This window comes from Neovison vison, chromosome 8, assembly GCF_020171115.1.
Source record: "Neovison vison isolate M4711 chromosome 8, ASM_NN_V1, whole genome shotgun sequence".
NCBI lineage: Eukaryota > Metazoa > Chordata > Mammalia > Carnivora > Mustelidae > Neogale > Neogale vison.
The window spans coordinates 4007396-4149329 of NC_058098.1; the positions used below are offsets into that span (position 1 = coordinate 4007396).

The 141934-nt window shown below is 51.3% G+C and overlaps 2 protein-coding genes, 1 long non-coding RNA gene and 2 pseudogenes across 3 annotated transcripts; 2 read left to right on the forward strand and 3 right to left on the reverse strand.

Annotated features, from left to right (window-relative positions):
- Positions 1–15500: 15500 nt before the first annotated feature.
- LOC122915530 lies at positions 15501–16651 on the reverse strand (annotated as a pseudogene).
- Positions 16652–24222: 7571 nt separating this feature from the next.
- Positions 24223–78153, reverse strand: LOC122915932 (guanine nucleotide-binding protein G(s) subunit alpha isoforms XLas-like). Its single transcript, XM_044262747.1, is given in 16 exon segments — positions 24223–24614; positions 24835–24902; positions 25085–25215; positions 25413–25533; positions 25637–25695; positions 25810–25883; positions 25994–26048; positions 29103–29200; positions 30824–30943; positions 31031–31085; positions 35394–35438; positions 38614–38686; positions 75708–75755; positions 75758–75826; positions 76050–76580; positions 76683–78153. Coding segments are annotated over 16 exon segments (3150 nt in total). The 5' UTR covers positions 78139–78153; the 3' UTR covers positions 24223–24467.
- LOC122916574 lies at positions 28674–28797 on the forward strand (annotated as a pseudogene).
- A 2378-nt stretch (positions 78154–80531) lies between the features above and the next one.
- LOC122915934 lies at positions 80532–115379 on the forward strand. Its single transcript, XR_006386107.1, has 3 exons — positions 80532–80897; positions 82251–82429; positions 112062–115379. It is a non-coding gene; the product is annotated as an uncharacterized LOC122915934 (long non-coding RNA).
- Positions 90015–91208, reverse strand: LOC122915933 (neuroendocrine secretory protein 55). The gene has a single exon (XM_044262749.1). The coding sequence runs from the start codon at positions 90794–90796 to the stop codon at positions 90053–90055; it is 744 nt and encodes a 247-aa protein (XP_044118684.1). The 5' UTR covers positions 90797–91208; the 3' UTR covers positions 90015–90052.
- Positions 115380–141934: the final 26555 nt, after the last annotated feature.

Sequence of the window (141934 nt, forward strand, 5' to 3'; positions counted from 1 at the left end):
GGGGAGTCCGTGTTTCCTGGGGTCACAGCTTTGGTTTCGCGGGTTGACGAGAGCTCTGGACATGGGTTGCATGAGTGTGAATGTCCTTAATACTACCGAAAGGCACCGTGGAAAGTGGTCAAAACGACAAGTTTCATGTTACGTGTATTTGACCATAACTCAAGAGAGAGAACCCGAGAAACTGTGTCCTTTCACGGCCCAGACTCAACAACCCCACAGCACTGCAGCCTCTGTTCTCCGTTGATCAGAGAAGTCACAGGCGCACCCAAGTTCAGGGGCTTGGGGATGGGCTCCCCCTCCTGAGGAGGAAAAGAAGGTTCTGGAAGAGCATGTGGAATGGAAGGTGTTGCTGTGGCATTTGTGGAAACGCAGGCCACCACACGCTCCATGCCCTCGGCCCCCACGAATCTCTTTTCCCTCCTGGCTGGCTTCAGCTGTGCAGCTGCTCATGGGAGCGCCATGGGAACGTGATTTCCACGTTGATAAATCAACTAGATTGTTTTATTGTGAGGTATGGAAACGTTCAACCATCTTTAAAAGTAGAGCAGCATACAGAGCCGCCCGGCATCACCCAACTTCAGCGAGTACTGAGATTGGCAAAGCCGGTGTCCTTGCTTTCCACCACCCTCCGTCCAGTGATTCTGTTGAAAAGATCAACTCTCTTGACCCCCCAGCAGCACTGGACGGAGCAGCCTCTCCCTCTGCCTGAAACGTTAGCTTCCCGTGGCTTCCCGGGCACAGATAGCCTCGGTTCCCCTGTCCTTGTAGCCTTTCTGTGTCAGCGCCTTTCTGTATTGTTGTCTCTCTGAAAGCGCCCCATGGGGAAGGACCTCCGTGCATGGCCTGGGCCTTCTTCTCGGTCACCTGTCCCTGCCATGCCCTCAGTGTCCGTTACCACCCACGTGCATGTGACTCCTGGGGCAGACACCAGCCCCTCCATGCCAGCATCCATCTATTCCTTCTTCTCAGGAGCCCCGGCTTCTAGCTGGCCATCAGGCTGCCCAGGCAAAGGCCACTGTCCCCAGTCTCTCAGCGACGAGCACCGTTCGACAAAGTGGCAGCTGCTGGGAGGCGAGGGGAAAGGACCTGTGGGAACTCAGGGTGGTGTCTTCACAGAAGGAGCGCAGCAACTCCTTTCTCTTTGCCCCGCCCCCATGCTTGGCGGCTGCCATGGTGATGGGCCTTGGGGGCCCCTGTGGATGAGAGCCACCAGCCCAGAAGCAGCCTGGGCCCTGGGACACCCGCTCTGGCTCCTGCATGGGGCAGAGACGAAGCTCTACCCTGCTGGGCTCCTGTCCCTCCAGCCCGCCACAAGAGGCCAGACTTACATCCTAACTATCCTGTTTCATTGATTCCCAGATGCAACTTTGTTTGTTTTTTGGGTTTTTGTTTTGATTGTTTTAATTTAGTGTTAGGTTTGTGGGTTTTTTTTTTAAGGTTTTATTTATTTATTTGACAGATCACAAGCAGGCAGAGAGGCAGGCAGAGAGAGAGGGGGAAGCGGGCTCCCGAATGAGCGAGATCCTGATGCAGGGCTCCATCCCAGGACCCTGGGATCATGACCTGAGCCAAAGGCAGAGGCTTAACCCACTGAGCCACCCAGGTGCCCCTCTTGTCCACTGGATTTTAACGTTCACCTTTCCCCATAGGATGGAGACTCCAAGTGGGGACTGTGTCTGCTCGTTCACACGTTTACTCCATCGCTGGGAGTAATGTCCAGCGTGCACTGAGCCCTCCGGTAATATTTGCTGAATGAGCCAATAACTCTCTCTCTTTGATACGTTAAACCAAACTTTCTTCTCAAAAGGTCAGACCAACTGACACTCCAAACGATCATGACGTCTGACCATGCTGATTTCTCTACTGGGAATTCACAGTCTTTTAAAATGTTTATTATTCGCGTTTTTCATCCATGTGGCGCACGTCCATTGTCCTACTTTCTCAGAATTGCTCGTGTCTTTTTTTTTTTTTTTCAGACTTCCTTCGAGGTGGCCTGCCTGTGTTAATCTCTAAGAGCTCTTTGGCATAAGCGAAGTACCAAATGCTTGGTCTGATGTGCAGGTTACAAAGTGCCCCCCGTCATGTGTCATTAGTCTTCTGATCTTGCTTGTAGAGATTCTGGTTGGTTTGTTTTGTTTTTGTGCTGTGGAAGCTCAGTATGCTTCGGTGTTTTTATTTATGACGTTTAATTTTAGTGTCACGGTTGGAAACGCATTTGCCAAGGCTCCAGTGCTTTCAGTCACCGGTACTCTTTGCCATCTCTTGAATAGTTTCTTTTTTCCCCCTTAAGTGCTAGTTCCTACAGAATACATCTTGACATCAGGAACGAGGTAGAAATCTGGCATTTCTGGGTTCTACCTGTCGTTGTATTTTCTCTCTCTCACCCCAGTGGAGCAACTTCTCACCGTGGCTGGAGGTGGGGTGAGCCCATCCCCTACCCCTGCTTGAGCCAGCTCTGAGCAAGTCAGACGACTCCGTCTCTCTGGCCACAGCGATTGGTCCAGGGAAGGGCACGTGATATAGGTCGAGCCAATCAGAATTTTTCCCTACATCTTTTTTCTACCTTAAGGATGGAGGAAAGAACCACTTTCCTTAAGCTGCTGTTGTTAAGGTCCGATGCGTGTTTGGTTATTGGAGGCTGCCCTGTGCACGCTGGGGAGAGCTGCGGGGAGACATGGAAGGAACGACGGAGATCCGATGACATTATCTGAGCACCTCGATCCACCTGGCCCACGTCCCACAGGACTCTTGAGTTACTGGAGCCAATAAGTTACCCCCCGCCCCCCAATAAAGCAAAAAAGCCTCCACTGAGTTTCTGTTACTTGCAATCAAAAGCATCCTGGAGGGCGCCTGTGTGGCTCAGTGTGTTAAGCCTCTACCTTCGGCTCAGGTCATGATCTCAGGGGCCTGGGACCGAGCCCCATGTCAGGCTCTCTGCTCAGCGGGGAGCCTGCTTCCCTTCCTCTCTCTCTGCCTGCCTCTCTGCCTCCTTGTGATCTCTGTCTGTCAAATAAATAAATAAAATCTAAAAAAAAAAAAAAGCATCCTGGCTATATGACCTTACTTTTTACATCAACACAAATCTAGAAATCATCTATTGCTTTGCCCAAAAGAGCATCCCTCCCTTCCTCTCCACCTCCCCTACCCCGCCCCCTCCCACGTGTTCTAGGAAAGTTTCTGCATCTGTTTCTGCTTTGTGATTTAAATAGAAGCTGTCATTTTACAGACCCACCTTCCCAGCCACTTTTTATTGAAATTCAATTTAATTAACATATAGTACATTATAGTTTCAGAGGTAAAGTTTAGTGCTTTATCACTTGCATGCAACACCCAGTGCTCATTCCATCCTGTTTCCCCCTCATGGCCATTCTTCCAGTTATCCCACCCCTACCCCTTCCCTCCAGCAACCCTCAGTTTGTTTCCTATACTTGAGAGTCTCTTATGCCTCCCTCTCAGTTCTCATCTTATTTTTCCTTATGATATTTATCTTTCTCAGACTGACTTATTTTGCTCAGCATAATACCCTCTAGTTCCATCCACATCATTGCAAATGGTAAGATTTCATTCTTTTTGATGGCTGCATAGTATTCCATCATAGTCATTCTCTCTCTCTCACACACACACACACTACATATTCTTATTTTTTAAAAAAGATTTTATTCATTTGACGCAGAGAGAGAGCAGGAGAGCACAAGAAAGGAGAGTGTCAGAGGGAGAGAGAGAAGCAGGTTCCCTGGTGAGGAGGGAGGTTGACGTGGGGCTTGATCCCAGGACTCCAGGATCACGACCTGAGCCAAAGGCAGATGCTTAACCAACCAAGCTACCCAGGCGCCCTACACTGCATCTTTTTTATTCATTCATCTACCAGTAGACATCCGGGCTCTTTCCATAGTTTGGCTATTGTGGACATTGCTGCTATAAACATTGGGGTGCAGGGTCCCCTATGAATCACTATGTTTGTATTCTTAGGATAAATACCGAGTAGTGAAAATTCTGGGTCATAGGGTAGCTCTATTTTTAACTTTTTGAGGAACCTCCATCCCAGTCACCTTTGATTGGCCCAGGAATATCTCCTGATTTAAGCTTGGCCGATCTTTCTTTCTTGAGATTTTCCTCCCCCAAAGAGTTGGGAGATGAGATACAATCCATTAAAATAGATAACCTTCTGGGGGAACAGGAATATATCCATATTCATATTAGTCTACATCTAAAAGACACTAAAGGATATAAAGCAGAAATCTCTACAAGCAACTGTTGAAAATCAATAGGAAAATATAGACACCTTAATAGAAAAAAAATGAACAAGCGAACTTATAGAAGAAATCTACGCATACGAAGAAATACTTAAACTCATTAGAGATCAGAGAACTACAATTTAGAGCAATAATTGCTATCATTTTACACTTATTTGACTGGCAAAATTTTAAAAACTCGTTATTGTCAAGCGTTGGCAAGATGGGTGAATAAATGCCCTTTCGTGCCGGCTTGGAGCGTGCACTGGAGCAGCCACTCTGGAGAATGATCTGGTGCTTTTAGTGAAATTGAATACACACCCACCTGTCCAGAAATCCCACTCCTGGGTGATGTTCAAAGCAATGGTCCAGGGGCCCGCGGGGGGACATACACAGGATTGTTCATCATACCATTGTCTGGGGGGCAGGGAGGTGAAGGCAACGTGAGGGTGTTTGCTACTCACTGCGAATGTCCTATTCCGACCCCTCCTATAGTCGTGTGGTAGGACTGGACTTCCCTGCCGTGGAAGGTTAGCCAGAAGCACGTGACACGCTCTGGCCGTCAGACATGGGCAGAAGGTAGGTGTCTCACTGCCAGATGACGATCAAGTCAGGGCGTGCTTTGCTACATCCTTTGATCTCTGGCATGGCACCGGCAGCCATCGAGATGGGGCACAGGTCCCTGGGTGGTTACAGTGAGCAAGGCCCTCTTGCCAACCTCTAGCGGACAGGGAGCATGAGTGAGAAAGAAGCCTTCGTGGCTTTAAACCCATCACCAGCACCCACCAGGTGTGAAGACTTCCTGTTAACCGCGGCCCGTGTGTGAGTACCGACGTATGAAACGGTACCCGCGTGCGGTACGGACCCCATCAGTGCTGGCTTTTATCCTCGCGGCACACGTGTGTGAGCGGCACAGTGGGGACGGGGCTGGCCCTCAGAGAGGGTTAAGTTCAGGTACAACGCACACAGAGGCTCTTCTCTGGGGTTTTCCAAAGCCAGCCAACCGTATCATCCACAGGTAGTGACAAGGTTTACCTTCTACTTTCGCAGGTTTTTGATTCCAGTAGTAATGATTGATTTTTTTTATTTTTTTATTTTTTTTGGTCTCATTGTGCTGGAAGTGTGACCAGAACTTCCAGAGTGAAATTCAGTAGTAGCGATGGGCACAGGCACTGTTTTCCTTGTTCCTGACTTCAAGGACGTTGAGAATATCGCTGACCGTTGGTCCCATGTCCGTTTGGCAGACATACGCATGATGTCAGGAAGTGTCCTTTTATTACTGTTCTGCCCCGGGCTTAGAAAACCACCAGGAAGGGACCCAGAGGTTTCAAGTCCCCTTTGAACCCTTACGGAGCAGTGCGATGTGCCTTCTCCTTGGACCCGGTAACGTGGAGAATCACATTGGGTGATTTTGCCCTGCCTTCCTGCGGTCCCCTGCCGGCTGCCGTCTGCATGCTGTGTGCTGGGACGGGTTCTTCTCTCCCTCTGTGAAGTGTGTCAAGCTCCAGGGTCAGAAGACAAAGCATCAGTATCGTTTCAGGAAGAACCAAATGAACAAGAAGCAGTCCTACCAGGACAACCTTCTTCGGAATGTCGCCCCGCTGCGAGCCGGCTTTGACAAAACCACGGTGGCCTTGGAAAGACAAGGGGTCAGAAAGGGTCAGAAGGGCTTGTTCTCGGAGCAGGCCCCGAAGCCGGCTCTCAGAACTCATCTGAGTTTAAACACTTCTGCTGAGGGTTTGGGTTTCAGAAGACACACTGAATTGTATCTGAAAAAGCTCTTGCCTTGGTCGGATGTGTCAATGATGTAGTTCTGTGTCCAAATTTAAAATTCCCGATTGAAGAAGAAGTAGGTGATGTATAAGTTGAATTTTTATATAAGGTAGGTAGGTGTAAAGCAAGAAACAAAAAACCTGGGGTTTTGTTTTATTGTTTTTTCTCCCTCCTTCCCTCTGTTCCTTCCATCCTTTCTTTCTTTCTTCCTTTCTCCTTCCTCCTCCCTCCCTTCTCCCTCTCTTTCTCCATCTTTCTCTCCCTCCCTACCCCCTGCCATTCTTCCTTCCTTTCTTCCTTCCTTCCACATAGAAAGAAGTACAAGACTCTGAGCGTTTACTTTCAACACATCAGCGGGTTTCATTGAGGGTTGAACCTTGATCGAGTGGACTCATATTGTCACAGGCACACCCGGGGGACTCCGATGGTTTCTGTACTAGTATTACTACTTAATAAAAGTAAGAGCCTTAAGGCAAGTGATAAGCTACTATTACAAATTCAATTTATTGCTAAAACTATTACAAGAATATTTGAACTCTATATGAAGATAATGGAAATGTTTATAGTTGTGGATGGAAGCAATTTTAGGATTCTACATGGGGTAATTTTTCAGTTGGCTCGCACAATAAGCTATAATTTTATGGGTAAAGGTTTAATGCTTTGTTATCATGCACTGTCATTTTGAATTTAACCTGTAGGACCTGCTGATTTTTAGATTTTCACTTACTAATTAAGAAAAGTCCTCTTCCTTTTTGTGAAATGTATTCATCTCTATGTTGGATTCTTGTTCCTGGAGACACAGATGAATCATTCCAGCTATTCCAGTGGAGATGATCCCCCTCTGCGTGAAGGCAAGAAAACTTGAATTTTTCCTTAAAACTTGCTGTTCGAGGGGCGCCTGGGTGGCTCAGTGGGTTAAGCCTCTGCCTTCAGTTCAGGTCATGATCCTACGGGCCTGGGATCGAGCCCCGCATCGGGCTCTCTGCTCAGCGGGGAGCCTGCTGCCCCCTCTCTCTCTGCCTGCCTCTCTGCCTCCTTGTGATCTCTCTCTGTCAAATAAATAAATAAAATCTTAAAAAACAAAACAAAAAACCTTGGTGTTCAAGCACTCTGGTTTCTTCCTTATCTGGTACCATTTTTCTTTAGGGATTCTTCTTCTTCAATCTACATCTTTTTGTGGCCAACGTGTTTGAGATGTGGTACTTAAAAAGTTTTCAGTTCAAAACTAGGAAAGAAATTGTAACACCAAATTACCCAAATGGAACTACATCGAAGCGTTCCTCAAACCCTAGGAGCCCAAGACATTTCACACTTGAAAGACATCGGAAAAATGTTTTCATTGTGGACACTACCAACAAAGGCTACTTCATAATTGGGAAAGACAAAACAGAGAGAGAAATATTGGATAATTGCGGATTTACCAAATACACTGTGATTTTTAATTTTTTTTTTTTTGCAGTGTGACTTTTTTTTTTTTTATGGGTCTTCAGATGTTTGCTAAGCACTATTAAATTATAAAACCCTAAGAACATAGTTTAGAATGCCCGAGCTGGCCAGTTATTACAATGTCCAGGGATCCCCAGTTCGCTGGTGATCTATAAAATTCTAAAGCAAGTACCAGGCAATCAGGGAGTGAATGATGAGAAAACACAAAAACATTCTTAGCCTTTGTCTGAGGGGCTGTTTGGTAATCCCAACCCCATGTACAATTATCCGTTGCTTGAAGTCCTTTTTCACTGAAACCCAATTTAATGGAGACTCCCTCTTTCCTCTGAGGTTCCCCTACCTCGGGGAACAGGGTCACAGTATTTTTTTTCCTTGATTGTTTCTTTCCTTTTGGGAAAAAAGTGAGGAAACGATTCTCATCTCCGGCTCATGGATCCTCCTTTCCAGCAGCTGATTTCTGTTTTTTCAGACTTGGATTTCATCACTGAAGCAGCAACATGTGTGTAGAACAGTCTAGGCAGGCGGGGGTCGGGGAGGTCCTATGCTCACCTCTGCAGTTTCAGGAGAGCCTCTTGCTGAGCTCACTCAATGCCCCGGGAAGTCGATGGACATGGCCTCCTGATTCTCCAGGGGGCTCGCTCTACTACTCTGCTTCCGAGAGCGGAGTCTTCCCATCCCCTCCTTCAGGTCCAGCTGGCCAGGCCGCACTCTTCACTTTGGGTTGGTGTTTCCGTAGAACCTTGCTTTGGAAAGGAAAGACCTGGGATGCAGGGCCAGAAATCCCCAGGGAGCGTCATGGAAGTCCTGAATTATAAGCACTCGTTCGTGTCTCAGAATGTGTGCTTTGGTGGTGTGCACTGCACCGGGGACCTTCCTCAGGGCTGGGCCCCATGCCGCAGCTCCTTCCTGCCTCTTCTCACATTTCCAGTCTCAGGCCAATGTCACCTCCTGAGATAGACCTTCCTTGATCACAACTTCTACAGCGATGCCACTGGCACCACATCCCGTTGCTTTAGATGGACCTTGTAATGCTCTGAGTTTCTTTGGTAATTTCTTCTTTTCTTCTTCTTCTTCTTCTTTTTTTTTTAAGATTTTATTCATTATTTGACAGAGTGAGAGATCACAAGTAGGCAGAAAGGCAGGCAGAGAGAGAGGGGAAGCAGCCTCCCCGCTGAGCAGCGAGCCGGATGCGGGGCTCGATCCCAAGATCCTAGGAACATAACCCAAGCCGAAGGCAGAGGCTTTAACCCACTGAGCCACCCAGGCGCCCCTACTTTGTTGATTTCTTACGTTAACACTTCACTGTCTTAGTCTCCCTCTAGAACACGAGGGCTTTCCTGCCCTCTTCACAGCCGTCCCTCTGGTGCCCAGCACAGCGCTTATGGGGTAGTGAGTGCCCAGTAACTATTTACTGAGTGGGTAGAATAGTCTATGCGATGACAAAAAAGTGAAAACATTCAGATTTCATTTTTTAAGTTTTCATTTAAACTCCAGTTAGCTAACCTACACGTGCACGATACAGACATTCAGCGCTTCCATCCGTCACACGGTACTCATCGCGACAAGGACCACCTTCATCCCGTCCCCCTCCCATCACCACCCCCGCCGCCCGCCCCTCTGGGGACCAGCAGCGAGTTCTCTGTGGTGAAGAGTCTGTTTTTTGGTTTGCTTCTCTTTCTTTTCTTCCCCTTTGCTTATTTGTTTTCTTTCCTAAGTTCCATATGTGAATGAAATCACATGGTATCTGTCTTTCTCTGACTTGTCTCACTTAGCATAATACTCTCTAGCTCCATCCACGTCATTGTAAGTGGTGAGATTTCATTCTTTTTTATGTCCAAGTAGTGTTCCCATATATATATATATATATATATATATATATATATATATATATCTCCCATCTTGTTTATGTGATTGATCTATATAATGGAATATAATATAATATAATGTAATATTATATCACCACCTCTGTGTCCAATATATAATGTAATGTAATGTAATATAATATATAATATATATCGCCACCTCTGTGTCCAATATATAGTGTTATATAATATAATATAATATAGTATAACATTATATATAATATATATCTCCATCTCTATGTCCATCTATCACTGGACACGGGCTGCTTCCATACTTTGGCCGTTACAAATAATGCTGCAATAAACATAGGGGCGCATGTATCCCTTTGAATAAGTGTGGGTTTTTAAACGTTTATTTATTTATTTGAGAGAGAGAGAGAGCAGGCAAGCAGGGTGGGGAGGGACAGAGGGAGAGAGAATCTCAAGCAGACTCCGTGCTGAGCACAGAGCCCAGTGCAGGGCTCGGTCTCATGCATTCCTCTTTTTGTATCTTTGAGTGAATACCCAGTAGTGTGATTGCTGGGTCGTAGGGTAGCTCTATTTTTAACTTTTTGAGGAACCTCCACGCTGTTTTCCACAGTGGCTGCACCAGCTTATATTCCCACCAACAGTGCACAAGAGTTCCCTTTTCTCTGCATCCTTGCCAACACTTGTTTCTTGTGTTTGTAAAATAGAGAAAAAATCACTCTTAACAGATGAATGCAGAGAAACTACCAGAACACCATGTTGGTAAAAGACTAACCCAAACTGTATCAACAGTCCTCTCATCCCGCTCCACTTGGCCTCACGGCAATGAAATCATGTTTTGGAAATAAATGTGCTTGCCTCCCAGTGGGGACATGGTGCCCAAAGACAGGGGCCACATCCGCCTTGGTCACCACCACGGGGGTTAGCTCTCGTGCGACGGAGGCACTCACCAGATCGGTGATGAGAAGACGGTTCTCCTAAAGAGCTGCCAGTGCACTGCATCGCCGGGTTTATTTCCAATCGAGGCCTTTGGGGTGTTTTTTTAAAAATTCAGTGGGGTGCCCGGCTGGCTCTGTTCTTGGAGCGTGTGACTCTTGGCCTCGCGTACATGAGTTAGACTCCCGTGATGCTCGTAGAGATGACTCAAGGAAAGAACAAAATTATAAATAAAAAACAAAATAAAGTAAAATTAAGTGTCTTGGGCCAGAGTTTAAAATCATAGACTCTGGGGCCTGACGACCTGGATTTGAATCCCGACTCAGCCTCTTTTGGCTGTGTGAGTGTAAACCAAGGAAATTGCATGGCTTTCTCCTCGATGTCTTCATCTGTGAAGCGAGGACGATGAGAGAGCCCCTTGTATTATCTTTGGCAAAGCACCTCGTTATACCAGGGCCGAGCGAGTAGGAGCGCTTGGTGACGCTCTGTGTCACGCACCACGGACGGGGTCTTGCGATGTCTGTTTGTAATTATCTGCCCTGATCAGCCGTAACATGAAAAGGTCTAAAAATTTTAATCTTGCAATTCAGGGTTCTTCTTTTTAAATTTTTGGTTAAAAAGTCAAGCATATACAGAATGCGACGGGGCTGAAATGCACAGCCCGGTGAGGGTAGTTACCAGGGCTCCATTGTATGTCTGAAAGAGAAAAGGTTTCATTTTTCTAAGTAAACTGATTGTGGTGACCATCGGGGAATACATACGTGTATCGGATCATTCCATTGTGCACCTGAGACTAATAAGATGTTATGTCGATTACACCTCAATAAAAACAGAGCAGTAGGATGAACCCCCTTGGACACATCACTCCATTTCAATGCAAAGACCAACTCACACCGGTGTCCTGTCTCTGCTCCGTGGCGATGTTGATGCTGGGTCTCCAGGTCTGCCTAGGGCTGCCCATACTGCTTTCCTCCCCACTCCCTGCTCAGTGACGTCCCGCTGGGAGTTGAACTGAACTGTGATGCGCACATTCACATCCTGGAAACGGGCAAATAAGGCACATCAGGGCTCCCCTCCCCCCACCTCTGAGCTAGAGAGCCAGCTCTTGGACCATTAAGAGCACAGCCTTGCTGGGACTTCCACGTCTCCCTCTGCCCAGCTAGTTTACTTGGGAACATCCCATTATGTTTCAGTGGGTACACCTAAAACATGAGAATTCCTTAAAAAACATAACCGTAATTCCCTGTCAGACATGAAAAAAGTTCACAAACCTTTTTTTTTTTATAGATTTCTATTTATTTATTTGATAGACAGAGAGAGATCACAAGTAGGCAGAGAGGCAGGCAGAGAGAGAGAGGGGAAGCAGGCTCCCTGCTGAGCAGAGAGCCCGATGCGGGACTCGATCCCAGGACCCTGAGATCATGACCCGAGCCGAAGGCAGAGGCTTAAACCACTGAGCCACCCAGGCGCCCCACACAGCTTTTTAAAATATTGTTGAATACCAGTTACTGTTCCAATTTCCCTGATAATTTTATGATTTTTTAAAAAAACAGTTGGTTTGAGGGTAGCTGGGAGGCTCCTGGTGAAGGGTTTGTCTTCTGTGGGGAGTCTGCTTCTCCCTCTCCCTGCCCCCCTGCTCCTGCTCACTCTCTCTCAAATAAATAAAACCTTAAAAAAAAAATAGTTGGTCTGTTCAAACCAGAATTCCAAATGGGTCCGTACTATGGGGATGCCATCAGAAAAATCTAAAATGTGGAAAACTCTGTGGGACAAAGAACCTGGTTCCTTCAACAGGGAAATCGTAAGGGGGGCTTACACTTTACAAATTACACGAGACATGTAAGCAGGGTACAGTGTGGTACCCTCTCCAGCAAGTGGTCTCCTGCGTCTTCTTCTAAAAGCTTTATTGTTTTACTTGCCACACGTTATCGATGCCCCCTCCATCTTTATTGAGGTATAATTGACCATTTAAGAGTATGTATTTAAAACAAACACAAAAACAGAAGAATATATATTTGATCGTATAGCTTGATGTTTGGATACATGTCTGCTCGTGAAACAGTCATCATAGTTGGATTATCCGCATATCCATCTCCTCGCTCGTAACCACCCTCCCCTTCGTGGCCAGAACATTCACCACCCGCTCTCTTAGCAAATTTCAAGTATGCAACACACTGTTAACCGCGGTCACGTGGCTGTGCTTTAGATCTGCAGAACATATTCGTATAACTGGAGCTTTACCTCTGACCCACATTTCCCCTTTCCCCCTCCTCCCAGCACCTGGTAACCGCCGTTCTCCCTGCCTCTATGATCCTATTTTAGATTCCACATATGAGGTCGGTCATGCAATGTTTTTCCTTCTGTTTCAAGCTTATTTCACTTGGCATAATGTCGTCCAGATTCATCTGTATTATCCTAAGTGGCAGGATTTCCTTCTTTTTTAAGACTGAGTAATATTCCAGTGTGTGTGTATGTGTGTGTATGCAGCATTTTCTTTGTCCATTCATCTATAGACAGGTTGTTCCCTTAGCTTAGCTGCTGGGAATAATGCTGCACTGAACACAGGAGAGCAAATATCTCTTCAAGGTATTGATTGTGTTTCTCTTGGCTCTATACCCAGAAGTGGGTTCACGGGATCGTAAGTTTGTTCTGTTTTCATTTTTGAGGAACCTATGGAAAACCTTTGTCTTCCATAGCAGCAGAACCAATGTACATTCCTATCAGCAGTGTGCAAGAGTTTTCTGTTAATCACATCCTCTCCAATACGTGTCTCTTGCCTTTATGCAGGTGGCCATTCTAGTAGGTGCAAGGTGATACCTCATGGTAGTTTGGGTTTGCACGTCCCTGGTGATGAGTGATATTGAGCACCTTTTACGTACCCGTTGGTCATCCGTAGGTCTTCTTTTGAGAAATACCTATTCAGACCCTTTGTCCATGTTATAATTGGGTTATTGGTTTCTTTTGGATGTATATTTTGGGTATTAATCCCTTCTCAGATATATGGCTTATGCATATATTCTTCCATTCCACAGGTTGCCTTTTTCTGTGTTCGTTGTTCCTGTTGCCATGCAGAAGGCTTCTGGTTTGATTTTGGTAATCCCTTGTCTATGTTTTGCTGTTGTTGCATGTGCTTTTGGTGACATCTAAAAAATCATTGTCCAAACCAATGAAGAAGCTTTTCCTTATGTTTTCTTTTCTTCCTTCCTTCTTTTCTTCTTCCTTCTTTTTCACTTTCTCCTTTCTTTCTTTCTTTCTTTCTTTCTTTCTTTCTTTCTTTCTTTCTTTCTTTCTTTCTTTCAGTAGTCTTCACACCCAGAACAGAACCCAAAGCAGAACTTGAACTCACAGCTCTGAGATCAAAACCTGAGGTAAAATCAAGAGTCGGATACTCAACTGACTGAACCACCAATGTACCTCTCTCCTATGTTATCTTCTATTAGTGTTATGGTTTCGGATCTTACATTTACATCTTCATTCCATTTTGACTTGGTTTGTGTGTATGGTGTGAGATAGGGGTCCAGTTTCATCCTCCTGTTGTAGACATCCAATGTTCCCTATATCTTTTCCCTCATTAGTATTTTTGTCAAAAATCAATTGACTATAGATGTGTGGATTTTGGGGGGGCTCTCTATTCCATTCCATTGATCTATATCTCCATTCTTAGGCTAGTACCATACTGTTTTGATTACTATAGCTTTGCAATATATTTTGAATTACATTTCAGTGTGATGCCTCTAGCTTTGTTGCTCTTATTCAAGATGGCTTTGATCATTTGGGGTCTTTTGTTTCATAATAATGTTAAAATCTTTTTCTATTTCTGTAAAAAATACCTTGGGGATTTTGATAGAGATTACATTGAATTTATAGATAATTTTGGGTATTATGGACATTTTATCAATATTAATTTTTCCAATCCATGAACATGGGATATCTTTCCATTCATCCAAGTCTTCTTTAATTTCCTCCATTTTATAATTTCATCCTGTCAGTCTTTTACCTCTTTGGTTAAGTTTATACATAACTATTTTATTCTTTTTGTTGCTATTGTGAATGGGATTGGTTTTCCTTTTCTTTCTTTTCTTTTCTCTTCTCTTCTTTCCTTTTCTTATTTCCCCAAGGTAACATTTTTAATACCTAACTTTTTAAACATAAGGTAAAACAATCTTATACAGGCAACCCCTGGGAATTTTTTTTTACAGATGTTATTTATTTATTTGACAGACAGAGATCACAAATAGGCAGAGAGGCAGGCAGTGAGGGAGAGAAGAGGAAGCAGGCTCCCTGCTGAGCAGAGACCCCGATGCGGGGCTTGATCCCAGGACCCTGAGATCATGACCTGAGCTAAAGGCAGAGGCTTTAACCCACTGAGCCACCCAGGTGCCCCCCACCCGGGAATTTTTTAAATTTTCATGGCGATTACACTGGCATGGATCATATTCAGTATTTAGTGTATGAATAAGTTAATTTTAAAAAGAAGTCAAAAACAAAGTTAAAGTTAAGAACCAATATATCTTTGAAAAGCTTCTGATGTTAATTCCCTTCTGGACAAATAAGTGGGAAGAGCCGTCAGTGTAAACCTATTTTAATTTTAGTCTCTATCTTTAAAATGGCCTAAAAGTTCTTAGAACATAGAAAAACTAAATTTTAATGCATTTGTAATAGCTTAACAATTTATGTGCCTTATTAGGATCTTCTAATGGAATGTTTTGAAACCAATCATAATTTGCTGCAAGGATAAATCAGATAAATCAGAAAAAGAAAACATATTTTTGAATAGTATATTACAATATCCTAGACAAAAGGAATTATCGACTAGTCATAATTACCAAATGCAACAGACTGAGAAATTAAATCCTCTGGTTGGCACCTTTAAGTATTTTGTCAGACATGAAGAATGTTTCTATCAATGACGTTCCTCTCCCGTGGCTCCTGGGTGGCTCAGTCGGTTGAGCATCTGCCTTCAGCTCAGGCCGGGATGCCAGGGGTCGGGATCCAGCCCCTCGGGAATTCCTGCTCAGTGGGGAGCCTGCTTCTCCCTCTCTCTGCCTTACTTTACCCCCTGCCACCCCCAGCTCTTGCTCACTTTCTCTATCTCAAATAAATAAATAAAATCTTTAAAAAAAAATAGCATACATCTCCCCACAAATTCAATTTTATTTTAAACAAGAAAACAGTTCTTTCTCTCCAGATTTTTATGTTTATCCATGCAAAGTAAAACAAAGCAACCTCAGTAGAAACAGCTTATTACAATGTTATTTTAGAAAGGCTTATTCCTCAAAATGGACTAAAAGAAGTCCAGATTGTGAGACCCATCAACCTCAGCGGCCTCTGTGTCCAACTCAGCCTCTGCATGGCTTTCCAAGGGAGCGTCAAGAGAGGCCAGTGCCTCGTTCATGTCACTTGCAAAAGTTTCTCATGATGCATTATCATCCTGAACATTTAGATTTTTAATAGCTTCTTTCCTGTTTGTTCCCCAACACCTATGTTCTCTTCCTAGCAGCCTTTCTCTATGCACACTTGTTTTGATTTGCAATGTAGAAAATGTCCTTCATTTGTTCCTTGCTGACACTAGGAGTGTTTTTCAGGGGATCCAGGAAAACCCCACCTGGTGTCTCTCTCCGACTAGCATTCATTATGGAAAGACAAGCATTTTCCTCAACTTCGGCAGTTCCCGTCAGAAGTTCAGTTGCCTTTTTGTTCCCAATTATCCTTACCACTTGTGCTACCAGATCTTCCTCTAAAAAGATCTGCATCCTGAAAGAAACTTCCTACAACCTGAAAGAAATTTCATGAGCCAGTTTCTGCTGGGAATCGTCCTCTGTGATCTGCACCAGCCTTTAGGGTTCATTTCTATTCTGTCCTCAGCCTGTCTTTAACAGGTCAGTTCTGTATGCGATGACCTCACCCACTTTCCTCTTCCTTTGATCCCACTCTTTTGCCACCGTGCCTGTATTCATCTAGGGCTTTGTCTAATGCCGTTGTATGTTCTTGAGTTTTCCTCTGGCAAGCAAATGACAGTTGGTCTCCCATTGTCTGCTTCTGTCAATAACGCCCTCCATTCCCAGAATACCAAGTTCAGAGGCCACTGCACCTTGATTCTATTCTTGTAGCTCAGCACCCCATATGTTGTTAACCTTCTCCAGGAACAGGTGGTTTCTTGCTACTCTGGTTTGGAAGGAGAGTTAAAACATTTCTGTTGCTTGCAATTCCGAAGAGAGCTATTATCATCAGTATCTGAAAAACTCTCTTCCCTCGAATCCACACTTTTAACAGTTCGATAATGTGATGCCAGCGTTGCTGTACCCTGGAAGGGCCTCCGTGCTGTCCCCACCTAGTGTTTTCGGTCCCTGCAGCAGCCTATCAGTGGGGGCACTGTCATGTCAGAATCTGAGTCGGAAAGCTCCTGTCCTCCATGTCACCAGCCTCCTGCGCCATCTTCCCACAGCCTGGGTTGTTTTCTTAACCTCCCGTTTGGATCGTTTGTTGTTGTGGCTTATTTTTATACGTTGGTTTTTTAATTTTGCAACTTGACTGAATTCATGTATTAGTTCTAAGAGCTGTTGGTGAGCCTTCAGAGTGTCCTGGGTATATGATCATGGTCATCTGCAAACAGAGATAATTTTACTTCTTCCTCTCCAATTTAGTTGACTTCTATTTCTTTTTCTTGTCTAATTGTTCTGGCTACAAATTCCAGTACTATGTTGAACAGAAGTGGCAAGGGTTAGCATCCTTGCCTTGTACTGGATCTTAGAGGAAAAGCTTTCAGGTTTTCCCCATCGATTTTGGTATTAGCTGTGGACTTTTTTCCCACTGGCCTTTATTAGTTGATGAAAGTTCCTTCTATACCTATTTTGTTGAGAGTTTTTATCATGTATGGATATTGAGCTTTGTCAAATGTTTTTCTCCATCAACTGAGATGATCATTTACATTCTATCCTTTGTTTTGTTAATGTGTTTTACCATATTGATTGATTTGCCAATGTTGAGCCATCTTGGCATCTTAGGGTTAAATCCCTCTGGGTCATGGTGTATGATCTTTAATGTGCTATTAAATTTTGTTAGTATTTTATCAAGGATTTTTGCATCTGTGTTTATCAAGGATGTTGGCCTATGGTTTTCTTTTCTTGTGGTCCCTTTATTTGGCTTTGGTGTCAGGTTGGTACTGGCCTCATAATATGAGTTTGGAAGTGTTCCCTCTTTGTCTATTATTTTGGAAGAGTTTAAGAAGAATTGGTATTAATTCTTCTTTGAATGTTTGACAGAATTCACTTATGAAGCCATCTGGTCCTGGGCTTTTCTTTGTTGGCAGGGTTTTGATTACAAATATAATCTCCTTTTGTTCAGGCTTTCTATTTCTTCATGATTCAGTGTTGCTAGATTGTATGTTTCTAAGAATTTATCTACTTCTTCTAGGTTATCCAATTTGTTGGCATTTAATTGTTCATAATATTCCCTTATCCTTTTTATTTCTGAAGCATCTGTTGTAATGTCTCCTCTTTCATCTCTGATTTAAAAAATTTGAGACGTCGCTCTCTTTTTTAAAAAAGATTTTATTTTTAAAAAATCTCTACACCCAGTGTGGGACTCAAGCCCATGACCCCAAGATCAAGAGTCCCAAGCTCCACCAACTGAGCCAGGCAGGCACCCTGAGTCTGCTCTCTTTTTTACTTAGGCTAGCTAAGGGTTTCTTGATTTTGTTTATCTTCTCAAAAAACCAACTTGTAGGTTTTTTTTTTCCCTATTGTTTTTCTATTTCATATATGTCTGCCTGAATCTTTATTATTTCCTCTCTTTTACTAGCTTTATGCTTAGTTTGTTCTTCTCTAGTGCTTTGAGATACAAAGTCAGGTTGTTTATTTGAGATCTTTCCTCTTTTTTTGTTGTAGGTGTTTATTCCCTCTCAGTACTGCTTTTGCTGCATCCTTTAGGTTTTGGTAAGTTGTATTTTCATTTTTGTTTGTCTCAAGATACTTTAAAAATTTCTTTTAATTTTCTCTTTGACCCAATAGTCATTTAAGAATATATTGTTTAGTTTCCACATATTTGAATTTTTTCATTTCTTACTGTTACTGATTTCTAGTTTTATTTTATTTTGGATGGCAAAGACACTTGGAATAATTTTGATCTTCTTAAATTTGTTAAAACTTGCTTTATGACTTAACATTAATGTATCCTATTTCTGTTGAGAAGAAAGTTCTGTATCATTCTGTTAGGTCCACTTGGTTTATAGTACTGTTCAACGCAGCTGTTTATTGATTTTTCAGATGGCCAGATGTTCTATTCATTATTTTTTTTAAAGATTTTATTTATTTATTTGACAGACAGAGATCACAAGTAGACAGAGAGGCAGGCAGAGAGAGGGAGGAAAGCAGGCTCCCTGCTAAGCAGAGAGCCCGATATGGGGCTCGATCCCAGGATCCTGAGATCATGACCTGAGCCAAAGGCAGAGGCTTAACCCACTGAGCCACCCAGGTGCCCCTGTTCTATCCATTATTGAAAGGCTATTGATTTTTCATGTTGATCTCATAAACTTGTTCTTGACTAAATTCTTATTTTTAGTAATTATTTTTCTGTGGATTTAGTGGGGGAAATCATGATATGTATATCATTTTCAGTGCAAGATAAAAGTTTTACTTTTTTCTTTCAAATTCTCAGGCCTTTAATTGCTTTCTTTTGTCTAATTGAATTGGTGTATATTTCCAATACAATAATAAACAGTATGTTGATATGACATCCTTGTCCTTTCTGTTTCTTGATCCTGACATTAATGGGAAACTTTTAGAGGTTTCTCATTAGGAAAAATGTTGGTTTGGGGAGAAAAAATTTGTATACCTATTTAACATATCTATATTAATTGATTACTTTATCATCAGTTATTAGTATAACTAATCTATAATTAAGTTATGAGTTATTACTATAACTAAAATTTAAATACATTTATAGTTAAGTATATTTAATATACTTATAATATACTTATAATTAATATATGTAATATACTTGTAATGAATATATATATATAATTTACATATAAAACATATAGGAAAGTACATTTTAGATATATATGCGTATATAGACAGTGTATGTTATATATTATATATAGTATACATACAGTCATTAAGAAAGCACCCATTAATTACTGTCTTATTGGATTTCCAAAATACAAATGGACATTAAATTTTGCAAATATTACCATTGTGCTAGTATTGAACCAACCTTGAATTCATAGAATAAATCTCATCTAGGCATGTTGTAGTATTTTTTAAATGTAACATTGAACTGTGTTTGCTTATATTTTAAAATTTTCACCTTGATATTATAAGTGAGATTGGCCCATAATTTTATTCTTGGATGCAATCTTTGGCACATTTTTTTTTTTAAAAGATTTTATTTATTTGACAGAGAGAGAGTAGGCAGAGAGGCAGGCAGAGAGAGAGGAGGAAGTAGGCTCCCTGTTGAGCCCGATGCAGGGCTTGATCCCAGGACCCTGAGATCATGACCTGAGCAAAGGCAGACGCTTTAACCCACTGAGCCACCCAGGCACCCTAATCTTTGGCACATTTTAAAATCAATGTTACATCATACCTGCTTTACAAAAATAAATTTGAAATTTTCCTTTGGTTATACTCTAGAATAATTTAAGTAGTATTGGAATTATTTGATCTTTAAAGGGTTAGTAGAATTTTCTGTAAAAGTACTGTGTCTAGTGCCTTCTTCCTTTCTCTCATTTAAAAAACTTTTTTTGAAGTATAGTATACAGACTGAAATCTGAATGAATTATGGATTTATAACCTAATGAATTTTCTAAAATGAATCTGTTTAATCAGCAGTTAGGTCAAGAAACAGACACTCCATAAGCCTCCCTCGTATCTCCTTCCATTTCCTAGCTTCCTACTCCAACAAGAGTCCGGATTCGTCTTGTCATGGTGGTCACTATGGTGATGTGAGGGTTCCCCCACCCCGACCCATGGTAACTGATTTGCTTCGATTTTTTTTTTTTTTGTCTCCACCAGGGTCAGCACTGGATCTTTCTAAATGTTCCTTCAAGGTCTGTGCAACAGAAAATTATAAACCCTTCTGTGTGTGTGTGAGTGTGTGCATATTTGTGTGTGTGATAGTGTTATTAAACCTACATTTTTCTGTCTGTCCAGCTAGTTATCTAGGCATCAAAGTATTTATCTTGCTATCTAGGTATCTGTGTCTTTCACGTGGTTGAGAAGCTGCAGAGCGTTTGCATTCCTGATCAAAGAGACAGTCGCTGGGCTGCCTTGCCCTCTCCTCTCCGCCTTGGGCTAAGATGCGATACCATCTCACAACGAAGAGAATGAAGCCAAGAGACTTGTTGGAGCCCAGCTATTGATGAACTGCTGAAGAAACCCTAGGAGCCACTTGGAGAATTCCTCAGGATTCCGGTGAAGTGAGTTACGAGCCTCTGTCTGTGTCACGCCAAGTCAAGGCTCTGTCCCGTGCAGCTGAGCACATTCCTAACTGATAGAACACGTTAGACAAAACCAGAAAACTTCGGCTGTTCACAGTATATGTGCGTTTAAACACGGGAAAATTATCACAGAGACACCAAATCCCTAACTCTTATTTCTAGGAAACTGGGCAGCAATTATCAAATTAAGTGCTTACCACAGTGGCCTTTTTAGTGTAGCCATTGTTTACAAGCATAATGGGCATAAATTATTCACCATGTTTCAGATATCACTTTTTAAAAATTCTGGATCATGGGGCGCCACTTGGATACGTCAATAGGCTTCATCCTCAAAGGGTTTCAAAGGGATTAAATGAGATAATTCCACAAAAGGGCCTAGGACAGCCCCTATCACATGTTAAAGTAGTCCATAAATATTAAGTATAATGTTTTAATAATCAATAAAAAAATATTGACGTTAGCCGCTCACATCTCCTTCTCATCTTTTGCTTTCCCTTAAGAAAAGTCACCTCCCCTGGGAGGCCCTCCCTGACTCTTCTTTGTAGCGTGGAGTCCCTCCCCAAATATCTCCCATTCCCCCATTGCCCCATTTTTTTTTTTTTTGCTTGGAGACCTTGTCGCCATCTGCAATTCTTTTGATTATTTATTTGGTAAGTGTATGTTTCCCGTGATAGAATATAAGCCCCACGAGAGCAAAACTTTCAGTAGCTGGCTGAATCCTGTACGCTCTTTACATTCGTTGCATACAAAGATGGCCAGTTGTGTCCAAGGCCATTAAAATAGAATGCCACTTGACACCCACGGGTTTTGCAGGGGTGGCCATTTTGGGGGGTACAATTTTGCCCATCTTTAAATAAAAATGAAAGTAGATAAAGATTCCGCTCAATTCTAGACCTTCCTCATACTAGACTTTATTGGGGGAGCTTAGTGGTTTATTATTATTATTTTTATTTATTCTCTAAAAGGTCAATACATAGTAATATATGGTCTATACACCTTTAGAAAGTGTGGCGTAAGTTGTTACCTTTAGAAAAATGTTTTGCATTCAAATAGGTAAAATTCAGCTGAAATTTTAAAAACTAATGGCTACTGGTAATCCAATATTTAGATGAAATTCCTCATAGTTTTTTGGCTTTCTGAAGATCCCAGAATTTAGATTTTAAAGTAGCCCTATACAAGTTATGTTTGGGACCAGGCCAGAGGGAAAATAGAAATGGGAATGTTTACAATAGAAGGGATAACTCCTAAGGAACAGAAGGAACCCTCAAACACATTTGAGTGCCTGGAGGTGGCCCCAAGCAACCCTCTGAACTGGTGGGGGGGTAGGAGTATGTCCAATGACCCTCCCTGCTCCACCACGACCCCAGCCACCCCATCCACCCCACCACAACTGGCTCCCAAATCCAGAAGAACCCTGCAGGATTTCCCCTCGGGGTCAGAGGTCGTGGAATCCTGACAATTGGCCTCCTGGGAAGAACAACAGGGGACCTTTCCCTGTTTGTTCTGAGTCTTCCAGAAGGACAATATGGTGTGGTGGTCAGGCAGTGGTCCTTGGCTACCTGACTTTGAAGCCCGTTTTCCCCTTTACCAGCCTTGTCTCTTACCCCACTCTAGGCCTGGGTTGACTCATTGGTAAAATGGTGTTGATGGCCGAGCGGTCTCACTGGGTAGTGGTAGGCACATAACAGCTGCTGGGTAACTGTGACCCTCCTTCTGGAGGTTACTGTGAAGTCTGCCATTTTGACTGGCAAGGTGCAGGGGTGGGGGTGTTCTGGGGTATCATTTTCTTGATGTAGCTTCTCTAGGGCCTGAAAATTTGTTCCCTAATTGTGGTGGAGATGTGGCTAGTGCTGTGGTAATCACCTGTGGATTCTTCAGAGAAGGTTCCAGAATTTCTATGTGGGGGGCATACAGGCAGCCATCTTGGAAGAGCTGGTCATTTGGGTGGGCTGGTCTTGATAGCTGGTACCCAGGTTTTAATAAGCTGTTTATTTGGAGTACTTTGGAGGATTATGGGGACTGGTGGGCTGGTCTTTTGGCTATATTTGCATAATACGCACTTATGTAGATTGATGTTAATTGGGGGGTGCTTTGGAGGGTTGTTTTGCAACAAAACCTACAGAGCACGCCCTCCATTCTTATGTGGACTGAGTATTGATGGAGAAGCGGATTTACTACTTTTTCTGCCCTCATTGGGGCTTATTTTGCTCACCTCTGGGGAGCTATACTAAAGGATTAATTTTATCTGGAAACTAGACCCATAAGTGGATTTGGGGGCTGAATTACAGAATCCACCTAATGTTTCATTCAGCCCCTTTCAGAGGCTGCAGTGGCTGATGCTGAAGACAAGCTGGTCTCTTTACCCCCCATCTCCGGGAAGCCAACTCGGGGGTGACCACAAGCTTAAGGTACAACCCTGAGGATGAAGATCAGGGAGTCCAATTGGACCTCAAACCCAAGCTCTAGTTCACTACAGCTTTTAGGAGTTTCATGTGGGGCCTACAATGCTGACCATGCCCCCAACCCCCCCATGAGTTTACAGTGCATTTCATTAGGAGACTCCCCATTTCCCCCCGTTATTTGTGGGAATGGTGTCTTCATGAACTTTGCATTTTTATATTTTTATGAGCACTTTATTAGGGAAATCAACCCTTTGTTATAGACTTTTACCCCATCTCCACCCCATTCATATTTTGTTTCATGTAATCTTTTAACTTTCTATAGCCCACCCCAACCCCATGGCTTGTGCAGGTTAGATCATATAGAAGAGGCCTATGTAAATCAATATCTTAATTGTTAAAATAGCCATTTTCAAGTACTTTTTTGTATTTAAACATGTGATTGATCCACATGAAATTCCTTTGTGTATGGAGTGAGGTAGGGATCCAGTTTAAGTTTATCCCCAGATGTTTAGCCATCTGTTTCAAAACTATATGATCGCTCTTGATCTGTTTTGACACCCCCCCCAGCTCTGAGGTTAATAGACAAAATTCTGAGTTACTTATGATAAAGGTCTACATTATACACCATTTGTTGAGTAACCCCACTTCCCCACTTTTGAAACACTGCATTCCTGAAATCCAACCCCCCCATATCCTAAAGCAAGAAGAGAGCCCCAAACCTAACACCTATTTTGGGGGGAGATTCTAGGTTAAAACAGGCGCCCTGTGATGACCTATATAAGGGAAGTTGGTAGAATGGACAGGTGCCAACAACAAACTCAGAAGTCTTTATGTGGGTTAATGCTTTCCTATGGGGTGTGGGCTTAGGTGAAGGACAGGGGTAGATTTTTGAATTATCTGCAAATTGTTTCCAGACACACAAATTATGGGGACCTGTCACTTCAACATGGGGCTTCCCAACTTCTGCAGCATTCCAAACCATGAACAATGTGTGTGTGCTCGAAGCCGCAAGTAATTCACAGGACTCACGTCCTTTGCTCACATTTAATTTTTATTTTGATTTTTTTAATGCTGCACAAGACAATATTTATTTCATTTATTTCTTTTATTTCATTTATTTCTTTTATTTCATTATTTCTGTTTGCTGCTGTTATTTTTTTTACTGAAAGAGAGAGGGAACTTTTGTGGCCTTTTTATCTTTTTCTTTTTCTCTGTAGGCCGCCTTAAGCTTTCTAAATTTGGAATATTTAAGCAAGCGGAAGGGAAAAGGGGGTTTCGCAAAATCACTTGGGGGGAAAAGGAAAGGTTGCGTTGTTAATCATGCCCTATGGTGGGTGATCAACTGCGTGTACAATTACGTTTCACTCTTAATTAATTGTGCTTAAGGCTTTAATTAAATTTGGGCGTTCCCTTCTTAGAGCAGCTCATACTGACGGAGGTGCATGCGCTGAATGATGTCACGGCAGTCATTGAACACACGGCGGATGTTCTCGGTGTCCACGGCGCAAGTGAAGTGGGGGTAGCAGTAGTGGCGTCCATCTCCACTAGCAGTGCTGATTCTCTGTGGGACAGACACAAGGAAACGGAGTCAGCGCCGCCTCTCCAGCATCCTCGGCGGGGATGCCGCCAAGGCCAAGTCCACCAGCTCCTGAGGTTCCATCAAAGCTAAAATTCTTACTGGCTCCCAGTGCAGTAGCATGGAGGCAGCGAAGAGCTGAATCCCCAAATGTTTAAGAGAAAAAGAACCAGCCAAGAGAGGATGGAAGACGGTCTCTACTCACCAGAAATTCGTCGCGGATGAAGTACTTGGCCCGGGTCACGCGTGGGTCCTCTCCGGGCTCGGGAGTAGCTACCAGGAACAGAAATATTTTGGTGAGGTCATTAAAAGGTAAGAGCAGAGCTAGGGAGTTAGCTGGGCCCCTTCACTTAGATGCGGCAGGGAAGGGAGCACAGTGGAACAGTCGTGAATATACAGGCCCAGTGAGCGAAGAACGGAAACGGGCCGGTGCAATGGCAAAAGCCCCCACGTACCGTCCTCAGGAGTAGTGTAGCGAGCAAATTCTGGAAAGTAGTCCTCAATCTTCGATTTTCCAGCAAGGACTTTCTCCGCAAGCAGGTCTTGCTTGTTGAGGAACAGAATCACAGAGATGGTGCGCAGCCATCTAACAGGGAGGGAGGTGAGGTGAGTGTCCAGGAAGAGAAGACATTCTTTCTGCAAGGGGTCTCGTGTGCTTGCAAAGGCTCTTTTTAAGAAGAGCGCAAGTACAGGGCCTCGGGTCAGTCCCAGGACCCTTGTGTGTGTGTGTGTGGGGGGGGTTGGGGGAGGACTGGCAGGAAGCCAGGGGGATGCCCCACCGACCTGTTGTTCCAGATGCTTTTGAAGAGGTTCAGGGCCTCCTGCAGGCGGTTGGTCTGGTTGTCCTCCCGAATGACCATGTTGTAGCTGCTGCTGGCCACCACGAAGATAATGGCAGTCACATCTGCGGCACAAGGAAGCAAAAGCAATGCAGGTCAGGGGACCACGGCCCTGAACGAGTCAGAGCAGAACGTGCTTACAGAGAGGAGAAGGCCGCGGCTCCGTACCATTGAAGCACTGGATCCACTTGCGGCGCTCGTCGCGCTGGCCGCCCACGTCAAACATGCTGCGGGAGACAGAGGACACGGGTCACTCCCAGCGGCTAACCCCTTTCCAGCACTCTGCCGGTGGGGACTGAAGGAAACCAGTCTCTATCTTAAGGAGGGAACCGTTCACTTACTGGAAGTTGACTTTGTCCACCTGGAACTTGGTCTCAAAGATTCCAGAAGTCAGGACGCGGCAGCGAAGCAGATCCTAAAACAAGATCTCAGTCAATGGCTCTCACCCAAACCCACTGGAGGCAAAAGTCTTGCGTGGCTTGGAAAGGGGGCTGCGAGTCCCTGACTGTGAGAACGTTCGCGTACCTGATCGCTGGGCACATAGTCAGCCTGCTTGATGACATCAATCTTGTCCAGGAAGCTGGGAGGAACGAAACACACACACAGGTGTTCAAAGAGCTCATGCCGGTTTGCCCCCGATTCCTGTCTCACTACAAAGCTGAGCTCGATGGAAATGACAGTGTCAAAGTTATAGGGCGTTTAGTCAGCAGGAGTTTTGCCTGTATTGGTTACATTTAGGACTCAGAGCCTAAGCCTTAGAGAGGTCAGCGTGAGCAGCATTTCAGGTAAGTGTGTTTGGCGGACCAGGAGATCCGGAACCAGGAAGCAGGCATGGGCTCTGGAGGCCCCTGGCATACAGGTACAGCGCAGGTCTCAAGGGGGTGGGGGAGGCCCCCCCCAAACCAGGCCTACCTGATCTTGTGTCATCTGAAAGTGACTATTAAAAATTTAGCATTTTTAAGTTGTGCGCCTTTGACTAAAATGGCAAGTGATTTAAAAACTGTATATTTCCACCCCATTCCTTTTTCTTTCTTTCTTTCTTTTTTTTTTTAAAGTAAAATGGCACACTTAAAAGCAGCAAGGATTTTCCCCTCAAGGGACTCGTGAAAATGAGATTGTTTGAATTACTCAGAATGGGTATCCCTTCCTCCTACTTTTTAAGAATCTCACTTATTAAAAGAGAACAAAAGAGGTTGTCACAAAGGGGCCCTTTCTGGCCTAACCACACCGAACAGGAAACAAACACAAAGTTCCCTTCCGTTCTGTTTGGTCCATGAAATAGAACCCTCCAGATAGGAGACTTTGGGTTTTTTTTTTTTTTTTTTAAATCCCACAGCCAGGCAGGTTAGGGATCCTCCTATGGCTGGGATCCTGCACAAGAGAGGGGCTGGGGGCCTGAGACACCATCCTCCACCGTGAGGAAGGTTCCATCAAGAGCCGGCCATGACCTTCCCAAAGCAAGGAGGACCTCCCTGGGAATGCTGGGCTGGACTCACCATTAGGAAAAAGAACTTTGGAAAGACTGGGGTCATTTAACTAATATGGAAAGTGAATATTAAAACGGGTGGGGGGGGAGTTTTTCCTGGGGCAGGGAGTTTGGAAGGATTTCAAAACTGAAAAGAAAAATCACAAAGGGAGAAGAGTCTACTTTGAAGAAATTCTGAAGGTTCCCCCCGCCCCGCACCTTCCTCTTGACCAGTTGAGAGAGTTAGTCTGGCTTAGAGGATACACTAACTTGCCCAATCAGTCCCACATTACAGCACCGGGCCAGAAATAGCTCCCCAACCGCCCTGGCCGCCAGCGCGTTGCCATGGCAACAGAACCACAGTTCTATAAATAGACCAGCCGCACCAAATCTTGTGAGAGAGACATCTGGAGCCGGGCCAGCCAAACCCGGCTCCACAAATAAAAATAGGCAGCGTAAGAAATGGGCAAGACACCAGTATGGTAACTTCACCATCAAGGCCGTGGGCCGGAAGCGCGCTGGGGGGTGCGCGGGGCGGGGCCGCCGCGGTCGGACCGCCCGCAGAGGCCATTTTAAAAGTTGTAAACTGTGTTCTTGCCCCCCCCCCGCCCCCCAACAAGTTTCCTTAAAACTTTCCATGAACTGTGCAAAGGCTGCCATTTGCAGATAAAGTTGCAGGAGCAACTTATAAATGGTGTGAAATTAAAAAAAAAAAAACCAAAACAAAAACAAGACCCAACCCCAGAAAGCTGCTAAATTATGGTTCCTGACATTGTCACACCCGCCCCCTCCTAATCTGTACCTGTACTTCTGACTTGGGTCCAAGATACAAAACGCAAACAATTCCAGGATTTCCATTTGTTTTGAGTTACTATAATTAGCACTTCCAGCTTTTCGTTCAAACTTTTGAGAAAATCAGGGACTTTGCTGCAGAAGTGGTAGGGGGTTGGGGTCACCGGGACTGGCCAGGGGGGGCTGTTTTTCTGCTCCTTGGGAAAATGCAGGCCGGGGGGTGTGCGGTGCCCGAGGACACAGCCCGGCCCGGCTGAGGGAGGTGCTGTCCTGCAGACTTCCTACCCCGAGGGGGTAAGGGCAGGTGCCCGGACCCCGCCATTCTCAGAGAACAGGAGTGGAGGGAACTTGCTGTTTGTTTGCTGTTACCTCTCCCTCCCTCCCATTTATTCCACGGTATTCACAATAAATCCCACCAGTTTGGGGCTCCTGAGCCACCCAACAGTAGCTTTTTAGCCAGCCAGGAACCCCGGTCCTGAGGACTAGATATTTTCTATAGCAAAGTCGCTTCTGAGTTTCAGCGACCTCCAGAAGGAAAGCTGGAATGTTGCAAACATCCATCACCCCCACCCAACCACCACCAAGTCACAAGACATCCCGAGTTTTCACTGAGACCACTTAGCAAGGCTGCCTTCAGAAGCAATTTCTCTAGGGCTCTGACCAGCCTATCTTTGACTCCAGCAGGTGCAGGGGGACAGAGCTTATAGTATGCTGTCGGCTCCCCACGAGGGGAAGCATCCTTGACTTACAGCCCAGTGAATAAAGGCAGGACATGGAACTCAACAAAACCTAACTAGAGAGGAAGAGCATCCAGTAACCTTGGGCCCTGGCACCTAGTGTTGTCACCTACCTGATGGCAGAGATGCCAAGGCAATTCTCAGCTACCAAGGAGAGGGTGGGGTATAGTTTTGTGCTGGCCATTTTGGTTAGGTTTTTAAATGACAGCAAAGCTTTGCGCAGTGGCAGTATCGTAGCCAATGAGGTTTATCCGAGGCGTGATTATTGCTAATTGAAAACTTTAAATGACAGCAAAAAATAAAATATTTTTAACATTATTCAAAGCTTGAGAGCTGCCCCATCTTCCTAAAAGCTTGGAGGTCAATCCAATTAATTTCCCTCAAGCTAATTAATTATGCACATCACTTTACTGCAAGCAATTATCATTTTGCTCTAACAGGCATTAATTGTTTATATTAAATAATGTCACTGCACTAAAAAAGTGCAATTAAGGGCTTTCTGAAACAAATGAATCAGACCAGAACTTTCTAAGTGCAGATGGGTCTAGGAGCGGAAGCCCTCAAGCTCGATGGAGATTTCTAGTGTCTTCTACGTTTGTGCCTGTGCTGTGTGCGGCTGGGGGGCGGGGCGGCTACTCACTACTGGGCACAGTCGATGAGCTGGTACTCGTTGGAGCGTTCATAGCAGGCACGTACTCCTTCATCCTCCCACAGAGCCTTGGCGTGCTCGTAGAACTCCTGCAAGGGACCACGGGAGAGAGGACACACGTGAGCTGGAGCCCAGGCAGCCACGCCGTCCCTACAACCCAGACGCCACAGTTCGCTGTGACCAGCGCGAGTGGGATTCCCACTTGCGAGCCAAATTAATGACTTGGTGCTCAAAAGAACTTTCATCCAATTTGTGAAACGTAATTAAAAGCCAAAGTAATTAATTCCTGCTGTTCTCTTATGGTGAATTAACGGGTCTTGGGTAGTGTTCCTCTTATGTGTTTTCTTTTTGGGGTTTTTTTTTTGGTGGTGGGGGGGGGTGGGGGGTGGTACTGGAGGGCCAGGACAGAGTGAACTACTGAATCATTTTGTTTCTCCACAGAATTACTTTTCCAGGAAAGATATACATTAATCTGCATTAGAATACGCCAAAGAATGATTCAGTGTTGTGAAAACACGGTATTTCGTTTGTAAGATGTGCTGGGATGCAATTTCCCTTCCAGGAAAATTTGAATTTTACCCAAAAAATATGATGGTTAGGAACTGCTGGCGAATCGGACCTTGTCAGTGCCTGTCCTTTGGGAAGGGTCATAGTAGGGAGAAACAAAGGAGCAGAGACCCTCTGTTGTCCTAAACTGCATTAGGTTATAAGTCACATCACATCTGAATATACAAACATTTTTAATTACATGGGGGCAACCGCCCCTTACGAGGAAAGACAAAGTTTTTCTTCAGATGTGAATTCAGCAAGAGAAGGATTACAAGTAGGTAGGGACACAAGGCTTCGCTATCAGCTCGACTAATAGAAGGTTACTGTTTGGTGCATTTTCAACCCGCTGCCATTTCCCCTTTTATCAGAAATATACATTATGTATAGCATGCTGATGGCTTGAATTTTTTTTCCAAACAAATGCTTTAAAAAAAAAAAAATTCCCTAGCCCTACTTATTAATACTGCTTCCCTGCTAGTAGAAGTTTGCAGCCAAGCCCACTTCAAACACAAACACAAATTCCCAGGAAAGCCTGACAAAAGGCCACAATAACTCATTGTTCTAACTGTAGACAAGTCTTTTCCTTCTGGGCCTTATAAACTCGTGCATCTTTCCACCTTGTTTCCCGTTCCTCTCTCAGAAATCACTCTTCCCCTACAAAGGGGTCAAAATGTATACGTTTGGAAACGGGCAGTTTTATGTCACCTAAAAATAGTTGTTTATGGGACAAAGAATCTTTGTAAACAGGGTCCCGCACGCCAAGGAGGACGCCCAGAAGAAAATCTCCAGGTTATAATTTAGGTTAAAGTCCTTTCTTTTAACCTGGGTCGGCCACAGGACGGGGACGAAGGAATAATTAAGGCTGCGACACAACTCGTGCCGTTTTCCCTCATGAAGATTTACAATCTACTAAGTAAGGCAAGGATTAAAGTGGGGTGTTTACTTGGGGGGATGGGTGAGCCAAGACGGACAAGGGGTGATCCAAGTTTGCTCACCCATCTTGAGCAAAAACCCTACCGATTATTAAGGTTTGGGTTTGGCACATTAAGGACCCTAGTGGAATTCATCTATTCTCAAAGTGTGGCTGATACAGGTGACCAGTGGCCAGAACGCATCTGGGGGCCAGGGTTGGGGGGTAAGGACAACCCAAGAGCTTTGCTTACAGGAGGGAAATCGAAGTCAGGCACGTTCATCACGCTCAGAATATAGTCCACTCTGAACTGGTTCTCAGGGTTGGCCAGCTCCACGGGGGGCACGAGGTTGCTCATGGCGGCCACGATGGTCTGAAAATGAGTTAGCAAAGCAGTCAGGGGGACAGCATTGCCTCAGGTCGGGGCTAAGAGAAGAGACAAAGGACCCAAACAACGTACTTCGATCGCCTCCTTCAGGTTGTTTTTGATGTCCTGCACTTTGGTCGCCTTCTCACTACAGTGGGATTGAAAAGAGAGAGATCATATGGCATCATATTGACCGACAGGGTCTCTTTAGTCAAGACAGTCCAACTAAAAGCATAGTATTCTGTTCTTGCAAGAGCGGTGGGTTCGAATCCCTGTGGACTGGAGGCTCCTGAATGAGGGCGGTTTCAAATGATGACCTCCCAGACGTGTCTCAGGACACGCCCGATTGGGGCCGATCAGTGAATTGGCATCAAGATAAGGACCACGTCTACTGTACCAGAAGTCGGCCCTAGTTCACGGGCTGTTCCATTTCGTGAAGGTCCCACTGCATGTCAATGCTTCCTAAAAGGTTTCTACTGGCCCTTATCAATACCCGTGTGTGTGTGTGTGTGTGTGTGTGTGTGTGTGTGTGTGTGTGTGTGTTGGGATGGGGGGTATTAGGTCAATCATATTGGGGAGGAGAAAAAATTCCATGGTTCCACTTGGGGCTTAGTGGGTTGGTATACGGAGGACCAGTGAATGCAATGGTGTTAGGACACATTTTAAGGCTTTGAGGCCATTTTTATTAAGTCACCCTGTCAGCCACTCAGCTAGCAGCAATGACGTTTCTAGGTGATGTCACTATACAGTGATCCCTCAATGTGAATAGGAATGAAATAAGATTATGCCCCCGGGAGTCTTTATGAGCTGGGACTTGTGTGCTGGGGGCCGGGAGGGGGGCACCGGTTAGGCAGAAGTCAGAAGTTTAGCTGCCTTTTAATTATGACTCGAACCCAAGTCATGGAAGATCTTTATTCCGAGTCACTGGGGCCCCAGGTAATGACCACACCCTCTGATTGGGGCGGGGCAGGGGGCGCGGATGGAATACTTGCTCCGATCCCATGGATAATGGGTACCGGATAATGGGTACCGATCAGGTGTTTCTCAGCAGCTGTCGTTCATTGGAGACACGACCAAAGAAGATTCTAGAGTTTGTGTCTTCAGGGAATGAAAAAGACCTCTTGCTGGGGGTAAATCTTATCGCACCTATTGCCTCAACCTTGTGGTTTTGGGTGGGGGGAGTGGAACCCGTGTGCAGGACACACCTACTGTGCTTTAGGCCCCGGGACAGGACGGCAGCGTCACGTGGAAACAGGGTGCCGCCCCCTCACAGAGGAAACTTAAGGCTCAGAGGAAAAGTGAGTCACGGACGCAGGAGGGACAGAGCCCATCTTTTTCTTGCTATGTAGGATTTTTAAAGGCAATCTCAGGATTCCTAATTTTTGCAGCTTCCACTTGGTTGATTCACCAAGAGTCCTGTAATGGAGGGAGGTAGCGATCAAGCTGGGGACCCCTCAGGAGCGGGGGAAACACAGAGAAGGGGGGTGTTAGTAGCTGGCGCAGGCCAGCAGAAAGGTTAGTGGAAGAGAGAGAGCGGGGTGCAAGGGTCAGGTGCTCGCCTGCCAAAAGCCCCCCACCCCAATCCCGGGCCTGAGTTTTCCCCAGAATTGTGGCAGCTAATGCTTCCTGCCCGGTTCAGTCTTATCAAAAGATCTGCATGCTGATGTGAGGAAGGAGTGCCCCTGACACCGACTTCACTGCGTCCCTAACCCAGCAGAGGCCCTCCTTGAACAAACTAGACTGCTTTTCCTACCAGAGTAAGAAGCTAGTTCAGAAGTATTTCCAGTGGGGGAGGGGCGGTAGGTTTGGGGGTATGGGGGGGGGGGGCAGGGGGGGTAGTTTGTGACACCAGGAACCCCCTCAGGGCCACTTCAAAGTGCTAGAAGTCAGAACTTGAACAGACATGATGGCAAGAGGTGTCCTGCAAACCATGGGTGGTATCTGCACCCTGATCGGAAGTCCGGCTCTGTGCCGCACCCCCCCAACCCGCCAACTCTTTGTGCAGCCACCCTACAATGAAAAGGGACCAAGAGAGCCCTGACCCTTCTGTAGGACTTTTCTACATTGTATGTGCACCACTGAGACTCATTTCTGAAATTAGGAACCATGTCCAGAGACGGGGCTGGAGTCCCAATCAGTTCCTCAGACAGGAGCAAGTTAGTAAAGGGCGTGTTTGCCCCTAACGTTCACTCACGGACTCAAATCTACCTAAAACCCCACAGGACAAATCCATTTCCATTCATTAAAAACAGGCTCCATTTCCATGGTAATGAGAGCCATTAACCTTCAGTTTCAAGGTCCTACAGTAGTTAAAATTAGAGATGTCGGGGTATTAAATACCCAAATGTACGTACAGCAAGAGGAAAGAACTTCCAGAAACTAGGTTCTTTCATTCAGTTTGATATTTTGGTCTAAGTAGTAGTATGATAATTGGAAAACTTCCAGTCTTAAATACGGATATTTTGAGAACGTGTTCAGTATTCATCTACGTATGTGAATAGGTGTGGGAGTATATCAAGTATAAAACAGCTAAAATAGAAATCTAAAATCTAATTCGGGTGTGTAATACTAAAACATAAAATTCTTCCATTGAAGCAATTACTATGTAGATGGAGATATTATACTGGGGCTGGCAAGTTTATCATCATTTTTACTATCGCTTAATGAATTTAACATTGATTGTGAAATTCAGAGAAAATCCCTCGGATGTCTCTCAACTACTTAACAAAGCCAAATTATGTACCAACTACTACAATCTGGGCTGACTAAAATACCGGGGCTGGGGCTAGAAGTGCTTTTAGCACACTGCCCCCTTCCCCCTCTCCCCCATGTAAATAAAGCCTATGGTCTGGGTCTGAATTTTAAGAGCCCCTCCCCTCCCCCCAAACAGCTGCCTACGTGGTGGTTGGGGGGGGGGCTGCATTGTACCAAGGGTCTTTTTCGGTCCTATACCTTATCTTTGTGCTTTTATGGGAAAAGACAGACAAAAGAAGGAAGACAGAAGACAGACGCAAGATACCGGGATTGCTGAGACATGCAGAGAATTTTTATTTATCACATATGTTAATTCTTCTATTTACTTGCAGAACAGAGTCACAGAGAGAAGTGCAGGCAAGGTATTAGTAGGGTTCAAGGGTCTAGCACAGCTTCTAGTACACAGTAGGTGGTTCGGTAAGGGCTTGTCATAGTCCTCAAATGCCAACTTTTGGTACAGTAAACTGTCAGTCACTTCTATGGAGATGCCTTTTTTGGACTACTAGTAAACTACATTTTTGCCAATTAAGGATTTCATTCCACATTTTTTTTTGCGTGTTTTTTTGTAATTTTTCGTATTTTTTTTTGTATTTTTTGTTTTATCTTTTGAGGCTAGGTGGTGGGGCCCCCTCCCCCTCCCCCCCACAACAGAATAGTATTCTTATTAGAAGTTCCTAAGACCAGGCAATTCCAGCATGCAAAGTGTGATAGGACATAGCCGGGAAGATGAGAAACTGTAGCCATCATCTAGGGATAATATATTCTAAAAGAAACAGATGAACAAACATGTGTAAGTTACTTTGTCCCCCGACCCCAGGATCCTTTGCCCCACCCCACCCCGCTACCGAAGCTACTTCTTTGAGATGCCCTAGGCTAGGTCAGTGGGCTCTGCGTGTTCTCATGGGAACAGCGGCTTCGGCGCTGCATGCTCAATGTGCAAGCGGGCCTCCGGCAGCTACCTGGCATGCGGGTGCGTGTCAGCGTGTAATGGGGAGCGGGATGTAGGAAGTGGAGAAAAACAAAATTGATAATGAATGCAGGGAAAAAAGCGGATGCCATCGTGAACTTCCTATCCACTAGCTAATACAATATGCATCCAATTAAAAATACACTTGAAAATTTTAAAAAGATCAGAGGCTTGGAGATCATTCTTAACTATGACCTCCCGCAAGGTGCTGAGGCACTTTTTTTTTTTTTCCTCCTTCTCCAAGTTACAAACAGTGCAGCACCATGTATTTTGATAAGGGGAAAGATTTTCTCTACCCCCCCACCAAAGTCTGAAATTTTAAAATCAGACCAAGCACTGGGTGGAGGGCAATATAGCAGATAGTTTGGAAAACAAGTTGCCAATTCGAGTGGACAGCTGGGGTAGGGGTAGGGGCTGGGGAAAACAGAAACCACATGGGGGGGGGGATCAATACTTGAAATCCTCAAATGATGTCTAAAGCTGACGTCTGTAACTTTTCCCCAGCTGGATTTAGTTAACGTGTAAAGGATGGCTCCCCAAAATTATGTTTTGCACTACACTTGCTCGAAAATGTTGAGAGACTGCGGAGGGGTCCCGTGCAAACAGATAGCAAGATGGCTGATGGCCCTGAAATGAGCTCTGCTTCCTCCCCGGGGGCTCGGCCCTCAGTTTCCCAGTATGATCTTCATGTCTGTTTGTTTGTTAAAAAGTTTTTCTGTTTTTGAATGTGCCTACCCATCGCTGTTGCTCCTGGCAGCCTGCGGATCCTCTTCGCCGCCCCTTTTAAAGAGAGATTGAAAGCTCACCTAATCTGCAAGGCACCGCAATTTCCCAAAAACCCCACAAGCCTCTCTACATTCCTCAACACACGGCCGCCATCCTCCCGTTCCGTCCTGGTCGCCTTTCTGGCTAAGCTGGAAGGTCTGCGGAGACGGCAGGCCGTGGAGGGAGCGCCACACCTCCGCCACTGAATTAGCCGAGCCCTCTGGAGACTCTCCCGTCGGGTATACAGAAGGGACGGATAATTATTTTCTTGTGCTTTCACTAAATGTACATGCATCAGGGAGATAAAGCCGTGATTTATCTCACAATTCTTTGGAGAATATCGCAGCACGTTAAGGCTCCCGGATTCTCCCAGAGCTCCGTCTTTACCATGTTGTATCTGAACACACAAAGGCCCAGACACGGGTGATTTTTGCCCGTGATTTCCTGGTGCAGGACTAATGTCCTCCCTGCTTGCGGTCGGGGAAATGATGTATGAAGTGTGTTTTACCTGTATGTAACTGTTCCCAATAAACTGTCATCAATTAAAACTGTGTGCACCGTGAGGCAGCGTGGGGGGTGGGAGAGGAAAAAAAAAAGGGGGGGGGGAAACGCTACTTAAACCCCACTTTGCCTAAATGGTAGGAATTTCTCCTTGGAAGTGGGAAGGGCAGGACGGCTAAGCGTTCTACGTGGTTTTGTAATTGATTAGCTTATTAGCTCAACCAATATTAATGGCACTTTTTTCTGCTGATACTAAAGGTAAGAAGTTAGCTTTGAGTTAGGAAAATCGGCACTTGACCTCTGTATTTCTCAAGGTCAGATTAATATTACACCTCACTCTACAAATGTAATCGGCACGGCAGTCTGCGGATAGTTAAGGCAAATTTAATAGCTCAGCCCAGCCCTGACAAAGCGCACATTTACAGGAGCGAGGAGGAAAGGCCCTGCACCACGCAGACACCCTTTAGTGGACGGAAGTCACCGTGCCTTCACAGGGAATTCCTAGTGAAGAAGGTGACCACTTTTGTTGCAATACCGCACTGAGGAAAAAGAAAAAAGGAGGCTCACTTGAAGGAGACAAAAATAAGGTTTCTAGACTCACACGAATTCCCCTGTATGTCACTTCCACAGGCTAAATTTAACACCCTGAGAGATTACCTATGGCTTCCTCTCCGAGGCAGGCAAACTGGGAATGTCGCTTCCTCTTTTAAAAAAGAAAATAGAAAAGAGAAGTTCTGGTTTAAATGCCTCGTGTGCATTACAGACCGGCTCGCCAAGGGAGGAGAATCCTTTCTCTAAAAATTAAAAAACTGTAGGGCCGTCTGGAGAGTGATAAAACCTTAAGTAAACTGCTCCAAGGCTGTCCTACCTTCTGCTAGACTCGAGCTAAGGTAAACAGCGGCGGCCGCATCCTTTTAAAAATGCTCGCCATGTCCAGTTTTAATCAAAATATTTATCTAGAGGGTACATGGTCAAATTATTTTTGCTTAACTAGATCATGAAGAAGCACGCCCCACCCAGCAAGTTATGGGGGGAATAATTATGCAAGATTTGTCTTTAAATTACAAATTACAAATTCACATAGCTCAAAGTCGTTTTCTGGCTTTTTGTTTATCAACTGCTGGCAATCTCTGGGAATACAGTTTTATTGAAGGGTGTGTCAGGAATTAAGAATTTCAGAATTGCTTTGTGACAAGTGAAAGTGAGTAGTTAATTAGCCACACGTATGTGCGTGTATTGATAACTCACTGAGCCACTCATAAAATTGGTAAAATAGCGAAGAAGGATGGGCTATTTATGAGCACATGAATTTGTGCTTAAAGAAAGCATCCTAAACCAAAACACTCATTTATTTGTATGCATGATATCATCCTCAGCCCTGATTATCTGACCAAAGAAATTCTAGAATGTTCCATGAAGAGCTGCCTTCTCAAGTGCAGTCCTGTTACCTCTGAAAGGTGAGAAAATTCATCTTTGCATCCTCAGTGCTTGGTGCATAGTAGGCATCTGGAAATGGCTCTTTATTAGTTTGTTTTGTGGGGTTCTGGTGCCTAACTGAGGCCATGCAGCCTTGACTCAATGTACCCCTTGGAAAGGGAAGGTGATGCAACGGGAGAAGCAAGTTTTCAGCTGAATCCAGGTTTAGGGAAGGGAATGGAATTGCTAACCAGCTAGTAACTGTTAACTAGTGCCTTCAGGTGTTTACAATCCAGTGTGGCCACCGGCCATCACCCCAGAGAAAGCCGAGGCTGGTAGATTTAGCAGTTTTCTGTTTCACAAGTGGGTGGGGGGGGTGTGTGTGACATTTGGGGTCTGGGGAGAAAAGCAACTGCCCTGATTATATTCAACGCTCCCCTCTATTTGCATTCTTCATGGCGTACAGAACCCACATCCCTAGTACACGTACACGCACACTCTCTTTTAATCTTTATTCTCAATGCGGTATCGTCCCCTTGTCCTAAACCAAGATGCCTGCAAGGACTTTTCAAAGGCAAAAATGCCCCTTGACCCGGCCGGAAGTACCGAACTCCCAGTCTCCATCACTTAAATGCCTCCTTTTTCTTTAGGCAAGACTACTGATTTTTAGAAAGGGAAACCGTGATTTGCCCATAATATTAATTCCAAAGAGGGTGGTGGTGGTGGAGGGCATGAGGAATTATTAACAGGGGCTGCTGCCTCTTTCCAACTTTGTTTTCCGTGAGAACGTTACTAAAACAGTGTTTTTCCCCCTAACAGTTTCAAACACCCTGCGCTGCTGCATTGCGCTGACATCTGCGGGGTGGGGCGGGGGGGCTTCTCGGCAGCGGTCAGGTTGCCTGCGAAGTGGTGGCCACGGCAGGTGTCGGCCATGTTGGAGACCACTGCACCAAAATCTGCGGGCAGGTCTGCGGCAGACGTGCCATGGGGCCAACCAGGTGCTATTTTCCTGGTGTGTATAGGGGGGAATGGTGGGGGGGGGTGTTTTTATAATACCGGTGCTTTATTATTACTATTCTTATTTATTGCTGCACCAAAGATTAAAAGGGGGGGGTGGAATTCTCAAAGAGCTCTTCCCTGGATTTTCTATTATGCAGGCTGAAAAAATTAAGTGGAAATCAGCTGCCCAGCCCCCCAAATCTACCTAAACTTCCTAAAGATTAGTATACAACGTGTTACTTTTCCTGTGCCCGGGCACAGAGTTGACACTTACTCTCCATTAAACCCATTAACATGCAGGATCCTCATTTGCTTCACAATGGTGCTTTTACCAGATTCTCCGGCACCTAGAAAATGAAAGTAAGTCTGAGGTTATGAAGGAGGTATTTTACACACTCTGGGCAGGGAAGAGGACTGCTGTCTTTGCCACAGAAGCAGCACGCACAACACACACACAAGAACACATTTGCAATTTTCCTTGACATTTCGACGCCGAGAAAATAAAACACATGTCCAACTCGGTCTACCTGCGGCATTCACCACCACAGTCGCGAGAATTAAAGGGTTTCATGTTTTCAGGGTCCCCCCCCCACCTCTGGGTTGTGTTAGAATCTGTGGGGTGGGGAAGCCAAGGGGCAAAGAGAAGGAAGGACGCAATTTTGTCGTTTGAGGGGGGAGAAAATCGAAGTTAAAACTGAAACTGAATCCTCGGAATAGAGCACTGGCGGGTGAAACGCACAAATCAACGGAGGCAGCCACAGAATTCACTGTTTGTCGGAGGTTTCATGGTTAAAATACCCAGGATTCACAAACAATGCCCAGACACCGCAGTCTCCTTCAGCTCACGGACTGACGCAGCATTTCCCTCCCGCAAATTCTCACAATGCAGCTTCTTTCCGGGTAGCTTTCTCTCCCCTTGGGCTACTCAAACATCAACCCTGACCCACAAGGTTACTTGTGTCCTCTTTTCCCTCAAAGGGTATTTTCCTAAAGGTAAATTCTCTCTGGATACAACCACCATGTTGCGGGGGGAGACAGTGGGGGGGGGGGAGTGGGAGCCCATCAACTGTATGTCATCTTCTCGAAAAACACATTTTAGTATCAAATGTAATGCTTGAGAACAATCATAATCACATGTAGCAACAACTGTAAAAAGTATTAAAAGGACACGACTTTAATCAGGAGGGAAGATATTCCTGGGAGCTACTGAATTTTCAGATTCTTTAAGCCCTTCTCAAAGTAAGAAGGAACACACGCCTCCATTTTAAATCACCTTTCATTTGTAAACATATATTTTATGGAAAAAGCACATTTCCAACCAGCTAGAAGGAGGACTGCTATTTTCTCATTTTCTTTTTTGTAAATGTATACTCACTTCAACAAATACTCTTTGTGTGAAAAATTTTTTGCCCTCCTCCCACACAAACCTGTTTGGTTTTTTATTTTTTTAACCCTTTTTCTCCGCTCCCCCCCCCACCACTTTTAATTTTATTAAATTGCTTTTGTTTTTACTGCCCAGAGAGCAAAGCATTCCTCCTTCTCTTGCCTTTTCACAAGGCTGTAATCAATATCTGTAAAAGTTAAAATTAGTTTCCACAGAAACATTGATTTCAAAGCAAACACTGTATCTTAATGAGCCCAACTCTATTAAGTTAAAATATTAAAGGCACTTTTCAGAGACTGTACACAGAGAATACATGACATTAATCAGAATCTCCAAATTCTTTTGTCAGAAGTGTTAAGATGTTTAACACCTCTAACAGACACAAACAGATCTGTGCCTCAGTTTCCACATTTATGAAATTAGAGAACTGGGCTGAAAACTACTGCAAGATCTTTTGTGGCACTGTGATTTACTCAGTATTTTGTCATTAAATTCAGATGCAGTTAAAAAGAGGATTTGGGGTATCATTAGGTTTCTTTTTTGGGGGGGCATTATTTGGTGAGAACCACCATTTAAAAATGCAGAATCTGTGGCACTGAGTGGGGCTTCAGACCCTCATGCCAGAGGCTATCAATAAATCATGATAAAATGTGGCCATATAAAGGAGGACACCTGGGGAAAATGAGCCCACAGGGATGCAAGGTGTGTTCAGAGTAACAGTCTCAATTAACTAGAGACTTTGTGATCACTGAGCAAAGGTGTTAGAAATTTAAGGCACCCTTAGTATCACATTTGCTTCAAATTAGTATTCAGGTAGCAAGATGGCATTCCTAGGAAAGATTCTAGACTTTTCCAAGCTTATACTTTGAAATCAAGTTATATGCATATTAATAATTCACATAGCATAATTCCACCTTTACAAGTTTTAGGCAAGACTTCAACGTATCATTTAATTACTGAAATTGCAAATGCATCAACACCAGACTTACTTCCACTTAATTAATAATTTTCTGCTTTACATAAATCTGGACCCAGGAGAACAAAGAGGTGACCCATCCAAAAAAAAGCAAACCAAACACCACCACAAAGGAAATTCAGCCTTTTACATTTTTATTCTTTATAATGAAGCTGTTTTGTTGAAATGTGACCATGAACTAGGTTTTAACCTAGCAAATTCACAAATTAACTCAGCCAAATTACTGAGGAAGTGGAAAACTTCCACAGTAATTAATGCTTGTGTAATTCTTCTGGTCATTTCAACAATTTCTTTTATTCTTATGTTTTATTTTGTCCCTCCACCCCCCCTTAAGAAAAAAGGAGGAAAGGCCATCTCCTTATAGTTAACAATTCCCCCCCACCCCGCCTTTTTTTTATTTTTTGGCCAAAGAGGAAAAACCGCAATCAAGAGAAAACCCAAAACCAAACAACCAAATGTCACTTGACAAACAACTAATTAACGTCTTTTCATCTCCTTCCACCTGGAAAAAAGTCGTCTCCTTAAAGCGCTCTCAATGCCCCCTCCCACCTTGAAAAGGACATAAAACAAAACAAAACAAAACAAAAATAACCACGCCATTTCCAGACCAAGAAGCCATTTACAGACAAATGTCATTTTCCAGTTCTGATTTGTGAATGTCTTTTTTTTTTTCTTTCACAAAGCAGTCTCAATGTGGCCGACTAACAGGAAAATGTGTGTGTGTGTGTGTGTTAATGGTTTGGTGGTGGGGTGTGAGGGGGGCTACAATTAATTCTCTCTGCTTTTCATAAAGCCTGCATGTCTGGAAGAGGATAAAAAGGTCATACTGTAAAAATGACGTGTCATTTGGCTTCACTGGGCACTTAGCGTACTAACTCCATTTTTTGGGGGGGGGGGGTGTCTTATTTTATTTGATTCTCCTTGTCTTCCTTCCACGGCCCGACCCGGCCCGGGACACGTCTGCTCCGCGCACACACTGTGTCCTGCCCGAAACGCACCGAGTCGCGCCCAGCGGCGGCCGCGCTCCCGCCTCCCCGCCCCCCCCACTCCGGCGCCACGACTCGCCCGCGCCCCCTCCCCCTCACTGCACCACCTTTACCACTCCGATCCCTTCCGAGGGGCTGATGTCACCCGCCCCCCCCAACTCTCCTCGGCCACTTCCCCCGCCAAAGCCTCCCCTTGGCGAGGTCCCCTTGGCCACAGCGGCGCCCCCCCCCACGTCACCCCCTCTTCTCTGGCCCCTCTTTCTTCTCCCTCTCCCAACAAATCACACACCCCACGGAGGCGGGTCCCCCTCCCTCTGCCCGCCACCCCATTTCCTGTCCCCGAAACCCTCTTTTTGTCGCAGTCTCCCGAGCCCTGTGGGGCTCCCCCTCCCCCTCCCCAACAAGCACCCAAACCCCTGGCGTCGTGTAGGCCTCGCGGAAAACAGAGAGAGAAAAAAAGAGCGAAGGGGAGGGCGAAAGAGAGAGAGAGACAGAGAACGGGCGGACCAGGGGAGGGGGCCCCGCGCCCGCGCCGCCGCGGCCCCCCACCCCATTTTGAGCCCCCGCCCGGCCGAATCTGCGCCCCGGGGTCCCCCTTCCGGCCTCGCCCCCCAGAGACAGAGCCCGCGAGCGGGCGGCGGGCTCGGGAGCGCGCGCCCGGGGCGGGGGGCGGGCTCGGCGCGCGCGGCCTGCGGGGCGCCCCGAGGGGCCCCCGAGCCGGGCCGGGGCCGGCGCCCCCCGCCCCGCCCTTACCCAGCAGCAGCAGGCGGTGCGTGGCCCGGTAGACCTGCTTGTCCTTCTGCAGCTGCTTCTCGATCTTTTTGTTGGCCTCGCGCTGCGCCTTCTCCTCGTTGCGCTGGTCCTCGGTCTTACTGTTTCCGAGGCAGCCCATGGCGGCGGCGGCGGGGCGCGGGGCGCGGCCGGGCTGCGGCGGCGGCGGCGGGGCCGGGCGCGGGCGGCCTCACGCGGGCCGGGAGGGCCGGGACAGCGCCGGGCGGGCGGGCCGGGCGCGGGCTCGGCTCCTCGGGGAGGAGCGCGCGGGGCGGACTGCGGGCCGCGGGGCGCGCGGGGAAGGGAGGTTGGCGGTCGGACCGAGGGGAGCGCGGAGCTCCCCGCCCCTCGAGCCGAGGCCGAGGGGGCTGATGGCCGCCGCCGGGCCGAGGCGGACCAGAGCAGGAGCTGCGGGAGCTGCTGCCGCCGCTGCCGCCGCCGCCGCTCTTATTGCCTCGGCCCGGGCCCGCCGCCGCCCCGACCCAAAGCTTTGCAGCGGGCGGGGGGAGGCGGGGGGAGGAGGAGGAGGCGGCGGCGGCGAGGGGGGGTGGAAGGAGGAGGAGGAGGAGGAGGAGGAGGGATGAGGAGCAGCCGCGGCAGCGGCCGCGGCGGCGGGGAGGGCGGGAGCTGGCGGAGGGAGGCGCCCCCCCTCCGGGTGCCCGGGAAGGTAGGGGGGGGTCCCTCCGCCCGCGCCCGGCCCGGGACGGGACGGGACGGGGAGCCGCCCCCTCGCCCCCCTGACTCGGGCCCCACTCGGGCCCGGCCGCGGGGGGAGAGGGGGCGGCCCCGAGCCAGTGACGACCCCTCGCACGACGCCAACGCTCCACCCCCCGGGCCGCGTAGCCCTGCGGCCCCTGAGGCCGAGCGCCCCCCCCCTCCCCTCCCGCGGGCGCCGCCGAGGGGCCGGGGTGGGCGGAAGGGGAGGGAGCGCGAGCCCGAGCCCGGACTTCGGAAAATTTTCGAAAAGAAGAGAGAGAGACACAGAGAGAGCCAGAGAGCAGGGAGAGTGTGGAAAAAGCGAGGCGAGCACGAACCAAAGGACAGAGCAACCGAAAAGGAAAATGTGTCCAAACACACACACAAATACTTAATAAAAATCCACACTACACAGCGATGGTGGTGTCTGGTGGTGGTGGCGGTGGCGGGGGGCGGGGGGCAGGGGGCGGACTAGATGAGCCGCTCGTCGCGCCCCCGGCGCCGGGCGCCATGGCCCGAGCCGAAGGCACCGCTGCCCCCGGAGCGCCCGCGGCCCCTGCGCTTGGCACGGCCGCCCAAGTAGGAGAAGAAGGCGCAGCCCAGGAACACTCGGAAGCAGCAGGTCGCCCCGAACACGAAGCCGCAGCCGCGGCCCTGCTCCGTGCGCTTCTGCAGCAGGAAGTTGAGCACCCACGAGGGGCTGCGCACCGAGAAGACCAGGAAGACCACGAGCGGCAGGTGGGCGCTCAGCGCGCCAGCCTTCAGCGGCCCGGGCCGCCACACGACGCCCCCCACGCGCGGCGCCGTGTAGTAGGCGTCGTCCTCGTCGCCCGAGTCCGTGTCCCACGCGGCCCAAGCCCTACTCGTGCCCCCGCCGCCGGCGCCCTCGCCGCCCCCGCCGGCGCCCTCCGCGGCGCCCTCGTCGTCGTCGGCGGCGGCGGCAGCGGCGGCGGCCTCCGGGCCTCGGGCCTCCTCCCGGGCTTCGGGCGCCTTCTTCTTCTTCTTCTGCATCTTCTCCAACTTCTTCCTCTCCTTCTCCTTCTTCTTCTCTTCTTTTCTTCTCTGCTCCAGCAGCTTCTTCTCCATCTTCCGCCGCTCCTTTTCGGTCAGGAACTTCTCGGGGGGCGCTTCCCGCGCCGTCTTCGGGGTCTTCTCGGCGTCCCCGCTCTTCCGCGGCGCGAGCGGCTCTCTCGGCTCGGCCAGCGCTGCAGCCGCCGCCGCAGCTTCTGCAGCCACCTCGGCCGCAGCCGCCGCCGTCTTCTTCTCGCTCTCCGCCGCTCGGGCTTTGATCTTCATGGCCATCTTCAGCATGGTGGCTCGGCCACTTCGGGGTGCCCGGCTCTCGCCTGGCCCGGGCGCCCTGCTTGCCCCCGGCCTCGGCCTGGCCGGACCCCGTGCGCCCCGTGTCGGGGGGAGTCGGCTGCGATCCCCGCTGCGCTGCCCCGGGGCCGCGGAGCGCGGCTGCCCGGGTTTCGGGCTGCTGGGCTGGCTGCCTAAGAGTTAGCGCCAAAAAAGGATGAGCAAACGAAAAAAGGGGTGAGAACAAACCAAAAAGCACCCAACAACAGCGAGAAACCAAAAAGCACCGAGAAATGTCAAACAACTCAAAAAAGAAAAGTGCAGAGGCGCGATGGCTCGAGTTTGCCGTTACCCTCAGGCGCTCCTCGGTTTGGCTCTTGGGCACGCCAATGGAGAGGAGAAAAGAGAAAAGAGAGAATTGGGGGGTGCCCGGGAGGCACGGGGCAGGGCGGCAGCGCCGGGGCGCCCCTGCCCTGTCCCGGCCCCGGTGGCTCTTGCCCGCGCCGGGCGACTCGCACTTCCGCGGGAGGCCACGGTGCACCCGGACTTACATGTGAGTGAGGTGCACTCACACGCAAGGCAGTGCCTGCCTGCCTGCCGGCTGCCCGCCGCCGCCGCCGCCGCCGCCGCCGCCGCCGCCGCCCCGCGCCGGGACAGGGGTTCGCTCCCGCCGGCGCCGCAGCCCCGAGCCGGAGAGCCAGCGAGCGAGCGAGCGCCGCGCCGGGCCAGCCACCTGACGCAGCCCGCTCCGCGGTGCCGACGCAACTGAGTGTCCCCGCCGAAGACGGCGCTCCTAAGCAGCCCGATGACGCCCCAGCCTCTTCAGAGGACGGACCCACAGCGGCGGCCCCTATAAACCGAAGGGGAAGCCGAAAAATCGGCCCGCCGGGGACGCGTCCAAACGGGCCGCCGCGCACGCAGGGGGTGCGGGCCATTGTGCGGGGGGCGCGGGAGTGGGTAGGGGGCGCCGGGGGTGCGGTGGCGAGGGGCGCGGGGCCGCCCAAGGCGGTGGGCGCCGGACCCCGCCTCCCAGACCTGCCTCCCAATTTTCGGTGAGTGGTGTAGCCCTGGGCGGCGTGCAAAGTGTGCGACGGCGGCGCTTTTACCCCCGCCGCGCCTCCTTACCTCCAGTTTCCCGGGCAGCGCACGCGGGGCCCGCCGCCCACCCCCCCTTCCCCGGCGGCGCGTGCCCCTGGAGGTAGGTGTCGGCAAGACAGATTAGTCGCGACGCCTGCGAGGGGGTTCGGAGCTTGCGGCGAGGCGCGACGCGAGCGCAAAGCCGGCAGCGGCCGCGAGGAGCAGCAGGCGGGCGACGCGAGGGCCCGGCGGCGGCGGCCCAGGCTGTGGACTCGGTGCCCGCCGCGTCTTCCCAGGCGGGAGAGGTGGCCTGCCGGGCTGTCCTGGTTCTCCGTGGCCCGGCCTGGGCACCGCGGAAGCCTCTGGAACAGACGGAAAAGTAGTTTATTGAACATGCATTTGTCCGAGAATTGTTGAAGGGTCCCCACACTAGGACGTGGAAGAGGGCACTGGGCGGAGGGCAGCGATGCCCAACTTCTCAAACTCCGAGGGGGCTCACTTTTCTGGGACCCCGGAGGGGTCCCGTGCTGCCACCCGGGTTTCTGCCTGCGTGTACTTCATTCATTCATTCATTCCTTCATTCAATACACGTGGTCCCTGCGGCCCACCTTGTGCCCTGGTGAGTCCCTGCCCTAGCCCAGGTAATCAGGCTAAGACCTGGCGACTGCCTTTGATGGGTGAACTCAGGTGGTCAAAGTTGTCGTGAGGTCTTTGCCACCTTTGACCTCATCTGACTCCTCCACAGTCCCTCACACTTCTGACGCCTCAGGATAGAGAGAGGAAGGAAGCCTGCTTGGAAATAGAAACACACCTGTCACACCTGGGGGTATGAGGCGATGGATACTTCCAGAGGCCTCAAGCAAACTCTCATACAGTTACGAGTTTTCTTTGAAAACAGACACTGGTAACCATTCAACAGAACGACCGGCATCCCCTTTCCCAAAAGTAAAAAAGCTGTGACAGATGGAGATGTCACATACTATTTTTCTTGGCCCCATCAAGTACACCTCTAACCCTGTTCTACAAGGCCTCTTTTTTAATGGATCTAAAAGACAACAGAGGGCAATTCAAAGTCACGAAAGAACACTGGGAATTAAGAACAGGAAGCAGAAGCCGCAGGCCAGACCGCCACAACCTGCAGCTTCTGGTCACCGAGGGCCTCCGACTTTCTCCAGCGCTGGCCTGTCCCTGTGCAAACCTAGCCAGGCCTTTATCGCACTTCGGATTCTGGCCTCTCTTCCACACAAAAATACACCTTCCTTTGAAAAGAGCTCTAAGGAACTACTGTTCTAGGTTGACACTTTTTACCTAACCCAGAGCGGATAAAAATAGTGAGCTCCCTGACCCAAAGGGGGCCCGGCCCGTAAGCCACCACGACAAGGGTTCTGTGGCCGGCTCTTTGCACAGACCATGACTCACAATCGCTCACCAACTAGATTAGAAACTCGTTGAAGACAAGGCCCCAGTTTTCTATCTTCCTATATTAAATAAAAACTTCTCGGTTCAATCTGATTCACTGATTGTCGTTTTCAAAAAGTGGCGAAGACTTATAAGGAGGGGGAACAGGCCAGAAATTTCTGTTAAGCTGCATTTGTTCAAAAGCATCTTCCTTCCTGCTTCTAATGTGGCAAAACACAAACACACTGTATTTAAGAGGAACAAGGTAAATAGTAACCAGTACAACCGTGATACTTCTGTCAGTAGCTACACATTACTACAGTGGATATAATGTCCCCTCTCCTTATTTGGAAATCCTTGAGGTGGGTTACCATCCCCTCCCCCCTTTGGATAAACATCACACCTGAACTTTGAAAGGGGCAAAGCTGTCCCATGTCACAGAGACACATATTCCAGGCAAGGCACAATCGGGACTATTGTCCCGGAAATGTATTGAGCAAGGTCAGACTTGAGCCGTTCCAGCTTCTAACCTAGCAGGCCCTCCTCCAGAGGATTTCACTTGTCTCCGTATGGCTTTCACCTATATGTCGTGATGACCACTGAGGGACAAATACAGCATTTACTTTGTAAACAGGTGACAGCAGGTGGAACCAAGGGTTTAAGGGTAAGCAGATGACACCAAGCACTCTGGAACACAAGCTCGTTTGTGGTCTGTTGGGCTTTCTGTTTTCACCCGACACAAACTGAAAGACGAGATTTTACTTAATTGGTGTGGTGAGCCGACACTGTCTAGAGTTTTCGGTCTAGCATTTGACCTGCCCAGGCCTTAAAAGTTTTAATTTTTAAAAAAGGCTTTCACATTTGGAGGCCACCATGCGTGACCTTTTCATTATGAATCAGTAATTTATTCTAATAGATCGCTGCCATTTTAAGTACCTGGCTTTCGCTCTGCAAGTACAGAAATCCATTAGCATAATTCTTGGAACAGTTCAACTAGAGTTTTCTAATGGAAGGGGCCTCTTGTTTGGCTCAGGGAGAGATGTAAGTCGTGGAAACTTCAGGCTCCAGAAGGGGGCAGAGGGCCAGAATGTCCTGGGTATAAAATGTCTAGGGAGGGCACAGGTCCCTGGCTCAGGTGACCTGCTTCCTGCCAAAGCCAGCAAGCTGGGATAACACACCCTTAACCTAAAACACTAGGTCCCCTAATGATACAACTTGGTTAAAAACAGATGGTGTCACACACACTGCCCAGAGGGACTCGCAAAGTTCTTTCCAACACGACATTTTACGACAATGAGTCCACATATCCAGGTTTGAATTGTGTGGTCTTGTAAGCTTCATATTTGTGGATGGATGTGTCTGAGTAAGAATGCCTTGTCTGCTTTCAGAAGCTACAGACTCGCTACAGCTTGGAATCTTGAAAATATTGTTACACTTAATGATGTAATTCAGTTTTTGGACAAGGGTGTTCTTCTTGGTCTTTCATATGCTGGGGTCATGGAAAGAGCCCAGAGAAAATATAATAATATTTTAATAGCCTAGGAAACAATAAATAGGTTTCCACTAAACAGAAACTCCAGCTATAAGATTTTAACAGTATTTAGTGCTTCCATGGTGTTTTCAAAGCACATTTTGCACTTTAAGTAGAATGACCAAAATTGTTGCAAATGAACGTGACCTGAAACCCATGCTATACAGACTACGAGACCAAGAATTAACACCTAGTACATCCCTGGTAAAGAGATCCTATTACTTAGGACCATAAAGTTCTTAAAATCTAACATAGTGATTACCCGGGACAGACAGAGATATATATATATATATATATATATATATATATATATTTTTTTTTTTTGGTCCTATTCCCTAGTTAGTAACTTCACTTACACTCTAAACTAAACACAATGTTCAAGTTAGGATACCTTCATTTCAGATCTGAAGTCAAAGAATTAACTACATGCCGTATGAAATTTCCCTATTTAATTGCCATCAACTAATTTCAAAACAATTTGTTTCAAATTCAAAGCACAGCTGATCCAAATGGAATGTGGGAGCACCCTGGCCCGTGTGTTTGGACCCAATTTCTCGGGCCAGTGCTGTGAGGGCCCATTCGCGCAGCCACTTGAAACAAGGGTGCACAGTGTGAGGCAACCAGGACTTGGTGCCCCTTTACTGACCTTTCTTGAATCTGATGAGTGGGCACCACGTATGAGGAAAACTTTCTGGTGTCTGTGGATGCCCGGGTTCCAGGGCCCTGCGTGCCTTTCCTTCCTTACCACAACCCCAAGAGCCCCAGAGTGGGTAGGAGTAGACTTTTAACAAAGCCACCATCTACCTTAAAAGGGGGAAATAATCAAAAAGAGACTATGTGCTTGACTCCGTTCCCTTTAAAACTTAAACCTAAACAATATGATACACGTGTTAGCCTTGACTTGAGACTCTCGACGGACAAACACTTTGGATTAGGGGCGCAATTACATCATAGATCCATGGATCCACTTACTGGAGATCATAACTGGGTTTGAAGGAAAAAAAGCTGTACAACTGTCATGGCCCTAGAGCAGGAAGATTAACTCTCATTAACGTAAAATATTTTTAACTCCTTTTGTGGGAAAAATGTTTCACGAGGGCTAAGGTAATAGCAAAACCTTTTGTTTAGAACTTTTAAGTTGGCCTTGAGGACAGAAACTCATCCAGGATGGGGGCTGGTGGAGGGAGGGCCAGCTAACTTCTATTTTCATTTACAGGGTGCCTTATTTAAATGACATTTTGATCCAACATCTTACTAAAAGAGTAACAACAGGGGAAAAAAACAAAACCCAAGTTGGCGCAATCAATAGCATGCTGAAGTCCTAGTAAGACCTCCTCAGATTAAAGCGGCCCTTTAATTGCTCTGATTTGAAAGATTTTAGGTTTTTTCCCCCATTGCATTCAATTCTTCAAATTCAGCCCCCTATAATTAAGAGTTTAGAGAGTTAAACACTCTGGATTAATCAGGCAATAAATTTCCTTTCACTACATGTTGCTGTGTGTACACACATATACACATGCACCAGCTTCTAGATATGAGTTTTACGTCCTGGGTTTTACTTTATTTACTCACTAACTCAATGTGGGTGATCATTTTCAAATAGCCTTTCGGTTAGTTACTAGCCCGTCTCCCATCCCCCAGATTCCAGCCAGGCTGGGGTATCCTCTGCCTTCCCGGCCGGAGCCCCCTCCCTAGTCCCATTTCTATCTGCTGTTGGCAAACCCTGAGGGAAGCAATGCCTGTGACATAGCTAGTCACAAGCCGACTTCATCTAGACATGGATCTACCTTCTCATCTTTTTGTGTTTGCCCACACACGTTTAGACTGAAATAGAAAAATGTGGAATTACAGTGGGGCTCTACCTATTTCCCTGGGTCTTTGTTTTCAGGGAGAACAAGCCATCGGAGGCACAAAGAGCGTGGCCCCCAGATGGGGAAGGCAGCCTCCTGCTTTCCACTGAGGTTCCACAGAAGCCTGAGCTCTCCTGGTTGTCCTGTCCCCCTGCCCTAAAAGCTCCATTCAGCCACCATTTGATGAAATTCAGGGTTTCCTGGGAGCCCTAAGGCTGCACTCCCCTCACTCCCCTGCCCTCAGCTGGCAGAATCAGCAGCGGGCACAACCCTGGCCAGCCTGTCAGGAACCCCACTCGACAGCAGCAGAACCCCACTGGTGCTGTGGCTTCTTCCTGAGGTCTTTGCAGACCTCTAGAAGTTAGGAGGAGAAAATCATCCAACCCAAGCATCAAGCATTTTGCCACCAGTCTGGGGATCAGATGAAAAGGAGATGTTTCCATGAGCTCCAGACCTCAGCCGTAGCCACAGCCGCGTCTCGGGGTCTCTGCACGCTGCCCAGGACTGGGAAAGCTGCCTCTGCCGCTTTCTTGAACATTCCTGCCTCTCAGTTGCCTTAGTCTCTACTACCTTCTCAGATTACGGCTCCTTTTGTGTTAATTACACTGAAAAAATGGAAAGAATGTCGCTGACTTTACAAAGAACACAAAGCAGGGTTGCCTTAAAGACTAAATATAGCCAGTTTCTTTCAGAAGGCAGACAACTCAGCTTTCCAACGATCTGCACTACGTGGCTTAATTGTAGATGGCCAATTCATTTATTAAGACCCAGGTGACAGAAGGGCGCAGTGACTGAGAGGACAAATTTAAAATGTATGTTGCTTTTGGGGGCCCCTTACATATAATGAGAAGATCTGATTAATGATGAGCCCCCCACCCCCCAACCAACCCCATCCCAGCGCTTATTTGTAAATCATGACTCGCCGGCCACAGTAGGCTAATGTAGTGACCAAGGGGACAGGGCAGAAACCGAAGCCGCAGCCAGGCAGAAAGCAGTACCTGTACTATGTAGGTAAAGACACACATGAAATGCAAGCCCAACTTCTCCCCCGCCTGGAGAAGGCTGTGGCTGCCCTCCACGATGGCAGAAGCCAGCTGCGGGAGAGACAGCCCCGGGAAGGATGAGCTACTCCTGCAAGCCAGACAAACAAACTATGGATAGTACCACCCCTCCTTCTCCAAAATCCTCTAAGGGTTAATAGGTGAACGGTAGCAGCTTGGAATGATTTATTTTTCTAAGGAACATTAAATACCGAATTGCTCATGCTGAAATAATACCACAGCTGTGACCCGTAGGGCTGAATTTTGGACACCGGCTCGAGTGACAGGTGGACTAGATGTATGCCCAGCTTGGCTGAAGTTGTGATGCCCCACTCAAATTCTGCTCCCCCTTACCCCCCGCCCAATTAATGGGTGGGGACTCTGGAGTGGGCCAGGAAAGCAAAGCATGTTTTGCCACAGGCACAGAAGACCATGTGTGCTCGGCTGTCAACAAAACAGCCTCAGGGGAGAATGGAGGCATTGCTCCCTGAACGTAAAAGGAGAAAATCCAGGCAGACCCTGGAAGGTGGGGGAAAGACAAAGGTGGGAGCAGAGACAACGGATCAGGACCAAACCCTTCCAGGTTTTAAAGCAAACAGGTCTGTCCTATAATCGCCTCTTGGAGGATTTTAGCAATTGAAGCGAGCCCAGGATTCTAGGAAATGTGTCACCAAAATTGGTATTATTAGAGGAAGTGGCACAAAGCTAGAAAGGCAGTCTAATCTGTAACATACTAATTATAGCTGTTTTTATCCCAGGGTTGCAGTGACCTAACACCAAGATGGAAGATCTCTAGAAGACTAGCCCTTCACATATATAAGACGCGAAGACCTTGGGGATGGGCGTCATGGGGCAATGGCTTCACTGGGTCCCTTGGTCCTCTCTGGGGTGAGAAATCAACAGTGACCCATGAAGGCAGCTGATTTTCGTGGGAACTTGGAATCAGTGAAAGAAGTCAAGTGAGAAGCCAAGACCAATCCCTGGGAGTTCTGGGGGCGATGTCCATACGCTGGGCAGAGAGCAGCTCTGAAATGTCCGTCTGGCCTGGGAAACTGGATGATGCCCACGGGGTGTCCTGGTCACAGAGAGAAGGAAGAAGGCTAGGCTGTGTCTTGTCAAGCCAAGACGGATCCTATACAAGGCGTTCCTTGGTCGGTCCCACTGACTGCAAGGCCCTGGGTCCCTATCTTCCGGCAAGAATGGTGGCAGCCGGCTGAGGGATGGAAGGCCAGCTCCAGAGGCTGCCACATCTCCCACTCCGGAGACTGGTTCCAGAAAGTTCCAGTAAGTGCTTCTCACTAAGATGACAGCTGAAGGTGTCGACCAATTTAAAGCTGTGTTAGAAACATTTTTTGCTTTTTATTCTTAAAAGATAATCTCTGCCTTCTGAGTTCCAGGATTTCTTTAATAATTGGATCCCTAGAGCTGCTTCCAAAGCACAACTATGAAAGAACTTTCAAAGGAAGTTGATACAAAACTTAGTTGGGACCCAAAGACACCAGATCTACAAGTTAAATGGGGGTACTCCACTTACTTCCACCATTAGAAGCATCCCCAAGTCTAGGAAAACCTAACTGACCCCAAATTCCTACCATGTTGTTATCAACCCAGGCCTCAGGGGGGCGCCCCAGAGCAGGGTAATTAAAAATCACGCTCAGCCTTTAAAAAAAGTGAGTTTCTTAGATGGCTTTCTTTTAATTAAGTCAGTAAGTACTGGAAATATATCATCTCAATGAGCTGCTACCAGTTGGCTGAATGAAAAATGTGAAAAAAAAAAAGAAAAAAAAAAAAGAACTGTTGACTAACTAGCGTTATCCCCAAGGACACTTAACGCTTCAATCTTCAATATAAAATACCTTGATATTTCATTTTCCTTGTACATTCTTAAACGTGTTAAACAAATGTGTTTTCCCAACCTGGCGTAGCTATGTATCTGCCAGATCTACTGAGGTTATGGAGGGCAGAGAGGGGAATTCTGGAAAAAGGAGGAGGAGGAGGACAGCCCTGGAACTGAAGGAAGGAATTTTGCAACGAACACCTAGTTTCTAAAATGGACGCCGAAGGCAGGAGATTTGGGGAGAAAAATATACACGTCCTTTCTACAACGTGCAAAGCAAAACAGCACGTCTCGCAAATGAAAAAATTTTTAAAAAGCACCTCGCGGCATGCAGACCCCAGGGAAACAAATGAAAAAAATCACTCTAATTTATCGTAATGGAACCCTTGCTTAACCTTCCTCCCGATACCTGGTAATTCTGTGAAATCACTCAGCTGTCACTCTCTTCCTTTTAGGAACGTGACATTGATTTGTCTGGCAAAGACCCATTATTAGAATTCCGAGGTCTGCCTAACGGAGCTACTAATAAAATCTAAGTCATCACTTCTTGACCTTCCTCTCCTGAAATTCTTGGTATGGGGTAAATCGCTGAAAACACATTTCCAAGGTTCCGTAACTGTAACATAAAAATAAAGGATCAAGGCTGGGCGGTTTCGGAGGTCTGAGCACATCTAGGCTCTGCCCTGCCTGCGCCCTGGAGGAAAAGTAAGACGCGTCAGAGACAGCATCTGGGGGTAATATCAATGCTCTGCTTTGGGCTGAGCTGTTTGCAAATAGACATGAAATGCACAAGACTGGAGGGCAGGAGGGAGGTGTGCCAAGGGAGCCCGGACCTTTCTCCTGCCTCCCTTCCTCACCCCCTTCCTCTTCCACCTGCCTGGCTGCTGACCGCATGGAAACAGCAGGAGAAATGTAGCCCGGAGAGTCGATATTGGCTATCCACATAGGAAAGAAAAAAAAAGAGAGAGAAAAGACTGATGATCTAGTTCTAGTTTTGGTGACTCTGAGATAAAAGGTGGCCGTGGTGGGGGTTAATCAGCTTTTTCTGAGAACCTGAATCATGGATATTTTTTCCTTTTCTGTAAAAGCTACAATTTCTCTTCCTTAGTTTTTACTGATGGGTCTGAGCTGGTTGTAACCTAAGACAGAACAAGGGCCGGTGGCTTTGGCTGCCTCTAAATTCTAAGATGGCTTCAGGCACCAGATGAATCTTGACCCTGCTGATGATGTTGCCAAGAGAGCCAAGCCGTAAAGATGTCTCTTGGCACCGTTCTGCCTCCCTGCGCCTGCCTGTAGGGACCCGCTTGCTACTTCATCCGCACCATCCCTCTGCAGACTTCTGGTGGCCACTGCAGAGAAAGCAAGAGACTCCAGTGTCTTGTTCATTGTCCTCCCTTCCCCATCCCTCAGAGCACAGCCTGGCTCCTAGGTCTGTTCCCTCTGGTTCCAAAAAATAAGTTTATCTACGGCTTTGGGGCTGTGTTGGGGTGATGTCAGGGTAGGTGGCTGGATGAGCTGTTCTTCTGAAATATTCGGGCAAACTATCTCTCTCTGTAGACAAAACAACCAAATGCTTTTTCACGATTACATTTTGGACCAAATTGATGGGAGGCTTCGGTGGGAAGGAGACAAAAAACGCAAGTCAAGAAGGTCACCAGAACAGGAAATTTGTGGGCAACGAGAAGCAAGAGGAACAGCGGAAAGCATTACGTTTTTCTAGCAATGAAAATCTGAGTTTTCAGATGGTGTTAAATGACTCAAAATTTGCCAGAACAAAGCCATGGCAGAAAGAATGGATATTTTCAAAGGTTATATTGTTCCTATTTATTTGGCGATGCTGCTGCCCCAGACTGGCCTGAGCCCTCCTTTTTAGCACTGTATAAAATGTAAATGGTCTAAATTAAGAAGCCATCTAATCTTAACCAGTATTAATTCTGACATGAAAAATGAGACCAATTCTCCAACAGGATTATGACCACCGCTGCCTGACAGTAACCGATCGCCTCACTGTGTTTCTCAAAGAACGGGGTATTTTCCCCTTCTCCGAAGTGCCTATTTCTTTCAAAAAGGGGATGCAGTCCTCATTCTGTCCTTATTCTGGCATCAGAAAGGCACCATCTCCTAAGGTGGTCGAGCCCTGACCGCAACCCCCCAACACACTGCCAGCTTCTGTATCTTATTTGTCTGTTTTTTTTGTTCCTCCGAACTATAAAATCACTATAAAATAAAATACTCAAGTACCCCGAGAGTTGGAAGTCGGGATGTTGTCTTCCCATGTTTCTCCCTGCAGACGAACTGCCGGCTCCTAATATTATTTTCCAAGGGGAAAGGGAGGGGAAGGGGCTTAAGCCTATTTTCCTAATGTTTCCCCCTCAACCGATTCACTGAAATCGGCAGGATCGTGGAGCCACCTCTGCAGCACGCAGAACTGCCGTGTGTCTGGTTAGAGCAAGAATCTGCATCTCGGCTTGGCTCAGACGGGGAGACTGCAGCGGTTCCGGGGAACCGGGGAACGAGGCATCTCAGCCCAGCCTACAGCCCCAACCGCAGTCCCCCCACCCCAGGATTCTACAGATGTGGCATTTTGCTCGTTAATCCCCTTGTTAAGTGCAAGAAATAAAGTGGTTTTACTCGTAAATGTCCATAATTCATCTACCACAAAGCCCTAAGTCCCCGCTGTTTCATTAGCCGCTGCCCGTTAATAATCAAAAATTAGAAGTGTCTCCAGCAGCATGCCAATTTAGTGAGGGGAAGAAGGAGCCCCAGAAAAATCACAAATTGTTCGGGGGAAGTTGCCACAGAGTGCCTCCTTGGAGGGAAATAATGCCCATCGGTGTTTAATTCAAGGCCGCGGGGCGCTCGGCAGCGGCGGCGACATCACTTTTAACAGAGACATTGTGTAATTCAGTTACACAAAAGCAGCCAAGATGAGCAGGTTCAAATCATGTCTCCTGCTCTGTGTAATTCCGTGCTGGAGGCTTTGGAAACAGCCGGCACTGTACGTTGCATGGCATGAAAGAGCCCTAAAACAGAGCAGGGAGGTGAACGGGAGCAGCGAATCACGCCCCCTCCCAGGTCTGGTGTCTCCCCCTCGGCTCCCTGCATCCCTGCGGACCCCAAGCTAACCTGGACGCTTCCGGCCCTCTCTGGCTTACGTTCCCATTCAAGGCAGCTAAAGCTCTCTTCAGCTGGGAGAGAGTCTAGTAGCCACTTCTACATTTCTCTCTAAACGCTGCCAAACGGGGGTCCCAGGCCCCCGTCAGGGGTGGTACAAACACACCCCCCAGGCTCCCCGGGGGCCCGATGCCTAAGGTCAGGGCAACGATCCCAGACAAGCCTGGGAGGGTGGCAGGGGGACAAGGGGATGCTTTTCCCTGATGCTTGCCCGAGCTGAATGAGGTCTACCAACATCTGCCTCTCTAACCTTCTTCCCCCTCTAAAACATGGCCCCTGCCCATCAGAACCTCAGTGCCCTGCTCTCCCTGCAGCTCTGAGGCCCCTGGACGTCCGTCTGGCTCAGGCACCTGAGTTTAAGGAAAAAAACATCATTTTCAACAACAGGCTGTGTGATCACTCGAAACCCCGCCGCCGCCGCTTTCAAAGCCGGTGGAGCAGAACACAGGCTGGCCTCCTCCTCGGGGTTAAAGTCCCCGCTCACCCCCACACCAGGGAAGGGAGAGGCCGACACCCAGCAGCCTGCTGACTTCTGTCCTGTGGGCCCTTCCTAGTCACACCGCACCCCTGGCGACTCACAGTGAGGCACGCCAGACCAAGCTGGGGCCGGGACCCCGGGCTGCCGTGGGGCGGGGCGGCTGGGCAGGGGGGCCTCGCTCCCCCTCCCCGAGTATCCATCACCCTGGTGACGGGCGCGCTGCAGCACGCGTCTCCTCCAGAGGTCCCTTCCCTTCCCCCGCCACAAGCCTCCTCTGTAAAAACCAAAAAACATCTTGTTCTTTCATCATAATTAAAGTGCTGTCAGGGAAAATGGCATGGCTGATTTTTGCTGCAGTTGAAATGACCCTCTCGTTCCTCTTCTCTCATTTGCTAAAGTGGTCCTTTCTCTGCCTGAAATCAGGCCCTTTGGGGATGGAAATTTTAGCTGGAAGCAGAGAGTTCTAAGCAGAATCCTAACCTTGAGAGGGTTGGGGGCAGGGGGTGGGTACGGCAATCAATGTTTCCAGCGGCCTCTCTCTGCGGCAAGGTGCAGGCGAAGCCGTGTCCACGGGCAGGACTGGTGGCGACAGCCACCTCCGGGCTCGGCTCCACACACGGCCCCTAATTACCAGTCACTGTCAGGGTGCACAATTCAGCCGCATGGGGAGGCCGATTCTCCCCATGGACTTAGCAGAGGGGCAGGAGGAAGCCGCTGGGAGGAAGTCAATAGGTTCTGGAACCGGGAAGATAAAATCCGAATGCCGTTCACGCTCCCAGGGCGAGCGTGACTGTGTATGTAATACCGGCAGCGGCCTGCGTGTTTGTGTTTGAAATAAAGCTCGAACTTACACGCATAATAAAATGCCCTCCTGCCCCCCTGCCGAGCATGGCCGAGCCACTGGGGGACACCCCCCCCCCCCACCATCAGGGACACTGCAGCGTTTCAGGCTCCTGTCCTGGCCATGGCGTCGGCTCTTGTTTTGTGCAAACATCACCGCAATCCCCTTGGCCATCGCAGAACTTTCTGCAAAGAGCCTTGCCGGCGGGGTGCGCGTCAACGTTTGAAGAAAACAAAGGGCAGAAAAGAGGAAAAAACCGGGAAGGAAAGCAAAAAGAAGAGGGAGCCCACCGCCCTGAGTAGCACCGAGCTCTGCCGCAGGAATCTCTGACATATGTTCAAATACGTATCATGTGAGGAATCATAATATTCATCCTAGCCTTCCACTGCGTGCGTTCCAAGGAAACTCGTATGTCAGGAGCTTTCAAAATTAGCTTAATTTCCTTTTCCTAAAGATCACACATCTTGGAAAGGCCCCTTCTGAGTTACACTGGGGAGCTTAACTGGCAGGCTTTCGGGTTTCTGGGAGGGTATGCTAATACCGAGCGAGTCAAAATGGCAATCCAGGCCTCCCTCAATTGAATCATTAGCTGTTAATGCAGCTCTAAGTACCTGGAAGCGAAGGTGTGAAATGCACTGAGTGTCACTAAGCACCCGGTCCTCCCGGGGCTGCGACGCAGGGCAGTTGGGGGCTGTTTATGTAACATCCGGGCAGCAAGACTGCTCGGCCGCTGGCTTATTTGCCGGCCTGGCCTCCCACCTCCTCCCTCCTTCCCCCCCACCACCCCCGACATGAGTTTTTTTTCTTTTTTAAAAAAAGCAAAGCAACGATATAGCACTCGAGCCCGTCATTTCCTGACTGTTCTGTGTGTCATCACTGAGGACGCTGGAGGAAAACATGGGGCTTGTTATTATCGACCCGAGCCGGAATGAGTCAGGCACCTGAAGGCTTCAATCTGGACCTGACTTGGTCACTCGGATGCCCACCCACGACCCCCCACTGCCAAGCGGAAGCCGGGAAGGCACCCTGATAGCACCTGGAGAACTGGGGGAGGGGAGGGAGGGACCCCAAGTCCTGCAGGGTCACAAGGGAAAAAAGCCGATTCCATGAATTCGCTGCACTGGGGGGGGGTGCGGGGCGGGGAGAATGGGGCGGGAGCCTGGGACAAGGGGTGGGGAGGGGGGTCCACTGCTCAGTTGCCCCCTCCCCTATCCTTTCCCTAGGCCTCCCGTTAGAATTCCGACCGTTAAAAATGTGACTCCCCGCCTTTTTGTTTTCCACCGGCCTCGCCGAGCTCTTTATTAAAATGCAAATTTCCCTTAAGGGTAGCCCTGTAAGCCTTTGCCTGCTAATGGGATTAACTGAACTGAACACAGCCACCTGCGGGGAGGTAAGGGGGCCCGAGGTCAAGTCTCCGCTTCTCAAATATGCCGGAGGCTCATCTCAGAGGGCCCAGCAAACAAAACCCAGGAATCCCTGTTTCAGATCTCTTTCAAGGGGACTCTGAAGCCAGGACTTGAGTCCCAGCTGGAGGAGCACCTGCTCACTGACTTCTCATAGCCTTGATGCCCTCATCTCTGCCCATCATTTCTCTTGGGGTGGACAACACTTGATTCGTGCCCTGGTAAGGTGGTGGGGTGGACAGGGCAGCAGCAGGCCAGCGCAGGAAAGCGACTGCCCGTGAACTCCTACATTTATAGAGCTGGCGACTTGTCACAAGGGATGCTTTCAAAGTAACCTGGGCGACTGATTTTTCTGAGCGGGCAAGTAAGCTTCGGCTCGAGTCCTGCAACGAATTTTCAGTCACACTGATGGCTCCAGCTGCCTCTCGGGTGCAAAGCGTTCAATGTTACAAACAGCGGGGGCCGAAACTCAACTCTGTGAATCTGAACTTTACTCCTGGAACAAAGACCAGTCCCTGTCATCTCGAGTTGCTGCCGTTCAGTCCTCCACGCAAAAGCGTGTCCCTGGTCTTATAGCTAAAAGCAAAGAATCTCTATCTGTAGACACACATTAAAAAACTGTGTTTTTATAAAAAGATCAGGTGGGTGCTGAGCATTACAGGAGGCCTACAGGTTAAGATGCTCTTCCAAGAGTAATGCACAGATGAAAGTATTTGTTAAAGGAAAGCAGGAAATTAGTTCTGGAATTTGAGGTGTGTTTTCTTTCTACAGTGACTGGGAACTAACTGTACTACTTGCATACAGAATCTATCTGCATCACAGAACAGGGAAAAGAGGCCCAAGCTCAGGGGCTAAGATGGAGGCTGCAGCTAAGATGGAGGGCAGCTCAGGGCCCAAAATGGAGGTTTAGAGCTAAGATGGAGGGCAGCTCAGGGCCCAAGATGGAGGTCTAGAGCTAAGATGGAGGGCAGCTCAGGGCCCAAAATGGAGGCTGCAGCTAAGATGGAGGGCAGCTCAGGGCCCAAGATGGAGGTCTAGAGCTAAGATGGAGGGCAGCTCAGGGTCCAAAATGGAGGCTGCAGCTAAGATGGAGGGCAGCTCAGGAGGTAAGATGGAGGCTTGAAACTAAGATGGAGACCTGCAGCTAAAATAAAGGACAGCCTAGAAGCTAAGATAAAAGCACTCTGCCTCCATCAGGACCTCTGGTAGCAAACTACGAGCACTTACCCATCCCATTCTCAGAACAGGAATCCCACAGAAGATTCTAAGATTGGGTGGAAGAATTTAAGCCCATCCCCTGACAGTGTTCTGAGTCCTAGATCCCCGGCGGCACCACCTGGCTCCAGACAGACCAGGGAGGAGAGGGCAGTTGTTTACACCAGCCCTGGCCAGGCCTCTGCAGGCCCCGGGGTTACATCACGGGAGAAAGGGCTCTTGGAGTCCCAGAGAGGAAGCCTTGTCACCCCACTACAACGGGCTCCATCCCGGCCCACTTACAAAGTTGCTGCCTCAGACTGACATGGAAATCCACATGGTTGTTACCTGTCCAACATGGACATGCATTGTTTGCTCTGACCCAGGTCGTTCTGGCGGGTTCTCTGTGACTTAACGATTAGGGTGCAATGATTTCACGGAAGCCCTGATTTGGCTTTCCCCACCAGCTTGGAGAAGTGTTGAAAGGTTTCTGAAGTCAGTTTTTTCGACCGTCTTTCCATCTGCTCTGAACTGTTCTCTCTCTCTGCTCTATTTCATTCCTCAGCAGAGACTTCCTGGGTTCGTTCTGATCGTAAGACCAACAAAGGAAGCCGCCAGTCTTATACCTTTGCCTTCCCCATGGGGAAGGGCACGTATTAGGCACTCGATACGTGGACAGTGAACACGTCAATGAATGAATAAATGAATGAAAAAGGCCAAGTGAAGGCAGACTCACCGACCCGGCAAGGATTTCATCCTTCTGAGAGGCTTGGCAGACACACTGACGGCTACCGCAAGCTAAGAGATGCTACTAAAAAGGCAAAAAGGAAACAAAGCTATTTGGACATTCAATTTAACACCCCAATTAGGAAAAAACTTATCAGTGAGGGAAAATGGGTACATATGTACCAAGAACCAGGCCATATTCCATGCTCTTTGCCAAGATGGACATAATTCTGCATATGAGGTAAACCTCAGATCTGCCAATAGTCAAGAATTTGAAAAATTAATTTGTGACAACTGTTTTCATTTGGAACCGTGATTTTCCTCCAGGCGTGTCGTTTTATGCTAAATTCCCATTAAACACTTCCCAGCAACCTTTCCCTTTCTCTGAAGAACAACCACGCCACCCTGTCCCCCTCAAGAATTCCTTAATGTCAAAGAAGGCCCATTTTATGAACATAGCTGGGGTGAGTCTCTTCTCTTGGCCAGGGGGACAGCCACTGTTGCCCCCCACCCCCACCTCCGGCCCCTAACTGACCATTTGCTAAGTCACAGAGCAATACAAATTTAGGTCAAATCAATTAGTAACACATTTCTAACTCTTGGCACTTGGGAAGAGTGAGGGCTTTTCCTCATGGAGAGAAGCTAAGCCTTGAGAGCAAACTGAAGTGCGCCGAACCCAGTAAACCCCTTCTGCCTCTGTGGGCTCTGCTTTTTTCAACAAACAAACCAACAAGGGCAAAAATTTGGGAGAACCGGGGTCTCACCACAACAAATTAGGACAAGACTTTGATTTTTTTTTTTTTTTTTTCCTTTTCACTGGGTTAATGAATAAATGCTCAGGACAGAAGGCAGCTGACGAAATATTTTCCCCACTAACTCCAGGAAGCTGAAGGTCTGCTCTGCTGTGTTGTTCCTCGTTGGAGCCTGAGAGATTTTCATCTGGGTGTGATGGTCGCTCTCCACCCGCCAGCACAAAGTCATCAATCTTGTGTCTCCTCCCGCAGAAGCCTGCTCCCCCTTCTTCCTCCCCCCATTCTTCCTCGCTGAATAGAATGTCTCCCCTCTCTAATGAACATACCCAGGAGAATAAAACTTGTTTTTCCAAAAGGGGGGTGGTGGGGGCAGAAGAAAGGAAGGAAGGGAGGAAGGAAGAACAAAAAAGAAAACAATGCCTATATTGGGTCTGGCCGGAGCCAAATTCTCGAGGACACCAACCTGTAAACTTCTAAGGGTTTCCTCAACATCTGAGATGTATACGTAATGTACAGGGTGTTTGCTTTTAACTTTAGGATTGCCTTTGTTTTGCTTTGAGTAATTATCGAATCAAAGAACTCACGAAGACTGGATTTTTTTGAAGGATGAAAAGATCCACTGTGTGCCAGATTTCTTAAAGCAAAACTGCCCCACTGAGTGGGGCAAGGCATATGAAAACAGCTTGGGAAATCGGGTTGTGCTTGAAGGGGCTTAATTACTGATTTCAAAAAAAGAGTCCAGAAGTTGAACAATCACTGTAGGACCGGGAGAATAATGTGGGGCGGCATAAAGGACCCACTGTGGGCGAGAGAAGGCAGTGGTCAGAACTCAGGCTTGGTCTCTGGCATGTGCTCCCAGGTTCCCAGGCCCTGCCCTACTCAGTGGGCTCCTGGCACCAACATGGGGTGGAGGACGATACCTCCCCCTCCCAGCCCTCAGCTGTGCTGGAAGCTCCCAGGAGGCTGGCAGCCCTCCAAGGGCCTGTTGCCACTGCTTTGACTTGCGACCCGATCCTCCCTTCTCCTCCCTTCTCGACTGGAAGTTCCCACAGGGCAGGCACTCTGTCTTAGAGTTAAATTTACCCAAAGTGCCTTTTCTTTCTCTTTTTAAGACTTTCACTTGGTCTTGGTGTTTACGTCTTCACTGCCTTCTGCGCCTTCTTTCCTTCTGTCTCTCTTTCAACAATAAAGACCTGGCTAAGCGGAGTTGGCTTTAACTTTGGGGTGGGGGGATCGTTTTCAAGCACTCGGGCGTTTCGGAGTAAAAACAAAGGAACGGGATTCAGATTCCCTTTCCCCTTTTCCCACCCCAGTGGGAGGACAGAGCAAGCAGAAGTGGAAGGCACGATGGAGGACGTGGGAAAACCTCTAAGGAAGTGGTGCGTGTGCGTGTGCGTGTGCGTGTGCGCGTGTGTGTTGGGGGGGTGGGGTACAAGCACAGAGTAGTTTGTATGCTGTGGTTAATTCCCTCTTTAGAAACATCCATACATCTGGCTGAAGAACAGGAGATAAGGAGATGTAAAATCAGGGCAGGATAAGGGTGGGGTAGGGGGATTTCCTGTCATACTATAAAGTCATTTTAACAACCTTCTGGAAGAAAAGGGGAAAGGGAAAAGGGACCAGGGAAAGTATGGGGCTCAGATTCCCAGTCCTGTGGGCAACCTGAGTGGGGAGTTTGGTCACATGTGGGAGGCTCTGAGGTCCCCTGTCAGGAAAAGGGGTGTCTGTGTGCGTGTATGTGTTGGGGGGCTGGGGACACAGGCAAAGAAACCCATCAAATGAAAAGACCGAAGGCCCCCGGGGCCCTTAAAGCACAGAATGGCAGGAATGGTGTCAGAACTAACCCTCCTAGGGAACCAGGACAAAATGAGACCCCAACCTAAAATATCCCTTAAAGGTGGGGTTTTTTTTCCGTTTGGACTTCCACATTCCATCTAGAGAATTCTAAGTGATCCCACTTCCTGCGAGTGGGTAAAGCCATTTTGAGCTCTCTGCTGACCTCTGGTGGGAGAGGAGCTCTACCGGTCCCAAAAAGGTGTTCTAAACAGGGGCAGCCCACCTGTCCTGTTCCCCAGTACCCCCCAAAATCCTGAGTAACATCCGCGGGGCTGCCATGGTCCCGTGCCTTGGCCAAGGTTCAGGGCTGGATGTTGGGAGGTGTGGGGAGAATAAAAGAGCAAGAAAGGCTTTCAAGAAGCCCCAGAAGATTACGGGCTTAAGACAGGAATGTCGGAATAAACTTTGCTAACTTAAAAGAATTTTAATAGCAGGGTGGGGGAAGCTTTTGCCTGAAACTAACACATTTTATTCATTTCTTTGGACTCTTCAACTATAAAAGAGGAGAACATAACTAGGAATGGTGTGTGGAAGATAAGTTCTGCTGGAAAGGAATGAATTCCCATTGCAGGGATCAGTAGGGCCTCCCATGAGAAGCTCACGCGGCCCTTCACAGATGGCTGACCTCAAGACTTATGAGGGGTGGAAAGAAATGGCGAGAGGGTGCCTATTCTTTTTAGAACCAAGGAACATGGCCCCAGACATTGTCAGCACTAGCTTCCCCTCCACAGAAACTTGGCCTAAAGAAGGCAGAGGTGGCCTGCCCCACATCCTGAGGGGAAAGGTGGCGGGGGGCAGGGCGGTGGTGTCCCACCCATAGGCACAGAAGCCTCTTTCTTCATCAACAAGAGTGTCTTCAGTGCACTGTGGGTTTGTGGCACTGAGGAGTAGAGAAGGGTGGAAAGGGGAAAAAACTAAAGCTAGCCCTGAAATCTCAGAGACCCTGACAAACCCAAGGATGCCCTTGTAAGTAGGGAAAAAAAAAAAAACCAAACCAAAGCAAAACAATAGGAATTCATCCTCAGCTAGTACCTTCTCTCCTAAGAAAGCTTTGAGCTTCCATCCCAAATTCTACTCCCTCATCTCCTTGTATCTTCGCATATTGTCTCAAATGCTAACTCCTCCAGGAAGGCTCCTTGGGTTTCCCTGGTAGAAAAGGGAACTCTGCCCACTTGTGAACCTCTTTTCTAGCCCTTGACTGGGGTGGGAAAGACGCACCACTCACCTCTCCTTCTTGCAAGGATTTCCCAGAAGTGGGTACTCAAAAATTATTATTTACCCAAGGACAACAAATAGATCTAAAATGTCCTCTACAGTCGGCCATTTTGGAAAGGACCCCTTAAAGGTTGCTTGTGGGGGTGGTGGTGGGGGGCAGCGTACCTGTGCTAACCGAACTTTGAGAACTAAAGTTTTAAAATGAGGAGGACATCCCTCTCATTTTTCAGATGAGGGAAACTGGGACCCAGGACATTTGCCCAAGGTCCCACAGATGGTTCCCAGAACCATGGCGCGTACCTGGGTTAGGAATTTGGAGGTCACTGTGATAGTGTTTTTCTGCCCTGGCTAAGGTCTTCAGAGCCACTAGTTAAAAGTGACAGGATTTGTCCTCAGAAACCAACTGCTCAACTGAAAATCTTTAAAACTGTCCCCTAGGCCTTGGGGGTGGGGCCTGTGTCCCTGAGAAAGGGGATTAGGGGAGGGGGATGCCCAGTGGCGCCTCCGGCGCAGCCAGGGAGTTTCGCAAAGGCAGGCTCCCAACAGCAAGAGCCGAGCGCCATCTGCCAGCCAGCCTGGAGCAGTCTTGCTTTATTTCACTCTTTTCATTTCCCAGCCCCAAACAGTTGGGGAATCCCACCTCTTTCCCTAAAAACAAGCTATCTCCTGAGCCAACGTCCCCCTAAAATAAGAATATAATTGTTTAAAAAAATCTCAAAGTTGAGGGGAAGGAAAAGGAAAGCCAGAAGGGAATAAGAATTCCCTAGGAGGCTGATTTCTGCCCCCACTTCTGAGCTGTGTGGACCTCTGCGGGGACAGGAAAGCCCCGATGGTCTTCTCCTTGACTTCTTCCTGCAGCATGAAAGTTCAACTCCCAATTTGGAGCCTGCCTTCACATCTGAAGTCAAACCCCCACTCTCACCTCGGGGGAATCATGGTTTTAGGGCCAGAAAGAAAAAGAAAAATGAGTTCTCCTGTCACCTGTCAACTTAAGTCTCAGGATAAGACATCTACAAGGGTTTTGATGTGCTCTACCCAGAACCCTTTTCTCAAGCCCCGCCCCACCCTGCCACCTGGGGTCATTCATTACCTCTTCATACATCAGGTTGGACAAAGAGATACTGCGGGGCTTTCTCTTGAACCACCCAACAAATTTAAGTCCCTCCCTTGACCATGGCAGGACCCCAGGACTACTCCTGCAGAATCATCACAAAATGAAGGCTTGTCAACACTTTTAAGAATCAAACTTTGGCCTTTTCTGGACATCACTTGGCAAATTCATGGGATCCTTGAATAGAGCCCTAGAAACCACAAATGTTCCAGGAATGAGAATCCCCCACTAACCCCTAAACCAGTGCTGTCTTTCCACTGTCCTAGGAACCCCCAGGAAAGTTGGGGATCCTCTGCCCACCCCTCCCCCATCATATCAGACTCTCTCCCCCATCAGGGCAATGTGGGAAGACAGCAAGGAATCATCACCATTAGTGCGTTCCATGCCAAACCACCCCACTAGGAATGATTTCCTAAGAGTGCTCCAGAATGACTGGATCCCATCAGGAAAATTTCCAAAGATTCCCACTTGGAAAGGGGAACGAACCTTCCTTCAAGTGTCCATCTTAAAACCAGCCCTGGCCATTTGTGAAACAAAATGATCTAATATGCTTCCTTTTTAGCAGCAAGAAGGAAGAAATGAAAGCACACGCAAATGTTTAATTATAAATAGCTATTAGTTTTCTGGCAACCAAACTTTAAAAAATTTTCCCCCTCATGTCTGGCATCTGTTTTTGGGTTCTGTCTGGAGTCTTCTAAGTATTTCCTTGGAAGGATGTTGTACTTGGTCTCAGGCAAAATGTCAAAATCAACATTCAAAAAACATGCCTTGGGTAATTTCGAGGATTCTGCAATAAGGATGTGTTAGTTAGGGGCACTGCACTCAGCTAAAGTCAAAACAGATTAAAAAATAGTATTTTTTAAAAATTTACATATCCGATGTGCACTTTATCGAACTAGTAATCACTTTCTACCCCTCACCCTAAAGTAATCCTAATAGCAAAAGCAAAAGTGTTTAAATTCATATAGATGGCTGCGGGTGGAAACTAGTTATTCTCTTTATTTTTTTTTTCCTTCTAGATTTTGTGATTAACTTAAAGATCACAAATTCCAAACGCTTTAAGGAAAAAAAAAAAAACTTCACTCACGTATCTTATACGGAGAATGTATAAGATCTAACAGCTCTAGCAGAAGACCAGATAGGGACGAAAATATAAATATGTTGGGCTTAAAATACAATAAAGAAGCAATAACGTCTTCTATAACGATTAACTGGGGGAGAGGCTGTTTAGGTGCAAGGGCTGGGGGGGCGGGTCAGGCCACGGTTTAAAAATGAAATCATGATTTAGTCTTGTTATGATTATTACAAGAGATGCTGGTTACAGACTCTGCCCTAGGATGGAGGAGGGGGCGTTGACAATCTTACCCAAGACCAAGTACAAGACTCTTGATCAGGGAATGTCCTTGGATCATGACTTCTACTGGCACAACTATGTTTTATTTCCCAAAGATCTTATTTTACCTTTCTCAGGTAGTCACTGAGAGGCATTCCTTCCATGGGCGCCCACCAGCCCACAAGGTCACTTCCTGCCTTGAAATATCAGTTGCTAAAGGTTACGGGTCACTTTCATGCAGTTGGGTTGGCCCCTGTGGCCCTGGGACTCAGGTGACCCAGCTACGAGCCTCCATCCTTGTGTGTGCGCAGACACTACCAATTAAAGGCTCCATTACTGTTTTGTGGGATACGTGCAAAGTGGGGCCCAGCCATCCCAGTGCGGCTGTATTTATAGCCACCTGAGTCCTAGCCCCGAATAGCCTGGCATCCTTCTCTCCACGGCAGAATGACTTAATTTAGTACACACCAGACAGAGGGAGAATCCGCAGCCTGCTACAAAGGCTCCTAAAAGAACCTCTAAGTGGTAGAGACGATCATGTAAGGGTTAAAATCTATTTAAGCCTTGATTTATCTTGGCCCATTGATTAGCTATGAGACTGACTTCGTTAATCAGAGTCTTAGACCAATTCATTACTTACTTCCCTGGGATAATTCCCTTTTCTATTCTATTTAGGGTCATCTGGGTCACCTTCTTTTCCATAATTTTTCAGAAATTACTTCTACCCAAGAATGCAGGGTCACCACCACAGTGGAAAACACTTCTGACTGGTCATTAGTAACTGGAGTCAGGAACCTTCTCTCTGAAGGGATCTTTTCTTTTTAAGGTGCTCGAGTTACGACATGTGTGATCTCTACCTTTCCCAGAATTTGATATTGATGTGTTAGGGCAGTATGTTTTCAACGGGGATGATGCTGTCCCCCAGGGGACACAGTTCTGATTGTCACACTGTGTAGGTACCTAGTGGTGGTGGTGGTGGGGGTGGGTGTGTGTGTGTGTGTGTGTGAGAGAGAGAGAGAGAGAGAGAGATGGAGGGACAGAGATGGGGAGAGAGAGAGAGAGAGAGAGATGGAGGGACAGAGATGGGCATCCAGTAGGCAGAGGTCAGCGATGCTGCTAGACATCCTTTAGAGCCCGTATGACAAAGTATCAGTAGACCTATTATGGAGGACCCTTGTGTTAGATATGGCCCCCTACAATGCCACCACCGAGCCAACAGGGAGATGTCACCACTTAAAAAAAAAAAAAGAGGCCGGGTCTGACTAAAGCTTCAGGGCCTATAGATTGTGGGCTCTGACCTGGCGTGGGGGTGTCAGTGGAGCAGGACCCTCCCCACCCCTGCCCCCTGGGCCCTTCCCCTCTCATTTAATCACAGATACGACACCTTTTTTCTGCCTTACACTGTCTCACCATCTAGTGGCCGACCTGAAGTAACAACTTACCTTCACCATCTCTGGGCCCCACTACAGTCAGTCACCCCCAAATCCACACTTGTGGGGGGCCATGGGTGGGAGGACCCCAGAATGACAGATTTGATGTTCTCACTGTGTTCCTTACACATCTTGTAGGCCTACTGGACCCACAGAGTCAGAAGCTGTCAGGAATTAAGATGGCCACTTTCCACCATGTGAGAAGCCCAAGAAGGCCAGAAAAACTCAAGGGACTGATAACAAATGAGGTTTCACTTTTTATAAACAAGGACCTCACAGGCGTTTGCTTAAGTCCTTTGGACACTAAGGGATTACCACAGACGAGAAGACCGAAGGGGACGTGCTCACGTGGTCCCGGGGAATTAAGTGCCCAGACTCTTCCCGAGTGACACCGTCAACGCTCGGTCACTTTCAGTTGGACCCAGTCTGCAGTAACAGGCCCTCTCGGCCCGGACTCTAGCACTGCTACCTGACTTCAGTTTGGGGCATTAGCTTAGACCTTCTTTCCAAAAATCCTACAAACTTACCTGAACGCAGGTTCCCTGTTTAAAAAAAAAAACAAATCCCCTCATAGTCATCTGCACACTAGTCATCGGTCTGACGAAAGGAAAACTGTTCTATTTAATAATTAGGAACGAGGAGGGAGGTGACAGAGTCTGCTGACTAGGGGAGGCGAGAGCTGTGTCAGTCAAGGGCCTCTAGGCGCCCCTGGCCTCCCCGGGAGAGGCCGCTGCTGTCTAGCGGGGACGGATCACAGCGCTCCTTTGGCAGTGGGTACACGAGATCTTTCTTCCCATTATCAGCTCATTAAAGGCAGTTTAAGGTACTTACTCTGTCCCACACACAAAATGTGTGTGACAATGTCGGAAATGCTGACTCATAAGTCTGGGATCAGATAACAATTTATACACCTCTCTCCTCACCCCAAACTGAATCATTAAGAAGCGTTTAGTAAGATCTAATGTTCAAGTTAGCATGTGGGCAGAGCTCCACTAGTCTAAGGCTCCCAAAGTCTCCTGAGGTTTAACAAATTACCCTGTAGTTCAACTTGGGGTTTTCCCTCTAAGTGAGTACAACAGAAGCACACTCCCTTCGTTTTAGTGACTCTGTCACAGATCCGTTCCCTCAGCCCCCAGTTCCTGTCCCGGCCACAACTGGCTCTGGTAATTCTAACGTGAAGGGGGGGCACCGTGTGCTCACTGCTTGTCCGAGACCCAACAGACCATGAGAGGATCAACAATCATTAAACATCAAACATTGCTTTTTCTTGTTGTTCTTACCTCATTCTTGGAGGTCTCATCTTCAATTCCCACTGGCTGGACTGCTTCACCATCTGGCTGTTGGGAAGGGAAACTAAAAACAACTTTTTTTTTTTTTTTTGCATGTATAGTAAACATAGAACAATTTGCGCTCAGATCCCTGGGTTCAACCACAGTACAGAGTTGGTTTACAGATGGGAGGATAGTATAAATAATAAAAAGAGAAGGAGGTAGAGGGGGTGGGGGATAGGAAAGGGGGATGGGGGAAACTTTTCTAGGACAAGTAAAAACAAGGTCTCTCTCCTCATCTTCTCTTGGCCACGTCACTCCCCTGAGAGAGGCTTCGCACAAACATAAATTTGGCACGGTGTCCTCTGTCTCCTGTTAGAGCTGACCCTTATCTATATCGTACGTACGAAGAGTGTACTCTGAAACGTAGAGAAAGAATGGGCGCCTAGTACTTTGAGAATTTACAAGTTAACAGTGTCATGGGGAATACAGAAAACAAGGAAACACAAACCTCAAATTCTTACTTGGAGCAGGGAGACAAAAGTCTAAGAGAGTTTCTAGAAGCAATGGTAACCATATTTTGGACAGGGGCCTGTGCTAGATACAGGGTTGAGGATTTCTAGAGGGTAACTTCACTTCTGGCCCTCTTTTCAGAGGAATTGTGGAAAAACGAAGTCTCTTTCTCTGATTCTTCTGGAAGTGCCCCTCCTCTCCCTCATTCAGAGGCTTCCTGGCCTGGCCCTATGGTAGTTTTTATCTGGAGCCTCCCACCTGTCCCTTTCACTTTTAGAAAGGCTGCTGAGGATTTGCTGATCCTCCAGCAGGACTCTCCAAGACAGACAGAAACTGGCTGATTCCCCACCCTCCCTGAAGAGGTCAAGGTCTCACGCCCAGGGTGACCACAGGCCAGGACAGGAACCTGATGCGGTAAAACCCCTTTCCAGTCTGATTCAAGGAAATTTGTCAAGGAGGATGTCAGCAGAGGCATAGTCTCAGAGTCCTTGTTGTTGGGGGACACCAGGGCTGGAGAGGGCTAATTATTAGACTGACTAATGCTTGAGGGTTTCACCTGGGGGACAGTGGCAACCTTGTCCTATCTATTGGCCCAGCCCTTCCTATGTTGAAAATTGTGAATCTTCCTGAGAAATTTGATTCTGAAATGGACAAGCGGCTTGTTAATTTCACATTCCACTAGGAACCCCAGGAGGCACAAGATGGAGGTTTGGAAAGAACCCCTTTGCCACCAGCTCAAGAAATCAAGAAGTGTGGAAACCAATTTTAATGCTACTGAATGAAAGGCTATTTCTGTGTCTTCTGAAAGTTACTTTATGTAGAAGTATTGGGGTGCCACAGTTTTGCTGGGGGTGACAGCTCTATTTGGTGGGGAAACTGACTCTGGAAAATAGCAGAGGCGTGACAACATGAGGAATTTCAAATCTAGACAATCAGACAATCTTTAAAAATACACTTTTTTCTTATTTTTTGCTTAATACCAACGTTCCTGCCTAAAATCAAAGGTGATTTCTAAGACTATGCGCTAACTCCTGCTAAGCTAAGTAGGAATTAAGCCCCAACAAAAAGTAAGGAATACTTTAAAAAAAAAAAATCACTATGAAGAATATCAAAACAAGAGTGATCTTAATAGGGTTACTAGATCCAGGCCGGGATTTTAAGCTGTCTCCTCCTCTAACACTGCATGTATAGGGAGTCAGGCACTGAAGCCCACTTTTTAGTATTATTGTCTATTATTATTTTTATTATTATTATCATTTTAGTGGAACACTGAGTAAGGAAAGGTTTAGACTCCACTGAAGAAAACCACAGAGGTTCCCTAAAGGAAACCTGCAGCTGAAAAAGAACAAAACCCAATAAACAAACTAAGACTACAGCGTTGGCAGATGAGGTCAAGCAAATGTGGAAACCACATATCCCCCTAGCCATGACAGGTATGTCAGAAACGGGGGGCTCACGTGTTAGGGACACTCAACGGACATTTATAACCGGAGATCTGCTGGGTCTGGCTATCCTTCAGAAAGCAGAACACGGCGAGACACCTGTCACTTGACAAGGGATTTGAAGAGCACGCAGCACACTCACCATCATGCGTTACATTTAAATAATGCTTTGTGGCCCATTACCACATTTTTTGTTAAGCACAGTCTTATCTGAGTTAGAAACTTTTGATTCCTTCACTTACCTCGAAGTCTTTGAGCAAAAGTCCCTGACATTTAATCTCTGAGCTCTCCGTTTATTTGCCTATGACATGGGGTTCCACCACATTTTTATTGCCCAAGGCTGTTTCAAAGGACAAATGTGACTTAGATGAAAGGCTTTTAAAACTACAATAAGAATGTGGTATCATTACGCGTGATCATTACTATTACTGGTTACTATACCTGAAGGCAGTGAGGCCATCCCTTTCAAGTCAGGAGGGGGTGTGCAAAAAGCCCAGGGACCCCACTTCTCTTTGCCTAATACCAATTTCCCATGATAGACATAATGTGGGCAAATTATAAAAATGAACCTACTTGTATAGAAAACATTTTTTTTTTTTGAGAGAAATCTATGGGAAATTGGATTTTAAAAGGCAGGGAAGAATTTCGGCCTTCAAGAGGCATAAAATACTACTGGGGGAACAGAGAGGGAAAATCATAAAAGTCTCTCTTAATTCTAAAGATTTGGTGGCCTGATAAGCTATGCCTTTCCCATCGCACCATAAAGCTCAGTGGAGGCATTCTGAATATGGAAAAAATTGCTGTACTAAAGAAGAATTAGGAAAAAAAAAAAAGCGCCTCTTCTGCATGATGGAATGCAATGCATCACTATTATACCTGGTGGCATAAATAAATTATCATACAATTAATTGTAATTCACCGTATAAAGTATCACGGCAAGCTGGCCATTATTATCTATAGCATTTGCCTACACAGTTTTAATAAAATGTAGCAGATACTAAAAAATTCCAATCTGCCTGCCCCGGCAAGTCTTAAAAAAAAAGGGGGGGGGAATCATACCCAAATTGGGTTTCCAAAAACATGGAAACAGTCTATTCTTGAACAGTCAAATAAGAAAAAGGCTTCATCTCTTAGAAATTCTAGAATTTTAGTCATGTTGATTATCTATCTATCTCCTTAAAAAAAAATTTCCCTATAATGTGGTTAAACTGGGCAATAAAAATGGAAACAACACACACACACACACACACACACACACACACAGAGCTGTAAAGCAACAGATGAGCATGCATGTCACAAATTGGTGACCATATGAAAGGATGTTCTTTTGACCTGCATTTTCAGTGGTAGGAATATATGGATGTCTTGTTTTGTGTCAGAATCGGACTGTTAGCTAGAGGTCTTGTCCTAACTGTAAGTCCTCATCCTTCTTCTCCCCCCTCCCCATCAGTAGCTCAGACCGCTACCTTCCTTGTCACTTTGCCAAATGAAGGCTGGTCGGAAATGAACCATTTTCCTAAACCGCATTACGGCAGCAGGTAATGCTGGCTGTCCTAACTCAGGCTCGTGTCTCAGATGCCTGGGTTTTGGTCTTCTTGACCAGAGACTCCCTGAGACTCCCTGAGAGCAGAATCAGGGCAACTGCAGGATGACCCCAGCAAATTTCCTTTTATTGAGGTTAATTTTGCACTCTGTATACAAAACAAGGGTGAGCAAGGTAAACTTCTAATATTCTCAAGGCTTGGCCCCAGTCATGGACTGACAGTTTGTTGCAGGGTGGGCATAATCTGTGGTTTAAGCCCCCAGTCCTGATTTAAGTGGACAGTGCTTTCCAAAACCACCCACCCCCCAGAATAGAGGACTCGAGACACGGCAAAGAAGACTAGTGGAGATCTGCTGGGAAAGCCTCATGTCCCAAATGAGACAACAGAAACTCCAGCAAGTAAGGGACACTGCCAACAAGGGGGTGAGTGGACACTGTCACCTGGCTTCCTGTCTGTATCCATTTGTGTCCCCTCCCCATCAGAGGTCAGCATCCTAGAACTAAGCTCAGAATATTGAAATGGGACTGTTATGGCAAAAGCAGTTCCCTGCAGGAAAACAGTGCATTGTCATCTAAGGCTCTGGCTATAGTAGGGTTGGGACATCCCAAATTTAAAACTGCTTCCCTTCTATACGTGATTAGAAAAACGATGACGTCATTATTTCCCCGGGTGGGTGTCACTAAAACGAGCGCCATGTTTTAAACTGATTTGTGAAAGACACACATGTCACAGAAGCCAAAGGTTATTGTCCATAATGTCATTACTAAAAAGCATCACACATTATAAAATATTTAGCAAAAAAATGTAGCCCAGCTTTAGAAATTGTGATCTTTAAATCCCTTGAAAGGTTTTAGAGAGTAAAATAAAGAAATTAAGATTGTGGAGGTTCACTTTTGAAATTTTCATTCAAGCCACACATTTGGACTCTTGTTAATTGCTGCTTTGATGGACTGTGGCACAAGGAGCCAAAGCCTCAGATGGGAGCCAAGGCCAGGCTGGAGGAGGGGCAGTGGGGGGAGTGGGAAGGGCCAAGAGAGGCAGGGAGATGGAGAGGAGGAGGGGTTGGGTGGGTGGGGGGAGAGAGTCCTAGAGGGGCCAGAGGACACCTAAAGGTGGGAAAGATGAAGACAGAAGGAGGGGAAGGTGGAGGGCCACCAAACGTACCAGATGTGGTTATGAACACAAGACCATTTTAATTTCTTGGTATCCCAAGTTCATTCGAAGAGGATCTTACCTTTGATCCTCTCTGCCCCAGCTAAAGCTGCTTGAAAAGATTCACATGCAAACATTTACATATTTCACAAGTCATGGTCAACAGTTTTACCACATTTCGTCCATATACTTAAAATACACTGGAAACATTTTTAAAAATTTTTTATTTTAATTGCATTTCGAAGACAAGACAGCATTCCACTCCCAACGCATAACAGTCTTTTTAAACCAAGCCCCTCCTACTGCACTCTTTGTAAAAGAGGAAATGATTGGCTTACCTCGGGCTCTTCCCTAGGAAAAAAATTATTTCATATTTTTTAAACACAGCCACGCCCACCCTCTTGGAACCAGCCCCATGTAGGTTTGGATCCAGACCAGCCTGTAGCAGATTAAGAGGGTTTTTCCCCCCTCCTCCCACCATCCCCCACCAGGCGAGCTGAGTGTGTGCAGAATACTGAACGCATGTGTGTAGCCCCGACGCCCCAGATACCTGAGTGTCTGGTTTTTCAACCGTAAAGGCGGGAGGGTTTGGCGAACGAATGAGAAGTGAGGAAACGCTTAGCGCAAAGGGAAAAAAGAGAGAAAGACATACAGAAAAAAGGTTATGGAGGCCAGCGAGAGGCGGCCCCCTCTCCCCGCGCCAGCAGCCCCACACACTCCCCGAGATGTCCCACCACCTTCTCCTCCGCATTTTTCGCGCTGCCCGCTGCAGAGCGCCCGCGCACAGGTACCACCAGAGTGTGCAAAACACGGAAAGTTTTTGCCCGCGCCATGGCGCAAAACACAAGACAGCCCGTTCCCCAGTACGAGTACACAGTCGGCGGGTAATCTGGGGGTGCCAGGGATGCGAATTGGGGGACACTTGAGCATATCATGCACAGGCGGACACAATATGGACACCAACACACACCAACGACAAGCTGTCTGAGTCCAAGCAGCAGTGCCAGGCGAGGCGGGGGGCGCACCTTCCCCAACGACCCCAGCCCACCACGGCCCCAACCGGCCTAGCCTGGGGAACCCCGGGGCCCCTCCCCGGCAGTTCCTGGCTCACCTGAAGCCCCCTTCTTTCTTGCCGGCCCCCACCCCAGGACTGGGGGCATCTTACGGTCGCTGACGCTGGCTTGTCCAGCCGGAAACGACCCTCAGTGTTGCTCGGCACCACTTTTCTCCCTGGAGGGCACATACTTCGACCACCCAAGCCCAACCGAGGCCCCCTCCCGCTCCCAGGGCAAAGTTAGGGCCCCTCACTGGAACTTTCTAGCAGTCTCTTCCCGCCTCGGCCTGGACCCCCTCCTCCCGCCGCCAGGCCCTGAGCTCCACCGGGCAGCCCTGCCACCCCCTCCCAGGGTCCCCCGGCGGCCCTGCTCCCCGCGGGCAGAGTCCGCCGCATTACCTAGAAGCAGCAGGCGGTGCGTACACATGTACCCCATCTTTTCCTCCTGGAGTTGTTTGTCGATGAGCTTGCTGCGTTTCTTCTCTGCGCGCTTCTGGGCGCGCTTCTCCAGGGCTTCCTTGCGCATCTGTCTGCGCTTCTCCGCCAGGGGAATCTTCTTGACCTTGGGGCTGTGCGAGGCTTTGGGCTGGGGGCTCTCAGATCGGCCGAAGCAGCCCCCGAAGGCCTGCATGAGGAAGTTGCGGAGCAAGTTGCGCCGGGGCTTTCGGCGGCGGCGATTTCGCCGGGGCTGCAGCCAGCGGCGGCATCCGGAGGTCCCATCGTCGGACTCATCGCTGCTGTGGTCGTCGCTGCTGACCGACCCCTCGTCGTCGTCGCGGCTGCGGCCAGACCTGCCCCGCCAGGCAAATGCGCGAGTAGGCTGCGGAGTAGGCGGATCGGCAGCCTGGATCTCGGGGCTGGGGGGTCTAAGGAAGCGGAGCTTGGGTCGGGCTCCAGACGCAGGGGCGGCAGGGGCTGCCCGGGCGGCAGGAGCAGCTGCCCCGGCGGCTGGAGCGGCTGGGGCGGCTGGGGCGGCTGGGGCGGCTGGAGCGGCTGGAGCGGCTGGAGCGTCAGGGGCGGCTTGGGCTGCCCCGGCGGCTGGAGCGTCAGGGGCGGCTGGGGCTGCCCCGGCGGCTGGAGCGTCAGGGGCGGCTGGGGCTGCCCCGGCGGCTGGAGCGTCAGGGGCGGCTGGGGCTGCCCCGGCGGCTGGAGCGTCAGGGGCGGCTGGGGCTGCCCCGGCGGCTGGAGCGTCAGGGGCGGCTGGGGCTGCCCCGGCGGCGGGAGCGTCAGGGGCGGCAGGAGCGGCTGCCCCGGCGGCTGGAGTGTCAGGGGCAGCCGCGGCTGCCCCGGCGGCTGGAGCAGCAGGCTTGGCCCCGGCGTCCGGGGCTCCGTCCCCCGGAGAGGGGACTTTTCCTCCTTCCGCAGCAGCTGCAGCTGAGCCTCCTTCCATCTCGGCTGCTTCTCCCTCAACTGGGGGTCTCTCTCCCTCTGCTCGCTCTCTCTTAACTGGGGCTCGGGAGACCTCGATGGGCGGGCCGTCAAGCGCGATTGGGGGGCTGTCCATGTTGACGGGAGCGTCGTCGACCCCAACGGGGGCGCTGCCAATCTCGAGCGGGGGTCCGGAGATCTCCATCGGGGGGCTGTCGCCCGCGAAGTGTGGAGGAGATCTGACAGCCTCTCGGGATGGGCTGCCGATGGCGGCTGGGACCCAGAGGGGGGGCTCGTTCGCGGCGGGAGCGAGGAGGACCGCACTCGAGACCGCGGCTGCCGCGGACTGGCCGCCGCTGCCGCCGCCAACGCCGTCGATTTGCGGGATAGCTCGGGGGAGCCCAGGGGGTGGGCTGTCGTCCCCAAAGGCTGCTCCATCAAACTCAAATGGCATAGCCTCCTCAGGGGGAGGGCTGCGGTCTCCTCCAAAGCCTGCGTTTGCAGGTCTGAGAGCTTGGGGCTCCTGGGAAGGCGTGCTAAAGACCCCCGCACCTGGGCCTCCTGGAGCGAGGTCTGAGACCTGCAGGAGAGGCTGGCTGCCACCTCCCTGGGCATTCTGCTCAAACTCAAAGGGCATGGCTTCTTCGGGTGGAGGGCTGTAGCCTCCCAGGCCTGGTCTGGCATCACCGAAGGCTCCGGGCTCCATGAGCGCTGGGCCAAAGACCTCCAGGCCTGAACGGGCCCCAGCGGTGTCTCCAGGCTGCTCCGGGGTAGGCCAGAAGCCTCCTGAGCAGGGCTGCTCGACCTCGAAGGGCATGGCTTCCTCAGGAGGTGGGCTGTAGCCTCCATGGGCTCCTGCTTCTTTGATGGCCTCTCCCACGTTCTGGAAGTTGGGCCTGGAGACCTCTGGGGGTCCACAGGCCTCGCCTTCAATCTCGATGGGGACGGGCTCGCTGTGAGGCGGTTCGGTCTCCATCTCTTCGGCTGCGCCAGGCCCAGGACTGGCGGCAGCTGCCCCTGGGGCCTCCAAAGATGGTTGCTCGGGCTGTTCCCCGAGTTCAAGGGGGATATCGCGTTGTCCTGACATATTATTGCCGTCGAGGCAGTTGCGCACGCCCATAACACGGTGGCGGACTCTTAAAATAAACTTGGGGCCCCGTAAGACGGAGCACCCAACCAAACTAGGGTGAAGAAAAAAATTTCCAAAAAATTCAAAGTACTAGCTAGAAAGTTCTCCAACCTCACTTTCCAACCCTCTTGAGGTCAGGGGGTTCAGGGCCTCAAACCCAAGACGGTGGCGGAAGCAACTCTATTGTTGCTGGTGGAGTCTTGGCTCCTTCCTGGCCACGTTTTATCCCCTCAGGCTGCCCCCTGGCCCCCCCTTTGGCCTGCCCTTGTCCCCTCCTCTCGCTCTCTGCTCCAGGCCAGCCCCGCCTGCTTGGATCTGAGGAGCGTGCCGATTCGGTCCGAAAATCGCTGGTAGTGCTCGCTGTCTGCCGCCAGAGGACGCCGGCCCCGGTGCCCAGGCGGCTCCGGGAGCCGGATCCTGGCGCCGGTAGCCCCGGACTTTGGGTAAGGGGGCTGATGAGCGCAGGCCTCGCAGGGATGTTTTGGCTCCTTCCACTCCTCTCCCTGACTGATTTGGAGTCTTTCTCCTCTCTTATTATCCCCTGGCCAGAGAGAGAGAGCTCTCCTGCGTTGCGGGACACGTGACGCAAGACGTGGGCCCCGGGCAGCTTGAGCGCAGGAGCTGAAACCCTCCCTCCTGGACCCAAATGACTCTCCTCGGGGGGGAGGGGGGAACTGCAGGAGGGTTTCATCACCCCAGGATACCCCTGAGCTGCGGCCCCCGGACCCGGGCAGCCTCCCACCTTAAGCTCCAAGTCGGGAGTGCAAGGGTTCGGGCGCGTGGGAAGGGGGCGCGGGCGCGCGCGGGGATGCGACAGGTGGTCGTGAGCCCACCGGCGGAGCCGACAGGAGGCGAGGGGCGAGGGGCTGCCGCGTGTGCGCACATAATTTGTTTTTAAAATGCCTTGAGGTACTTTCCGCCGTTTCTGCAGCTTTTGTTTGCCGGCTCCCGGAGACCGGCTCCCGTAAAGCACTTCTGTGTTCCCCATCCCCACCACACTCCGGGGGTCCTCGCCGTAGCCTAGGGTGGCGCAGGCAAGGGTTGCCCCCCTTTATGTGGATAATGATGCAGGGGAATTAAGAGGGTCTTCGGCACGTTCCATGGAGACCCTCTAAGTGTAGTTGCCGCGGCACTGAACGCGGGTTGGGGGGGGCACACACGGAGACCCCGTCCAGCGCAGGCCTCAGAGTTCCGGGGGTCTTACTGTTCTGGGGATGGGCTAAGGGGATTTCAGTTGGGATTTATGGTCGGCTTGGCGCAGTCTCAAGAGACTGGACAACCCTGTGCGCGCTGAACCCAAAGACAGACACCGTGCCGCGCCGGCGGCAGCCGCTAAAATGTGCCGCTTATCCGCCTCTGGTGCCAGCTGCCGGGGGTCGGTCAGCCGCCCCAGGTCCTCTCCAGCCCCTCAGCAGCCCCCTCCCAGCCCCTCTCCTCTCGCCGTGGGTATCCCAGAGCAGCGGCTTCACTTTTCCACTGCTAACTCCCTGAGAGGCGGCACTGAGCCCGGCCACAAGTCCAGCGGTCGCCTGGCTGCGCTCCTGTCGCCGAAGCTCGTGGGGGCTTAGAACCGGCTGGGGAAAATACCCGCACTGCCCGGGTGGGCTGGGTGCGTGCACGCGCACCGCTCTGGGTCTGGGGTCGTCTGGAGTCTGGAGTCTGCGGAGGGATTTGAGCCGCGGGAAAAAAAAAAATTGCTGCTTGCGGGTCACGTACGACCCGGGACGTGGCCATGAGGTCTGTCTCGCCAGCGGGCGACGCGGACCTGCAAGCCACCTTTAGGTGCAAGGCATCCGGGCATGAGCCAGGTGGTCGCTTGGCGCGCGGGCGAGAGAGAGGGCACGATGAGTGTTAGGAGGGGTGGGCTGCGGGGAGCGGGAGCGGGAGCGCCGCTTGGATCGCTGTGTCTGCGAGCCGCAGGCAGGCGAACGCCGCACCGCTCAATCTCGTTAGGTCGAACGCTTCCCTCTTAGAACGACGGGACCACAGCCACGGCGCATCCCGGCCCCGCATCCACCATCCACGTGGCCTTGCTGCAGAGGAGAGCTGACAAAGTCGGACTCTGGGCAACGCGTGGGGCCCCCCAAAGGCGTATCATGTCAGGTGTAGGGGTCTACACACTTGGAAATGCCACCACTGAACTTTGGCTCAAACTTTGTCCAACTCTGCCCACACGTGACGGCTCAACCCTTTAAGCATCCACTGAATGGGCCAACTGGGTCGCGACCGTCAACCCACTCCCCTCCGACCCCAGCGCCGGGTCAGCCATTGGGCTGGGGTCACGCCAATCAAGGTTGCCTGGCGAATGAGCGGGGGGCGTCGGACCGGAAACCGGATATGAATGGGAGGTCCAATAGGGGGCGCCGCGTTGGAACGCCCTAAGAGGTTGTGCTCCTGGGGTGGTTGGAAGCGGCCGGTGGGCCGGCGTATGGCGGCCAGGCCTGGGAAGCCACGAGGCTGCCTGGCGCCGTGGGGTCACTCTTCCTGAAGCCACAAGTCACCAAGGCTGGAAGGGAAGGTCGGGGGCTGCCAGGGGCCAACCTTAGGTATCGCTGGTGGCGGTGGGCAAACCCACCCGACCGAGGGGACCGCCGCTGAGGACAGGCGAGGAGGAAGAAAATGTCTGGGGCCTGGCGGTAGAGAGACAGGCCCCGAGGAGAGACAGGGCTCGCTGCCCCGATGCAGAGGAGCAGTCCCAGACGGCTAAGGAGTTGAGGCCCCAGGGATGCTGCGCCCTGCCGAGCTAGAAGGTCAGTAGACATTGGGGTCTGGAGCCCCAAATGGATGGTTTCTCCCCTCCGCTTGGACTCTGTCCCCAAGCGGAGACTGTCGATCAAAGAATAGGTACAGGGCCTCTTTTTCTGACATCCTCATGGGCCTGTGGGACCCCTTTGTTCAACACTCTTGGGTATCTCGGTCCTTTGCCTGGAGAACACAACTACTGAGGGGATGAAGGCTGAGCAGACACCAGTCCTCCAGCCTCAAGGATGAGGGTCATAAAAAGGAAAGCCAAGACCTCTCCTGGGGCTGGGGGTCCCTGCGAGTCTTGATGGGGACAATGGCGTTTCAGAGGGGCCTGCATGGGAGGGTAGGGCGCCTGCCTACCAGTGGGGGGGATGGGAGGAATGGGAGATGTGGGCCTACCCTGAACAAGACCCCGTAGGGGGAAGCAAGGGACACCATGTGGAGTCTCAGAGGGGCAGGGAGAGTGAAAGTGGTACAGACCGGGATAGGACCTCTCTGGGGGTAGTTGGAAACTAAAGGGCAAGTACTTTTGAGGTTGTTTTGGTAGGAAATAGAGCAGATGTTGAACGTTTCTGGTCCTGCAAGTAGGGTCTAAGCCTGGTTTTAGTAAAAGATGGAGGCCATGTGGGGGATGGTCCCGATGGAGAGAATACCGGAAGCTGTGGCTGGTCATGACCTCTAAGGCAGCAGGAAGGCTGAAGGAAGGGACTCCAGAGGGATCCCAAAGGGCCCTTTCTAGCACAGAAGGTGGAGAAGCCAAAGTCTGAAGTTCAGAAGGAAGGTAAAGATCTAAGTTCAAAGAGACAGTCGTCCTTATAGGGTGTGAAATGACTGATCAGAAACCACCCTCGAGGGGAAGAATATGTTTGGTGATAGAATCTTGAACACTTGGAGCGCCGGAGAGGAAAAGGAAAGATGTCTCAGGGCAGTGGGCTCGGAAGGGACTGGTGGGGGTATGCGGGAGGGGAGAATCAAAGAGATGCTCAGAGCACCCAATGGAGATAATGGCTTCTTAGCCTCTGCACTATTCACATCAGGGCCCGCTGACTCTCTGCTGTGGATTGTCCTGGGCACCGTAGGGCGTTAGCAGCATCCCTGGCCTCTACCCACTAGATGCCAGTAGCAGCCCCTTAGTTGTAGCAACCGAAAATGTAGACTTTGCCAAATGTCCTCTGGGGGGCAAAATCGCCCCCGGATGAAACCACTGCTGTTGGCTGAGAAAGGACCCTTAGACCTGAGTAGGAATTACCTTAATTTAAAGGTAAATGAAGACTGGGAAGAAGAAAAGCCCACAGTTTAACTCCAGTGTTCCCCATTTTTATCTGTTCTGGTTTTTTTTTTTTTTTCTTTTTCTGTAGGGATTGGCCACCAGAGTCTGAAAACCCCAGATCACTTATGTGAAGGGGTTCAAAGCTGAAACCGTGACGGAACAGAGTGGGATGAGACACCTCAGAAGTGCGGCCAGATGTTTGAGGAACTGGCTGACACGGGAGGCAGCTGGTGTGCCCAGCCCCAGGGACCCGAGGAGTCCGGTGCGGTAAGCGTTGGGGGCGGCCGCGGCCGCGGGTGGGCTGACTGGGGCCACTGTGGTTGGTGGGGCTGTCTGGTGAGCCTTCTGGCTCAAGACAGAAATGTGGCCTTGCCCTGGATGGAGCTGGCCAGCTACACGTGGTGGTGGGCAGCCGAGTCCAGACCGCTAGTTCTGGATGGATTTCTTGACTCAGGGAAAGAGGTCACTATCTGATAGGAATAAGCAGGAACAAGGAAGGAAAGCTGGTAAACGAGTTCGCACAGATCACAAAGAGGAAGGCGAGAGAGGCTCGTCCGGGTGCCTGAGAGAACAGAGAGCTGGGGCGAAGGACGGAAGCTGTGTGCCAGGGTCTGGGCCCTGTTCCCGCAGGGTGTGCGGTGAGCGAGTGTGTATCCATCAGAGAAGGAGAGGCTTGGCTATCAACATCCCGGCGAAGGGTTCTGGGAAGTGTATCCTCAGCTACTTAAAAAGACAGATTTTCTACACTCGATGAGTTAAGGAAGGAACAGCAAACACCGCTCACGTTTCAGTTAAACTGCATTTCGGAGGCAAGTCAGCCTGTTCACCACAGGGCCCAGGTCCCTCGGATGGAGTAATGGGTGGGCAAGCGAGCAACCCCCAGCGGGAAGAACGCATCCTTCACTGTTGCCTCTCTGGGCGGCACCGCTGGCATCTGCAAGGACCTTTGGTCCCCTTCCTGGGCGACCCTGTGTGGCGCCCTAGGCTTCCCAAACTCAGTCTTCCTGCTCTGGTTGACACCTCCCCGCTGGCACACGGGGGATTCTTATAAGTTCGGATGCTTATATTGGGGGATTCTGACTCGTTGCCGAAAGCACAAGCACATCCAGGTTTTAAGGAGCTGCCTGTCAACTTTCCTTCTTAGTTCGTCCCTGTATCCGTGAAAGGGAAAGCAAAGCAGACAGGGAAGGAGGTGCTTGAGAGGGAAAGGAGCAGAAACTAAGAAAAAGATCCTTTGTCAGCGGTGGGATTTCCTCCCAGCTTACGGCTTGGGGCTGGGGGTGGGGTGGCGCTTGCAGAGGGGTGGTCTCTGAGGACCACCTCCGTCCCTGTTGTCAGTGGCTTTTTTTCCAGTGAGGAAAAGGAGAATCTTTTCGCCAGTGGTGAGGGAAAAAAAAAAAAGGCAGAAAGGAGAAAACCTGGGGAAGAGAATTGAGGCACCTATTCCATTTCTCAACCTCCCAGTGACAAATGCTTTTTGAGTGCTGACTGAGTAGCCATAAGACTTTGAAGCTGTTCAGTTAATTACTGTTCAATTAAGACTTGCTGTGCCCATCCTTTACCTCCCCGCATCTCCTCTGCCAGCCGTGGCCGGTGGAGGCAGCAGCAGCCTGCTGTCTGCTGAAGGGTCTGCGTGACCAGGCTGTTCCGACAAATGCCAGCTCGAGAGAAAATGCCTCAAATGGAGGTTAGGAGCAGGTGCAGGGCTGATATTAAAGATAGTCGGAACCAGACTTAGGAGAATACTCAAGGTGCTCAGATTAAAATTAGCCCTGAGCTGGAGCCCCAGGGGCCAAGGGTCTCCTGTCAGGAATTCAGACCCCCTCGTTCAGCTCAAGAGCTAAACTCCGCAGCCCTCAACTTGGAAGGGCTCCCCGTCTCTGCTGCAGCCAGACACACGACTGTCCTCGGACCACCCGTGCTGGTACGGCAGGTCCACACGTTCTTGGCAGTCACCTGAACTGGGCTCCTTTTCCGGGCTCGGTCATGATGCAGCAGAGAGGGGAGGGGAGGGGAGAAGTGGTCATTCCAGAAAAGATGAACAGTGCCCCGGGCAGGGAGGCTGAGAGGGGTAAAAGTGGGGGCTGGGAGGTCATGAGGGAAACCCTGAGGTAAATATGGCTTTAGTGGAAGCTCTGTCTAAAAAATGTCAGTAACCGCGGTGGGGATTCCAGGCCCTGTGATTCGACTGTAAGGGGAATAGCATATTTCCTGTTTGCGCCTGGCCTCCATTTCCCAGAGCCCATCGGAATGGAGATAGCAGTGGAAGCCAGGGTGCTCAGAACCGACTCTTGCCTGGGGGGAGGAGAAACGGGTCATCTTCAGCTGGTGGCAGTCCTCAGCCAGTTCGAGACGTGGGGCCTCTCCCTGAGCCAAAATCCAAGATTCAGCATTTGAACTCAAAAACAAGATTTCCTGGGTTTTAAATCTTTTTCATTTGGTCAAAACAATTGAGGCATGAGTACAAAAACCCCACTGCACCTAGAAAATTGACATTTCTGGCCAGGTCTGTAGAGCCCGTCAGAGGGAAAGTGACCGCCCTCGTGCCTCTGCTGCAATCCCAGGGGAGGGGGCGGGTCCTCCACCACTAGGGGTGGCTCCGAGAAGTGCTCTTCCTGACGTTGCTTCCGCTGCCACCAAACTGTTGAAGACAGCGGTGAAGTCTCTCCTTACTTCTTCCTCCAACTCTTCCTACCCCTATGGATGGGCTCTGTGACTCCCTATCTCCAAATCTTACCTTCTGTTCCTTCCCTAGTGTTCTTGTCATTGTCTTCCAGGTTGTTCTGTGATCCACGGCCCCAAACCTTCCTGCACATATGGACACCCCTTTCCATCTGTACACACAGCTTAGTGGTAGCCCGGCGTTTCTGATAGCTGCGGCCCCTGTTAATTTGCAGCATGCTCACCCTAAAATAAGCTCATAGAATAAAAATAGGCCATGTCCACAGGCGAAGCCAGGAAGGCAGCCTCCCCAATTCTACCTTGCAGCAGGGACTTTGCTGACCGGGGGGGTGGGGGGTGGGGGGGGTGCTGTGGCGCCAGCTCCTCTTGGATGTCCTGCCGTGACTGGCTGAGCCCTGTCAACAGGTGACAGTGGCTCTGCACTGCAGACTCTTGGCCTTGGAGAGAACTAAGTCACTAGGCTGCTCCCTCTGGCTCCTCTTGCTCTGACTTAGCTGGGTACCAGCACCAGGATCGGTGCCAGGGATGGGGAGTGGGGTGTGTGAGAAAAAAAAAGGGGGGGGAAACCAAACATTAGTAAAATAAAAAACAAAAATGGGATGTCAAATCATTAATTTGACTTTTTTTTTTTTAAAAAAAAAAAAAAAACATTGTGTTTAAATCCCAGGCATTTGCAACAGGGGCAGATTGGTTTAGGGGGAAATGCAAAAAACAAACAAAAAACCCCCAAACACCTTAGCTATTAAAAGGCCTTGCAATATAGAAACAGACACCCAATAGATCTCTCTAACTGTGGTATTAAAATTGCATGGGAGAGGAGCAATTAAGGGGAAAAAAAAGTCTGAAAAAGCTCCCAGGAGGGAAGGATAATAACAAACACCAAGCCAGAGGAGACCGGGTTACCCTAACTAGCTGCAGCCTCTGAGCCATGTTTGTGGGCTGGGCCTAACCAGGACACTCCTAAGTGCTACCGAAGACTGTATCCAACACCCGTGGTCAGCTGGCCGGCGCTGCTGCCCGCTGCTCTCTCCCAGAGCCTTGGCATCAGCAGGCTGCCGGGTGCTCAGTGTGGGGCTGGCCCTGGGCCGCCCACTCCCACTAGCAAAAGCTTGTTTCCACACACAAAGATCAGGGAGCAGGTGAGGGAGAGCAGCACACAAGACAACGCTGCACATGTGCTCTGAAGGACAGCCCCCCTTTTTTCCCCTCAGGCTAGTAACAAGACACTGGGGTTCTTCTGTATTCTCTAACTTGCCTTTTTAAACCTTTTTTTTTTGCCACCCATTCAAAAACAGACTGGATAAAATCAAAATCAGAGCAACACAAAACAGATTTCTTCACAACTGATGCTTTTTATTTGATCAGTCTTGCACATTTCTTGGCCCCCATAGTGTTAAAATCATGGATAGAGTCAAATTGGGCAACCCTGGGCTTCCATGAACCTGCAGTGCATTTGGAGCTGAAGGGGACGCTAGGAACACACTACATTTTCCACGTGAAGAAACCGAGGGAGGCAATGAGGTGCTGGGTCTGACCCAAGGCCGCTGGGTGGGCCTAGGCCTAGAAGATTCTTAGGTCTTGCCGTCCATCCCTGGGGTGTCCCGATTTAGGAAACAGCCGTTAGCATAAAAACCCTGCAGCGCAGACGAGGAATTCCATCCCTCATCCTGGAACATGGGGATTAAAGATGTAATTTGAGGATTTCATCCCCTTTGCTGGGCGGTTTCTATCTAAGAGAAGGGCAGCCTTGTGCTGCCGTATGACGTCACTCAGCTCTGGAAACTTAATTTGATTTTAGTGATTTGTTTTTTGTTATAGGTCACCTTTCTGTTAAGATACATACTTTCCCCAACACCACGGTTTCTGCTCAGTTTCCCCTCAACAGTCTCCTTCTGGGTAAGGAGCAGTGATGACACGGGTAAATTAAGTAAGATCCATTCAGGTAGTTAAAACAAAGGAAAACTCATTCTTACCCACACTGAAGTTTCAGCTTCCTCGTGAGATCTTCTGTCCCAGCTGCTAAAAGTGAGGACTAATAGAGTAAAGGGTTGTGAGGAGTTCTGGGGGGGTGCCGGCGGGGGGGGGGGCTCTAGCCCATTAAAGAAACATCCTCTTAAAACAGTTCCAAACTGTAAAATTCCCAGTTCTTGAATTCTGATAAACATAAGTTTTGTTTGCCAAACTTCAGAAGTAAACCTACGCCAGCTGGTTGACAGCACACACTATCTGAACACTGCTATGACTTTCCAAGTCAAAAAAATTGAGTTACAAGAGGGTCTTTGTCCAAGAAAAAGCACATTTCCAGTAAGTAAATGATTGATGTAGTAAAGGAAAACCCTAAATGCCAGAGCATACCATCACCCTTAACCAGCGTTACTCCCCTGTTCCCTATCCATGTGAGATACACAACCAGCTAGTAATTCACTTCTGGGGGCAACTAGAAGGTCTGGGTTTTCTGGGCAAATTTCCTCACCAGACACACCCCACCCAAATTGAAAGGGCAAGTGATCCCATTCAAATGCTAAACCCAATTTAGCAGGGTGAAACAAAGGGCCAGTTTGGAGACTAGGGAGTTGGGAATGCTCGGCAGAATTTGCCAGAAATGCCTGGGGTGGGGGAGGGAGGCATGGAGCGCCAGTGTCTCAGGTAGAAAGAGGGTCTGAAGTGTCTGCACAGCAAAACCCCTTCCTCGGGTGGGTGCGGAACGCCTCCTAGGAGTTCCACATATTCCTCAGTAGTTCTGTGTAGTCCCTAATGGCTTTTCCATCCTGGAATGGGGCGGAGGGAGGGGGTTATAGGGGGTGGAGGTGGGGAGGGAGCCGATTGGGGGAGGGGCTGTGTGGGTGGGCAACAGGCTTTCACAGTCAGAGGCAGTTTATACAGAAGAGTGTGTCTGAAAGAGGGCAAACTACTTGTGTGTTCCTACATGGGGGCCACCCCCTCCCCAGTAATGAGGTGGGTGTAGTGCTCACAATTAAGAAAGCAAGCCTCCCGATATGCAGGCTTCTGGTTAAAAACAGACCAAGACTGGCCTGAAAAGTGTGTGCTTAGGCACTGAGGACTTCTTTAAACACTTATTCTTCCTGCAACAAAGCAACATGCTAATTTCTCTGATGAAAAACCTCGCTCTGCAGGAAAAGGGGGTCCCCAGACTACCCAGTCTGGGAAGAGGACTCCCAACACCAAATCAAGCCAACCCAAACCCTGGCTTCTGTTGCACACTCACTAGACACATTTTACTTGGTGAACTCAGGCTGCTAAGACATTACCAGAGGAAAAACAACACAATGCCACAGAAAGGAACCCCAGCATCTCTGCTGACACAGAGCAGAAACTGCAACTTTGGGGAGCTCATCTCACTTAGGCAGTCTCACACATTAAGCCAAAGGCAGGGCACGCCTGGCCCTTCTGCAGGTCCTCCGCAGCCTCCAGCCTTCGGACACCTGCCCCCTGCCCAAGGAAGCCCCCTGCTCACAAGTGCCTTCCCAGCACTTCCTAGTTAAGACCATAAACGCGACCAACAGTCAGTAGTCAGCGCCGCACCCGGCAGAGCTGTGTTCCAGGGCGCCGAGGCGCCCTTCGTAGGGGAGAGACGGGGAAGGAAGACCATGGACAGTGTTCTTTCTGTCTTCCCTTTTTCTTAAGAGTCTATAAACCCGACCGATCTTTTCATTTGAAGCCTCAGAACGCGTCGCCCCCCCTTCGGCCCCCAACTTCATGATCATCAGACTAGCTCAAACCGGCGCAAATCAAGACGCGCGCGCACCAAGAACAAATCAGTTTCCATATTGGATGGGGTTTTGTAACATATATTTCACTTTCTCAGTCTTTCTCCAGGGTTGGCGAGTAAGGCACACTTTATGCTCCGAAGATGCGTTACCGGACTGCAGCCGTTTTTGTCCTCTGGCAACAGGGTGGTTTCACCTCCCGGTTACAGATTCCAAACTTAGCTCCACCCGAGCGGAAAATGGCGGGTGCGCCGCCTCCCCTCCCTGAGGCTGCCCAAGCCGCCGGCCCCTGCCCCCTTTCGACCGACCCAAGGACGCAAGTCCAATCAGACACCTTTCCCCAGCTCGGCGGAGCCGCGCTCTTTGGGGACTCTGTAGAATATCCTGATGAAAGACGCGATCCCCTCTCCAGCCCCGTTTCTTGTGCCGCTTTATCTTTCCGCTCGGCACTGCCTTGCGGCCCTCTTAACCCCACTCTTCCATCCCCAGGGCCTTGCGCAGACAGCCCCAGACCTCTCCGGCCAAGCTGCACCCAGCCCCGTCGCCAGATCAACTGCGCCAAAACCTTAGCGATGCCCCGACGTGACCAAGCTCGTGCCACCAACTCTGGGATCCTGTAGGGGTACCCCCTAAGACCCCGTACCTTCTCTGCCAGCCCTCCAAGTACGCGTAACTCGTGGGGAACCGCCGGCCAGCCTGGAGAGGTCGGCTCTGGAGCGCGCGGGCAGGTGCGCACGCTCTTTGCGGCGCGCTTGGCCCCGTGCGCGCCCGGAGGCGAGTGGCGGCGGCCAGGACTGGCGCACAGGGGCGGGGAGCCCTGGCGCCGAGGTCCCACGGCTCCAAATTGGCAGCGTTAGGACCTGGGCTCCGGGCTCCCAGCGCCTTAAAGCGCCGCGCGCGACTTTTCCCGGAGCCGGCAGTCTCCGGACTTCTCGCCCAATCCCAGTGTGATTACTTTTCGCATATTGCAACAGTGTCGCTACAGCGCGGCCGCTCTCGCAGGTGAAAGTTGGCGCGTGCACTTAAGAACTACGTTTCGGGCGCCTGCCAAGGCCAACTGGTTTGAGACTAGTGTTTAAGAGGAAAAAAAGCATGTAAAACAAGTGACTTACCCGTGCCTTTTGGGTGTGCAGCTCGAAACCTGGGGCGCGCCGGGGGTTCAGTCGCGCGTCCTGGACACCAGCGCGGAGACCTCAGGCTGTCTCCAGCCGGGCGCGCGGAGCGCCCCGCCGTCCAACAAGCCTTTGGCCACCTGGGCGCTGCCGGCGTCCTCCCAGCGTCCTGGGGAGCCTTCCCCGACTCGCCCTGGCCCCCAGCCTCCCCGCTCAGGCTAGCTGAGCCCACTGTCCTCCCGCATTCCTCCTAACCTGCCTTTCCTTCTCCCTCCCTCCCTCCCGCGGCTCCCACACCGACCCCGGTTTGGCGGCGGGCAACTAACCTGAATCAAAGAAAACAAGGAGAATCTGGACGGCGTCCTCCATTAGTGACGCCGGATGGGGATGGGTCCCCTTTTGGAAGGAGACTCCGGGGATGGGTCGCGGCGGGTGGGCTTCTTCGGCTTGCAGCGGCGCTGCTGCTTCTTCTCCTTTGGCTCCTCGGATTCTTCGGGGTCCCTCGGATCCTTGTCCTCGGGCTTGGGCTCGGGCTCCTCCCCCTGTCTGGGGTTCTGGGGCTCCTGAGTGCTGGGCTGCGCGCGACTCGGGGAGGCGTCGGGGCTCCGCAATCTCAGAGCGTTCAGACGCTCGGTGAGAGATTGGCCGAAGGTGGTGTGCTTTGGCACCACGGGGCCGCGCTCGTCTTCTGGCTCTGTCTCGGGCTCAGTGGCGGGGGCGGTCTCAGGCTCGGTCTCGAAGTCGGTCTCGGATTCGATTTCAGACTCGGTCTCGGTCTCGGTCTCAGATTCGTAGTCAAACTCTTCCTCGTACTCTAGGCACTCGGGGAGGGACAGCTCGAGGTCTCCCTCTTCGTGCTCGTGGTCAGATTCGGGGGGCTCGGGGAACACCTGGGCGGCGGAGCGGTGGTGGGCGTTAAGGAAGCTCCGGCGCTGCTGGGCGGCCGCGCGCTGCTGGGCGCGGGCGTTGGAGGTGGCAAGGGCGCGGAGGAGCGCGATGGAGCAGGAGAGCCAGAGGAGCGCGGTGGCTGCCCGGCGGCCGATGGGTGGGCACAGATCGTTGTAGTTGTGGCGAGCTCGGCGCCACTGCTGAGCCCGGGACCTACGATCCATTCTCTTAGGCGCACACCGAGAAGACCACCCGCCCTCTGGCTCTGCAGAGAGCGGCTCCGATGCGCATTGGCTGCTAGAGCCGAAAAAGGTGCACCCCACGAGGGTGAGAAGCTGGGTCCGGAGGTCCCAGCCCCACCTCGGTGTGGGGGGAAAAGGGGAAGCACCTACCTACCTGACCGCTCAACTTTCTAAAGCTCCGCGCCCCTGCTTGCCTGTCCGAGCAAGAAGAAGGGATGGGGAAAAAAGGAGAAAAAGTCTCCCTCCGCCTCGGCTCCTCTCTCTAAGTCTCAGACTCTGCAGTCTAAGACCCGGGAGAGGTGCCTCCGCTGGTCCTCTCGCCTGGGAGAGGAAAGAGGAGACTGAGGTGGGGAGGGACGCGGCGGAGAGGTTCTGCAAAGTTGCGCGCCCGGACTTCTGCCGGGCATGTGCAGTAAGGAGGCGGGGGCGCCTCCCCGCGAGCTGCGCGGTGGCGCCGAGCCCGTGGCGCAGACCCTAGTGGGCCGGCAGGTGGCAGGAGGGAACCTTGTTTGAAAGGATTTGGGCGAAGCGAGGGGCGGGGGGTCTGGCGGGTGCCAAGGACCAAAACAAGTGAGCGAGGTAGCCACAGGTTAGGGTACTTGGGCAGCTGGGCATGGTTCTCCATGGGGTCCATACCCCTCCCCAACTCCTGGGTAATCGGTAAAATGCAGCTAAAAACCAGACCGCAAAATTGCAGATACTCGGCGGAACGAAACAAGGGGTCTGTGCATGGGTATTAGTGATCAGCCTCGGGCGATTTCCAAGGGCTTAATAGTTTGAGGATGGTAACCTCAGGCAGTCATTAATCATGAAACCACCTTTGGCAGATCTGTTATAGTGACTGTTATTAGAGCGTTTCCAAAAAGTACCCCTCTACCCGCCCCCCTGCTCCGTCATCTCAATTGGCTAATTACCTCATGGACAAATAAGCGTCTTTCCCAGGAGGATCCCCACAGACAGGGTGATGGTTTGCAAGTCCACAACCCATCAGTGCACTGCCATGCCGTAAGCTCGCGCCCAGGACATGTGCTGGAAAGAAGCCTCGGATTAGCTGGAACCACCGGTTCAGGGGAGTCTTTGCTGCGCGGATGTTCAGTGCGTACAGCCCCGTTCTCTGCCTCTGTGGGGCGCTGCAGGCCGGCTCGCTATCCAGGCATTCTTACGGGGTACCCCTTGGAGCTCTTTCATTTCATACACGGATAGGTTTTCAACAAAGCTAATTCATTGAGGGGATGTTTATTGAGTGCCTAGCGTGTGCCAAGCTCTGTTCCAGGTGCTGAAGGTAAAGTTAAAAAGGCAAAAAAACAGCAACCCGCAACATTAAGGAAAGCCTGTTAAAGGCTAATCTGTTAATTAGAGCATTAAATCACTCAGAATCCCCCCTTGCCCACCAGTATTTAATCCACCTTGAATTCGCCATGAGAAAACTATTGGGTCAATCAGAGCATTGAAGTTAGGTGTTGTGGCTAGACACCCCTCGACTTGGAGGCCAGAAGGTTGGAGGAAATTCTTACATCTCTTTCTCAGCCCTGGAAAATCAAGTGAGCTCCATGTCCCCCTGAAGGGGGATCCCTGGGTGATCTTTTTTTGGAAAAGTGTGCCCCTTGGGGAGCTCTTGTGTTCCATCTGTAACCAGACTGCTGTTTCTGGTTGTGCGTGATGCCTTCCTGGTTAAAGTACTGGGTGCCTCTTTCGTCAAAGTGGCGGCAAGTCCAAGGGTAGTGTGATTCAGAGCCACACCATCTTCCTAGAGTCCTCAGACGTGTCAACGAAGTTCTCCGCTTGGGACGCATGGGTTTTTTTGTTTTTGTTTTTGGTTTGGGTCTTTGAGTCAATATGGGGGAATATTGGAGAGGCATGACCTCTTGTAATTCTACTTTCCCTTTTGAGGTCGTCCACCAGGCTTTCCCTCCTGGTACTCCCTTCTTGGTGGCTAATGAGTCACGTGCCTGCAGCTGCCACTCAGCATAGTGGAGCTGGTCCTCATGCCTTCAACACCGTGCCCACGTATAGCGGTCACATCCCGAGTGTAGACCTTAGCAAGCTTCTAGCAACCGCCTTTGCCGTGTTGAGGGTTTTTTTTTGTTTCTGCATCTTGGCTGTGGACGTTCTTGAATGTTCTTGGCTTCTTGGCTGTGTCCATCTTTTGTCTTGTGTTCTTTGAGTTCCTTTGCAGTATTAAAATACTGATGGGTCTAATAAAGTGGAATTGATTTGGCAAACCCCATAAAAGGACAAGTGTCTGTTTTCTAGTATTGCCCGGCTTGTTGCAGAGACACTGAGAGGGTTTTACTACATCACAAGTGCCTGCTTCCAGTCATCACGGGGATATTAGTATGGGACACTGAACGGGCTGTTTGCAGCTGCGCATCTCAAATCCTTATCTCTCAGCCCCCATCCAGGAGGAACATCTCTAAAGGTTTTGCCCACATCGACCCCCCTGCTTTATTTCTTTCAATTAGCACAGCCCCACTAACGGTGCGTGGAACATAAAGACATCGTTCAGGTGATTTTTCAAGGCACACTGGGAAAAAAAAATCAGGACTATGTGGGTGCTGGTGAATGCCCTTTCGATGGAGACGAACACCGGCTCTCAGCAACGAAGTGGATTATGATTCTTGAGTCTTCGTAAGAAAGCGCTAGGTTTTGCAGAAGGAGTGCTTTATGCTTATAATGGAGATGGCAGCCCCGAGCTGATCCGCTAATATAGATACACTGAGATTGCCTGCATTATTAACAAATGTGCATTACATAATATGTATTTTTGGACTAGATTCTGCATTAGTAATGCACTTTCTTTGCAAGATGCATTTTAATCAGCAAATGAACATTTAACAAAACACTGCATCTTAGAGCCCTAGTTCTGTATAGTTACAAATACATTCTGGTGCACATTCCACGCAGGCTCCGGGAGGAGCAGCAGGACCACGCTGAAATACTGCTCCGTCTCGCACTTAGGGCCGAGGTCGAGCAAATGGATCTGTGCAGAAAATGCTGTTTAAAATGCATTACGTGCACGACTTTAAAAAATGCTTGCTGCAGAGTGAATTTCAAAAAGGAGCAAGCGGGTGATGAACGACCTCAGGTTGTCAGCGGCAGAGGAACAAGGGGCTCTGTCTGTCTGCCGGTCCATAAAGTGTGGTCTTCTGTCACCTTCGGGCTCCGCTGGAGGGAGGCTCCGGAACCTGTTGGACGGGAAAGTGGGGTTCCCGTTCATCAGAGCATCATACAATAAGGTTCTGATTGGGATGAATTGTGGAGAATTTTGTCTTCAGGCCCTTCAAGGACTGTCCTGTGGAACAGGCAGTGAGATGTATTTAACGTGGCTCCAGAGGGCAAGATTCTAACCTATGGGTAGTAGTTACAACAGGCAGATTTCAGCTCAACCCAAGGAAGAACATTCTAGCAATTAGGGCTCTGAAATGGAATGGCTGTCAGGAGGCAGTTGGCTCTTTGTCAGAAGCGGCGTTAAATCAAAGGACAGATGAGCACATACTGGAGATGTTTTCCGTGGGACTCATGAGCTGGGCAGAGCTGGAACTCGATGCGCGCCAAAATTCTTTTCAACTCGGATCCCGATGCCGTGAGAGGCATTTGGAGACCTTGGAAGAGGGGCTGGGGGCTCTACTGATGGACGTGCCCTTCCGACTCTGCTTCTATTTTAGAAGCATTTGAAAGTGCAGGCAGCTCAGTGACAGGAAGGAATGTTCGGGTGGCAGTTTCAGGACATGAGCAAACAGGTGTATGCCTAGGGAACCGGCAGGGCTGGGGTGCGTGGCTTTCCTAATCGGGCTCCGAGGCGCTTTCCTCCACGGCTTTCTTGTTGGAGCAAAGAAAATCGTCAAATCTGTCTGTTCATTCTGTTGGTCCTCTGCCTCCCCTCCCAGAAATTAGGAATGAACTTGGCTGTTTGGCAATAGGGAGTCGAGTGACTTTCCGTGAGCAGGACGCTGCCCTGGACCCTGGGGGGCTGCGGGGTGGTCACTGAGTCACTGAGAACGTACCACAGCTCACCCTCCAACGTGTGTGTCAGAGTAAGGTGCCCCCGGATTCGAAAAAGCAGACTGCCAACGGTGCCGAATGATACAGACTGCCAACGGTGCCGAATGATACAGACCGCCGACAGTGCCGAATGATAAGACGTTGCGCGAGGCCCCCGAGCCGCCAAGGGCAGCGGGTGACTGCGCACAAGCAGAGGGGAAGCCCGTCTGCTGGGTTTCAAAAAGGTGGTCCCCCCGCTCCCCAGGTCGAACTTTGGAGATTTTCTTGCTTTTTAAAAGTTCAGGAGAGGATTGCTTCCCATCCCATCTATTCGGGTGAGCCCATACTGTACATGGCCTGTGCTGGGTGCTGGGCGGGGAGACCGAGATGAATCACGCTGAGTTCTCAAAAGGCTTGACAGTTGTCATGGGTCCCACAGACACCAACAGAGTTTCCAAGGGGAGAGGCGAGATAAAAGATTGGTTCTCCTCTGCCAGGTGAATGGATATAATCATTCTTGAATGTGATTTTTTGGACAGTCATTGGAAAGGACTGTTTTTTCAAGATGGAGAGCTTTTCAAACTTTCTTTTGGGTAGAAATGAATTCAGGGAGTTTGAAGTGTTCCCCACCCCTGACTGTGGCAATCGGCCAGAAAATCTCCCCCCCACTGAGAATTTGGCATTGCCCACACCCCCCAGGAGGTCTGGGCGCAGTATGGAAGCGCGTGGCTCATTTCTCCGGGGCGCTATTTCACTCTTGCTCAGACAGCACTGAAAGCAGTCGGCTCTGACCAGTGGCAGTAGTGACAACCCCAAGCTCCCGGTTTTGTGGTTTGGGGGGAATGCCATCCAGAGCTAAGGCAAATGATGGGGTGAAATAATCTTTTTGACACGGCTGTATTCTGCCCAGGCCATCACTGGGATTATAATGCTCTATTCGTGTCCTTGGTTTTTAAGCGGAGACAGGCTCAGAAGTGAACCAGCTTCCCGTGTACAGAGCTGTTAGGAGTTGTCCTCTCAGGAATGGCCTTTCTCTCCCTGAGATTTGTGCATTCCCAGGGTTGGCCCATCCATCCAGCAGCCATTTACCTCTCCACCTGCCTGCCCGCCTCTACCACGGGGCACTCTCTGGGCTCCTCAGCCAACAGGGAATGTCTAGAAGCCCCTCAGTTAGGCAGAGTTTAAGCCTAGGTACCCGGGGCCCTTGTCGGGCGCGGTGCCGCCTTTTCTCCACCTCGGCTCTAGCTGTTGGCTTTCGTGTGGCCCCTGCTTTGCACTCTGGACTCTGGCCGTGGGCTTGGCTTTATCCTGTAGAAATCGGGACTGGGTTCTGTCCATCTGCTTGCCCCCAGCTTACACTTCAGCATGCCTGGCTCTTTCCCACGGCCGGCCGAGACAGCAGTGTCCTAGAGTGTCCAAGTCCGGGTGATGCCAGTGTCCGATGTCCCCACCCCCACGCACACCGGCTTCCCCCTGTAGCTGCTGGGCTGCTTGTCACAGAGGACTCCCCTCCGGGATTTAGCTACTTTCCTGCTCTCCACATCATCCCACCCTTCCTGCGGACTACCCGCACCGACAGAGAGCCTCAGAGCTGTTTTTCTCCCGTCCGCTGCGAATCTGACTCACCCCTGCAGATCTGGAGGGGGGAGTGAGCGAGCGAGCGAGCCACGCGCCCAGAGGGGAGAAACTCTTAGCAGTGTCATGGTTCAGGCACACGCTCCTAGAAACCCTTTCAGCTCAGCTCGGGCTCTTCAGAATATGATTAGACCAATTTTACATGTCTAGTCACTGAGGCTCTGGTAGATTGGGACTGTTTCTATATGTGCAGAGTGAAGTGGGGAATTGGGGCAATTATCTTCAGGCAAATGGCTCTGGGCTCTGTAATCAGTCGGTCCTGGTAACGGGGGAATCAGCCTCATTCACTGTAGCACTGCTTTGAGTTAAAGAGGATTCTAGGTATTTGTTATTTGATCTGGGCTTTGTTTTTCCAAAGGCGGTCTGGGGAAGCTGCATCCCGCGCTGCACAGGCGTGAGGGTGTGTCTCCCCCTTGGCAGCAGGACACTGCTGACCAGTCGGATGTGGGGGACAGTGACATGGGTCTGTACGTGAGCTGCAGTTCAACTGACCACCTCTGTTTCTGGTGGAGGCGGCTCTGGGTTCGCCTCTCTTTTTCTCCTCCCTCCTCCCTTCCTTGTGCCTAAGGATCTTGAGACATGGGCTGGGGGGTCGTCTCTGTGCCAGGACCATCCAGATTCCAACGGGGCCCACGGACGGACATGGACTGCGCATGCTTTATAAAACTAGGGGAGTAGCACAACAGAAATGAACAAAATCAGAAATGAAATGAGATGAAATTCATGAAATGAAAACTCGTCATCGGCTGGCCGTGGCTTTTCCCTCTTCCACTCATTGTTTTGGCTAAACATCATTGTAAATTGTGGGTTTTTCCCTTAGCTGGTCTAGAAATATGCTCACGAAACAGCCATTACTTCCCTCTCTTCACTCAGGGAGCAAGAGAAGACTCGTATTTTTCCAAAGCACAGAGGGCTGTTTTGGTTTGAGGCAAGTACAGACTAGAACAGTCCTTGCCATTAGGAAGCCAACCAGTGGATAACCAGGGTCGCATGGGGCCTGCCGGGAGACCCTGGGCACAAGATCCTGGCTAGGGAGCCCAGACGGAAGATTCTTGCCCGCCCATTTCCCATATCTCCCTCACCCACACTCGTGCTCAGAGTCCGGGAGCGAGAGGACCCGATCAATAAGCACCCAGCAAGGAAGTGATGGGCTGCAGCTGGCCGTGGGAGTATGCTGAGGAGGCACGAGGGGTTTCGTGTAGACCCTCGGAAGTCTTCGTCTCTGTCACTCTGACATTTCCTTGCTTAATTAGCCAAACCTAAAACTTCCTTTCCACATTTGAGATAAGAGGGTTTTGCAAAACATCTAGCCAGACTATTGTGGGATAATGTGGCTTGTGTTTTTTTTTTAATTACCGATAGCTACTTTTTCCTGCTCCATTTGTTAAACTGTAGCATCTTTCTCTAGTGTTTTACTGTGATTAGTTGACAGCCTTTATGATCACTGTTTCATACTGTGTTTTAAGATCTGCTGGGGCACATGCCTTCTTACAGGATATTATCTCAGAACCCTCTGATACTTTTGCCTATTTATTTTCCTATAGAATTTAAGAATCATTTTTATAAAGTTCTGTAATGACCTTGGTGATACTTTGATTGGAATTGCATTCAATCTATAAATTAAGTTGGGAAATACTGTCATCTTCCTTGTGTTTAGCCTTAAGCCCCAGTATGATCTCACTCTTCATTTCCTTGAGTTTCCACCTCTCCCATTAAGGATTTGTGTTTTCTTTATATAATTCTCATATATCATATGTAGAGTTTGAAATATGAAAATAGATCATGTGTTTCCCAAGTATTGTTACTTTTGTTGCTGTTGTGAATGGGCTCTCTTTTTTCATTATATTTGCAGGCTGTTTATTATGTGTTTATGGGAATGGTATTGATTTTGTGCATTTTTCTCATAGTTTGCGACTTCTAGAATTGCTTGGTTTATGAGGCAACCAGCAGACTGCTTAAGCAGTGAAGGTTGCAGAGAATTTTGTGGAAGGGATTCCTGCGTAAGGGAGAGAGGCAAATTAAGTCAGCTGTCGCCAAATGCCAATCCACGGTGAATTGAGAAAAATTAAAGACGATGTGGTGGGCTTTTCACCAGGCTCAAGTAATTCAGAGAAGGGACAAAGGGATGATTCTCTTTTTTTTTTTTTTTTTTAAGACTTTATTTTTAAGTGGTCTCTACTCCCAACATGAGGCTCCAACTTAACAGCCCGGAGATTAAGAGTTGCGCTCTCCACCGACCAAGCCAGCTGGGTGCCCCGGGGACTCTTCCCGATCGCAGAACCTACAGAAACTTCCCTCCTGTTAGCCTGTCAGCGGCACCTCTTTCTGAATCACAACAGATAGTAATTAGAGATTTTTGTTTTAAGGTTGTAGAGAGATAAAAATTTTGTTTTTATTCCATTTTAAAAAATGATTTTAGGGGCGCCTGGGTGGCTCAGTCATTAAGTGTCTGCTTTCGGCTCAGGTCATGATCCCGGGGTCCTGGGATCGAAGCCCATATTGGGCTCCCTGCTCAGTGGGGAGCCTGCTTCACCCTCTCTTGCTGTCTTTCTCTGTGTCAAATAAATAAATAAAATCTTAAAAAAATGAAATAAAATGATTTTACTGTTTATTTAATAAAAAAAAAGAAAGAAAGGAAAACAAGTTGGCAACCCGAGCTTGGCATCTCCCTCTTCTTTTGAGAGTGTGACATTGTCTGGAGTCTCTAAATCAGGAACTTCTTCCTCACGTCCTCTGGAGTGGTACAGTTTGTGATATTGGGTAATTCTGGGCTTCTCTTGATTCGGAAAGAAGTTTGGTTTATTCCTTAGTGTTCTGCTTAGTCTTCTGTGTTCTTCTGGTTAGCTGTGCCAGTCATCAGACCGATGTTTTATCTTCTCTCAACTTCTCGTCTTTTCACCCTCCCGTATGCCTCGCCATGCCCTCTGGCAGCGCGCAGCAGAGAAGAGCCCGGAACTCCTTTACTACACAGGGGAATGGGATGGAGGCATCCTCACTGTGTTTTCCTTTTTAAAGGGATTTTCTCTTAATGTCCTGTTCCTGGCAGTATTTAGGTGGCTTCTAAGGGGAAACAAGATGGCGTCTCCTGGGACGGACTCAACAGTGAGCCTGAGAAGGGTGAGAGGTGAGAAGCCCGAGTGGGACCAGATGGGCCTGGGTGTGCGTCTTGCATCCCTCTGTTTCATGGCTGCAGTGGCATTACCTGTCTGGATTTCTGTCTCCTCCAGTGCAAAAAAAGCTCTATCTAGGGTCCAAAAAACTCTGCCTTTCAGGGTTATGGAAAAGATCAAATGACGTAAGAAATAGAAAGTGCCTAGCAAGGATCTAGAACAGGCAAACTCTGAACTGGTCGTTTGACTGACGGTAGCTGTCAGTGATGGTGATGGTGATGGTGATGATGGTGATGATGGTGATGGTGATGATGGTGATGGTGGTGATGGTGATGATGATGGTGGTGATGATGATGGTGATGGTGGTGATGGTGATGATGGTGATGGTGGTGATGATGATGGTGGTGATGATGGTGGTGATGATGATGGTGGTGGTGATGATGGTGATGATGGTGATGATGGTGGTGGTGATGACGGTGATGGTGAGGACGGTGGTGGTGGTGGTGATGACGGTGGTGATGGTGATGGTCGTGGTGATGATGGTGGTGGTGGTGATGATGGTGATGGTGAGGACGGTGGTGGTGGTGGTGATGACGGTGGTGATGGTGATGGTGATGGTCGTGGTGATGATGGTGGTGGTGGTGATGATGGTGATGGTGATGGTGATGATGTTGGTGATGATGGTGGTGATGGTGATGACGGTGGTAGTGATGACGGTGGTGGTGGTGATGATGGTGATGATGTTGGTGATGATGCTGGTGATGTGCTAGTGATGACGGTGGTAATGGTGGTGATGATGGTAATGATGTAGGTGGAGATAACGGTGACAGCAGTGATAGCGATGGGTTTTGGCTATATAAATTGCCAGTTCTCTCTTAGTGGCTTCTTGATGAAGATCTTAGAAGCCATGGTTTGGTGTACAGAAGTACACTGAGCTCCTGCTGTGGGCCACGCACTGTACTAGGCACCAGGAGTACGTTGGGGAGCTAAATCCGACCCCGTCTCTCCACTCAGTGCATTCTGTAGGGGCTCTGGAAATAAGGAGTCATCACATTAAGGAGAGTCTCATTACCATCCAAGCTAAGGGCACTAGAAAAGAACCTTTTTTCTGAGCATCCAGCAGAGGAAGCTGCCCTCGATTTAGACATGTCAGGGACTACTTCCCTTGGACAGTGGTACGTGCACACTTGAGCTGTGAACTAAAGGATAGGCGTGTGGCGGGTAGTGGGGGTGGCGCAGTCCCCAGCGCAGGAGGAGCGGGCCCCGGGCCCTCTGCTGGAACGGACTGATTGCATTAGTGGAACTGGCAGAAGGTCAGCAGAGTCTGGGGTACAGAGTGAAGGGAGTCCGTGGGCTGGCCCAGGGCTGCTCTGTAGGGCCTCTGTGGGGACAAAATGCAACCTTGTGTCTTGAACGCCCTCAGGACAGTGGGGAGCCGTTGTCCTGGGGACTGGCAGGTGCCACCATCGAGCTGTTGAACAAATCCCTCTGGCCATGGGCAAGGGGGTAGAATTTGAAGGGAAGTCAGAGATGATGGGAGTAGTTGGGTCTTGGGCAGGTAGTTCTAGAAATCCATGACACTGGTGGCAGTGAGGATGGCCTTGGGAGGCATCTGGGCTGTCGAGGAGCAGGGCTTGGTGGCAGCATGGACTCGGGGAATGGGCCGTGTGAAGGAGGGAGGTCCTTTGCTTTCACTGAGCTGCAGAAAGGCTGGGGGTGGAGAGGGCACACGGGCAGCGGGCAGACCTTGACTTCTGCCAGGTTGAGGGAGGGGGTGACTTCTGTTGCTGACTCGCTGAGTTAGACGCTCCTTGCACGACCCGGGAGAAGGCAGAAGGGTGGGGGGAGGGGGCCTGTGGCCCAGTGGAGGGTTCTGGTGGCAGCTTTCCAGGAAAGGCTCCCCAAGCTGAGTTTCCAGCCAAAGTCGTTGTGGACTGAAGGCACTGGAGATGGAGTCCTCGCCCCTCTGGGTTCAGCGGAGGAGCCTGGGGCTCCAAGACGGGGAGGTCTGTTGGTTTGGGGCAAAAATCCTCGGGGACAGGAAATTCCGATCCTACTTGAGTCCCTTCACCCCACAGCGAACGCGTGTCTTCATGGAGAGACGGAATGTGCACTGAGGGCTCAGACGTCGGCCCGCCGGGTATCAGATCTATTTTTTGTCAACGTCCGAATGGGCAGCTCACAGCTTCACGTTCTTTTCTTCATCACTGTAGAACTGACATTCTGCCGGCTCCTTAGTAAAGAAGGAGCAAATCAAGAACTGGCTGGAGGTGGTTTGGAAGCTGAAAATAGAACTATACCATGCCCTCAGACCTGGCAGGGTCCCACGGCAGCCAGGAGGGACCTGGGCGAGGTTAAAGCTAAGAGCATCTGGTGACACTCTTTTTCTACCGATTATTCAAAAATCCAGCCAAGACCCAAAGTGCTGGTTATTGTTTAAAACTGGTCCCCAGGACATGGAGATTAGGTATAAGAAAGGCAAACCCATTTTTCTCAAGACCCTTGTTTAAGATGCCTGCTCTCTGAAACCTGTGATGACTCAGCAGCTTCGATCTTTACTTTAAAAAAAAAAAAAAAATGCAGCGTTTAATTATGTGTGGCATCCGTGAATTGGATACATTACATGAAAAGCCAGTAAAAAAAAATAAAAGAAAAAGAAAAAGTCTGCTTTAATGGCCCTCCAACAGCCACAGTCTCCATAGCCCACCTCTCAAAGTCTGAGGCTACCAACTTCACACAGAATGACCCGTTTTCATAGAAAAACCTCTTCCTTCCTTCTGAGCTCCATGTCCAGGGTGGAGCTCAATGCGGGGCTTGAATCCATGCCCTGAGATCAAGACCTGAACTGAGATCAAGGGTCTGATGTTTAACCGACAGAGCCACGCATGTGCCCCCCAAAAATCGTCTTTTTTTTAAAAACACGGGTAGTGTTGTGTCACTTTGCAACCTTGTTACCTGGCAGCATTATCTTGAAGACTCTTATGTGTTGGTTCACCTAAGATCTCCTTTGTTCTTTTCAATTGTCACCCCATCATCTGTGGCCCCAGCAGAAGACTGTCCGTAGTCTTTTCCCTACCAGTGTACCTTCTGGCTGTTTCTGCTTGGTCCCCTGTCCTGGCACACACTTCTGGTATGCATTTAGAAGGGTTTGTCCGGGGTCAGTCTTGAGTGAGGTCACAGGGAGACACAGCGCTTTGACTCAATTGCCCTTCAGTACAGGGCTACCGGTCTGTCCCCCAGGCAATGTGTGTCCCACCTTCTCACACTGCCTGGTTGCTCCGGCCAAGAGCGCAGGGCGCCAGTGGTGTGTCTGGACCCCTGCGAGTTGGGAGTCAGGCCCCAGCGCTGTTTCCCTGAGGGGCATGACCTTGGCTCTGACCAGTCAGCAAGAAACGTTCAACTTTAGTGAGATACATTTCTGAGACTTGCCACAAAGGGGGGAGGGGGGAGACTTCGCTGAGAGAAATTAGACCAGAGGCAGGCGGACGGGCTCTGCACTATTTCTTCAAGTTCTCATGAAGAGCACTGAGCCTTTGGAGACACAGCACTGGCGACCGGCTCTTGCTGGTGCCTCCTGGAGAACTCTGAGCGGTGGTCCGATCTTCTGATCACTCCGAACCGGCACGTTAGACCCCCTCTCCTAATCCCCCATCTAGACGTTTTAAGTTGGGAGTGGCCACAATCGAAAGAATGCTCTCGAGCCTTTGAGACTGGGGACCGAGTTGCCGGCCGGGGCTCCTCCCCGCCCTGCTCCTTGCAGACATGGACGGGTTAGTGCCGGTGTATAGCCAGGGTCACTGTATGATTCGTCACCCAGCTGGGATGTTTTTGAGTGTGAAAGGCCGCGTTAACTGGAGGGCATTCTGGGATGGTAGGGGTAAAGTAGGGCTTTCTTGCAGACCGGGGTGTATGGGCGTCGGAGCTCTTCCTTGACAGTAACAGGAACTTACTAATATGTAACACTGGAATTGAGTTTATAAAGAAAATTAGTGAAATAAGATGATTAACACGGCTGTTATTTTTAGCATCTTTAAAAGAGCAGCTTCCCATCTCTGACCAGTTTTAGAATAGACTTCTGTCTGAAGAGAGAAGGGTCCGCCCCAGGAGCCTGCTTCAATTGGGCGAGCTGCCTGCTGAGAGGGGGATGTGCCCACCTGTGCTTCCGGAGCCACTGCGGAAGCTTGAAGAAAAGAAACTGAGGAAACTTGGGAAAAAGAGAAGACGAACTTTTTCTGAGCCCTTCCTAGGGGTTCCTGACTAGAGAGTCGAGGTGCATGACCACTGGCTGTTGGGGACTTCCCTCCGCGTCAGTGGCGAGGATGCAGGGCTCCTCCCCTTCTCTTGCACACCAAGCTGTGGGGCCAGTGCACCCTTTCCAGCAGAATTGAGATTTTTGCTCAGACTTAAGTTATTTCCATACTAACTAGATGATTTTTGCCATATTCCCACACTATGGTGGTACTTAGTGGTTTTCTTTAAATCAACTTGCTGTATTTATGTAAATGAATTTAGTTTGAAAGAAAATTATACTATTGTTACTTGGCTTCTGGCTAAGAATTTTTTAAATACACAAGAAAATAAGTGCATAGCTCTTAAAATGGACAATGTTGGCCCTTGGCCCCTTGGGCGCCATCTTGGTTGGGGGCAGCGCTGTCCTCCCCCCAACAGACATGAGGGGCTATGTCTGTTCACCCCCCCCAGGAAAGTACTCGTCTGGACCCTAGAAAAGATGTCCTGACAGGTGGTCTTCCCGGGCTGTGTAGCGTATTCTCGTCTCCCTAACCAACAGATACTTACCATCAAGGGGGACACATTCGATTTTGACCCTGGGGTCTAGTGAGGCAACTCGTAGCTGAGGAGTGCTGGGAAGGATTCTGGTTCCAACCACCTGAAGCCTGGTGAGTTTGCACAGGACTAAATTACTTGGGGGATATTTTCTTTCCATGACATTTGCCTTCTAATAATAAATCGACAGATGTAGTTGTCTCGATCTGCCTTTACCATGACATTTGCCGTCACTTCACATGTTTTTGTTTGCAGACGCAGCCAAGAAACAGGCTTATCGGTGAGGCTTTAACCCGTGCCCTTGGCCCCCGGCAGAGCTCTGTCCCAGACAACAGGAGCGTGAGCTCGGCCACCTTCTACTTCCTGCTGGCACATCTTGCGTGGCCCGCCCACTCCCCCGTGAGCAGAGGACTCTCTTCTCATGCGGGTTTTTTCTAGGGATTGGGGTGGGGGGAGGTGGGTCTTTCTCCCATTATGTGCTTGATTCTTGATTGGATGCCAGAAAATGCCAGAAAAGAGCCCGTACCTAAAAATACACCTTCAGAAGTGTGGTAGGATATGCTCCTCATACAGGTCAGAAGCCGACAAAACGAAGCCAATATATGCAGAATAGAAGGAACATGTTCACAGAAAGCACCTGATAAATTAGAGTTTTGTTACTCTGTTACTCTGGCGGAGAAGGTGGGTGAGGGCAGGGGAGAAAGGCATTCTAGCACTTGAAGTGACCGTCTGTGTCTTACTTGGGTTGGCTCGTTGTATATTTTTAAATACTAAATTTAAAAAAGTATATGTTGAGGCTGTCTCCGTGGGCCAGTGGAGTGGGACAGTTGAAACAAATCCGGGCATTTGGGGAAGGGACCCGTCGTGCTGTGGCCAAAGGAGTGGTTTCCAAGCTGGGCTGTTGCTGTCCAGACGCCCACCTGTCTGTCTTTTGTACAAATCGAGAAGTGCCCAGAAGGGTTCCTCGCATATGCTAGGTTCTTAGTCATTGGTTGATTTTTTTTTCACGTGTATATTATGAGTATTTTGAATACTGAATTCCAATTTTGTTGAATTTTTGTTGGATCTTTTTTCACATATGTAAGTTTAAACTTGTCGTTCTGGAAGTTTCCTGGCACACTGCGGTGGAGATGAGACCCTGGGGCCCCGACACAGCCATGTAGCCCATTAGCGCTTGCTCCCTCTTCGGGTGTCTTTTTTTAAGGTATGTCCCAGAAGTCATACCACTTTAAGCCGCTCTTTCTGGGGTCTTTTGGGGGGTCCGTTGAAGTCCCCCTCTTCCCCACAAGGAGAGCGAGTCAGGTAACTGACTCTGCCCTTGCCTTCTTGTCCCGTGAGACACTTAGTCACCGCGCAGGTGTGGGCCACCCTCGCCGGGGGAGTAGTCCCTAACCCCTGGGAGCCTTAGAAGTCTCCCCAAGCCACTGCCCATCTTCTGGGTCCCTTCTTAAAAGCTGCCAGATGGATCGCGGGAGGTTTTCCTCATTCCCAAAACAACATAGAGACATTTTCAGCGGCCAGGCGGATTTCAGCTATGCTCCTTCTAGAAGAATGCACATTTGCAGGGTACAGAGCCCAGATCAGCGTGAGGTCAGTTGTCACTGTCCGTGGGGAAGGATTTTGCCGTGGCCAGCTGCTGGGCCTCTTGGCGCTGTATTAATAGCAGGGTTGTGGGGCCCAGTGGGGTCGGAAGACGGGGAGAGGGGAGGGACAGCTGTGGCGGACATCACACCACGCTCCAGGCATGTGCTCCCCGTCACGGGCACACAGGTGGCCCACACCCTGCCCTGCCGCTCAGAGCCCCCCAGGGCCGTGCCTGTCTTCTCCTTGTAGGGGCAGGAATGGGCTCAAGTAGACGGCACACTTGACGAAGGAGCCAAATTAAGATTGGCGTGATTGGGATAGAGGGTTCGGGTGGCCCAGTGTTCTGGGTCAACTTACGCTTTTACTGGAAGCATGTGCGGGCCGAATGAGGCAGTGGTATTTCAACAGCTGGGGGTATTGGGTTCTATATGCCAAGGCTGGACAGATATTTTTAAATGTCACAGGCCAAATGGAAGCTCAGTTGGCAGCAGGATAGAGGGGCAGGGGGATTTGGAGGACACTGCACTGCCATGGCTAGATATGGTCAGGAGAGCTGGGGAGGATTAGTGCCTGGAAAGAGGCCCAGCGTGTGAAGTTCAGTGAAGAGGTCGCGGGAGGGTCATCCGAGTAAGCGGTGGGCACCGGCGGGTGGGGGCCGGGGCAGATGGAAATGTGTGGCAACGCCAAGGACGAGTCTAGAGTGGAGAGGTCGGCAGGGTTGAGCCCCCTTGCTCACGGGAACAGGCCGCGGGATAAGCCTTTGGGTTAAGGTCCCCGGGCTTGGCGTCTAGCAGAGCGGAGCGCCAACCTCAGCATCTTCTGTCTGCCCCGCACCCTCGAGGCGACTTATTTATCCGCCGAGTTGGTTTTCCGACTTACGAGGAAGGGGACCTGGCGTCCAGGAGGATTAAATGAGACCAGCAGCATCGGCCGCTGAGCAACAAATCCCGAAACGGTGGCCGCTGTTCTTGCCGGCAGAAACCCGTCTGGGGGAAGCCACCATCATGCAGTGGGGCTGGCGGCTGCCCTCCAGGGCGACCCCACCCAGAAACAGGTTGCGTTTCAACCGCACAGATTCGCTTTTTTAAGTCTAAGTTATGATAGCGGCCAGTGTTTAGATTTTAGGAGATATTACCAGAACTTTTGGAGAGTGGACTTCTCCTGGCCCACGCTCTGGAGCCTCTAGCTGCCCGGGCCCTGTCCGCAGGCAGCCGTCGCCGAGGGGGGGCTGCCCCCTGTCGGCGAGCTGCAGACGGCCACCACACCCGCCGCCACCTGGCCCCGTCACTCACCTCGGAGCAGGGCCTGGCCTCTGCAGGCATTTGCACTTGCTCTCTGTGCAGTGAAGTGGACCTATTATTATCTCAGAAGGGGCGCGGGCTGTCAGAATTAGCCACCGAATTGCTGGCTGGGGCCTCCTTGACTTTGCTGTGACATTGGTCTTGGGAGACCTGGGCTCATGGAAGAGCACCGAGTGGCCTGGCCTGGGAAGGGGGAACGAAGGACGGGGCCAACGAGCTTTTGCGAGGGCCTTTGCCAGGTCCCTGGAGGCCGCTTGGCTGCCCGTTTCCCTCCCTGTGGCCCCCTAGTAACCTGAATAGAAGCACAGCGTGGTTTTAGGGCAGTTTCTGTGGCGATACCAACCTCCGTACTACTCTGGGCCTCTCAGCCGCAGATTGGGGCTTGGGAAGGCCAGGGCGGGTCTGGATCCTGGAGGTGGCTTCTCAGCCTGGGGGAGGAAGGCAGGAGGGCTGGAGGGGTCTGCTCAGGGGGCTCTTGGGGCCCTTGCCTGGGAGCAGGCACCCCTCGAATTGATGCCTGTGGCTGTGCAGAGCCCCTTGCTTGTCCAGGCCCCTGGGGAGAACCCACTGCCCCAGTGACGCAGCTGGGCCCTCAGGGCCGCCTGTGTGAGGGCTTGGGAGACCCCTCCTCCTTGGAAGAACCGTGTCCAATGTGGGAGAGACACTCGGTAGGGTTGGCTGTTTACACACGATCAGCCTGAAACTTGGAGAAGCTCTTCCTCCTGGTTGGTTTGCTCCTTTATTGGATGTCTCATGGTGCCCCCCATATCCAAGGCATGAGGGAAAGAAATGCATTCTTTCATTTAATATTCACAGCGACTTTACAGGGAAACTGTATGGGTCTTGGGGAGGCCAGGGCGCGTCTGGATCCTGGAGGTGGGTCACCTGTGCAAGGCCGTGCAGCTGGACAGTGGGACGGCGGTGGAGTTGGGATTGGGACTCCAGAACCCGCCTTCCAGACCTCTGTCTTTGAATGTGGCTTGGAGATCGGGGTGTGGGCCAGGCTCTGGGGAGGAGCCTGAGGTGATGCTTGGCCTGAGTCAGGAGCGTGGACTTGTCGCAAGCTGGGGGAAGGGCCTGGCGTGGGAAAAGCTGGCCATGGGCTCTAGGGACAAAGGGAGGCCATCCTGGCTGCAGGAGTGAGAGGGAGGGGAGCGGGGCTGGACTAGGGCCATGGAAGCCCTGAGGGGTCTAAGCCATGGTCTGAACCCACATCCTCTAGTGCCCTCGCTGCTACCATGAGGAAGGGGGCTTGCCAGAGGCAGGAGGAGCGGCTGGGAGAGGAGGGGTCCAGAGGAGGCCTGGTGGGACCCGTTAGTGGTGATGATGAGTATGTGTGAGATGCTCTTGCCTCTGGATGTGCTAAAGGTCAAAGGTCACCCTGATTTGATGGGTGCGAGCCGGGTGGGCTGAGCGGGTCTGCTTCCTGAGGTGGTCCCATCTTCGGGAAGGATGCTTTCCCTCTGAGACCTCTTTCTTGACAGTGTAGAGGAGGGTCTCTGGGACTTCTGGAATGTTCATTCGCCTGTGGTCAGAGCTTGTTCCTTCCAGCCTGGAGCAGTTATGTCTTCAGGATGGGGTGGCCTTGGAGAGCTGACCTTGGTGGGATGTGACTGTTCAGAAGACCAGCCGAGCATGGCCGGGCCGAGGGCAGACCCCTGACACCCCGCAGTGCCTTCCCTCACACCTGCACTTCTGGAGGGAGCAGTAGGACTTACCGATGCGGTGTCCTGAGTCTTCCCCTTTGAACTTTCTGATAGGTGAGGACAGCGAGCCTTGAGAGGTCAGTGCCTGAAGCCGCTCCTCACGGCCCTGATGAAAACAGTCAACCTGGTGGGGTGTGTGGGTGGGCACTGCTCACTGTGGGTACACCACAAAGAGGTCTTCTGGACAGCCCCAGGTTCGCTTGGAGCCCTGCGCTTCCTCTTCCTCTCTTTGGGTGATGGATGTTCCTGGGGGCTCGGACAGAGGCACAAAGTGCCCCAGTCCCTCACCACTAGATGGCGCAGCTGCAGTAACGCTGTCGCCGGTGCTCTCTATGCCCCCTTCCTCAGGAGAGCCCGTGGGGTCCCCTGGTCCCCAGTTCCTTGATCCCCGTGGCCTGGGGCACCTCTTGGAGCTGCTCTGGACCTGGCCATGTGGTCTTGGGTAAGTGATGGCACCTGCATGGGTTTCCTTGTCTGGAATGACAGCTGGGGCGCAGGGTGATGGGTTTCCCTCGGTGCAATGGTTCAATGGTCAACGATGCCAGGAATTCAACTGCCCCATCTCTTCTTGGGGTCCCCAGCCTCTGCCTCTGCTCTGCAAGATCAGCAGGCCTGCCATAGTTCTGTCTCCTTCCTCTGGCCAACCAGAAAGATTTCGGAGAAGGTTTCTGTGACCTTGCCTCCGCGTGCTCTGCTTGAGGCTCTGGAGTCAGCTGTGGGCGGGTCATCTGTCCGAGATCACCCAAGAAGGCCTTGGAGATTGTGACTCCCGGCTGATTTCATTAACAGCCCATTCTGTCTCATCAGAAAAGGGGCCACATTTCCAAAACCATCACTCCTTCTCTCTGATATCAACACCAGACAACAGTCCACAGGTTGTCCATAAGGACTAGTTGCCCTTGACGGCTGTTCTGGCCGTCGGGAGAAAGAGATCAAGTGCAAGAGCCAACCGCATGGGACCTTGGGTGGTTGTGGCGTTTGCGCACGTGTGTCTGCCCGTGTGTGCCCTGTCCACCCCTCCCCTTTTCCTCTTCCTTTCTGTCCAGGCATGTCTACTCTCAGGTGTCCCTGGCACCTCGGTGGCAGTGTCCCTTTGAAGCGCTGGCCACGCCAAGCTGGGCTCACGCCACCTCCTTGATTTGACTCTCTGTGCTTCAGCCTCTTGTCAGTGGGACTTTACCCTTTGCTCCCTGGAGGAGAGGTTTGCTAAACACACGGATTCACGGAAACTAGGTCTGAGGAGGAGGAGACGGGTCTTCACCTTCGGCCAGAACCCGTTGGCTCTTAAAGGGCTTCAATGCCACGCTCTTTGCAGATGTCCGTGGGGAGCGGTCCTTTTGAGCTCTGAGCCCAGGCCCAGCACGGCGGCCCCCACAGACACCTTGGCAGAGCTCGCTCTGGGTTCAGCCGGCTTCTGTCCAACGGCTTGATTACTTCACGGTGGCAGCCACCCCCAAAGCCACCTGCAGTGAGGATTTACTGTGCCCGCGGCCCGCCAAGCCACATCAGGTGAAAGAGGGAAACTCCAGACCATCTGTTGTTACAAAGAATTAATAACGGAACATCCACCGAGCAAACACTTTGTACTGCTGCATAATAAATGTGGAATGTGGTGACCTCGGTGGTCACGGCCCGCCTTTGTCTCCCCACTCCCTGCTCGGCTGGGGCACCGGGCTGTGGGCTTTGCTGCCTTCTGCCCCCCAAGGAGAAGGCTGGAGGCCTGGCCCTGGCTCTGGTTGCTTTCGTCATTTTCTCTCTCTTCTCTACGCCACGGCGAATGTTCCAGGCAGAACGTCCAGGCTCCTGTGGATGCTGCTCCTCTGCCGGTGCCGTCGGCCTGGGAGCTCCAGAGCCAGCTATGCGGGGGCCGCGCCGCGGAGGCGGTGGGCCCTGGAGGAGGCCCCAGGGGTGGGCGGGGGGCTCAGGGCGGCTGGTGGTCTTCCCCCACCACGAAGGACCAGCCTCTGGCTTCTTTTAGCAGTGAGTGGACGGCTCCTTTATGATATGCAGCTTTTGTTCAGAATGAGGCCGGGTTTCGGGTCAGGCAGGGGGTCACAGACTCCTCTCCTGGGGCCCTGCCTGGAACAGCATCCTGGGCGTCAAATCGAGGCAGCGACAGAGGCGTCGGAGAGAAGCCATTGGAAGATGCACTGCCGGGGCCGGCGGCTAGTGAGGCTGGGCTGGAGCCGGGATGAAGTTCTTGCCCATGGTGCTCGGAGCCTGCTGCCAAGACCCCGGTGAACCCATGTTTAAAGGCCGTTTCTTCAAAGGAGACAGCGCAGCCTTTGAACTGGGAAGGGGAACGGGCCGGAAGGCAGGTCTCTGTATGCGTGTTTGCCCGGGCTGCCCCGGGAGATGTGCATGGACCCTGGGGGTGCAAAGAGGGGCCTTTGGTGTCCTGTGACATCTCCGTCCATCGGGGGCCACCCTAGGTCCCCATGAGGGACCAGGCCGGGAGGGGTGACAGGAGACCCTGGGCCACGTTATGAAATCAGGGAGGGGTTGCGTGAGGCACAGCCTGGTGTCGGGGTGATGATGAAGGGCTCTTCCGGAGGGCCCCCCCCAATCCTGTTGTGCCTGATTCAGAGGGTTGGGTGGAGGCTTTCCTGAAGGGCTCTGGGGAGCACTGCACCCTCAGGCTGTGCCGTCGGAGGCGGTACACAGGGAACCTGACAAGGGGAAAGACCTTGTCGTCCGCTGCCCTGCGGAGACCCCCACTCCACCGGTGAGCCCCCCACGTGGTAGCCAGAGGCCACTGACCATACTGTCCTTCTAACCTCAGGCCTCCAGGGACTACCTGGTGCACAACCCGCCCCCTGAGCTTGGCCTTCCCCACCTGCGTTGCCCCCAAGAGCCCCGGATGCTGTTTGGCCCAGAACTGCCTGAAGGCCTGCCCCCGGGCCTGCTCTTCCTCTCCTGGGGCTCTTCCTCACTCTCACTGCGGCCCTCATCATCTCTGTCCCTGTGCTGGGAACGTTGGCTGCCACCCCTTCTAGTCCCTGAGCTCGTGGGATAAGGGCCAGAGCCGCCCTGAGGGTTATTAATGTTCTCTAGCTTGGACTTCTCCCATGGTGTGCAGTCGGCACCTAATAAATGTGTGAGCTTGAGTAGGGTAAATGTCTTTCCTTTTGTTCACTCTCCACAGAGCCCTCCCTGCTCGCCTTGCGCCCGTATCCCAGAGGCCAGCCGGGGACCATGGCTCCCTTGTCTCTGCTGTTTCCTCTGAGTTCCCGGTAGCTGCCCGCGGGGCTTCTCAGGAAGCGCGGTCCGGTCTGGGCCTCCGCCCCGGCCGAGCTGGTGAGCTCCCCCGACCCCCGCCGCCAGTCCTCTGCTCTGATCACAGGCCGCGCTTCTCCTGCATGGCGCTCACCATCTCCGGGAACGTACTGGCCGGACGCCCGGCTTCCCCTGCGGCCGGAACCCCGGAGAGCGGGGCCTGCCCTTCGCACACACTCAGCACAGCCCAGGCAGTGAGGGCGCAGAGTTGCCGGCTGGATGGACGGATGGACGGACCATCCGGAAGGATTCGGACCGTTGGGACATGAAAAAGGCAGCTGAGGGGCTCTCGCAGGTACGGAGTGGCCTCGTGACAGTGCACAGCCCGCCCGGGGACGGGCGGCGTCCTCGAGTCTACCGAGAGCCGCTGCAAAGCGGAAGCTTCCTCCTTCCTGTCAGAGAAACGCGTTTCCCAAACACATTCTCCTGCGAAGCTGGCGAACCCGTCCCATCATAGCAGCCTCATGCAGAGGGGGTGCGGAATTCTCTGGGCTTGAGGACACCCCTGAGCTCGTCTGTGGACCTCGGCAGGGTCTGGTCTGGCTCGACAGGCAGGGGGAGGGGGACCGAGGGGCCTCTGGTGCCCGGCTCTGCCGGGAAGGTGCCAGGTCTGCAGTGGCTTTGTGCTGGGCGGGTCGTCCTAGTTCTGCCAGCCAGGCCTGGGTGGCCCCTGCAGGCAGGGCACCAGGCAGAAAAGGGCCTGGCGAGTGAGACGAGGCCAAGGGCACCGAGAGGCCGAGAGAGGACAAGGAAGAACGGGGCATTGGCTACCAGACAGCACGTGTCCATGGCTTTGGAGACCATGTTGGGGGTGGGGTGGGGGAGATAATGGGCCTCCTGGTCCAGTTCTGTGGCCAGGCACCCCTAGCCCTCTCTGCTTCCGAGCGCGCCCCACCCCGGCAGTTGTAATGCCAAGCGCCACCCACTGCTCTCGCCCGGAGCCTTTCCCCCGTCTCCGGAAAACAACGGGACTATCCTGGCCAAGACCAACCTTCCTGCTTGTGGCTTCTGCCTGCCCTGGCCTCCTCCTCACCACCCGTTTACCCATGGGCACACTCCCTTCCACGAGGCGTTTCCTCCAGTGGGAGAGCAAGGTAGCGTGTTAGAAAGTGCTGGGTTCTGTGCACTTGCTCTCGCACTTGGGCGGAGCAGGAGGAGGAGTGGAGGGGAACCAGAAGACAGGCTGCAGATTTAAACAGGGGCCCCCAGGCTCCTTCCCGTCTGGATCTGGGGCCCGGGCTTCTCCACCTTCGGCACTGCTGCTGTTTGGGGCTGGACCGCTGTCCTGCGTGCTGGGGGTACCTGGCAGCGTGCCCTGGCCTCTACCCCCGGAGGTCGGCAACCACCCTCTGCCTGTGGTAACAACCAAAGATGTCTCCAGATACTACCTGGCATCCTTTTGCGGGGGAATCCAGGCGCCACTGGAAGACTACGTTAGCTTACACAGGTTTTACCTTGACTTCATGAGAAGAAATGAAAGACAAAAAGATTTCACACATCACCTGACCTGGACTTCATCCTGCTGCCCCAGGGTAGCTGGGATGTAAAGAGAGCCTCTGCCCTTGCGTGGGTCCCGATGATCGAGGCTATTGAACCTGGAGGCTGATCGACATGGCAGGAAGAGCTGTAGGTCAGTGTGCATTGTGGGCACCCGAGCACAGACAGATCTCTGAGCTCCACGCGGGGCCCTGGGAGGCCTTGGAGCCAGTGTGACCGCAGCAGCAGCCCACATGCCCCGCCCTCAGACTGTGGTCCCCGAAGCCGCTATCCAACAGAAGGATCCAGGCTTCTTGTGAAAAGAGCTTATTCCTAGGCCGAGGCGAGGAGCGAGGAGCACGGCGTTGTGGCAGAAGGTAAGGAAGAGCTCCAAAGCCTAAATGGGGGCCATGGCAGGGGGCACAGGTGCGCCCAAGAGTGCTCCTGGGGACCCAGAGTGGAACCGTCTGACTAACAAGCTAGCACTGGATTCTGACCCCCAAGTCTGCACTTTCGTAAGCAACTGAACAAGTGGAGAGACGTGTGCAAGAGGCAGAGGTCTGCGTGGAGGATCCCGAAGAATGTATTACAGGGTTTTGTGCCCCTTAGTGCCTGCCGTTCTTGGTCACACGGGTTCGAAGACTGCGGAGGTAGACCAGAGGGAGGGCGGTGGGCAGCAGAGCAAAGTTGACGGAGTGAGAGTGTAAAGCTCCTGGAGAGGGAAGGCGCTGGCGTGGGCAGTTCCCAGAGTTTCTAAGTTGAGGAGTTTTTACGAGCCCTTCTGCGGAACTATCTTAAACAGGGTGTGCCCAGTTGTGCCGAACGGGGCTTTGGTCACGTATCTGTCTACCTATTAGGTTCATGTCTACATGCTGATGGTCTTTTTTCTTTTTTGCTGACGTCAATGGGCTTGGGTCTTAACTGCCGCTTGCCTGTGATATTGACAGCTGCTTTTGTGGTTCATTGTCTTACTTTAGGGCGTTTTACAGAAGTCATTTCTGCAAAGGCTGCAAAACAGAATGTCCGTGCGGTCCCCGTCCAAGTTGCAGAACAGGACGTTAGTGCTGTTTGATCTTAGCCGTCCTGACTCTGTATTTCCTTGTTAGGGACCTTGGCCTGACTCCCTGACTGTCCAACTCACTCCTCACAAATTCGTCTAAGACCCGCTTAAGAAGTGGGGCCATAACTACCCATCCCCTCCGTCTGGGTACCGCTCTGGGACTTGTTTCCAGAGCGCAGTGTGCAGCCTGGGCGGAGGGGAACGCTGCACACAAGTGGGGGGCCAAGGTTCCCATCGCCAGCGACAGTCCCCGGAGAGCCCAGGCCCAGACAGGATGTGATGAGGAGACCTTCATCGTGTTGGTGAGCCCCCTCCCCAAGCCCATCATCCCGAGCGCATCACCCTGATCCAAGAACGAACCAAATATCGAGGACTTCCACCGAGGACCTACCAGCACTCCTCAAAATGGTCAAGGGAAATCGGGGACGCTCAGCCAAGAGGATACCTGACAACTCCATGTAATGTGTCCTGGTTGAGATCCTGGAACAGAAAACAGGCACTTGGTGAAACCAGTGATTACGTGAGCAGCACACGGCACGCGTTCCGCTGGTAACGCACCGGTCCGGGCCCAGCACTGCGGCGAATGACCGCGGCAGCGCGACACCAGAAACTGGGTGCCGGGCACACGGCAACTGTACTATCTTGGCAACTCTTCTGTAAATCTAAAACTATTTTAAAATAAAAAGTTGAGTTAAAATCTAGGCATGTGTGGCCCAGCGTCATGACGACCAGAAACCAAGGCACCAGGCCTTCCTGGATGCCGCTCAGCGCCACAGAGAGCGAGGACGAGTGAGGCGGCACCCTGCCCCCAACCCATGTGGGCTCCGGCTGCCCCCTCCCCCTCCATCCTGATCTGTTTTCTGGCCACGACCCCCAGCATTGCACAGTGAACCCGCATATGGGCTTCCTCTTCTGCCCGAATGCAGGCTGCACAGTGGGGGGTCCGCTCTGCTCTGCCCGCTGGCACCCCCCACGTCCCGGGATGCTGGTGCCCGGCAGGTACACAGCCGATGTCAGGTAGCAGATAAAAGATAAGAGAGGACGGTCCCTTATGTGGGGGTGACTGGCAGGAGAGAGGCAGTTGGGCTGGGTATGTGGCGAAGTAGGGCTCAGGCTGGGGCCAGGTGGCCAGTGGGCAGGTCCTAGGGGTGGTGCTGGGTCTGAGGTAGGGCACAGGAGGGCGGCCAGGGTTTCTGGCCCTGAAAGGGCTCGTGCTCCCCCTGTGGGCGCCTAGGACCTCTTGGAAAAGGCCCAGGCCTCCTTGGCTGGGACCGCCAGTTCCTGAGCCTCTGTGACTCCTTGGGGCCTGGCAGGCGCTGTCCCCATGGCCCTGAGTCCCTGTGGGGTGTGGCCTTCCCAGCTGCCGATGGTGGTTTGCACAAGTTGAAGAAAACCCAGCGTATGCTCCTGGCAGAAGGAGATCCAGAGGAGGCCCCCCTTTGCCCAAAAGTATCTCCCCATACCCCCCTGATGACATTCTTCACTTTTCAAAAGGCAGAATGTTCTCGTCATCTGAGGTGAACTGGGACTGATGCCATCTTCTCAGAAAATGTGCCCATGTCCTGGGTGTTGGCACCTGCCTGTGAATGGGGGCCATCTGTGGCCTATTCCTTCACGATGGGCTGTGAGGTCTGCAGTCCAGGCCAGGGCTGGGGGTAGGGGGTCTGCCACCTGACCGAGGCTGGAGTGGCGGGGGTGGGGCACCCCCCACTCAGGTTTCCTGAGGGCCAGCTTTCTTCTGGGACGAGGTCTGAAAGGGCGGGGAAGGGGGAAGCAGAGGGGACCCCACTGCCATCACCCATTCTTGGGGGCCAGCCACTACCCATCCCTCGCTGCGGACAATCTGAGAAGATATCTGCACACTAATGCTGTATGCCCGGCCTTGTTTTGGGGGCCCAGGGACACAGAGCAGGACAAGATGGACATGGGCCTGTCCTTGTAGAGCCTGTGACCATGTGACTAACGGGCTCGGCCAGGAGAAGCAGGGAGGGCTACCTAGAGGAGGTGGCACGTACACGGAGGTAGCAAGGTAGCTAGGCAGCAGGGAAGTGTGTGCCCAGGATGGGGTGGGGGGAGTGCGTGGGAAGGCTTGACCCTCAAGACTCCCTCAACCTCCACCCCGAGCTTGGATTTTACTGAGAGGGCCGTGGTGAGCCACTGAAGGATTCCAGACAGGGGGCAATCAGTCTGTATTTGGGAAAATGCCTTCGAAAAGCCTGGAGATGTAGGGGTAGGGAGGCTGTTGGAGTCACTCCTCAGTAGATGAGAGCTCCCTGATGGGGGGGCGGGGAGGCTGGCAGAGGGACAAGAGAGGAGTGCTGGCTACAGGGAGCCCAGGAGGCCGGGCACCCCAGGCCTATGCAGAGGAGGCCTCGGAAGACACAGAACAGGCACAGCGGGGGAAGGGGCCATTTGGGGCAGGACGTGCAATAAGTTGGCCTCTCCCCTTGGTCTTGAAGTCCCCTTTTATAAAACAAGGAAGCTTAGCTGGCTGTCAGCCACCTGCTTTCCAAACTTGGGAGTCCCAAACGCAGTGGGCGTGGGGCTGTGGCACCCAGAAGGGCTTGGACAGCAGCGCCCACCTGCCACCCCAAACTTTAGAAACGGCGGTGTGCAGTGCGGTCTCCTCTCTCCTTGATGAAACATTTAGCTGTGCTCAACCACAGCCCACGTCCACAGCCACCAGGTGCCCTTTCTGCATGGGTGACTCACCAGAATTCATGTTCATTTGATTTTTACTATAAATTATGCCTCACATAATTTCTCCATTATGGGCGGAGGATGGCTCCTCGGGAAGGCTGGAGTGGGCCATTTGGTCACTCATGCCGGGGAGGCACTGAGTCATTCCTCCTCCCACGCGCTGGCTGGTAGCGGACCGCCATCGCAGGTGGCTTAATGGACGTGTCTCCCCAACCCGCTCATGTGGTGCTCACCTCGGCCCCCAGGAGAGGAGGAGGGGGCCGGCAGGGAGCGCGGATATTCTCGTACCACTTGAATATGATGACCGGGATATTGAAGTTTAAAAAAATAAACTTTTAAAGATTGGGGGTCTCCCCTCCCACCTTTTCCTTCCTCTTGCCTGCCTGCCTTCAGATCGTCATCAACTGCGCTCAGCGTTGGGCAGAACACTGGCGATACAGTAGTGAACAAAATTAGGGCCTCCGCCATCAGGGCGCTTCTGGCCCAGTGGTTCTAACTGCGAAATCCCGGAAGCACAGGTCAACCCGCCACCGTCGATGATGCACAGCGGAGGGGCGGGTCGACTCCCAGAGGGTGCGCTGTGGGGCGGGGATGTGATCGACAGGGAGGCATCACCGGGCAAAGAGGCAGGGCTGCTGTTGCAAAGCCCTGGGGCAGCGAACCACAGCAGCGGGAGGGGCCCAAGGAAGTCTAGGAGACCTGAGGGAAACGGGGGTCCGAGGAGGGCCTGTGGGCCCTGGGAAGAACCGTGCTTGTCATCCGAAGGCCAGGGGACTCACTGACGTTTGAAGGAGTGGAGGTCATTTTAGGAAGCAATCAGAGGCTCTGCCATTCCTACTGAGATGGGTAAAGGGAGGGTCCCTGCCGTGTGGAGATGTGGCCCCAAATGGGCCAGTCCTGGACTTTGCATTTCAAGGACCAAGGGAGTGCATGCAGAGGTGGGGGGAGGGCGTGAATGGGGGCGGGGAGAGCAAGGACCCAGAGGCTTTGCACCAGCACTGAAACCATATGCTACTTTGTAAAAATCCAACAACCGGAGGACTGTGACTCATCCTCCCCAATTCCCCCGGCAATGGACTAAACCAATTTGCCCAAACCTCCAACTGATCTCATACATTTGTCTATTTTTTTTTTAATATCTAAAGCTCAAAAGAAACCAAAGTTACATGAAAAGAAAAAAACCTAGCACACTAGATTGAAGCAGACGTGTGCTCATCTGTTTTTGAAAAGAATTGAATTAAAAAACAAAGCCCACAAACAGAACCTCACGAGGCTGTCTGCGCAGGTCCCCTTGCCGCTCTTCCTGCCTCAGAGCCTGGAATAAATCACCCTGCAGCCTGCCTCCCGTCATTGGGAAGGGGCCAGCCTCCTTTCTGTCCCGGGGTCCCAGAGCTAGGTCCCTGGTGAGACCACCGAAGCAAAAACTTTGGATGGGCCCATCGGGTCATTCTTGGCACAGGCGCCCTCTTCCAGTTTCTGGAGACGCCAGAAAGTGAGGCCTGGTGACGTCAAGTCATCTACCTGCAGCTCTGACCTCGTAAATAACACAGCTGGTCCCTGAGCCCGGCCACTCTGATGCTAAATACCAGGGGACACAAAAAGTCATAACCCGTACTCTTTTTGTCTTTCTCCACACTAACTATATATATATATACATATACAGAGCGGGAGGCAGATGATTCCATTGATCTCCAGGGTTCTCAACTGGGGTCAGTTTTGCACCCCCGCCACGTCCCCAAGGGACATTTGGCAATGTCTGGGGACATTTGGGTTCTTGCAGTTCAGGGATGAGGGGATACTCTGGGCATTTAGTGGGTAGAGGCCACGGGTGCTGCTGAGCCCCCTTCGGTGCCCAGAACGGCCTCACAGCAGAGAGTCATCCAGCCCCAAAAGTCAGGGGCAGGTGGAACAGGGCCTTGTGGGTAACATACGCGCACTCCCCTGCACACGGAGGCCAAGGGCGGGAAGGACAGGCGCTGAGACATCTACATTTGTTTATCTCTTGGTGAAAGGATTTGGGTAATTCTTTATTTTTCTTCCTTGTGTTTTTCTATACTGTTTGAATTCTTTAAGGAACAATGTGCATGTATCATTTTTATAATCAGGAGAAAAAGAGCTGTTTTCATTTTGTAAAAATAAAAAAAATAAAGGTATCCAGGATTTACGACTCTGATCCAGTTTTCCCACTAACTAGCTGTCAGGAACAGCTCCCTGGGAAATGTGTCTATCTGGAGAGTGAGAAGAGAAGTCCCTTCTCACGTTGTATTATAGGGATACAAAGTAACGCTGTCCTGGAGCAGCTTTCTGAGCTCAGAGGAGAAAAGCTGGTCGAGGATACAGAGATACCGTTTCTCTCGCAGATTTATTTCCCCTCCAACCTGATCTGTACGTTTTTGCAACATGGACATTTAGGCGATGGGGGACTCATTGAGGGTCTTCTAAGGCCAGAGACCGGGAAGTGGGGCTCGTGAGGGTGTCCAGCCTGCCTCCTGCCCTCACGTGAGCGGGCCAGGCGCTTCATTCCTTCAAGGACAACATTCATTTGGATGGTGTCTCATGGCCGGGCTCAAGCTGGCTTTCTCAACCACGGAGCTGCTAATAATTGGGGTGGGGTAATTCTCTGCCATGGGGTGTCCAGCAGCCTCTCTGGCCTCCACCCACAAAGGGCCCCCCACCTCCCCCAAGTTCTGACAACCCCAAATGTCTCTAGTCGAGGCTGAACGGTCCAGTGCGGGAATGCCTGGATCAAGGCCTGCACAGAGCCACGGCGTGGCCACGCTCGGTGCTCTCAGGCAAGGCCCTCCAGGAGATGGTTCGGGCCCCCGGATCGGGTGGCCGATCAGCTGCATCTCCGAGTCACTGCCCCTGTTTTCCGTTTTCCGCCTTCAAAAGTCTTCCCTTTGTGTCCCCCTGACCCGTCATGGAGGCAGGACCTCGGGAGTTCCAGGAGCCCCCAAGTGTTTGGGACAAGTCCCACCCCCATGAGGTTACGGTGAGGCCTGCGGCTGGGGCTGGGGCGCCGGGCTCCCCACAAATAATGCCAGCCAGGTAGACCATGCTCCGGCAGCGCCCCCAGCAGAAAGCCCAGAAGGGGCTCGTGTCTCCAGGGAGCGCGGGAGCCCGCTGTGGGAAGGCCCAGAGAGGCCCGCTGCGGCCACTTAGCCTGCCAGCGCCTGAAGCCCGAAGCAGAAGATGAACTTTAAATTAAGTCAGATAAAACCAGTTTGGAAATTCAATACCTCACCTCCCTTCCCATCTTTGTAAAAATCCATAATTCATGGAGAACCCAGTCAGGGGGAGTGCAACTCAACTGAATTAGCCGGGTTTGTTTTTTTTCTTTTTCTTTCCACCCCCCCACCCCACCCCCAAAGATCGAGATGGGGAGAAGCCTGGTCTTAAATTGGAGAAAACAAAAAACAGTTCTTTGGAGCTCCTGTTCCCCGACGTTGACCTCGTTGGCCAAGCCCTGGGTCCCACGGGACGGGAACATCACAAGCACGTGCGAACAACATTCTGAGACTCCTGCTAATTGAACTGCCGGGAACTTAGCCTTCCGATGCCCTGGCCGGGCGGAGGATGATGAATACCCAGGTTTATTCATTGCCGAGCGCTCGGTAACAACAACAGGCGGGCAACCGCGTGAAAGCCTGCCGCGAGAGCTGGTGAAGTAAACCCATTCCTCCCTTGCAATGGAATTAGCACGGAGCGCTAAAAACAGAACCCGGAGGCTCATTGTATAGTGAAAGGAGATGCGTCACCACATTGTGGAAGCCGCGGTGCGGAACAGTGTTTATAGTATGTGACCATCTGTGTTTATAAGAAAAGGAAAAAATATACACGTATGCATTGGCTTGTATATACCTAGTGTGTCCCTCGGCTGGCTGGTTCCCAGGAGGGGGACGGGGAGGCCAGGGAGAGAGAGGGACAAGCCACAGGGCGCCTCCCTGCACACCCTTTTGTGTTTTGGTTTTTGAACCAGAAATAAGCGCTCAGAAATAAATACATAAAATTAAATTTCCTTTACAAAAAAACACAAACAAACCACACACTGTGCTAATTTGTTATTAAAAAAACACAACGTCGGGAAGGGACGGTAAATTCCTGCGATGCACGCAAGTGTGTCGCCTTGAGGACGCCCACTCTGGACCTTGGGTCGTTTCCAAACTTGGCCTCAGTTCTCTAAGGATTTTTTGCTTTTCTAACATTCCAGGATACTTTGGTGTCTTCCACACTGTGACCCGGCCATTGACACCCACTAGCCGTGGGCTGAGACGTGTTCCGGGACCCTTGGCCCCCTAGACCCTGACGAGGGTTGCCATTATTACGTTTTGATAAGCCTCGGCTTGTTTTTATGTGTATTTCCAATTTGTGGCAAGTGATACAGATTTTTCCATTCGCTGTAGCAGTGTAAATGTTCACTTTGAACTAATCTATTTAAATAATGCAAACGCAAAGCAATGTTAAGTAAATAACAGCACAGTGAAGCCAGCAGATCCGCGAAACCCACAAATAGAGAAACGGAGCGGGCTGAAATTCGCGGCGCGCGGCTCTGTGCCCTGTCACCCCTCTCCCCAGCAGTGACTTTACTTCCAGGGATCGGACCTCTTGGACCCCAACTCAGTGTGATCAAGAAAAGAGGAGAAATAGGCATCTGCCGTGAGCTTCCTGGGCTCTGCAGGCCGTGAATGCAGGTAAGCCGATGGGAGGTGGGAGGCTGCGCAGCCCACAGGAGCTCCTCCGCTGCCCGGTCTGCCTCTGCACAGAGAGGACCTCCACTTCCCATTCCATTTTAGGACACGTTGTTTGTCCTCCCGTGTCAATGATGCCACAAATCCTAAGCTGATAAGATGCCTAACAAACCCCAGGGTTTGGCTGGATCGACTCTTTCCTGCAGCCCAGCTCAGAAAGATTGCAGACAGACAGCGCCAGAAATAGGTCCTGGGACAAAACTGGGTCCAAAACTGGTTAACGGATAGGGTGGAGATACTGCTTTATGGGGTACTTAGATGCAAGGGAGCTCCAAAGTACATTTTAGAGGGGCTCCAGTGGAGAAGGGCGCGATGGTGTCTCCTGAGAGCGGCAAAGAGAACCCTTGCTGAACGGGCAAAGGGCCGTGTGTAGTCACTGCTATATGAAGGCGGGACTTCATGGGTCTCTAACTCTCCCGTTCACCTTCAAAAGACCCAGAGTGCCTGGTCATTTGGTCACCCGGTGTGTGGGCCTCATACACCTTTCTGGTGGTTAGTCCCTCCCGGAAAGCTGCGTTAACCCTTCTGGCCGACGCTACGATGCCTTTGCTGGGGAAAGGCAAAACAAAGACGGCTGTCTTCAACCCAGATCAATGCCGGTCTAGGGGGGGATGTGGAGGCAGGGGAAGCGTATTCTCAGGGGAGCGGGGTATGAGGCCACTGTCTGCAGGCTCCTGTCTCGATGGCTTCATCCCCGTACCCACGGGAGGCAGTAGGCATGGGGTGGAGGGCTGGGAGGCAAGTGCCAGCAGGACTGTGGACTCAGGTGGCCGAATGTACTAGAAGATGACCATTTTATACACCAGCGTCTAATGAAGTTTGCTGGTGAATGTGAATGGAAATAAGAAGAAATAATTATCCAAGCCAGGGAGTCACCAGGGCTCCGGACGCTATGATTTTGATGCTAATGGAAATGTGGCAAAGGGGAGGGGTGGCTGGAAGGAGAGGCGACTCTTGTCCTTCCCTGAACTTGGGGTTTCTGGTTCCGGAAAGTTCTCAGTTGGGGAGTTGAGATGCCAGCATGGGCCTGTCTCCACCTGCATCAGAAGCGAGCTCCCCCCTTTACTTTGAAGTGGGGGCAAGGTGGGAAAAACACGAACCTGTGATCTGGGCCCAAGCTCCCTGACCCCTACCCAGGGCAGGGGTGGGGGCGCTGACAGAGGGACAAGGGCCCGAAGGGGTCCTGTCTTCCCATCCATCCAGCACTTTCCTCTGGAGCTGGCTGAGCACCTGCCCCTTCCCAAGTCCCTTCCTCTGGCCTTGGATGAGGGCTTGGTGAGGAAGAGAGTCCCCAAAACCACACGGGGGCTGCGGGCTGGATGGCTTGGGGGCCGGGGCATCGGAGGGGCCCAAGGCCCTGCCCCCACACTCAGGTAAGCCCAGGATTGTTTTTGCGAGAGGAAGGGGCCATCCTCCCGCTGACATTTGTGGCCCCCGAGCTTTCAACAGCTCCAGGCTTCTTGGCGGTGCCTACCTATTGTTTCCTGAAACCTGACTGTCCTTTTGGGAAAGCTGCAAGGGGGAGATAAGACTGACCTTGACAGGCTCTAGGCCCTAGCCTGGGAATTCCACCCACCGGGCGTCCCCATCCCCTCCCCATTTCCTGGAACCTGGACAATCATGGAACCTAAGGAGGAGACCCAGTGTAGTCCGGGGTCACAGGGGCAACACGGACTGTAGCTCAGCTAGTCTCCAGAGCCCCCCGCCCCACCCTGCACATTTCTTGGGGGTCCGAATTACAGCCGAGCTTGTTCTGTGAGAAAGGAAAATCCATCTTCTCGCCCTTCACACAACTCCAGCCTTTGGGTGCGGCCTTGGGTCTACAGATCCCTTGTAAGGCAGCAGATAAGCTAAATTGTCTAATTGAAGGTTTTCTCCTCAGTGTGGGTGTGGTGGTGGGGGCGGGGAGCGGAGGGCTGACCACTTTGCTTGGGGTGGGGGGAGCCTTAGAAATACCAAAGTAACTCCCAGGCCCCACCCCAGGCCTGCAGTTCTCAGTCTCCAGGGGTGGGGTCCAGGGTCCGCATTCTTATTTAAAAAAACAAAACCCTCCCCCAAACCGACCTAGGAGACATTCCAAAATGGATTCTCCATTCAAAAGGTTTCAGGCTACAGCAGAGGTTGAGTGGCGAGCAGAAGCAGCCCACCTGATTTGCATGAGGGTTGGGGCTTCCGTTCCCCGAGACTGGCTCTCCGAACAACTGGAGGCAGTAATTACCCATGCACAGTGAAGCTGGGATTTCAGAGAAGTATCAGGAGGATTCAAGTCAGAAGGAGCAAGCTTGTCTGAAATACCTAGATAATTAAAGAAAAAAATATATTCATTGCATAAATCGCTCATTAATTCACTCCTCTGTGGGGGCAACAGCTTAAAAGCAGGCACTTTGATTAATCCAAGCTATATTAAAGCCTCAAGATGCTTTTTCTTTTCTTTCTTTCTTTCTTTTTTTTTCTTTTTTTTACCCTGTGCCTGGATCTTCATATTTCCTTCCTCTAAAGAATCATAAATAAAAGTTGTCCCTTTGCAGAAATGCATTTCAGGTCTGGCTTGGCAGAATATGCCCTACAGTTGGTAGAATCAATTTGGGTGCACTTTTTCTTTTTTAAGTACACATTTTGAAATCAGATGCATTCTTTCCAGTTCACTGGAAATGCTAATTTTTTTTCCATCACATCTCGAAGTTACATTGTGTGTGGCTAAGCGAACAACGCTGGGCACAATAGCACTTCAGAGAGACCCAGTAGGAACACGATCCCAATCAGAGGGAAAAGCCAGAGAAATGGTTAATTTCAAAGGCAGGCTCTACTGATTGGGGAGAAGGATCTACAGAATTATTTATTTCCTTTAAAAAAAAAAGAAAAGAAAAAAAGAAAGAAAGAAAACCCTGAAAATGTAGAAACCACTTGGAAAGAACAAGTGTCTAATCCTGACAGGTTGATTTTCAAGACCCTCTTAATGAAATTTCAGCACACCTGTTCTCCACTCATTCCCCTGCCCGGCTACCCAAGGTGGCTCAGCCCTGGCTCCCTTGTCACTTCTCCTTCAGCCGTTTTATTCAGGTGTAATGGATTCCGTTCCTCCCCATCCCTCTGGCGGGCTCTGGGAGGGGTAGGCCCACCCCACCTAGAACGCCTCTTCCAGGGGGATGGGGGAAGGGGACAAAAACAGATGCTGAGCTTGTAGATCCCACTGGGAAGCCTTGAAAATCTAGCATTTTAATGTGCGTTGGCTTGAGCCCCAGCATCCTCAGTGTCTTCCCAGAGATCAATATTAAAGACTTCGCAATGCCTTGTTTTACAAAGCAGACCCATCCTGTCTGCAAACATCTTTTCTGGTAGATGCGGGGAGGTGGGTCCCTAGGCGCTGTTTTCAGGGGCTCTCGGGGATAGTCCTCTCCACTCAATTCACACGCTGATGGACTCAGCCCCAGATTTTGAGATTTTATAGGCCAGTAAAAAAAAAAAATAATTAGAGGGGAGATAGCCACTTTTTATTTTATGGAGAAAAGGCATTAAAAACCACCTTCTAAGGCGGGTTCTCGTTAAAGGGAGAGCATTAAGACTTCCTAAGAGCAAACGGAGCCAGAAGGACTGTATCTCAGAGCTGGAACCTTCATGCATCCATTCAACCAACACCGGCCAAGCACATCCTCCGGCCAGTAGAGCGTTCTAGGCACTGGGAGATGGGCAAACACTACCCTTGAATGGAGTACGTCCAGCCTCATGAAAACCTCACGGTCTGTCTCCTTTTGGCTCACCTTCCTGTGGAGGGGCCCCAAACTCGAAAGAGACCAACCCAGGCTGTGCCTCCCCCAACACTGGGAGGCCACCCCCACCCCTACTGCCCCAGCGCCGCCCCACCCTGGGGTCCAACATCAGCAAGCAGGCTGGATAGCAAGTGGCTGGGATGTTGTACCAGAAGGGCCGCAAATCAGCAAATGTCTGATAGCAAGGAGACAGAAGAGGTGGCCCACGTAATTTCTCCTCCTGAACTCCTTAAGAAAGCCACCACCCTGTGGGAGAGCCATCCCCAGGGACCTAGGTAGGGCTCAGGGCAGGGCCTAGAATCACAAGGAGACTTGCCCATGACCTCCCATGCTGCTGGACGCCCTGACCATCTATCCCCTTCCCCCCTTCCCTCCTCCAGGAAGCACCAAGACCGTCCTAGGAGCCATGTGATACACCGGGGTCCTCTTCTGCCAGCAGCAAAGGGCCATGTGGACCGCCTTTTGCTCAGGCCACTCAACCCTGAAGCCCACTTTGACTTTTCTCTCCAGTAGCACCGAAGCAGGGGGCCCAAGGCTGAGGGCAAGCTTGTGATTCAGTCATCAGAGAAAGACCACACGGGCACCTGCCCTTCTTCCTTCCATGACAATTGTTTTTCTTAACGACAACAACAACAAAACACATGCCTCCCGAACTGTTCATGCCTCATTCTAAAGGGGGCCGCAGCAGAAATGGGGAGGGGGAGGCCAAGGGCAGAAGGAGGAGACCCAGCCGGGGCAGGCGAGGGCAGGCTCTCACCGGCCAGCTCTGGGTGGTTTTTGCAGTTTTAAATAGTTTGAAAAATTTAAAAGAAGAAGGTTTCTCTTGACACACAGAGATTATGGGAACTGAAATTTGAATTTCCCATAATATTTTATTGGCATACGGGTGCGCGGGTGTAAACGTGTATGGTTGTGTATGGCCGCTTTGGCTAAAGATACTTATCTTTGCAGAATACTTTGCAAAATACTTTGCAGATACTTAGATTTGCAGAAAATGGTTGCTGAGCTCTGATCTGAACCCATGGATAGACCTCCAGAGGGTCTTATGGATTCCCTGGAGTTGTTTGCAGAGTGGGGCTGAGGCACTCTTGCAGAAGAAAGGCCGGTGGTTTCTGTCAAGCTCTCGAAGGGGGCCAGGTCCTCCCAACATGGAGCTGCCAGGTAGTAAACTCAAGAACGGCACCGCCAGTCCCCTGAGGTTTCAGATCAACAACAGACCCTTCTTTAGTGTAAGTCCGTCCCCAGTATTCTGTGGGACAGATTGTACTAAGAAATTATCCATTTTTCTCAATTTTTTTTATTTTTAAAGATTTTATTTATGTGAGAGAGACAGAGATAGCCAGAAAGAACATGAGCAGGAAAGAGAGGGAGAAGCAGGCTCCCCGCTGAGCAAGAAGCCCGACGCAGGATGCGATCCGGGGACTCTGGGATCATGACCTGAGCCGAAGGCAGACGCTCCACCGACTGAGGCACCCAGGTGCCCCCAAGTAAGGGTATTTTACCTGCAACCTGACCAGGAGAGTGACATGACCTAAGCGTCCCCTGCCTGTGGCCCCAATTTTACTCCCCGTTTGACCCCACTTCCCTCCTCTGATCCCTCCTGGGCTCCTCCCTCGAAGGCTTCCTGGGCCTTGGAGTGGTCGAGTAAGAACACGAAGTTACATTTATTCCCTCTCACTCGATCTTTATATATTTTTAAGGCCTAAGCTCTTGTGTGATAATAATAGAAATCCACACTCATTATAAGAAATGAAATCCTTAAAGACGAAGGCAGCAGACCTGTGATCTGGCCGCTGGATGCCACCTGCGCCCCACGGGGGCTGACCGTCCCGCGTTCCCTCCTCGCCGTGCTCAGTAAGGCCCGTGTCCCTGCAGGCACACCGCGGCCAGCTCCCCTGTGCTCGGCGCTCTGCGGACACCTGCCGCACCAGCTCTGACTTCGCCTCCTTCCTCGTAACCCCCGCCACGGCTCCGCTGAGGGCTGCTCGACCCGCAGGGGAGCCGACGGAAGCCAGCCCTCCACTCTGCAGCCCGGAACCTCCCCCCTCATTATAGGAATTAAGGAGATCTAGTGTCGCTCTGACTTTCTCTTTTTTTAGCCAAGTAATGCATGTACGTAATTTTAAAGCCAAAGAATTCCGAGCACTTATGAGGGAAAAGCCCTCCCTCTGCCTGCCCAGGGGCCCCCACAATGCTCTTCTAGTGGTTTCCTTTTCTGGTTGGTTCTAAGAAGCACATCTCTGCGGCTGTTTTTGTCTGGGATGCTCGACCGTAGACTCCTTCACTGGCCAGGGGACTTGGCTCCTCAGACCCCCTCCCCTCATCCCTTTGGGAGCCTGCCTGGCCCTGCCACCTGGTCGCTTCTCCCTGCTGTGGCCCCTCCTCACCCCCCAGGATGGGGGCACTGACTGGGTCCCATAGCGAGCTCGGCGGCCAGGGGAACGAGGGTGCCGATGCTCCTGTCCCCGCTCCTGTCATCTCCTGCCCCTCTGGACGCAGCCCGACGGGGACTCCACGCCAGACCGCCGCACCCCCGCAGGCCTTTGTTCAGACAGTGCCGGGCAGGGCGTCCTGGAGAAGCTGGGCCTCCTCTGTGGGTGCCATTGGGGGGCGGGGGTCCTCCAGCCTCCGGAGTCACGGGGTGCAGCGGCCCAGGTGGCGAGGGCAGGTGGCTGCCGGGGTAAACCCAGACCCTCCGGCTCCCGTCTACCCGGAGGCCGCCCGGACGCCCTGGCCCCGCTGGGGAGACGCAGGGCGGAGCGAGGCCGGGCTCCCCGGGGAGGACCCGACAGCGGCCACGAAGGGGCCCCCGGTGTGGGCAGCGGACCAAAAGCCAAGGCACCGAAAGGTCTAGAGGCCAGAGGAGGGCTGTGGAGGGGGTGGGCAAGTGACCGACACCCATGCGGCCGCGGCCCCCAGCACAGCCACCGGGTCACAACGTAGTCCCTGTAAATTCACCGGTTGCCGATGAGAAAAAAGGGGAGCAGAGGGGGCTTGTGGGCGGCGGGGCTGGGAGCTGAGCACGCAGACTCCGGGGTCCCTGCTCTGGTGCCCACGCTGGGTCACTTGACTCGCGGCCGTGCAAAGGCATCTGGAAGTCATGCCGGCAGCAGCAACGGTGTCGCCGACGCTAAAGTCCGGCCTCGAGACTCCCACCACGCCCCGACCTGGAGGAGATGTCGGCCAGGCGAGGCCGAGGCTCCTGGGGCCCTTCTTAGGCAAGAGGCGAGATTCGGAAAGCGGAGGTGCGGGGGGCAGGGGCTGGCCGTGCAGCCTCCCCGCGGGCGTAGCGGGGTGTGTGCAAGGAGTGTGGTGGGGGGCAGCGGCGGCTCCTCTGTGATGCCCGCGGCCTTAGAGGCCGCTCGGGGGACGGACCCTTGCCCAGCTGTGGAAGCTCCAGCGAACAGTGCACACACCAAGGACCTATACCGCGGGGGACCTGTCCGTTCAGTGAAAACACCGGGAGCCCACGCACCTGGCCTAAATGCAAACAGCCTGGGAGAACCAGGGAAGCTCTACCCACCTCCCCAGTTTGCTGTGGGCACAGATGCCCAGACGGTTGGAGAATTTGTGCAAAGTCACTGCCCAAGTCCAGGTCACCTCCAAGCTCAATGATCTGCTGGAAGTGCCCTCGGCACTCAGCAAGGCAGCCTTCTTACACCCACGGCTTCCCTCATTGAGGAGGCAGAGGGAGATCAGCCCAGGGGCAGGGCCAGAAGAGCGCCAGGCGGGAGTCTCAGTGGTGCTCCCTGCTAAAGCCGTGGATAGCACATTCTTCCTCCCCGCCGCGGGGTACCATACACATGAGGCCTGCCTCTAGGATGCTCCCTGAAGGCTCCAGGGTTTTTGTAGGAGCTTGGTCACGTAGACATGGATGGGGGCTTGCCCACGGCAGCTTCTTGCAACTTCCCAGCTGGCTCTCTGCGTGCAGGCTGCTGGGAATGACTGCAGCCGTCAGAATCAACCATGAAGTTCTGGAAGCTTCCCTCCATCCAGGCCTCGAACGGCCAGAGATTGTAAACCTTCTAATTCTGTTGCTGTCCTGCTGTCCACGGGTCCTCCTGCTGTAACCGCGGGCCCCGTGGCCCAGGGTCAGTTGTTCCCAGGAAGGCGGAACTGTTTGTTTACCTGACCACCCTGACAGGGGAAAGTAAGCTGATGAGCAAATTCTCACTAAAGTGTGGATGCCTGATAGCTGATTACTAGGTTTCTTCTCCCCTGGTACTAAACAGAGGGGATGTGATGGTTCAGAGTACAGGAAGAGAAGATTAAGGAGATGTAAGAGTTGCTTTTGAATGTTTGAAGACCTGTTGTGTGGCTGAGGCAATCAGTCTGTCTCCGCTCAGCTCCAGGGAACAGAAGGACAGTGGGAGGGTGTCAGGTACAAAGAGGCAAGTTTCAGTTTGTTGTGCAAGAGAACTAGAAAAACTTACAGCTGTTCATTGACAGAGACTCAGTGCATCACCTGTGCCAGCCCCATAACATTACGACACACAGGGGTACTTGGAGGTTCTGCCGACCTTGAAAATCAGTGGGGCAGGAGCCCTGCGGAATTGGAGAGGGTAGAGTGCTCTAGTGGGAAGCAGGGCCACAGCTGGATGCATGGCTGTCTCCAAAGGCCCTGCTCTGAAACTCTGTCTGGTTCTTTACAGCCTCACCGCCCAAGCATGGGTCGTGGAGCTGACAGCCCAGCTGTGGGCGTGGACTCTGTGCTACAGCCCCATGCCCATCTGATGGCTGGGGTCTGCGTCTACACAGCCACCCTCCTCCCCAGGCATGGTTCTAGAGCTTACTCTTCCCAGTAACCAGAACTTCCTGGGACGACAGCGGACACGTTCTTTGTACCATCCGCTGCCACCAGCCACACGTGGCTTTTGAGTGTTTGAAATGGGGCTCATGTGACAGAGGAACAGATGTCTCATTTTACTTAATCAAAATGAAAATTCAAAAACCAAACACTTGACTCAGTTATTGGAAAACCTTAAAGTTTGTTTGCAACCACTCAAGCGCGTATATCTGTGTTTTTGGCTTTACATTTCATGAACTCTAAATGCACACGGAGTACTTCTGATGAAAATGAGCATCCAGATTGCAACATGCTATCAGAGCAAAACACACACCGGAGTTTGAAAACTTGCCACGGTGAAAATGTAAGATGTCCCCATAGTTTTGCATATTGCTCACCTGCTGAGGTTGTCGTGTTTTCGGTGTTCGTTCTAAACAGCTGCACAAGGCTCCCAGCCCAACCCCTACACCAAAGAGCACTCCCCGCCCCAGAGAGTGGAGTGAAGCAGTGATTTTGGGAAGGGACGCCCACTTCATGGTCCAGAGACCTCAGAGGCCAGGATTTCTTGGGGGAAAGCCTCTGTTTTCAATATGCCACCCCTTGGCCTCTTCCTGTGGAAGGAGTCTTGGGTGAGAAGCAGGTTCACAGGTGGGATTCTGTTGGTGGCTGGGGATTCACAAGCCACATTTTCCTCCAGAATTGGGGAGAGATGGAGGGGCTCTGCACAGGGTCCCTGCACAAAGAGAAGACCCAGAGCTGTACTCTGTACTGTGGATCTCAGGCAGCAAGGAGGACAAAGCAAGATATCCTTGTGGGGGCAGGCACACAGCCACCACTCACTTTCTTCCCAGACTGGAGCCATGATCATCGTAATAGCTCTAATCGGAAACTGATTTATTGGGGTTTTCCTCTGTATCAGGTGCCATTTTGAGTGTTTACATTGGAGCACCCCCCCCCCCATGGATGCCCATATTAGGCAATAAAACTGAAATTTGGGCCCAAGCATGTGACACGAGCTTTTGTCTCCACAGCGCGCTCTGTGGTGTCCTCAGCAGGAGGGAGGCGGGAAGCCTGCTGGGAACATGGGCCAGTGAGGAGTTCACGCGCACCACCAGGAGAATCCACAGCTCTGCAAACCAAGATGGTGTCCGTGGGCAGTGGGGTACCTGGAACTCTGTGCCGCAGCATCCCGTGTGTGGCCAAAACTGATCAGCACAGTGGCTCGCCTGGGGGAGCTCTGTGGGCGGCCAAGTGTGGGGCCAGTGCACCACGCCCTGGCCTGTGTAACAGGCCTGTGTGGAAGTCTTAGAGGGGCTCACAGATGAGCCGGGGACTAGATGGCAGATGGAAGGTGGAGCTCCCAGAAGCAAATAACTCGTCCAAGGTCACAAACCCAGCTAGCTTCCCCGGCCACGATGAGAAGCTGTCCACCTTGGAAGGAACAGTCTGTATGAGTAATTGCACGCACCAGTGTCTCCAGGGTGATTCTATTCCAGCTCACCTTGGCGGGACGGGCCATCCTTTATCTTGTATCTGTTTGTGTGCGGAGCCCCGTGACAACACAGGGCACCCAGGCCCTGAGGAGGCCCGGGACGGATTTGTAATACAGCCGGTTCCGTTCGCTGCAGTGAGCGCAAGCCGCAGGCTGTGTCCCCACTCTGTCCATCACTCCTCCACCTGAGCGCTTTCCCGAGTTCATCTGCTCAGTGCCAAGTCTGTCCCCTTTGGCTCAGTGATGCGTGGCTCCACAAGAGAAGGGTCTGTTTGCAGACCCCAGGAGCGTCAGGGTGGCCTTGTGGGCTCCGTTGTTTCCGTGCTGTGCCCAACGGGCACTCCAGACACGGGATGTGTTTTATAGCAGCTTGTTAATAACTCTGTGCCCCCTGGTTTTCATTTCACTGACAGCTCTAGGAAGTGAGGCAACGGAAGGATGTACTTAATATACTATCGACCAAGATCTTCCCCGACGAAGCCAGGCTAGCAGAACCTTCCACCCATCTCGGGGTGCTGCCCAGGACAGAAAAGTTCAAAACCAGAATCCACTGGGTAGTTAACAAAAACCCAACAGTGCGGGCGCAGGCCTTGAGGCAGCCTTCCAGAGTTTCCTCATCGCCCCGGAGCCGTGAGGCTGAGACCCTGACCCCCGTGATGGGTCTGGGGATCCCTTCCTGCAACAGTGACTCCTTCCACAGTGGACCCCATTCAGAACCTTATGGTATGATGCTCTGATGAACGGGGAACCCCACTTTCCCATCCAACAGGTTCCGGAGCCTCCTTCCAGCAAGGCCCAAAGGTGACATAAGGCCACACTTTATTGACCTGCAGACAGACAGAGCCCCTTGTTCCTCCGCCGGTAACAACCCGAGGTCGTTCATCATCGGCTTGCTGCTTTTTGAAATTCACTGAGCAGCGGGCGACTCTTTAAACTCCTGCACGTAATGCATTTTAAAGAGCATTTTCTGCACAGATCCATTTGCTCGACCTCGGCCCCGAATGCAGGATGGAAAGGTGTTTTAGCAAGCACCTGCCCCCCATCCCAGCCTGTTTGGAATGCACATACCGACATGTACACGCGGCTCTGGACCTCCTGGGCACAGAGGGGAGGTTGTTGTTAACACCTGGGCTGAGTGACAGCTCCAGGCAAGCCCCGGGGCGTGGGGTTGTGGAGGCCACAGAGACTACAAGGCTGGGTTTCCGTCCTCCTGAGAGCTACTTCTGTCCCACCTAGTACGGAAAGCAGCTTCTCTCCCTCACCTCCAGCCCATACCTTGTGCACCTAAGGATGCTGTTGCATTGTCCTGATTTTTCCAGAATCCCCCATTGCCCTCTTCACCCCTCCAACTGGTCCACGCCTCCTCCTACTCTCCCTGGATCTCTGCGAGGCCCCCGCTGGTCTGCCCGCATTCTCCGGTCCCCGCTGCTCTTGTCTCAGTAAGTCTAATCTTGCCCTCTGCCCCCGTACCCCGAAAGCCTTCACTGGCTCCCCATTGCTCTTAGGATGAAGCCCAATATGCTGAGCGTCGCGGTCGGCCCGGCTGACCTCTGCCGTCTAACAGCAGACCATCTTCCTCCTTGCGTTCTGGGCCATCCGCCCGGTTTCCTCCCTCCAGATGCACCCCTCAGCCTCAGAGGCTTGTTAACGCTCAGTTTCCTTCTCTTTCCATTCCGCCAGGCCGCACTGTTCCATCCATCAGGTCAGTCTTCACCTTGCCCCGTGAGCCGAGCCCGGCCTTACCCGCAGCCGCGCGCCCCTCATCAGGACTCTGATCGCAGCTGGAATTTCATATTTGTGCGTATGACCCTCTACTGTCCCTCTCCGGGGAGGCTACAGGCACGGGGGTGTTTTTGCTCATTGTCATATGCGTGGCACATCACAGCCTCTTGGACAGGTGGACGCAGGAGACGTTGACACGGTCAGGGAGTTCCAACACCACCACGAAGGAGGGCCCCTGCGATGGCTACTGGTGTTGGGGTGCGGGTGTCTCGCCGGTGGCAGGGAGAGGTCACAGAAGGCAGACGCCCGAGGATGACTCTTCCAGAGCACAGCGAAGGACTGGCGAGACCAAGAGGACCAAGAGGTCAGTGCTGCACGTTGGGTAAGGTCAAGTTCAGGGTGCCGGAAGGAAGGGAAGGAGAAGTCATGTAGAAAGGACTAGGAGTCGAAAACAGGCGTTTTAGAAACAACTCTGACTCCGTAACCTCCCATGGAGTTTCCTAGGAGGTTCTTGGAAGCCGTTGCCAGAAAGTTAGTGGAAGTCAGCCCTCCCTGCTGGCTTCCGTGGTCTCGGGGCCTGACAGCAGGGGTCAGGAGTGCCACCATCCGGGCAGACCCCAAGAAACCCTTCCTCTGGGCCCCCCAAGACGCCCTTCTCAGGTGGGGGCTGGCAGGACCTTCCCCCTCTGCGCGGCCCTGAGCACCGGGGGCAAAGCCGGCTCCTGGCACACCAGCTTCCTTTGTGCTGGGAAAGAGTAAGTTCTTCTCAGGCAAGACCCATGCGACCTGATGAAGGCCTCCATACCCCAAACGTCCCAACCCCTAGACTCAGAGAAGCTTGAGAACCCTCAATTCCCGAGCCAGCAGTAGAAGCAGGAGGGAACTGACACATGTCTTCCCAGAGAGGTCGGGGGACAGTCAGATTGGAGCTCTTCCTCAGTGCCTCCCCCCCGGAGGGGGGCGTCCCCCATGTTACCATGTCACCGGGGTTGAGGGTTTAGATGGGCACATGTTGGGGCACCAAGGCCACTCCCCAGAGGAAGCCAAGGTACAGCTCACATTCTCTTGGGGGAATGTTCTTTGGGCAAGAAAAACTTGGGTTGAGGCTGCAAAGGTCATGACTTTCTGTCCCAGTTTGGCAATTTTTTAGGCTCCTGATAGCGGCAAGATGAATGACCTAAAGGTCTGAGCCAAGCTCTGCCCTGGAGCCTTCAGGACACCCACCGTCTCATCCCGTCCTCCCAAAGACGAAGCGAGCTTCCTAAACAGGGACTATCATTGCCCTCATTCTGCCGAGAAGGAAATGGGGTTGCAGCGCCTAAGTGACCTCCCGCCTGCCCAGAGCCACGTCTGGCTGCGTTCAAGTCCGCGCTCCTGACTGCTGTGGGAGAGCGGGGTTTCTGGACCTCAGCACCATCAACAGGCGGGACCAGACACTTGGTTGCTGGGGGCTGTCCGTGCAGGGCGGGACGCTGCACTGCAACCCCGGACAGACCCCACCACAACCTGGGCCAGATGCCAGATTCATGCCCCTTGTCTTGCCCCAGCTGTGACGGTCAAAAATGTCACCAGAAACCTTGGAATGGCCCAAAGATGTGAGGGCTGTCCGCACCCCCATCTCCTGTCCAGACCTCCTGTGGGGAAAGAGGCATCCGATCCTGAAAAGCTCAGACACGCTGGAGGTCGCCTGCCACATTGTGTGGTTCTCAGTGAATTCTTGGGACTCTCTGTCCAACCACATTTTACCTCCCTGGAGGGCAGAGTTGATGCTCCTGTCTCTGTAGTGGTCCCTGTGATACTCAGCACAGCCTAGGCATACAGAAGGCACCTAATAATGGCCTCCTGTGTGAGGCAATGCCATGGACCTCTTACAGGGAATTCCTAAAGCTGCACTGGGCTCTTGCTGTGGGGACTTCTGTCTCACCCATTTATTCTGGAAATATCTACCAGGAACCTTCCAACTGTCAGGCCCTCTAGGAGGTTCCAGGAACAGCCCCTCATGGCTGTCATGTTGGCTCAAGAGTGTTGACAAAAGGTGCCCTTGGGCCCAAGGACAGGCTCAGGCAAGACGAAAAGGTCATGCGTTTTGAAGGTCATGCGAAGGGAAGGTGTGGGTGGATGGTGGTGGGCCAAGGCTGGCCAGGCTTCTCTTGATTGGCCACAGGGGACGGGTTGGAATTCATGGTGGAGCCGAGTCCTCGATGGGCTGACCGAGCCCACCTGCACATTCCAGGCTTTGAGCTCAGGGACCTCATTTTCCACGGTGTGGCTCCCGATGGTGGTTTTGAGAATGGGAGAATCTTGGGTCCCTGAGATCTGAAGTCCTGGATCCCCAAGGGCCCAGCTACCCTGCTCCAAATGGAGCTCTGCCTTGTGATAGAATGGAACAGCTCCAAGCCTTGAATCCAAATTGGATTTGAGAGAGGGACCAGACCAGCATGTGCCGCGTGGGGGACCACCCTGGTTGGTGGCCCTAATGATGGGGTGACAGCTCCTGATGGGGGAGGGAGAAGCTATATTTGTAAACGTACTCCTAAGAAGGCTCTGTAATGGTTGGTCCCCAAGATGGGTCCAGGAGAGGAGTATGGGTCTGCGTCACCTTTTCTGCAGGTGGGGATCATAACCCCCTTCCCTCCCCCACCCCCCGACAGCTGGCTGGGCTTCATCCCACTGCCTTGGGCCTGGGTCATCTGAATGGTCCAGAACAGCTGCCACCTGGTCCTGAGTAGCGGTTTGCAGATGGGCCAGGCTGAATTCGCACTGACCTTGATCTCAGACCCCACCCCCAGCCATGTCTCCACCTGGCTGCCCACGTAGGGTCACTTCTCTGTCCGAGCTCCAGGGTGGGGACGGGGCCTGGGGATTTTCCATTGCAGACCAGACCATGGCACGGGGCATAGGCCAGTGGGGCAGAGAGCGAGGGCTGCAGGTGGGGACCGGAGCCCAGCTGAGCCCCCAGCTCCCTGGGGACCTCTGCACGTTCATCTTTGCTCTGGGCTCCAAACTCCTTGCCTCTGAACTGCAGAGGGGATGGGCAGTGGTGCCTCCAGTCCCACACCTGGGTGAGCTCTGCGGGCCACGACTCGTGGTGTGGTGTGAGCCAGGTGCACGGCAGGACTGGGTGGGCACATCCTGGCCGCCCCCCACCCACCCCCAGCGATGCCCCCTTTCTCCGGGCTCTGAAGGAAACAGAAGCCGGGCTCTGCTCCTGGCCTCAGTGGCAGGATGGAGACTCATGATTCACATCCCGGGGAGGCTGCGGGTAAGCGATGAAGTTGTCATTTGTTTTCCACTGCAGAGTCTCTGTGCATTTTTATTTTGGCTGCAGCTACGGCAGCAGGTCCTGGAGCGGCAGACGCTGGCACCGGCCAAGAAAGAATCTGGAGACGCAAGAGAGTTGAGAGAGAGAGAAAGAGAGAGAGGGAAGGACTGCCTCCTGCCCTGGGAGGTTTAAAGGACATTTATGCGCATTATTTTGAAGTTAACCATTCCTCCTGGGAATCCCAGCATCTTAGGGCAAGGTGAAAACACTCCCTGGGCACTTGTCCTGGCCTGTGTGCCCCACCAGCGCTTCCCCCTGCATCCGCCTCGGAGTATCTCACAAAGGGCACACAGGGAGTGGTCCCAGGTGGCCTGGGTTGCTCCCAGAAGCTCAGGGCAGGGTCCGCCGCCAGCCCCTCCCCTAGGGAGCTGCCCAGCATCGAGCAAGGGCTCTTCTGGTACCAGCTGTGTCCTTCAAGACTTTGGATCCGGATTCCCTGGCCTCGGGGAGGACAGGAACCACAGGCCCCATCCTGAAAAGAACAATTCCCCTGGGTGGTGGGGATGAGCGGGGGTCTTTGGAGGAAGCCCTCTGACCCGTTGTGGTGCCCCACCCCTGAAGATACTTTCCTCCCAGCTGCTGAGAGGGTGGCAGGGGTCTCCGGATGGCCTCAGATGCCTGCGGTCCAACTATCTCAGCATCTGAGTCCCCCGGAGACCTCTTGCTCTTGTCAGTGAGAGATGTCTGACCTCAGTTAGGTCCTGTTGGAAGGGACCATGGTAGAGACCCCAAAGAAGAGAACACTATGGCTGTCACCCCAGGACCCTGGCACTATCTCCAGGTGCCAGGGAGGAGTTAGGGAGAGGCAAGAAAGCCAGAAGTGGGGGGCCTCCCTCACTTTTAGGGAGCAGGGGTCTCTGTTTGGCTTCGTACAGCAGCCCCCTTGGGGAGTAGACAGGCAGGAAGCGAGGCCCCATGACCTCAGGTCCTTCCCACTCTGACGCTCTGGTTTTGCGGGCGCCCGTGCTGTCCACCTTCCAGCGCTCTGGCAGGAGGGCCTGGAGCACCCCAGAGCATAGCAGGCCCAGGGCCGGGCTTGCAGGCCTCTCTTGGTGGCAAGCACAGGCCTCCCACCTCGAGATGGGACCACGGAGTCCTGGAGAGCCACCACTGGGGCCATCTGCACTAACGCATGAGGTCATACAGCCTGACCCCCGACTCGACCTATCAACCCCGCACTTGGGGTGACCCAGCCATTCTGACACCCGGGTAGAAATCAAGGTTGCCTGTATGAGAGACGCAGAGACAGCGGGGGACATGTGGCTTCTGGAAGCTCCAGAGCCCCGGAGCCCAGGGCTGTGAACGCCCCGGATGCAGCTCTTCTCGGGCTCTTGGCTTTGCTCTTCTGCAGGCGACGGAGCTCAAGGCACGGCCCCCTGGCTTCACGGCGGCGTCTCGCAAAAACTTGCTTTGATGCTCCTGTAAGAGTGAGCCTGGGCCCCAGCCAGCAAAGGCTCCTGTTGGAAAAGATGATTCCGCCCAGGGATCCTTTCCTTCCAAGCCTCCCCTTGGCTGTCCCGGGGGCCCTGCTGCCGCCCGGGCTGGCTCTGGCGCCGGTCCATTTCTGTGATCGCCGAGGGCATCTATCTGGGAGCGTGTCTGACCTGCAGATACGCCCTAATTCACGGACACGCGTCCGGAAGGATCTTCCTGATGGCCACGGCCCGTAGTCAGGGCTGTCCTGGTCACAGTCTACACCGAGCTCTTCCAGACCCTTGCTGGGTCTGGAACACAGCTCCGGGGCTGTGTGAGGAGGAATAGGAGTTGGGTCCCTGGGGCAGGCTGGGTGTGCCTCCTGCATCCGATGGGCCAGGACCCGGGACTTTCGGGGACCGGGAGTGGATGCGGCATCCCATGGGGACCGCAGAGAGTGAGCGAGCAGTCGCCCGCCAGGGCCAGCGTCTACAATGAGCTGCTTGTGATGCCCTGCGGGGAGCCCCAGAGGGCGAGTGCGCCAGCCGGGGGCCCTTCCAGTTGGTTCTGTGCGTTCTGGGCAAAGCCCCAGCTCCCCGAGATCTGGGGAGGAGCTTCAGCCAGCTCCACCATGCTCAGAGCCCTAAGTCCAGGGAGCGGGGGACCCTCCCCTTGAGCCTTTGTTGCCAGACCACTGCTGGGTCCCCACCGCCACCCTGGGACCGAGCTGGACGCGCGCACCCCTTCCATCCAAGGGTGAGGCGGCGTTTGTGCCTGGAGTCCACAGCCCACATGGCTTCTGGAGAGGGCCGGGCTCTCCTACGTCACACCCACCCACCCCCACCGAGAATGGCTTGCGGCCCAAAGCCTAGTCCCCTCTGCCCCCAGGAGCCACGCCTGGGACCCTTGCCGCCTGTACCGTCTGGTTATCGACAGAGGGGCTGAGGGGCCTTGGTCAGGTGGGACCTACAGAGCCCCAACCTGCTCCTGGACGTGCACGCGGGCCTGGGGTAATTGGACAGACAGGCCCAGTCAGCTCACACCCCGTGCCCGCTGCCTGCCCACGGGCGTGCGCCCTTCGGCTTCCGTGCTCTAAGGAAGCCCGTGGGAAGACCCCCGGTTTGCAGAATATTCCCGGGGAGCCGAGGGGCACGTGACGGGTCCGGCGGTACCTGGGGCCGCATTTGGAGATTCTGCTCGTGGACGCAGGGACGGGCTCAGCACAGGGGGCGGGAATTAGATTGACTTTCCATCTGCCAAGTCATCATCTGTGGGGGTTCCTGTGAAGTTGGCGGGGAAGTGGGACCGTGTGCGTCTTTGCCGAGCCCACCGATGCGCCACCGGCCACCACTGGGCAGAAGTGACCCCCGCGCTGGGCTGAGCAGGTGCTTTGCTTCCGCTGGGACTCCTTTGGGGACAGCGCGCGCGGTCTGCTCAGGGGATGTTTTATGCCCCCGAGGTTTGTTTATTTTAAGTTTTTACCATTCTGTACTCGAAATTAAGATGTTGGCTATGAAACTTGTCTTTTAAAGGTTTCCTAATTTTTAGACGGAGTCATGAATACATTAGAATATCGCACCGAGTTCTTCCCTTAAGGAGGGGTAGACTGCCAAAGCCGTTTGTCGTCTGGGCGAAGGAAAACCGAGCGTGGGGCCCCCGTCTTCTGAAGGCCCGGCTGGGTCTTCCTGCTCCAGGGCGCGAACCCCGCACAGGTTCCGGGAGAAAGTACACGGTGTTTGCTGTGCACCCCCGGGCTGATTCTTTCCTTCCCCAGGGGCTGTGAGACCTTCCCTCTTGTCAACATGTGTGCGGCTTGTTTGTGGTTCTTCCCCAGCTTTGCTTGGATCCGAGGTGGGATGTGAAAGCCCTGAAGAGAGAGGCGAAGGTACCGGGAGCTCGAGGGGTCCCTGGGGAGCCGGGAAGCTGCACCTGGGAGCATCGCGCCCACCCTCCCTGCCACCCCCTGCAGTGATGCGCTCAGACGCATGGGACCCCGGCCGAGGAGCCCCGCTCTAGGGGGAGGATGTGGGGAGAAGCACCGTCTTCTGAGGCCGCCTGGGCCCCCCACCCCCAGGGTCAGCTCCCAGGATGCCATGCAGGGGTGAAGGTTTTCAGAGGCGGCTGATGATGCTTGGGACCAGGTTGCCATGGTAACGCAATCGGAGCACCAACCCCCACGGCACCGCCACCGCGAGCGCCCTGTGATCTGTATCCCCCAGCAACGCGCAGGAAACCGACGTGCCGCCCCTGGCAGACGTGTGAGGCTCTTCTTTTAAATTCCTGCTGCCGGGGCTCTCTCCTGGGTGTCTCGGCCCCGCCCGGGATGCTCCTGCTCAGCCGGCCGGCTCCTGTGCGTTCGAGTGTTAATCTAGTTCTTTAAAAAATTCCAGCAATGGATGAGCGCCCATCACTCAGGCCTCGCTAAACAGACGATGGCACGTCTCGGCAGCGGGGGCTCTGCGGGCGCTGGAGAGAACGAGGCCATGCTGTATACACTGATAGGGAATCAGCTTCCACATCGAGCGGCGAGCAAAGCAAGCAAGGTGTAGATCCCCAGTCGGAGAATGTGCCACCATTTGTTTAAGGAAAAGATACATAGACACATGCACTTCCGCACCCTGGGCGTACCTCTGGAAAAATTCAGGAGAAGCCGGGAATGGGGAGGCAGATAAAGGGGGAAGGTCAGTTAATTTTCACCACGTACCCTTTTGTACCCTTCGAATTATTTTTTAACTATGAGCACACGTTGTCCAACCAATATAATAAATGAGTACACTATTAAAAATCTATTGGAGAGTTCGCTGCTTCAATAAATCCAATAGAAAACAAATGCTTTTATAAGCAGAGGAGGCTCTCTTTCTCTCTCTCTCTCAGGTTTAAAGCTAACCCTGGACACTTCAGAGGAAGAAGTAAGAACTAAATAGTGAAGGAAAATGCATTCTTCCCGTTTGACTTCTGCAGTCAGCGGCGCCCTAGGAAAAGCACAAACATGACCCCTAACAGTGCGGAGCAAACCAAGCCAAACAGAAGACTTTTCTAATGACCAAGGCCTTAGCTCTGTCCCTGACACTTTTTCCCCCTGCCTTGGACCCCTTTCACGGACGGGCTTCGATAAAACAGGCTCGCTAGGCGGTACTCGATTCCCTATGTTTAAGCACCGGAGGGAGGGTGCTCTGCCTTTCGTTCTCAGCCTAGGACCTGGTGGGGGATGGGAGGCGCTCAGAAATGTGCCGACAGAGCAGGCAGTGCTGTGCGG

Excerpts from the sequence above, each read along its gene's own strand:
- LOC122915933 (XM_044262749.1), bottom strand. The coding sequence starts at position 90,796 with ATGGATCGTAGGTCCCGGGCTCAGCAGTGGCGCCGAGCTCGCCACAAC.